The sequence below is a fragment of the Pagrus pagrus genome, assembly GCF_965226575.1.
Source record: "Pagrus pagrus genome assembly, chromosome: 13".
NCBI classification, from domain to species: Eukaryota; Metazoa; Chordata; class Actinopteri; order Spariformes; family Sparidae; genus Pagrus; species Pagrus pagrus.
The window spans coordinates 16,632,328-16,776,506 of NC_140197.1; the positions used below are offsets into that span (position 1 = coordinate 16,632,328).

The 144,179-nt window shown below is 40.6% G+C and overlaps 4 protein-coding genes across 4 annotated transcripts in view; 1 reads left to right on the forward strand and 3 right to left on the reverse strand.

Annotated features, from left to right (window-relative positions):
* Nucleotides 1-28,889: 28,889 nt before the first annotated feature.
* Nucleotides 28,890-95,611, reverse strand: elfn2b (extracellular leucine-rich repeat and fibronectin type III domain containing 2b). Its single transcript, XM_084370940.1, has 4 exons — nucleotides 95,502-95,611; nucleotides 73,477-73,702; nucleotides 37,615-38,293; nucleotides 28,890-37,345 (listed from the first exon to the last, which is right to left on the reverse strand). The coding sequence occupies exons 3-4, from the start codon at nucleotides 37,954-37,956 to the stop codon at nucleotides 34,829-34,831; spliced, it is 2,859 nt and encodes a 952-aa protein (XP_084227066.1). The 5' UTR covers nucleotides 37,957-38,293; nucleotides 73,477-73,702; nucleotides 95,502-95,611; the 3' UTR covers nucleotides 28,890-34,828.
* Nucleotides 95,612-106,450: 10,839 nt separating this feature from the next.
* On the reverse strand, nucleotides 106,451-114,806 carry LOC311268490 (adhesion G protein-coupled receptor E3-like; the record flags this gene model as incomplete). Its single annotated transcript, XM_084372158.1, has 21 exons — nucleotides 106,451-106,522; nucleotides 106,705-106,761; nucleotides 106,932-107,091; nucleotides 107,361-107,452; nucleotides 108,320-108,386; nucleotides 108,486-108,727; nucleotides 108,825-109,028; nucleotides 109,143-109,337; nucleotides 109,429-109,604; nucleotides 110,114-110,227; nucleotides 110,319-110,481; nucleotides 110,578-110,607; nucleotides 110,897-110,974; nucleotides 111,311-111,348; nucleotides 111,445-111,591; nucleotides 111,674-111,820; nucleotides 112,751-112,876; nucleotides 112,994-113,140; nucleotides 113,361-113,492; nucleotides 114,041-114,193; nucleotides 114,776-114,806. The coding sequence occupies 21 exons, from the start codon at nucleotides 114,804-114,806 to the stop codon at nucleotides 106,451-106,453; spliced, it is 2,571 nt and encodes an 856-aa protein (XP_084228284.1).
* Nucleotides 114,807-126,995: 12,189 nt separating this feature from the next.
* On the reverse strand, nucleotides 126,996-135,865 carry LOC311268448 (lipopolysaccharide-induced tumor necrosis factor-alpha factor homolog). Its single transcript, XM_084372124.1, has 5 exons — nucleotides 135,631-135,865; nucleotides 131,099-131,273; nucleotides 130,716-130,745; nucleotides 128,854-128,998; nucleotides 126,996-128,687 (listed from the first exon to the last, which is right to left on the reverse strand). The coding sequence occupies exons 2-5, from the start codon at nucleotides 131,256-131,258 to the stop codon at nucleotides 128,582-128,584; spliced, it is 441 nt and encodes a 146-aa protein (XP_084228250.1). The 5' UTR covers nucleotides 131,259-131,273; nucleotides 135,631-135,865; the 3' UTR covers nucleotides 126,996-128,581.
* A 7,101-nt stretch (nucleotides 135,866-142,966) lies between these two features.
* The window catches only part of LOC311267407 (myeloid-associated differentiation marker homolog), a gene marked incomplete at both ends in the record, with an annotated part of 2,260 nt that continues 1,047 nt past the window's right edge, over nucleotides 142,967-144,179 (forward strand). Inside the window, one exon of the mRNA XM_084370469.1 lies at nucleotides 142,967-143,233. Within this exon, the coding sequence (XP_084226595.1) occupies nucleotides 142,967-143,233 (267 nt within the window). The remainder of the gene's footprint in view (nucleotides 143,234-144,179) is intronic.

The window sequence follows — 144,179 nt, forward strand, 5'->3', positions numbered from 1 at the left end:
CATGAAGGTTTGACTGGATATTATCTTCTTATAACAAGGTTAGAGAAAAGGGAGGACGGAGCCAGTTAGCAGAGACTGAAAGCTGATAAAAAGAGGTGGGAATGTAACAACGCATTGTTTAGTGACAGGTCAAGAGATGGAGAGTAAAAGCGAAGCAAGAAAATGTATGTAAGTGTGCAGAAGGAGCAGGCAGAGGAGGGAGAGAGCGAAGAAGAACACAGCAAAGAGAATGAGGGAGCAGAGATGGTAGAGAAGAGGGGGATGCTCCTCTGGGGTGTAATTATAAGTCTCTGAATCCAGTTCGCCATTGACCGCCAGAACATGAGAGAGAAGAAGGGAGCGCAGATGCAACGAGAAGAGAGAGCAGAACTCAAGGGAAGAGAGTCCCTCAGCGAGAGGAAACAAAGAAAAAAGGAGCGAGAGTGGAGGAGGAGCAAGTGAGGACAGTGGAATGAAGGAAATCGCTAACTACGGCAGAGTAAAGAAACATGGTACAGATGAGGAGAGGTGTGAAAACTGAATAACAAGCGAATGGGAGGTAGAGAGAGTAGAGGAGGAAATGTGAGTGTGAACAGAGGGATTGGGTGGTTGATTAAATTCTCACTGTTCAACATTTTCATTCCGTGTTATTGTGAGGTGTTTTTACTTTGTTGATAAAAGGTTTCCTCTCCCTAATCATTATCACCCCATTTGTGGTTTTTGAAATACAACTGAAATAGAAACACAAACTTAAGACAAATACAAAGTTCACCCCAAGTCGCTAGGAAGCGCTACGCTTTGAAGCCAACTTTCGTAGCGGCCAAACCGTGTAATAACAACGTCACTCGATGCACTGGGGCCCAAGAAGACTCTTCCCCATAAGCTTACGTTGGAAAAGAAGCGGCTGTAAATGGTGGATACATTTTGTGATCGTGACATTCAGATAGTAATTGGTAGATCGATGGTCTTCACACACAGGGGGCAGCAAATCAGAAAGAAACCCTCTTGTGCCTGAAGATAACTCTCCTCTTCAGAGGCTGAGCTCAGGGCTGGAGAAAGTCCATAACTGCTGCCTCAACCAGCTAAATTATGGGAGGGTCTCACCTTTAATTTGGATAAGAAAGAACTATAGCGCCTCATATTTTGTGCTTCGCTCTGTCTTGGGGAATTGTATATAAATGTAGGCCACATACTGAATGCTGCAAGTAATATTGTCCACCATGACAGTTCTACTATGAAGATGACCCTGTCTTTGTCTGACAAATGTACTTACTTTCAGTGAGCCAGTATTTTTCTTGGTCGATGACAGGCCTTGTAGAAAGACCGAGAGAGACAAACAGACATCGCTGTGTTCTCCTGGGCTGTCAGGAGACTCTGGTGTCAGTGCTCCAGAAGACAGAAGCACCTGTGACATCTGTCTTCATTGTCTTTATCATGTGGTGGTGATAAAGCGGAAGCTTTGTGCCTTTCTTTTCCAGGTGCTCTCAGCTTTACTGCTTTCTTTTTAAGGATGAGTTGCTCTCATCTATCCAGAGGGATAAAGAGAATGATTTTGATCAGGGCGTACTTATATTTTTATTTTATTTCTACTTCTGTCTTTTTCCCTTTTTTTTATTCTTATATTGTTTAACTGCTTTGTTTTGTTTACTTGCTTTGGCAATATACGCATCTGTTTCAAGTCCCTTTAAACTGTACATTGCGGGATGATGAAAAAGAGTGTTCTGTAACCTTTGTAAAAATTTGAAATACGGTTAAATCAACAAATATCAGTGATTTGAAGAGTCTTGGTTATGACTGACTGTTACAGGAAAAGAAAACCTGTTTAGTGCAAGTACACAAACGTGCACATAAAGTAAATATTTCATTAAAAAAGCTTTAGTTGAAGGGGCGCACATGTATTTGTTCTCTCTTCTCTGCTGAGCTTGAGGTGCAGAAACACCAGAGAAACCTACCAACTGGTTTCAAACTTGAGTCAATATGTAAAAATTTCAGTGTGTGAGGCCGGGGATGATCTGCATAGCGCAAACGTAACAGATTTATGAAATGACATGCCTTTGAAACTGGTGCATGCCTTTGAAAGAACTTCTCTTGGGATTTGCTGGCTCCCACAGGACAGAGAAGAAAAGCCTGCAGAACATCTCCACTCAAAAATGCAACACTGATCCTATTACCGTTGACATGAGTGACACACACGACTGATATACGAGGACCAACAGCCTGCTAATTGTTTTATCTGACATTTGGCCACAGAGGGCTGTGAATAGGACGTTGATATAATCCCCTCTTAACTCCATCATCAAACAAACTCTGAACCTGATATTATGTCTGATTGTAGAGCACTTTCACTCAAACCCCCAAGACCATAACTGATGATGACAATTCAGCTCCAGTTCAGCAAGATGAATTGAAGCATGAAGACGATTTGAACAGTCACCGTAATTGACGCTGACAGTCGTAGGATGACTGTGCGTTGGGTGCTGTTTCCTTTCCGAAAGGAGGTTTGGTGCTGCGAGCGCTTGGCTGGATAGGCTTGCTGCTGATGCCGATCTCCCTCGGGTGCTGTGGTGAGTCAGGTTCCCTGTCGCAATGCATTCGCTACAACACAGACATGCTCTGGGGAGTCCATGACTGATCCTCCTGCCCTGCAGTGCGCCGCTTGTGCGTATATGCGTGCACGACTGTGTGTCTTAGCGTGGGTAAGAGTGTACACATGGCGTGTGTCCTGTGAACTCCGAACTACAAGAAAGACTTTAGAGCTCCTTGCTGATGTCAAATACCTTGACCCAGTGGGCACATGGCAAACACTCAGCCTAAGTGCGGTGTGTGTCTCTGGACAAACAGTATGACTGTGACAGTTTGCCTTGGCTGCAATATGGTAAATGTCACTGTATTGTGTATACATATTGACTGCCACCACTATCAAGTGCTGTTTGCTCTGTGTGGCTTGATAATACAGTGCTAGTGTTTTCTGTGTTTTATGTGTGCACACTCATCGGCTCATATGCATAATGGGATTGCCACATCGATAACAGAGATTGACGAAGCACCCTGCCCCCTGATTGCCAAGGACATCCCCCAGTGAGTGATGGATGCAGCCTTGAATCAGAAAGAGATCGCTTGTCAAGTAATGAATGCATGAACTGAATCAAAAATATAAAAAAAATACACAGATTTTTGACAGAAATGGAAAAATAAAATGAGTAATATTTGTTAATTTAACTCATATGTGTAATATAATCCAGATCAAAATTGTATCTATAGTCCCCACCAATACATAAAACCAGGAACTTGTGGGGAACGTGTGTGTGTGTGGTTGCACACACACACACACATGCACACACACACAATCATTTTTGGTATGACATGATGTAATATCCATATGACATGATATATGATATCTGCAGACTCAATAGGTCTTTGCTCACCACACACTTCGCGCACCATCGGTCTTCATATATCTCCGAGCATTTTTCTGCCCTCTGCGCTGAGCCATAGAGGTTAAATTAAAACCAACACTAGACACAGAGCAGCCCTCCTCACACCTCCCCATCTCCTCTCTCGCTCATGGCTCCAGTAATTTACAGTCCTCAATCTACTCCCATTTCATTTCCCACATATTTTTTTTCCTTTTATATGGTGCTGGACACTGATGTCCAATATATATCTTGCAGGAGTTATCTGTATTTGCACTGATGCACACCCTAGAATGTGCTCATACTAATTCAAAGCCTAAGGACTGTTTAGATAATACATAACCACACTTTGAATTCCTTTAATCACATGTTCTTTGGGAAATTGCTGTATGGAATAAAGATTTTACAATCAAGAACATTGGCTGTTGTCATACTTAGAAAAGTCATAGAAGTTGTATTTCCATAAGTGGAAAAAGATAAAAGTCTTTCTTATCTGGAAACTTTTCACTCATTGGCATTCAAAGCAGGTCTGTGGACCAATATCCAAAATTGGCTTAAGTCTTTCAACCCTCATTTTGAATTTAAACTATTAAACATTACGTTCGGCATTCTGAGTGAAAGGATAAGATATTAAATACAATTATTCTATTAGGTGACATATTCATATTTGAAGCTCAATCAAGAACCAATGAATTTGAATTTATACATTTTTAAAAAATATATTGCAAAGAAAATTGTTAAAAAGAAGCAAGATAATTGCTACTTACCTTTACAAATCAGCACAACACAATATAAAATGGGAGAAAATGTGCTCTTCTAGTGAAGTGTGGGACTGTATAAAAATGAAATATGTTTTACAATTGCGTTACACATTTTAAATTTGTTTCATTTTAGTGATGAACTAGGGTTGTCAATTTAATTATATGAATAACTTAAGGGATCCGACTCAATTTTTCAATGTATTTTTTATTTTATTTTACCTTTTTCTTTCTTTTTTTGTGTCCAACTTTCTTTTATTCTTTTGTGGCGATATATTGTATGTGTTTATTTATTTTGCATGTATCAAATTCAATAAAAAAATATAGAAAAAATAGTGAAAAAAAATTTTCACATGTGAAAAAATCAATTAACCTGTGAAAATGTCTAGTTCACATGCAACATCATTTTAGTTCACATGTGCAAACAAGTTGAAGTTTGTGTGTGTTATTCAATGGGTGTTGCGTTACTATGATTTGAATAAGCACTTGGGTCAGTGATCTGCATTGATCCACTACATTAACTGCTTGCTACTCTGATAGACTGGTTTTGAAGATGGGCGTCAGTGCACCTGTAAGTTAATGCATCGCTCTGACAGGAGTCAGTTCATTTTACACGACAGAAACACACCATTGGACTGCAGACGCAGTTGCTGGATTTACTTTGTAGTTCGTCGAAATGATCCATGACTAAACCTCACGGGATAATTTTTTTAAGTAATCACCACTGTTAAAGCCTTGAAAGTCATTGCTTTGAACTTTTGAATTAACTCTTTTTCTCCTCTCCAGTCCTTTCATTCCTGACACTCGGATGCTTTAGATGAGTCCGTGTCATCCTTGCATCCTGTTGTGCTGTTGCCATTATTGACACCAGGATTGCATACAGCAATGTTTTACAACAAGCAGCTTCTTACTATCACTTCAGTTGGAATATTAGATCCTAATATTCATTTCCTTCCATTAGACCTTGTGTCTGTCATATTGTTGACAGTGTGGATCCCAGGAGCCTGTTGTCAGCTCCTCCTGTCATATGTAATACAACACTAGCTACAAGCATCCGGTCTGGTCCACCAGTCAGAAATACTACCCTGCATTATTAGTTTTAAGATGGTGGAAGTGGAAATGTCTGCTATTCCGAAGCTAAGGCCTAATTATTTGAAATATTTAAACTGTGACCAACTCTATCTAACCCTCAGGATTGTACATTTTCAAACCAGTAGATGATTTCCACGTGTGAAAATAAGAAGTTTGCATCAGTAAGTTAGAAATGCAGTGACTCAATTACTGTGTCGGGCAGCCCATTACATTTGGCCTGAATTATTTAAGCATTCTGCGCAATCGCTGTCCAAATAAGGTATGTTTATAGCAACCATAATGGATTTTTACATTGGATGTAAAAACAATGTGACAGTGTGAAAGGGGTCATTGGTAACCTGAAAAACTGACTCGACACTTTCTGCTCAAAACAAAACAGCAGACAGACGAAGTTGCAAATCACACAAGCACCTGTTTGCTTGAACTTGCCTTCGCTTGCTTCACATTCACCCATTCATACACCGATGGCAGAGGCTGACATGCAAGGTGCCGAATTGCTCATAAGGAGCGATTGCCAGTGGGAGCAATTTGGTGTTTACACTACATATAAGGACTCTATGATGTGCAACCAGGGAAATCAAACCACCAACCTTCCAATTGGTGGACAAAACCCTCTACCTCCTGAGCCACAGCTGCCCCAAGTTCATCATATCAACTTAAAGTTCCCATGAAGTCAAAATCTAGTGTTCTCACATATATCTTGCCTTGTATTTCACCAATACAACAGTATCATGCCAAACAACGAGAAAAACATTTTTTGTTGGTATTTTTAGTGTTATCGGTTGCTGTAAACACCAATCAATATCTGCGACAACTCCCTCCCTAGCAGCCTATTTTTACAGCAAACACTTAATTATGCTGAAGCAAACAGCACTCATGGGAACTTTTAAAGCTAATTAATTGTAAATGTTTCATTCAAGCATCCAAAAGAGTCCGTCATTGCATGATTAACCTCAGAAAAATTTCACAATGTTGTAAAATAAAAGGGAGCGTGCAGCAATTAAACCTTTCCCCCATAAAAATTCTGCTCAGGGATTCCCATCCAGTCTGCAACTGCATATTCATGACCATAGCCAGAGAATAAGTCACCAACATTCCCACATAATCCTTCCATGCTCTCCCACCCCTGCCCTCTCTGTTCGCCTGTACAGGATCCACTCAAGTGGTAAATTGTCTCTCGAGAAATGCTTATCGCGAGATAAGTGAAGGAGTGTCGGGTGAAGGAGATAAGCAGAAGGAAGGAATCGTTAGGTAACCTCCATGTCCCATCCATGTCTCCCCAATCCCAGTTTACATTGCTATTCTTTATCTTGACACTGTATCCCTGCTCCTTCAATCAGCTTATTGATCCAAGCAGATATACCCATAGTGCGACAAAAGCCGAGACTGAGGACCCAAGTGCATAAGGAGACGAGAGACTGACGTAGCTTCTCTCCTCAGGTTTTTACAAAAGGTACGTGGGAGGAATGAAAGTACAGACAAACTCTGAAAAGAAGGCCAGCCCAAGACACCAACTCTGTCTGGAGGCTAAGGTATTGAAAGGTGACATAGTGTACTCATTTTCAGTTTCATGATTTTATTTGGGGTCACTGCTAGGATAGGTTTACTTGCTTTAGTGTTCAAAAAACATCATTTTTCTCATACTGTCCCCCTCTGTCTGAAACGCTCTTTTAGATCCTGGCTCTTTAAGGTCCCTCCTCCTGAATACCCAGTCTCCTCTGATTGGTCGGCTCACACACGCCTGACCCATCACCGCTAACAACATCATAGCAGCTGTGCTAAATTAGTTCTTATGCACCAAACTAGCAGAAATGACGCAAAGGTGTGACTAGGACTACTGATGAGGCGTTTCAGGAGCAGTGTTTTCTGTGGGAGAGAGGAGCTTCTGTTGGCGTGGACTTTGTCCCTATTAAACTTCAAGATCTTTTACACACACCAGAACCTTTATAACACACTGAAGGAAAGGAAATAACCAAAAAAGCATAATAGGTCACAAACTGAGGAGCTGGTTGAGCAGGGCGATGATCCAGCTCACATCCAGGGAGGCGGGTATTGACCCCAGGTCGCTCTACAAGATAAAACACTGCGCAAATGTTATCAGTCTGTTGCTTTACTCCTATCGACCAGGGTATTGGTGTGAAAGTACATTTAGGTAGACCGTACCTACAGTAGGTGTTGCATTCCAGTATAAAAGCGATGTAGACAGAGAAATATCAATAATCGCAAAAGAATATAAATAAAAAACTATTTCCCACGGACTTTGATTTGATTTTTCTGCATCATCACTCTCAGTGTTGTTAGGTGATGTCTGTGTGCATGTGTGCGTGGGTGACTTTGTTTTCTGCTCTTGTGTGTTATTGATCCGAAATGAAGTACAAACTCTGTTAAACACTTCCAATTCCTGTTTCATTGTGTCCCGGAGCCAACTCAAACATTTACTCAGCCAAAAGCACTGGATGTGTAAAGTCATTCAGAGTATGATGATATATGATATATAAAATGACTTTAACCAGTTATGTGTGCTTTGACTGCTATCTGTTAAACACAGAGGAGGCAGCGATCGAGAGAATGTTACATTTGTGTGCTGTTCTGTGTCAGTGTGTGTGTTATGTATGTACACACACATGTGCACACGTGCCTCGGTCTAATTACAGTGCATGGGAGCTGAAACCTTTACAATGCCCCTTCAACAGTGTAAATTATCATAATCATGTTTTTCTGAGTAGTCTGACTTCTTTCTCTCCCCCACTCTGCCCTCTCTTTCATCCTCTCGCTCACTCCCCTTCCCTCTCTTCCTCTATTGGTGTTTTTGCAGCAGCAAGGTAATTACAGTCTGCACACACACACACACAGTAGAGAGACGTGCACACACACACACACACTGAGGCCTCGCATGGAGAAATAGACCACATTAAATATTTATACAAGCACTCTGAGAGGTTATTCCTCCCTGAAATTTTAATGTCTCCTCCCTGGTAGAACCTCAAGAACATATACATCAAGCCTCGGGCCAGAAGGTGCCTTACGTACGTGTGAAGTTTTGTCATCTGATTTGCCACCATATGCATCTATACCACCGTAACCACAGTTGGCGGTGATGAGTAATGTCTATAACAGTGATGTGAAATGCTGCCACCGAAGGAGAGCCCAGACTGCCCGTGTTTGTCTTCAAACACAACATTTAAACAGGTGTAATTTGTTTGTTTTAAAGAATAAGAGGAGTTATTACTTTTTTATGAACCCTCGGCAGCCATTTATGTAACACACATTCCCCATTGTGTTTGATGAGTCTTGTTGAGCATCTCATTAAATATTAAGAAAAACATATAAGAAAATCTAAGGAAAAATACAGTATATATAAACGAGAAATAAAAGCCGTCCATTGCAATGAAGTCATTTAATTAAAGAAAGTATGTATGAATGTAGATCTACCTTGTTGGATCTTGTTGGATTAAACTGTTCTCTATAATGTTCTCTAACGGATCCTGATTAACTGCCACTGAGTTTACTTGTTGCCAGGTTGCTAGTCTTCCTGGGGTAAATAAATAAATAAATATCCACAGAAGCCCTGAGGAAACCAGTGAGCATTATGCACCAATTGCACCATGTTATGACCTGGTGGAAAAGAAAAGGTTTTGTCCGGATAATGTTTCTAAGTAAGTTTTTTTTTTTTTCATTTGTGACAACACGTGAAAAAAAAATTCTCTGAGGAATTCACCATGCCAATTTTCCATGTGTGAAACCAGATTTAGTTTTTAATTTTCTTTAGTGTGTGAAACCAAATGAAAAAAAATTTCTCCTGAAAAATAAAAAAAAGTCACTGGGAATTTTCTTTTTGATTCTTGATGAGCATCTTTATATAATTTTATAAAGAAAAATATATGAGAAAATCTTATACCGTAATAATGAAATAAAAACAATGTCTAAATGAGAAACAAAAAAAAACCCTTTGGAAATGTTTTTTCACCTGTTTTCCCCTAAAGAGGTCTCAGAAAATCACCAGAAAAAAAAAAAAATCTCACTTTTGCCTCAGGGCTTCCATTAATAAAACAAATAGTACTCTGTCAGAAAGAGCTGACACAAAAAACGTGACACAAAAAAAAGTTATCTTACTCCTATTTCTTTCTTTCTTTTTTTTTTAAATATGTCATGTCCCACTAAGAGGACAACAAGGTCTGCGGCCATGACAGCCTGTCAGCTGGGGTTCATAGCGTGATGAGCTCCAAGTGGAGCATGACAGGCCTGGCGGTGGGCTGATGGTGCACAGCCTTCTGGGAAGGTCAGTTCTCCAGGCAGGGGGAAAGAGGTAAAGGTTAGTCACGATGCAACAGGAAACAGTAGGATTTAGGACAGAGAGGTTTAATGTAGAGGGAAGGATAACACAAAATCCTGGGTAGTTACTGATGGAGAAGCAAGGAACTAATAAGGAACTGATGACTAATTAATGAATGAAGTGAGCTCTTAATTTATAAACACATGGTAGGTAATGACAACAAGCTGCTGATTAGTTGGATTAGTTCTTAGCTAAAATTCTGTAAAATGACTCTCCTCATGAAAAGAAATATTTGTTACTATTTGAGAAAAGCATTGCAAAAAGCGAGTTTTTACAAGGAAAACGTCATCATTTAATAATGAAACTACGAGACTATAAATAATGTAGTGAATTTTACCAAAATGACTTCTTTTTACCGTAAATTTCCCATTAATTCACAAAATATTACACAGGTAGATCGTAGTCAGCTACTGGGTGAGGCCATTTATTTTGGCGAGCTGTCGGTTCAGTACCCACAGATGGTCACGTTGACTTCCCACCAACTTCATTTGTGAAATGGCTGCAAAATGAGTTTGTTCCAGGTTTTCAACAATGTGTCAACGGCTGCATGGCTTTTCTGAACTTAATCCGCTGTTTCGCAAAATGTGCTACAACCTATTATCTATGTAGAGTGGATTGGGAAAAATTCCAGCGGAGTGTGTATGGAGCCAAAGGCAGATGGAGAGGAAAATTACTGTTCTCAAATTTATCTGCGTTAATGTAGACGTGCCCTGTTACAGCAGCACGACTCGGCCAAGCAGGTACAATATGTGATTGGGATTGTGACACATACACACACACACAGGGGAAACACAATCAATTGGCTGTACCAAATATAATTTTCCATCCATACACCCATAGAACAAGGACATTAAACCTTCGATTCTTAAAATGCCATAAAATTAATCTTTCAGCGCAGCCACCATGTACAGATCCCTGCTCTGTTACACACATTTGTTTTTTCCCAGCAGCATAAAATTACAAAAGTAGCTTAGAGAACTGAAATCAACAGTCTGAAGCCAATTTCTTCCTGCACATCACACATCCAATATTCGGATTCAGGTCCCAACTGGTGTCCTCTGGCCTGTCACACATGCTGTACACGAAATAATGCTGAAATACAGAGAAGTGGAAATAAACTTTCATAAAATGTGCTTGTAGCCTACACATGCGCTGCACAGACCTATAAAAGCTTAAACACACAGCAGCCCACAGTCACACCTAAACACACAACTGCAGCCCATAACCGGAGGATGTGTTACAGAAATAATAGCCAACATGGGATTAGTAGTATCAGATAGAGAAGAGTTCAGAGGATGTGGCAGTGGTCTGAGTGTTTCAGTGTACTTAATTGCACGTATAAAAAATGCATGAAAGAAAATAATGAAAAAAAAAGTCAAAAGAAAATCCAATAAAGGCTAAATGAGAAAGGCTAAGTACAGTGGGTGAAAGGAAAGGAAAAACTCGTGAAAATATGTGGGAATATGTGTTATACAAATAGACTGGCTCTGTCCTTACTGTACATGAAATGTTAGCTTGCATTTGCATTTAGGTGCTTGTTATATTTACACTTTACAATGAAAGTGTTAGGTTATTAATATCAAATAAATCTCAGATGTTACTGGTGTCAAGAGGATTGTTGTTATTGCTTTGCAGTGAATCAGCGTGGGGTCAGAGGTCAGGTGTGTTTCAGTGAATGTGAGTGAAAGACTTTGCTGTCAGAAGAGAGCGTTTGTGACGGCTGACGATGGCCAGACACGACCACAGGATGTGAGGAAGACCTTTTCAAATGACGAAACTTTTGGAGGAGAGATTCCCCGGGCACAGAGACAAACAGTTACTGCAGAAGAGCTGGGAGGAGATTGGACGGGAATGAAATGCGAGTTGGATGCTGGCGAAGGAAAGGGGAGGTCCATGTGAGACTGATTTGACTCTGACTGGCACCCTCTCGTGGTTGTACCGTTAACATCCATGCAAGCGTGAACCCCACATTAGGACAGTGACGTTTATATCATTTGAAACAGATGTATTCATTTTTGTACATTAATTAAGCCTTTATGAGGTCTCTACTGTACCTTCACCTCAGTCCTGAACCTCGTCACCGAGGACAATCCACAGAGCTTACAGTCAACCAATGTTTTTCTCATCCTTTCTTGCATTGAAAGTTTCAATTAAATGTGTTCAAAACGTGGACAGATCATCTCTCCTCTGTCTAACAATGTATCTGTAGATTTCTATATATAGCCCATAGAGGCGACTCATGTAGCATACAATAATAATCTTCTGTGGCTATAATAAAGCCACTGTGTTGGCATTGACAGTGTGTGACTGCATTCAGCCTCAGAATCTGATGGATCATTGACGAACAATAATGCCACTGATGCCGGGAGTAAACAGGGCTCCAACCACACACACAAACACCCACACATGGCACGCTGCATCAAACTGAAGTCCCCTCTTTTCCATTAATCGTTTATGTGATCTTCGTCCTCGCTCGCACACATAAACAGACATGAATTCCACCAGGGATTTCACCGGATGACATTTCATAAAAGAAGATGTCCGAGGAGTTCAGAGGAGTTGGTGCTTTTATTTCCTCGAAACATAACTGCAAGTGTACTGTAAATACAGATAGTTGTCGTATAAAAGGTGTTTTTTTCTTGGCACCAGAGCTGCCAGCTACAACTTCTAATTAAGGTTGACATTTAACAACACAGGGTTGCGTCACAAAATGACAGTTTGTAAAGACCTGTTACACAAATTAAACACATGTACAGTCATTTATATTCATAAATACATAAACACGCAGTAGAGGTTTTTTTTAAATGTGCATCGACATACTAAAACTCACAGGAAATGATGCCTGGACATAAAGTATACACCGTGCATGTGAAATTCCTGCATGAACGTCACACATCAGTCATATGAAAATGGATACAAGTATTAATTGGTTGAACATATAGATACAGATAATGACGTACTCGCTCATGCCTTGGTACTGTATACCCACTGGTGATCCACAGCTGACTTGCCCATTTGGGGAATTCAGCTTGGCTGGTCTGCTCACGACTGAGAGCATCAATGCAGATATTAGTCAGAATTCCAATTAAAGCAGTATTGCTAAAAAGCTATTAGTAGAAATTAATTGGTTTTCACCTGTCAGATCACTTGGAAAATGGCACGCTAACAATAAAAAGCAGAAAAATAATTATGTAGCACTGACATTAATTAACAAGACTGAATACTGTAAGACAGAGAGAAACATTAAAGACAGTCTGACCCCAAAATAAATACTGACTGCCAGTGCCATAACTAGTGCTACCAGCACAGTAGCTCACAATCTGAAAGGCAGCCAACCCTAGTGGGAATCTGACAGGGCTTGCTGTCAACAAATGTTTTTCTAACCCTTTCTTGCGCAGAAAGTTTCAAATAAATGTGCTCCAAACGTGGACAGATCATCTCTCCTCTGTCTAATAATGTATGTGTAGATTTCTATATCAAAAATAAAAAAGAAGCCCATAGAGGGGACTCATGTAGCATACAAAAATGTTTGCCTTCATTTTTGAGGTAAGCGTCATGAATCATCACATTGTTGAGGTTTAACAATGACTGCTTCAGCGATGTTGCGCTGGAGCAGCCATTCATGTTTGTGTCTGTTCATCTGTGTGTATTGGTTCAAATACAGTAAAGCAAGTACGAGAGTTTAGACCAATAACTGTTACAACATGGCAACAAAAAAAAAAAATGTAAACAATGTTGGAATGATGCAAAAACGAAATGAAACTGAGGTATCACTGATTCTAAGCTGACGTTGCTTTTCACACACTGTATCACGGCCTGCAGCTTCTCGGTGGCAGAGAGACTAATGCCCAAATCATTACTCCCTGCTCATGGCTGAAATTAGTTTTAATGTGTATTATATTATTGTGGCATGACAATTTGCCAGAGGGTTTGACATGAAAGGCACTCGAGCGAACAGATACTGTATCTGCATAACGCTGGCTGTGATGCGTTGTTCCTCTGTCTGAGTGGTGCCGGAGAATACGTGCATTAAGCTACGCAGTATTGATCGGGTATTTTCTCAGTCTTTACAGACAGCGTTGACATTTTATTGTTTGTTAAGGGTCTCGCAGGTACAATTATGTGCTTGCCTTTGCTAATCGCCTCTGTGTGCATAGCTGTGACAAGAACAGCTGTTCTGGCCAAGCACACAGCGTTTCAAGGAAAGCTCTTGGGTGTGTGAGTGCCTCTTGGTGATTACTTAGAGGCCGGTGTTCATAAACCTGGTTGTTTAGTAGCTGAGCTGAGATCATCTGACATCGCTACGCTTGCGTTAGCAGCTCTGATTTCCCAATGTCGTGTGCATGTGTGTTTTACGCTTGCTGATCTTCTGTGGCTATAATAAAGCCACTGTGTTGGCATTGACAGTGTGTGACTGCATTCAGCCTCAGAATCTGATGGATCATTGACGGACAATAATGCCACTGATGCCGGGGCTAAACAGGGCTCCAACCACACACACAAACACCCACACATGGCACGCTGCATCAAACTGAAGTCCCCTCTTTTCCATTAATCGTTTATGTGATCTTCGTCCTCGCTCGCACACATAAACAGACATGAATTCCACCAGGGATTTCACCGGATGACATTTCATAAAAGAAGATATCCGAGGAGTTCAGAGGAGTTGGTGCTTTTATTTCCTCGAAACATAACTGCAAGTGTACTGTAAATACAGATAGTTGTCGTAGAAAAGGTGTTTTTTTTCTTGGCACCAGAGCTGCCTGCTACAACTTCTAATTAAGGTTGACATTTAACAACACAGGGTTGCGTCACAAAATGACAGTTTGTAAAGACCTGTTACACAAATTAAACATGTGCACAGTCATTTATATTCATATATACATAAACACGTAGTAGATTTTGCAGGAAACGATGCCTGGACATACAGTATACACTGTGCATGTGAAATTCTATATACTGTATGAGTCACAAACTCCAACCTCCTGCATGAACGTCACACATCAGCCATGTGCCTTACCTTCTGACCCTTACTTACTTAGCCATACTTTCTGAATTTTTACATACAGGGCACATTGACTACTTCATGCACTGACACTCAACACAGATAATTTAATTGGTTGAACAGATATAGATACAGATAATGATGTACTCTCTCATACCTTGGTATACTCACTGGTGGTTCACGGCTGACTTGCCCAATTGGGGAATTCAGCTTGGCTGGTCTGCTCATGACTGAGAGCATCAATGCAGATATTAGTTAGAATTGCAATTAAAGCAGTATTGCTAAAAAGCAATTAGTAGACTTGCGAGCATTCATCGGTTTTCACCTGTCAGATCATTTGGAAAATGGCACGCTAACAATAAAAAGCAGAAAAATAATTATGTAGCACTGACATTGATTAACAAGACTGAATACTGTAAGACAGAGAGAAACATTAAAGACAGTCTGACCCCAAAATAAATTCTGACTGCCAGTGCCATAACTAGTGCTACCAGCACAGTAGCCCATAATTTGAAAGGCAGCCAACTCTACTGGAAATCTGACACAGAAACACGTGCAGGCACACGAATACATAGTGCATGAACTTCCTCATGCATTACTACGCTGCTCATCTATGAGGCCATTTCATCTCTGATCCTGTCCTGCACAAACACAGACTGGAAAACACATGTGTACACACCGTGCAGGATCAAATGTAGCAGAGAACACACACGCATGACTCTTGCATAATCAACGGGGCTATGAGCAAATATGTCTAAAAACACATCCAACATTCATCACATGCCATTTATATTTAAGCACAATGAATAAAACATCTGGCAGAATCCTGAATGCTCACTCGGCATTAAAAATGCAGATGGCCCCTCCAACAGGTTTTTAATGAGCCTGATTGGTTGCAGGAGCCTTGTGAGTAAGTCTCGTTCGTTTGTGTCATGTTGTTAGGACACCTCAGCTCTATTTCATGACATATTTGTATTCAAGCATGACTGCTGCTGCACATTTAACTTCTTTGTCAGCAGCGGCAGCGGGACTCTGCTGTGATTATCAGAGGTAATTACAATAAAAATATATGACAATTATCTTTAAGACGGGGAGGAGAGCCAGATAATTAGAGCTGCTATTCTTACTTATCGTAATTAGGCTGAATGAAGTGACACAGCTGTATGGAGCAATGATTGTTGCATGGGAAATTCAGTTTCACTGTGCCAGGTTACACTAGAATCTGTGGTTGTACATTCATTTTTAAATATATTTTAAAGCTGCATGCCTGATGTTGTACATCCTGAGCAGTTAATAGAACTGCATTTGTTACATAGAAGCAACACCTAGATTAATTACCTGGAGCGCTGTGCTCTCTGTAATATACTAGACATTCGCACATTTACACATTAGAGGGGAAAAACCACTTTGATGGTAATCTGCATCGAGGTGCGTGCATGTGTAATTGCTCACACTGGAAAAACAGCGGAAAATGTTCAGCTCTCAGATCGAATAGGCCACATTAGATAATGAGGAGCTTTCCAATTCCCATTGGGAGTGTCCACGTCCATCTAAAAGCAGAGAAATTGTAATGTTAGGTCACACGTGGGAGAGGGCCTCAGCAGGGTCGAGTACAACAACAATAAAAACAAATCCCAGTCAGTGAGTGTCGACGCTGGTGAGATTGAAACATAGTGTCAACAGCCAAACAGGACTAGCGGCTCTGTGAGGCCGTGCTAGGAGCAGCAGTGCTTTGAGCTAAACGCTAGCATTAGCATAATGACAATACTAATGTTTTTGCAATGTTAAGAAGGTACTGACCTTATGAGGCCTGTCTTTCTTTAAGTAGTTTCGGTTAACGGTTTTGTCTGTTGAATGCTAAGAAGAAGAATGTTTATTTGATCTTTGATCACATATCATACATGTACAACATAGTGCAACTGGTTCTCTGCATTTAACCCATCCCGAGGGAGCAGTTGGCAACGTACGCACCCGTGGACCAGATATTAGCCTCCGTCAAGGGCACTGACCGGAGAATCAACCTAATCTACATGTTATGATGGTGGGCGGAAGTGGAGTACCCATGCAAGGTCCTTTGAACCTCTACTAATAGCTTAACAAATTATATGTAGGCCTATTATTTAAACCTTTTCTTTTTTTTATTCCATCGCTGGCTTAAGTCAATGCATCTCCTGACAGAACATCATGGTTGAATTTTTTTTGTTTTTTCAGCCTGTTTCAACATCAAACATTGTTGGAACAGAGCAGCTTATATTGCCATAGCCAGAGTAACAAGTTAGTGGTCTCCTGAATGAGATGCTCTGTTTGACTGTTGACCTGTCTGCCCTTCAAAGCCCAAAAAATATATTTTCACACCTGAGAGAAGAGTAAATATCACCATCTTGTTCTTGGATGCTTGCCATTACCTGCTGACAGCCACTTGCACTTGGACAGACAAGGTGACACAGATGTGCCAGTAAAGGAGCATCTTAAATGATCATATGGATGTTTTTTACTTTGAAATGATGCATTGGATTATTTATCACTGAATTGATATATCGGTCCAGATCGAAGGATCGTTACACCCCTAGTTCATATAACCTACTCAACTTTCTTAAAGTTTGGGGTCATGTGGCTTGACAACATCCCTTCCACAACAGATATCAGATATAAAAGTCTTTGGGGTAAAGTTACATGGTGTTAACAAACTAAACCAGCGCCAGTGTCAGATAATTATCAGGGAGTGGGGGACTACTTTTAATGTGGTCATAAATCAGACTCCACGTCTTGTTTCCTTGTACCTGCATTGATTTATAGGTGCTTCTACACTGTAGTACACATATTTACACTGTATAGTGCAGGCTGTATTAGAAGTGTTACATCATCCTGGAGCCATTAACGTCTGTACAAAAGGTAGATGTAATGTGAATTCAAGTGATGCAACCGTTAAGAGCTCAGACGTACCACTACACTCAAAAGTTGACTGCGGAAAGAAGTAAACCACATTTCCAGTGGATGGAGTTCACGAGTGGTGGGGCAGCTGAAAATGTTCTCGTGCTGTTTAAAACGGGATGAAAACAGACAAACTGACTGATGGCATGGATTCCCACTTAGCGGCACTTTGCTCAACAGCTGAGCGTTCGAGAGCAAACCATGCAAGGACTGATGAACTGAGGAGAGATAAGAAAGGATTATGGGATGGGAGAGGTTTAAAAAAAGTGAAAGAGGGTGGAAAGGAGGGATGAAGAGACAGTTAAATGAGCGTTAATAGTTTTATAACTGCACAGGGTGATTCCTGACATGCTTTTAAAGCGGGGAGCTGGGATGACGCATAATATTCAGAGTAATTACATGGTGCCATGGAAGGCTTTTAAATCCTAACCAGCAGTAGCTGACAGTGCTGCACTTGTTTGTCAGACAGAGGGAACATTGGAGCCTGATATTGCATATCTACACAGCAAAGTCGTAGGAGGAAAGCTTTAACTGACGCTTAGCAGAATTTTTTCCTCCATAAAAATATTATCATTGACGAGAAAGTCAAAGTTGTCATATACAGTATATTTCTACTACAGGAGAAGTCAGTCGCAATGCTCTTACAGCTGATTACTGTAACATGTCGAGGGCTGTGCGACTACGTAGAAAAAGGGGGCTGAGTATATAGGTCACAACAATACCAGAATGATAGCTGTGGTTACGGGGAGTACAGGGTCCAGAAATCTTGTGCTACACCACTGATATCAACAATAAATGGACAACGAGTATGTCTCAAAAGTCATGTCTGTATCGTCTCCCTCCCTGACCCTTCTCCCCCGGTGTCGACCTTGCAAGAGCCTTTTCACAACTGAAAGTCTGAACCACTGACATAAAAAGACATTTCTTCCCACTGTACAAAAATGAAGCTAAAATGTCCTGCATACGAGTGCTTCCATCTTGTGCTGGTGACGTCATTTGGAGCCCTGCAGTAGTGATACACCTAACCTGTGTCTTCAGTACCTACATGATCTGCGTCTCCCTGTATTTGCAGTTGATTGGGTTGTAGATCTGATGTGTCTGATGCCAGCGTGTTGTCCATTCAATTCCTCTCTTATCCTCTCTGACAATGCAACTTTTTTTTACAACTGGCTCTTCACAAAATCGTCACACCAAATGTCACTTAAACATTTGGCCGCCTCCTCTCCTCATGTGCTCCCGTGATTCCTTTCCTTTTTACGCTTCTGGCGACAGCCTGCCGGAACTTCCTGTCCAAAAAATGTTTTCACACTATGAAACCAACCAAACCATTGTTCAATCTGATCTGGACTGAGAGCTCCTCTTTTTGTCTGTAGGACCCGACTGCCGTTGGCGATTTTGAGCACAGCGCCAGACTTTGTATGTTTGTTCCACTTAAACCAAGCCGAGTGAAGCCTTTTTTGTTTTTATTAGATGCATTAAGATACTTAATGCCATGTGTTTCCTTTTACAGTCAGTGTACTGTATGTGAAACAAGCAAGCAACCCAACTGTCATTCTACTGTGGTGTTAACTGTCGATGGCGGCTCGCTGTGACTGAGGAACAGGACACAGTGTAGACTGCCAGGACAAAGATGACTTGATCAATGAATACAGCAGCTGCTCATAATGGATCATTAAAGGGTCGGGGATATTTTTAGCACCGCTTTCCCACACAATCTTCTGTATTCTTTGAAACCTTTACTGTCAGCCTCACAGTAATAAGTAAGAACATTCACATCTCATCAAATAGAGTTTGATTTTTATCAGGGAAATATTTTGTGTTCATAATCCTCCAGGCTGTAATCTCGCTCTGAAGATGTATCATTTGATCTTGTGGTGATGTTGATGCTAACAGTGTCGAGACATTCTGAAGTTGCTAACATCCACACTCATCCACACACATCTAGGTTACCAGGTTACCCTTGCCCTACTTTCTTACTATCAGCGGCTTTTGAAGTAGCTTGATTGACACCTTAGCCTCTCCTATTTGCATCGACCTCTGATGTGTCATAATGATGGATGCATGTGCAAAGAAAAGGTGATAGTATGACTTTGAATCTTCAGCGAGGGTTTAAGTTGTTCTGTTAGAGAGAACCTTTTATCAGTCCAAGGTTGCTGACACAGTCGGTAAGCCTGGCAGAAAGGACCCTACACATGTTCTTACTCCAGCTGTCACTTCAGAGCCTTTGTTGCTTCCTCTAAGTGGTCGTTCAAGGCAGTGAAAATGTTCCACACTACAAAGATTTCTCATCGCCAGCGAACCAGTTTTCTAAAACGGTATGGGCTTTTCTTGTAAACACAAAAAACACAACCTCATTGGAAGGCAGCGCACGCTCCACGCCAGTAGTCAATTCACAGGTTGGTTGTATCATTTTTAAAGAGATATTTCGACCTTGGAAAGATGTTTTTTCCACAAAACTGGGCTGTCTGTGTGCTAGAAAGAGGATTGATCTGATTGATTGAAATGTATGGTATGTGGTATTCGCTTTTGCTCAAGAGGAAGAAAACCTATAACAGCCAGAATGCACAACACAGCACCAGATCATGGTAATGCGAGTTCAGAGGTTCATCGACATTACTCTCAGGGTGGGAGGCTCAAATGTCAAACAGCCTCCAAGTTATATAAACATTGGGAATCTGACAATAGTTCATCATTTTACCACTTCCTGACTGGTCAGGAACTGAAAAGATAATGAATAGTGAAAATCCGGAAGGACTTCAGGCTATTTTTCAAGGAAAGACAACATATTCAATAACCCATTAGCCAGACAGCAGCTAATGTTAGCATTTCACCACTTCCTGGCTAACATTACCATTTGATAGTGTTGCACGGTAAAACAGGAAATGCGTAAAATTATTCTTAAATATCAGTGTACATCAGCCTAGAGGTGATACGCACTGGATGTAATCAAACGATTGCTAGGAAGTGGTTGAATGCTCACATTAGTTAACGGCCATCAGATATGTTGGTTTAGCTTGAAATCTGTCCCGATGTAACTTAAAGTTTTCACTATCCATCGTCTTTTCCGTTGCTGATCAATCGGAAATCATAACGATTTGTCAGATTCTGTACCTTACGCACAACATTTGAGTTTCCCACCCTGAGCGTGACGTCAGAGGAAAATGGCTGCCTTGTGAATATGGTTGATGGCGACCTGGTGCAAACTTTCTCATGTTACAGCTTACTGTAACTAAAATATGTTTCTGAAAACATCTGAGAAGAGAAATTGTCAATGCAGTTACAGAATACAGTCCTAGTTTTGACAGTTTGTTCTGAAATATGTGTCATGAGCCGCACCTCTCTCGATCTGAGAGAGATGTCAGTGGAGGTGGGAAGACAAATGTGGAAGTATAACGTGTAGTTCAAAGAAGAGAGAAGCTCTGGGTGCCGGCGACATGGAGGTAAGTTTAACATTGTTCTTTTGCTTAAACTACCCACACTGTAATGATACAAAGCTGGTTGCAAATCGGCAAAGTTTCCCTTAATTGCACTCAAGAGTGCACTTATCTTTGTGTTTGTGGCCAGCACTGACAACATCACCATTTTGCAAACATTAAAGCGCTAGAAAAAACACAGCAAGGTGCCAGTTTCTTGTGAGAGAAGTCTTTGTTGCAAATTACACAACCAATTGAACCTTAGCATTCTGTGAGAAAAGAAAATAGCTGTTACTCTTCTGAATTTTAAGGGTCACATTCTCAGTTTTGAAGCGAGTTCTGAGAGCAAAATTTCAAATGTTGCAAAGTTACAGTTTTTCTTTCCAAACCTCCCAAACCTCGGAAAGCACCATTTAAGAGTCAAAGTACAGAAAAGGTTCCCAAGAGAAATGGATACAATGAATTATTAAACATTTTTTAAGATGTATTTTCTTTATTTTTTCCCTTTTGGCTTTTTTGGGGGGGGCTTACACCTCATACCTTGTTTACATGTGTGGCGCATAAAACTTTCAGAGGCAGAAGAAAGGTATTTGCAGAGAGGAGAGCAGGTTTTAGCTCTTAGTGTAGCCGTGGCTGTTTGCAGTCATCGTTCTATGTTGTCTGTTATAACGTGTTGTGAATCTGAACATCATTCGCGCAACGCTTCATACATATGACCCAAATAACCACTTTAGGTAGCCAAGTCTGTACTCAAGCTTTGCAGTCTGGCTCGCCACAACAAGGGAGATCCTTTATTGTTTATGAGCACAAACAAGTCACGAACTATGTAGTATGTATGTATTTGCTGTTGTTATTTGTGATGATAAAAGCCATTGATTCATTAAATTATTGTTGTCGAAAAAATCTAAATGTAGCTGTTTCATGAGATGGTGAGAAGGCCGTCTTTGATTCAAGCCATGTCTTATTTTCTTCTATAAGAAACGAGACTTGTGGACTTGTTTCGGAGCAGACTGTTTTCTGCACCGGTGGTTTGAAGTAATTTTCTGATCAATCTTTTGGCTTTATGAAAATCCATAAGACATGCGGCTCCCAGTTCCCTCTGTTCTTCCGAGGAAGGCTGACATAAAACAGCTTCGGCTCTCTCACTACTGTGACTGACTATTGACCTCGGATCTCTATATCAAACTGTCCAACTTTGCAGCACATACATCTTATCAACACAAGGGAAAATGAGTAGATTCCTTCCATAGTTTGTATAGTCCACCTCTTTTATGTCAGAAGGCTTTCGTTCTCTCTCTCTCTCTCTCTCTCTCTCTCTTTCTCTCTCTCTTCTCTAATGTTTTTAAGTCACTTAAAGCAGAAATAGACAACCTTTCAACTTTCCCCCTTCTGAGTGTTGTCCCTCCGGTGCTCTATTGGTGCCACTGTAGCAAAGACAGCGTTAGCAACATGGCTACAGCTGCAAGCCCGGCTACTGTCCAGAGTGAAAAACAAACCCTGTAGAAACCCTGAGCTTTCGGTACAAACAGTATTTACCTAAAAATGATAAGAAGAAGCAAAAATGCTGTCTATTGCCAGTTAAAGTGATTAGATATATTCTGTGCTAGCAGTGAAGCCCTACTGCAAATATTATTGCATTTGAGCAAGAAAACTAAAATCCCTTATAATATTCATCTGGACTTGCCAGAACATTTTTTTCTCATGATTCTCCAGACAGACGATATTTGTACTTTTGCTGAAAATAAAAACATCCTGACAGCTTTGACGGTGCCAGCTTTGAATCCAGCACCACTTCTAAACAGCCAAATTAAAACAGACTAATAACTAACAGTCTCAAATTAAGATGAATATCACAGGACTTAATACTTGAAAAGTTTCCAATTTCTTTTTTCTTTTTAATCACAGTGTGAAGCACAGCCTCACACACTCACTCATGTACCAACACGCACATTCCTGTTTATCCTCTTTCGTCGCTTTTGATTCCGTTCTGAGTCTTGTGTGGAGAGTTCCTGCACCGAGGGCGCTACTGTCATGTTCTCTCAGCAGTGTGTGAGTGTGTGTGTGTCTGTGTGTATGTGTGAAAGACATGTGAGGTCAAAGGGGGATTACAGTAAGTCTAACATTCTCTGGTCAATAAAAGCTGTGGAGTTCCCACAGAAATTCGCAGGTCAGCTCTGCTCCTGTTTTTTTCTCCGCACGGCGCTTTGATCATCTGCTCTTTTATGTCTTTTATTTTATACGTGTCTGTCCTTTTTTTTTTATACACGTACACACACAATGTAGTATCACAATGACAGATATGGGCATGAAAGGGCACACACAGATAGCAGGCAGGATTAACTGTCAGTTTAAAATGAAGAATGGATAGTCAAGGGTTAATCCAACAATCTAATCCTCAGGCGATAAAGAGCTTAACATGGATGGTTCGGAGTTATGGATATTTAGAAATATGGGATAATTCTATAGCTGCTGAGTTTGGCTTACACAACTCTCAGTAGGGAGGTTGACAATGAAAAGGCGACAATAAAAGAGCAAGGACAGAGAGGGAGGGGGAGTGAGTGGATGATGAAAAAAAAAATGATGATGAGAAAACAGAGAGAGAAACAGTTTTATTTTGATCAAAGATGGACAGAGCAAAAACAAAACGGAGAGAGAGTGCAAGAGAAATAAGATGATGAATGACGTCGTGCACTCAAAAATATGCAGCCATGCATATTTACAGTCGCCAGGTGCAAGAGGTCAGCGTGTCTAAAGATAGTTTTGCATTTTGAGCATCGAGATTTATTTTATTGGGCCAATCGTGCCAAACTGACATCATAAAAAGGATCTCCACTTGTATTTACTGAGAGCAGAGTGAAGAGCAGAGTCGAGCAAAATGCGGCAGTCACACAGCGGGAGGGCTTATCTCAACTGTCCATATCCATTAAATCAGAGTGGGGTTGCCCCTATCAGAGTCTTCACGGACTGAGGCGGATTATAAGTGTGATTAAAAGTTTCCACCTCTGATCATAGAACTGCATATGCAGCAGCATACTGCGGTTATTTTCCACACGTGGTTTTACTTTGAATGGGGGCAAGGTCAAACAACTGCACCCGCTAACGTCATGACTCACAAAACTAACAGTTTAATGGTTTCATGTAACAGGTGCCTTCAGAGCGAGCCACCATTTCCCTTCCTTTCCATCCTGCTCTCCACCCTGTGTTGTGGAGTTTGGTCGAACTGATGCAGCCGAAAGGTATTTCTAAAGGAGCAATATGTAAGAATTTTTGTTTAAAATGTTTCTTTGAGATATTTTCTCAAAGGCGTGATGTAGAAATGTTGATATGACACATGATACATTCAACTATCCTTGGTTTGCAGACTGTAAAATGCCAAAATGTAATTCAGCTGCAGTGTGTACTAGAAAAAAATCACTTGGAGCAAAGAGTTTAGCAGTGATTTTATTTGCCCTCATTACCTTGTAATTTAATGCTGATCCGGATTTGCTAAATATGGGCTTCTGTAGACGACTAGGAACATTAGTTCCACCAACCTTTTTGCTGCCACACTGTGTAATAATGGGGCTAAATACCAACCTCTTTTGTGAAAACGTGTCCAACCAGCACTTTGAATGCTACGAGCAGGTCCCAGATAGCCGGCCCTCACTGCCTTCAGGTTTAGAGAAACTCCCTGGTTGTTCTCTGTCATCACTCTCATTAAATTTGTATGTTCAGCAAAGCGTTTGCCCACACTAGACTCAAACATCTGACTCTCCACGGAGCTGAGACCGAGGTGGACGTGTTTGTCGTTTTACGTGAGTCATCAAGTTTAGATTTTTTTTTTTCCACCTCTTTGAGTGCCCATCTGTGCCTGCGTACCAGGGCCCTCAAATCACTGAGAGGCTTTAATGGAGACTACAAGTGGCCGGTGGTGTGTGTGTGTGTGTGTGTGTGTGTCTTGGGGGGAATCTGACAATCTCTCACAATAGGCGGCCCAGGTGCTTTGCAGCCCTCGGTGCATGAATAATTGAATTACAGGACCCAGCCAAAGGAAAGAGTAGCACATATAGTATATAGTATGTATAGTACACACTGCATACCAACACACAGTTTCAACAGCAGTGTGATGCTATATTTTAGCGCATGTTTGGACAAATCATGAGTTACAACTTATCATTATTATATTTTTAAGCTGCTGTAAGTGTTTTCGTCTTTTATGTGCAGTTAGGAATCCCCTCGCTCCTTCTCTACGTCACGACACCTGCGCAGCTCTTTTCTTTTTTTCGGGGCAGCTATCTTTGCCTCTTTCTTTCCTTCAAGCGTTTTTCATCGCTTGGCCTGTTTTCTTGAATAAGCCGTCACAGGGAGCGCTGGAATTTGTAGCTTTCCAAGAGGATCCTGCTCTCTGCAGGTTCCCTGAGCAGACAGGACCGCCTCTTTATGGTTTTCTCTGTCCTGATTGGATAAAGTGGACTGGGATACAAGAAAATGTCTTCTCCCTTACTGCATGAGCAAGGAGAGGAGAGACATGGGATACTGACTAGACACTCAATAACAGTGATCACTATTAGAATTAAGAGGTATTGAACAATAATTTTAATAAGAATATAACGCTTACAGCAGCTTTAATCATACAAAAAAAATAAATCCCAGTAAATCAAGGAGATCTCGGACACATTTTTCATTTTTAATTATAAATTTATTGCAAATATAGAAATAGATCTTTTTTACAGAAATCGCAAAGGGAAAAAATGTTAATATCAGCAACAAATAATCAAAGAAAAAAAGAAAGCCAAGAATTGTTCCCATCATCCAAACCTTTGTTTTGTCTTTCCCTTTTGGTCTCTGAAGGTTAACAAGTGTAGAGCTGAAACCAGAGGGGAGAGTCACGTCAGATTTGAATAGAATATGACCATGGGAATTTAAAATTTTGATTTAGTGATGGCCCCTTGTTTGCTTTTAGCTCTCAAAGACCTCCTGATACTGTCAAGCTGGCAGGAGCCAAATTTTGACACAAATGTTTCATACACGGCCGAATAGGAACTAAAATCTGATGATGTTGATGTGGGAAATTGCTGCGGCCCTTACGGGTCACACACATGGTGGTTATACTTTAGCACTCCAGTAATTATACTGTACATTACATGGTTGTGTTGTGCCGGGCAGGATCATGGAAACTACATCTGTTTGATTTTTTTAAGGGACTATTCATACCTATTTCAGGTGACACTCTCAGTTCCTGGTGAATGTTGGAAAAAAATTAAAATATCACTAAAATGAAAATGAAAATATGTCAGTAAAGAACGTGTTGTATACTCTGAGATAGAGCTGCACTGTATTTTTCTCAAATGTGTTTTTTGACATCAAATCCGAAAGTGGTGGAAAGTTGTGTCACTAACCTCAACTCACATCATTGGTGAGTTTACTGAATAATAGTTTGATTGAGGGTCACAGTTTCTGCTTCTTGAATACTTTTGTTGCTGCAAGGCCAAGACACTATTAGCTTTAGAACAGATCAGTTCTCCCACATTTAATTTCCTCACTGAGCCGAGGATGGCCCCCTCTTCCTCGCCTTCGCTCTCCGAGCTGGCAGCCATTTTTGGAAGCCACTGTGTTTTCAATCTCTGGCGCTGACAAGGCCAATCATTCTGGCTTTGGGAGTACCACAGCACTGGGTTGTGTGTTCGGAATAGCAATGGACGCCCGGGCCTCTGCTATGTGTGAGCGCGGAAAACATTAGCATTGATCAGAATGATGGGCCTCTGACACTGAACAACGTCTGCTCTCGCTCCAATGGGACCTTTTAGCAAGTTTCACCGCTCTGCATCTGGTGTTAGAGAAATGGGACCTCTGAGTTACAGATTAGCCCCCCAGTAGCCATAAACAACTGCATCATCAGATTACAGTGCAATTTAAACCAAAGAAAACATAAATATACAAACTGGCTAATAATATACATGACCACGTTTACAGTCTGAGGAGCCTGGAGGTTAACGCATTTCATTTCCTCTTTGTACATGACATGAGGAAGCCTCTTAAGGTTTTGGCAAAGGCTGCGCCACAGAATAGACTGTACAGTATATCTCAGTTGGAGAGTCTTGTATTATCACTGCAGACTGTAAACGCAGCTATGACTTATGGCTTGCTGTCATTGCACGGACCCTAATGCAGTAACTAACGTATCAGCAAGGCTGCAGTAGGTGTTACTAACACATTATTGGACGTGTGCCAAACGAAATGGACTCAAGGCCCTGCCGCCTTAAAAGGCTCTGCTCTGTCCACTGGAGCCAATTATATTGAGCTTGTTTCTCTCTGCGGTCACTCCGTCATTTGATATTTCATTTCTCAAAAAAACTGTGATTGAGTGCTGTGGAATATTAATTTTCATCTTTTGACATATTTTCATTATTATGACGTCTTCAGTTTTAGAGGTGACATGTTTTAGCTTCTACAGTGGCACAGCTATCTATACTTCTTTTAAAAACACAGATTCCAAACAAGTTGGGACGCCGCCAAAAACGGAAATAAGAACAAAATGCAATAATTTGCAAATAAACTACGTTTACAGACAGCAGTTTTAAAGAGCTTGTCCTCATCAGAAAAATGACCATATAAGTCGCAAATGAAAGCAGCTTATATGACCCATATTTACATTTGTTGTTAGGCGGAGACCTCTAGTGGCCGTAGCAACTATTACAGCCGCAAAGGAGGATGCATTTCACAATGTGGTGAGCCTCTCCCCGTCCTTCCTTGGGTATCACCTGATACAAATGAAGCTGTTTACCTGTGTAATGTTCCAAACAGATGTTTTTGGGGAACTCCACAACTTTCCCAGTCTTTTGTTTCCCCTGTCCCAACTTGCTTGAAACGTGTTGTTAGTATATATCCAAAATAACTGGCAAATTATCAAATTTTTACGTTGTACTTGCTGTCTGAAAATATTTGGAATCAAGGTTATAAATCAAGTCAAGAAACAGTCTTTTGCAAAGGGAATATCAAAAGATTGATTTTTAAATGACTGACTTACAACGGGGCTGGATCTGTGATGAATTCAATTAACTAGTTGGATTGAAAAGCGGCAGGCGATGAGAGCAGAGGATGAGGAATGACAATCACCGATTTTTCTAACAGCACGTGGGCGAGGCTGAGGCTGAGGGAGAAGCTGCTGATGCTGCATTGATATGCCATCGACGTCTCACTGATGGATCGGGATTGGGTTAAAACCATTAGACAATCTTTATGGTGTGTGTGTGTGTGCTATGGTGCCGCTTCAGCAAACTCTACCCCTGAACATGAAATCTCTTTACGTCTTGTTTTATGTCTTTAACTGTGAAAATGTGTATGTAATTTTTGTCCATAAGGAAGAAAGAAGGAGGGCTGAGAGAAGAGAAACTACAACCACAGAGTGTGACAGGGCCCCGCCTCGAGCCAAACGAGATGGCTCGGCATGTCTGCCATGGAGAATAATCTTTGTAATGGAGAACGATAGAGTGCAGTTTCTCATACCTGATGGATGTAAACACCCACCAGCCTCAAACATCTTTACCCCCTCTCTGCACCGCACACTCCGCCAGCCTGTGGCTAAGAGAGTCGCAGTTCTCCTGCAGCGTCAGTATACAACACAACCCCCCGAATGAAAACCAATAGGTAAGAATGTAAATATAAAACGTCACAGAGAAGAAAAGAACGGCTCAAACCTAAATGTTCAAATCAAAGGTACTTGACAATACTTGTTTTTCAGCCCCTACAGTTTTTGTTTTCAATGTACGTCCACTCATTGTACACAACAATATATTTTTGTCTCTCAAAAAAATACAGGGAATCATGCAAATATAACAACTTTTCTTTTATGTAGTACACTATGTTAAGCTTTCTCTGTTCTTAAACCTTTATAACATATATCATTGCAAGTACTAAAAGTCAGCCCCCTCGGTTCCCAATAACCGACCCCCCCCACCCCCAAAAAAGAAACCCCCCCGCCCAAAACAAAATAAACAAAGACAAACAGCCAACTGAAAATAGAGAAACACACAGACATATCAAGAGATCAGGCTGAGTATAAAACATCCATAGAAGCATTTTTTAACCTTAGCTTTTTTTTTTCTTCTATCTAGTGTACAAAATTCACAGATATTTCACAGATTCTTGAAGTCCTTTGCCCATCTTTGGAAACTAAACCTTGCAGAGTTAATGCATATTGTGTCAGTGTAAATAAACATTTGTTTATGTATGTATGTGTGTGTCTGTGTGTGTGTGTGTTTGTGTGTAAAAAGTGTTGTCATGAAGTCCAATCAGGTGGCAAACCTTTGCCCAATGTGGCTCCCTGTCAGGATTTTCAAATGCTCTTCTGCTCAGAAAGTCTTTTATTTTGAAGTAGGGTTGAGGCTTCTCAAATTTGAATGCATTTCCAGCTCAAAGTAGCTGACAGTAAAAATTCAAAATCAATCCCTGCGCAGACTGCATGCATGTTTTTGATCTGAGAATCTCTCACAGGCATAGCTTCATTTAGTAATTCATGAATTCATCTGACCGGCGTGGTCGTTCGATTACAGATGTAAAAAGATATTAAAGAAGCATTTACAGTCTGCTACATCCTGATTAGGACTTTTCGTCGTCAGCGAATGCTTTCAACGTAAACATACAAGGCTATTAATTTAGAGATTTTTTCCTACTCTTTTGTCGAGTGCCTGGCAGTTGGAAAGGCAGCGTTGGCAGTGCTCGGCCCGTCAGAGCTGCCTCATAAAGTGTGAAGAGTGACTAAGAAATCAGTCACGCCGAGGCATATTTCATTTGTCTGGACTGACTTCCTTTTCCGCTCTTTAGATAGATACAGCTTCACATTAGAGCAGCATTGAAATTATTTTTTGTCTCACCGGCCCGTCTGTGGCTATCATGAGGAGACGCACAGGACAGTTTCCCATTTATCAAATTTGGCACAGTATCCACACAGGCTAATCTCCCACACAGTAATGGACTAATAGACTTAATAGACTATTAGACAAAAGGTATATAGCTACCAAATGAAGGGATTTGCAACCCACTGTCGGTGCTAATAACCTGCTTGTCACCTGCCTTAATATAAAGTGGAAATGAAGCCATCCTCCTTCAGGCTTTAAAAGAGGGCTGGTTTCAGTCGTGAGGAATGCTCAATTTTCTGGGTTTTTTTTACAACTTCTTCCACAATATGTTTTGTGTGTCGTGGTTTGTTTGAAGCCACGCACTGTTTCACGCGTGCCAAATTTAAGTGTAGCCATAATTCCACATCTTTTATCCCAGATCCTAGTCTGCATTCAGCCAAAACCCCTCTCTTCGCTCTCTCCTCTTTGAAGACCTTGCCCATTACCTGCCTCTCAGAAAAAAGTCATTTTAGTTGAGTCAGACTGTGACGCATTCTGACTCACTTTTTTATTTTCCATATTTCGCCATATACTCTTGTTGGAGAGCAGGGGGAAGGCAGCATGTGTTTGTTTTTGTGGTTGTGACTCATTTGTTTTAATTACTCAGCATTAATCAGTTATTTACAAATCTCTCTCTGCCAGTATCATTCTGTTGCCTTCATCTACCTGTCCTTTATTGTTATGTTATCATCGAATTATTATGAAGAATAAGAATAAAGTGCATTGTAATGTACTAAATGATAGTATGAGCTTTGTACATGCACAGAATTTCATTTTTCAATCTACAGATTAGGGTGAACTTCTCTTTGATGATCTCTATGTAAATGTATTGCAAATTTTCACATTTTAGTTTTAGAAAATCTGCAAAAGAAAATTATTTTTTTTCCAGGAACGTTAAGTAAATGGAAACATGCCTATTGTCAGAAGACAATCCAGTGAATGATGAAGCAGAAGAATGACCAGAGAAGCTTATATTTCTCTATAAGTGATTCATATATGATGATCAGTATTAAAGCAATGTCTCACTTTGACTGAACGTGCTTCAAGGACGGATCACATGGGTAAAAACTGCACTGTGTCATACTGTGGTCTTTACTAATGAGAGCATTTAACTCCTTTATTAATTCAGAAACTGATTAGACAGAAACCTGCACCCATTTTTGGGCTCTGATCCATTATTAAAGAAACTGGTGTTTTGTTCAATGGGACCAGGTTTTAAATATAGGCGAGCATCAAAGGATTTACATGTTAAAAACTGAAAGCGTCTGTGATTTTCTTGGGTGCACAGAGATAGGGGAGGCAACGGGAGCCAGACTCCCACAAAAGGATTAAACATTAATAGCACATTAGATGGCTTTCTCACGTCTGGCTTTCCTGTGGCTCTGAGACAAACAACAAGGATGGTGCTACAAAAAGGACCATTGATCTCCAAGTGAGCCACCCTCCAGGGGTTCGACGAGGATATGAGCTGAGAGGGAAGAGAAGGGTTGTTTTGTTTGATGCTGGATTTGTGGAACAAAAAACAGGTATGATAATGTAACGTTTACAGGATTTCTTGTGGCCCTGCTCGAGTTTTGAGGTAATACCCATGAGTGTTCTTTGTTTTATCAAGAGCTTCAGTCGTGAAGAGTGACAATTGTAGAAAGAAAACAACATAAAAAAAACAAAACCTTATTAGTCTGTTCAGGTCTAAACCGACAGTATCTGCTTTGCTTAAACAGCAGAGGTTGATCTGGGAGGGCAGTACTGACCTCACTGTTTCACATTTTTGTTACCATTTGTACCTGTGTTTTACTGCTATTCGACAATTGCTTACACACTGACTAACAGACAGACTGGCTTGTAAAATCTGAATCCTGTGCGAACTAGTCTTCATTTGCATTTTCATGACTCTCTCGTGGCTATTTTGGCAGCAGGCTTTCAAGTAATTATTAATGATGAGAAACACAATATCCCCTCCAACTACGGCAAGCGCTCTTTTGAGCAATGGTGAAAAAACACTAGAAAGATTGGCACTTCTTACACCAGCATTGGAAATGTTCTGCATCAGACCAGTATTTCTTTATCATCCTAGAGTTTCATTCACAGCAAACAAGCAAATGTTTGAATGAAATCTGAGCAGAAGAGCACTTGAACACACATCTGTCCCTGAAAATCTGTTTCCTGAAAAATACATTAGTGTGTTAACTTTAATTAAAATACAAAAATGTATGAAATGGACCAGTAATAATCAGAATTTTTCCGTCACATTATAGTTTGTCAGGTAGGTGAACATAAATGGCAGCTGAAACGATGAGCAATCCTGATATTACTGAACATTTCTGATTTTGCTGTTATCCTCAGTGTCCATTTATGTAAACTCGTCATGGCAGTTGAGGATCTGGGGAGTTAAACAGTTCCCTCTGTGGGATGAAGAAAAATCCTTTCCTCTGATTTGTTGAAAGTCATTCACAGTAACATGTTCCTTTGGAAACTCTCTTATCTCAGATGATTGGAGATCAGCGGGGAACTGAAAACTTCCAAGACTGTATGTTCGTCACATGGTGCTTCATCATATGAAGAAGGCGGATGAGGTGGTGCATCCCAGACATGCTGTTTCTCAAATATGAAAGTTAGGCTCTTGATTTTATGTGGTCCATTCAACTGTAAACACACAAAGCACACCGACCTCTGACCCTGACTGTATGCATACAACATATTAAAACAAGGAAAAATAGGCAGATTGATGCTTCATGAAATCAAAGACGGAGAAAGAAATACAAAGATCAGAATGAAGATACCACCACAAACCACCCTCTTACATTTGCATACTCAATCCTGCTCAACCTTATATTCACAATAGTCAAGCGCATGCCAAACATCAACTGCCATAAAAAAAAGAAGAAAGCAGTGTTGATATGTGCTGAGCAGACCCAAATCCTGCCTGCAAGAAAGGCAATTCTCACTTTTCTCACTTAATAAAACAGAGCACGTCAGTGCTCTGCTCAAACCCGTATCACAATGGACCCGTGGGAGCGGGGAAGTTGGCGGAAGGTGGGCCAAATAACGTCATCCACATGAAACAAGTAAGGATCAAAACAGAGATAGATATGTTCCTGAAATTAATCTTCCTGTCTCTTGAATGAAGCCCTGAACAAAAATGTGGAGCAAGGACCACTGATTCAGTTTTCACATTTTTAGGGTAGGGTGTCTCAGATTGTGTATGTTAGCTGATAATAAACACCTACACAGCACTTTGCGTAAGAAGGATGGCGTTTGTCAGAATGCCGGGCAATGACACTATCATTTAGGAAAGTCACAATTAGATCATTTCAATAAAAACAACCAGGTGGATGGACACGATACATAAATAGATATCAGATTATGGCTGTGTTAAGCAAGAGGCACTGCGCTACTGTAGTTTAGCTGAGCATCACGGTCATGTGATTTATGTCTGGGAAAATACAGTGAACATTGTTGATATTTGTACATTTGTCCATGCCATTAATAATCTAGTATTGTTTAGACTCCAGCCACTGGGGAAGATATCTGACAGCTATTAATTGAAGTCAATTTGGGCATATACAAAATAATCTGACAAGGCATGCCAACACCCACTTACACTGACCACTGTATACCACACAGCCACACACACACAATCATGAGGCGTAAAGTGCAAGCGAACATGCCTGTCACAAGTTGGCTAATTAAGTCATCCATAGACAACAATAGTACTAATTTCCAGAACTGAACAGACACGTTGGCAGTAATTAGAAGTGTCCCTTCTCTCTGTGCCTCATTCAGTTTTCATGTCAGAGAAAGGATTTGGAATGTACTGTGGTGCTCACATTGAATGATGCAAATAGATTTCCCCATAACCTGCTTGTAATCTACTTACATTCACAGTGGCTGAAGAAAATTAATCATAACCTTGCTTGTCTTTCCTTTTTTTTCTGTTAAATCCCTTCTTGTAGTCAATTTCTCTTGGTCTTGGTCACACATGTGTCACATCTATCAAGCCTTTTTGTAAGGGAATTGTGTGCGCTCATCTTCCTGTTGTACAGGTAAGTAGCATCTAATTAAGGGAACATTATTTTGCCCTCTGTAGTCCTTCCAATTAGGCTCACAGTTCTGATCATTACTTGAGAAAATGCTGTTTAGGACAGTTTGGGGCTTTGGAGCAACATTCTTTATATCTCTTATTGAACTATGCAAGGTTGGAGTTTTAGTTGGAAAGATGTGTTGAACACCTAAGGGTGCAATCAGAGGGACTATTTCAGGCCAAGGTGCCACTTTGATCTCTCTCTCATGATTTCCTCATGCTGCAGGACCTTCGAGCCAACTTGAATGTTTTCTCCTTATTCATTTGTTAATTTCTTTCCATTTTCTCCTCTGGTCGGTGTGACAGCTGCTATTCAAATGCAAATACCTCAGCTGCATGTAGGATCTCGTGGAAGAGAGATTGGGCTCATTTGACAACGCTGCTCACAAATCGGCACGTTGTCACTTGTAACAGAGCACAGATCCCACACTGTCATGATCTCCCTTCACTTCTACATATGCAAATGCACACTGCAAATTGATACAGCACCCAATACAAAATATGAAACAACATATTGGATCACAAAAGCTTAAAATGAAGGGTATCATCATTTATCTTATGTGATAACCCATAGGTGAAAATATGGCACTGATAAAGACTGTCCATATTATCACAAAACGTGATCACTCAAGGAGTATTAAATTACACAGTTGGCATTTGCTCCCTGTGCTATAAATAAAACCCACAAAACACAAAATGAGAATGATCCAGAAATGGTGCTACAATGAAGTGTAAAATAAAACACCATAATGACTCTCATATCCCAGGCACAGTTTCACAGTCCTTGCTCTTAACACAATATTCTATACACCTAGCATGCCAAAAATAACCCAAAGGCAAAATTCCATCCTACATATTTCTCCCCGTTTTTTCTCGGGCCTGCAGGCCTTTCAGGAAAAGAAGTATCCAAACTCTTTTTCCTCCAATGCTCATCTCTGGTCCCCCAGTCACAGCTTCTGCTGTGCTGACACACCCTTCCAGTAATCAAGGATGTCATGCAGGTCCTCGCCTTTGGCGAACTGCACCTTTTTTCGAAGGGCATTTCCGGCCGTCACATAACAGGCCTCATCCCGCTGGCCTTTCCGGTAGGGACGAAAGCGCTCCCAGATCCGCAGTGAACTCTCTGAGGAGTACTCTGGGCTGGAGGAGTAGCCAGAGTAACTGGAATGGTGGCGGGCAGGCGAAAGCTGGGAGTACGACGCTGCATCCCTACGAGAGCGTGTCAGGGGCTTTAGGAAGGAAACCCTCTGGGCTGGGGAGCCCTGGTGGGAGCCTTCATAGTAGAGAGCTGGGACGGAGTGGCGATGCTCCGAGCAGTGGTAGTCCTGCTGCACCTCCAGCTGCTGCTGCTGCTGCTGCTGCTGCTGTTGTTGTATTTGTTGTTGTTGATGGTAATGGTGCTGCTTCTGGCTGTCCTGATGCTGGGCACCAACACCACCACTGTCGCAACCACCACCCCCTCCACCGCAGCTCCCACTCCCCACTAAAGGTAGCCTCTCAAGGGGCTCCCCACAGCCCACGGGACTGGCCCGGTCTTGGTAATGCTGCTGTTGTTGATTACAGGCATCTGGGCTCCTTGGCTCAGGAACATCCAGGCTATACACCCTAGCTCCTCCACGTTCCCTGTCCCGACCCATGGAGCCACAGGAGCTGGTGCTGCACTGTTTTTTGACAGCATTTACAATAACCACCGCAGCGTCTGCACTCATTTGTCGCTGAATGGGACGTACAGCGGTGGCTGGTGGAGGGGGCCTATAGGGGGGAGAGACGACAAAGCCACCACCACTGATCCCTGGGCGCTCAGAGAGAGGGGCATTCAAAGCTGGGAGAGGAGGTGGAGGGGGTATTTTGTTGGGAGCAATGAGCTGTCCTGTCTCTGTCAACCCTTGGGAGAGTGGGATTAGGCCACGAGTAAGGGAGGATGTGCTGGTGGGGGGTGGGGAGGTTGGATTGGAGGAGGCTGTAGTGTTAGTTGAAGCCCCTGAAGCAGCAACTGCTGCTGCATCCAATTTCAGTGCATCAATGCAGTTGTTGATGATCTGGTTAACCTTGTCCACCTCCATGGCAATGGTGGAAATCTCTGATGCAGAGCCATGTCCGTCATCATCTGAGTCATCCCCAACATCAGTTCCATCATCGTCCCTCAAGTCTGCCCCCCTCATCACTCCATGCCCACCATCTCCCATCCTCTCCATGCCAGCCCCTCCAGATCTGATATCCATATAATTTCCTTTACTTGTGGCCAGGGCCTCTGAAAAGGCAGTGGCCATCTTTTCCACTTGTGGGATAGAGGAAAGTCTAGAGGAACTTGTGTTAGCTGAGTGAAGCATTCCCGAGCTGGATGATGTGGACATGGGAAGTTTGCCTCCATGGTGGTGCTGGTACTGGTGATGTTCTCTGGACTGTTCCTGAAGCTTGTGGACTGCTGATGGATCATTTGCCACTGCTGCTGCAACCTCTGGTCCATAGCGCATTTCCAGAATAGTTTTCTTGACACAGATGGACTTCTTCTTCTCATCATGCATCCGTTTCTTGCGGAGACAATAGTAGACGAAGCCTAAAACAATGAGCATGCCAAAAAGACAGCCCACAATGGTCATTATGTAGTGAGTAGTGGTGGAAGGTGTGGGGAGCATGTCATCAACATTTTGACCACGAGTAGCAAACGTGAGGCAGGTGTGGTTGTAACGCTGAGAGTTACGGATGGATGCTACACAGAAGGTGTAATTGGTGTGTGGTTTGAGCTTGTTGAGGGTAATCATCTCCTTCTTGTTCTTCAAATTCATGACATCAGACACGAATGTGTGGTTGTATTGTGTTAGAATATACATTTTGCTGTAGGGCCTTGGGATCTGCACAAGGAGAGACGCTGATGACAAGGAGACATGATGGAGCTTGATGCTAGGAATGAAGCTATGTTCAGTCGAAGAAGAAGGAGTCGGATCGTCATACGGTCTCATACCACCAAACATCTCGGGGCCGATCCCAGATGGACCATCCAGATCTGGTGGGAGAGAGGTCATTCCTGGAATCATCACCCCATCTCGGCAGTGATGGTACAAAATGTTTTTTGCATTTCGACCAGCATGACCAGCAGCAATAAGCAAGGGGTATCCAAACATCTCCCGGGGCGTCTCACACTGGAGGCGATCATATGTGTGTGTGACATTGTTGAAGGACTCCAACCAGGTTAGGAAGCTATAGAGATCACAGCCACAGTGAAATGGATTTGCTGCCAGTTCACACACCATCAGTCGACTGAGAACTGTAAATGTGGATGGGTCAATCCGGGCAAGTTTGTTGGATGATAGGTCAATGCTGCTGAGGCTGGGGCACTCCCAGAATGCATTGTTGGCAATAACCTCAATCAGGTTGTGTTGCAGGAAGAGGCATTGCATGCGGCCGAGCCCCCTCATCATGCCCTCAGTCAAGTTTGTCAACTTGTTGTAGCCCAGCTGAAGAACCTAAGTAAAACACAAAAGTTGCATTAGAGCATTTTTACATTGTGGGTCCAGTTTTTTAAGATAATATGTACCCTTTATAATAAAATCTGGTTTGGATTTAGTGACTCAGAGGGCAATTATGCCTGCAACAACACAATTATCCTTCACTCAATACAATTTAATTAATTATGGTCTTCTTCCAATGCATGTTTCATGCTCTCTGCTAAATTTACACTACAATAAAGTGTCTTGCCCCATTTCAAAGCTTTTATTATCCATTCCCCCATCACCTGTAGGTTGGCTTGTCCTGCGAAGGCTCCATCCTCAATGTAGCTGATATCATTCTTGGTGAGGTTGAGGTCAGTCAGGTTGGTGAAGCGGTACATGGAGCTGAAGAGCACCGCTTTCAGCTTGTTCTCATTCAATCTCAAGTCATGGACCGTGTTGTTGATGTGCTGGGGGATAGTCTCGTACGGCGGTTGGTTCTGACTGCAGATAGCCAGCCACACATAGCCTTTGTCCCCTTCTATGAGCCAGCAGTCCCCATTGACCGTGTTGGGATAGTGAGAGAGAAATAGGAGGGAGGGAAGAATAAGAAGAAGGAGAGTGGAGGTGGTAGAAGCACCCTGCATGATGCCGATGAAAGAAATGTGGAAGAGGGGAAGCTATAATTATTAAGGAGAGAAACGTAGGGGCAGGCAGGAAAGGAGGTTGTGTTGGCAGGAGAAAGGGAAGCAACAAAGGTTGCTAGGAAGGATTTTCAAAGAGGAGAAGGGTGCTGAAATAGGGGCGAAGGCTTCACAATGCCAGTCACAGCTTTATGGTCATCATGGTGATTAGCAGGGGACCCATGTTATGTCATATCTTGTTGGACTGCAATGCGGAGTGACACAGCTTGTCTTCATAGTCCCTCTGTAGACTTCAGCTGTAACTGACCCAAACGGATGGACCCTTGGAATAATGGAGAATCTGTAAAGGAGAACACAACAAAAGTAACATAAGAACAATGTGGAATATACTGCGACGATGCATGATGTTATACATACAATATATTCTCTACATGGTTTGGTTAGGATTAGGATAAAAACTACTTGATTTGGGTTAGGAAAAAAATAACTACTTGCTTAGGGTGAGGCAAAACAACTACTTGGTAAGAATTAGAACACTTGGTATAGGGTGAGAAAAGTTCATACTTTGGGTCAAAATAACATAACTTACGTAAGTGATGTAACTCGCGTCCCATATTGTGAATGACATCGCTTACCTAATGTACATCATATCCATTACCTCATTTGCATATGTTCACTTATGTAACATATATTAAAAACAAATTATTCTTGACTCTTGGAGACAAACGGAGCACAAACTCCCCCACCAACCACCCCTGACTTGGACTTGTACTTGCTTTTTATACTACTTCAAGAGGTGATGCTAGAGGGGTTTCTACAGCATCAAACTATGTCTGCTGGCCAGGCCGCTAGATTTGACATGTTGGGAGTGAGAACGCCCAGTCATAATATGTATGTACAGCAATGCCCCAGCAGGTCCCCTTTCAGCCCACTGCATCTGTGCTTAGTCAACCCTCTTGGTCCCCCACCTCATAAGGCTATGAGGTCATCAGGCTTTGGCTGAAACCTACGTGTACCTGCCAATCTCACCGCCCTCCTCAGAGGAGCAGAAATCTTTTTTTAAACACAGAGTGCAGCATTAATCACCCAAACGCTGACAGCACATTGTCTCCACAGACATTCCTTGTTATGACACTATCCTGCCAAAACCTAAGCTCTCCATCCCATCTGCATGTCATTTGAATAGCAGTCAAGCGTTTACATAAGGAGAGGATTAGCTGCCTGTTGCATCATGACAGACATTGTCCTCGCGCCTGCTCAGCAGCTGGGGAAAACATACTTACGATTACACACATATTACACAAACACGGACACTAAGATGGACACGTGCCCTCAGACAAGCATTCGCAGGTATAGACATATACATTCAAAGGCACGCATGTCCTCATTTAGGAGTAGCATGTATCCTCACAGGTAGTGGTATAAGTCAAGTCAAAGAGATCAAGATGGATTCTGATCAAAGCGCTAATGGTATGCTGTCGATGAAAAATACAGGTTGTCTGTTGACATGCTGTAGCTACTCTCCCTTATGTCTTTCATCCCACGACTCTGCTGTTTTACATTCTAGTGACATGAAAACAGCAATGCATCTCTCTCCCGCTCCCTGATAAAAAAAAGGCCAAATTTATTTCTTGTGCTCCAAATTGAGACTTCTCTCTAATTCCGACAGAGAATTGAACTCATTCCAGTCTATTCCAGTCCATGCTCCCTGGAGGAACCAGCAGAGAATCAGGTCCACCCTCTTTTTTAATCCACTTATTACTGCAGAAAAGTGTGATACCTGAAGCATGTGTGAAATGGTACGTTATCATGTTCATCTAATGACCTTTGGCACTTGGTTACAGTCGGTAGCTGTTTCCTGAAGACAGGGGTGATCTCAATGCTTATGTATGAGAGATGGATATAAAAACATATCTGCATTTAAATGTGTACAATCTGGTCACAAGTGAACAACTACAAAAACGTGTGTGAATGCATCCACAAATCAAGTTTTGAAGCCACCCTCAACAGTGGCCAGTGATCTATTTAATTACAACACCAATTAGCCCCTGATTGCACTGAAATTAACACTTAGGAGACTTTGTGGTAAACTATCCCAAATCATGGATTATTTTTCTAGTTTCCAAGTTTGTACTTCAAGTATTGAGGTGTGTTTGCCTAAACATTCCAGCAAAGTCTTTCCAGCATTGCTCATTGAAGACCTGTGTAAACTGCAATCAATCAAAACTGGATCCTGGCTCAACTCGACTGGATCTGACGATCTTGATACCAGATCAGTGTGAAGGCCATCAGGAATCACAGCACCAATATTAGCTCAATTTGGCACAATAACGTCAAGATAGTAACAAATGGGACACAAAGCTGGGTAGATTAGAGTTGTAGAAAATGTTCCCTTCTGACTTTTGCTAACGATACAACAACAAAACAATAATGCTGCAAAAGAAATTAGAAAAATAAATAACAATGAAAGTAATACATTTCAAAAACCCCTCTACAAGCCTAGCTCAAATGTTATTATGTCTTTCTAATAAAACTATCATTTGAAAATATTGAATTTGAAATCTTTATTCCAACACCTGTAAATAATATATCTGCACACAGTTATTCCACTGTTCCTCTGTATAGCCCTGCACTCATGCACGTACTGGGACACTCCCCTGCCATTGATTTTCACGCTCTCCTGTCTGAGCTTCATCCTCTCCACATGAGACGTGATCTCATTTGGTGCTCCACATAGTGAAACCCAGAGGGTTCACATGAGGGAAACAGGAAGCACAATGGGTCTGTATGTGTGCGTGTTTAGGGATGTGATTACATAATTAGGAATGTGGGACATGTAGAAGACCTGTCTCAGAGGGAAAGAGCATGACTCATTACACAGATCCATTTGTAACTATGAAAATGTAGGACGCAAGAACGAACTTATTACTTCTCCACTGCGGACTGCTGTTGTGTGTTGATTACATAAAAAGTGAGATATATTTTTGTCTTATTGTGTACCTGAAAGTTCACAATTTCACAATAAAGTGTGCATGCAAGTACATTTTTTTGTTTAAATTTGAAATTTTTAAAAGATGTCTTTCTTTAAATCATGTTCATTAGCATTTTCAATCAGCATTTTTATATAATGCATGTTTTAAATAAATGATGATCAGCAGAGGTGAGGACATGCCTGTCGCTTTATGCACTTGTGCACTCATCTACCCTGAGTAGGTCACTGCAGCAGAAATGGTTCAGATCTAGGAAAGTAACAGGTGAACAGGTGGTTCAAGGGTAGCTGCAGGTGTCTGACTGCCCTACTTCCTCTCCACGAATACAGCACAAATCCTCTTTTTTCAAAAGCCTCGTCTTGTAGTTGAATCACTGCCATACACCACAAAGAGAATACAGCCGGAGTTACTAATTGAACATCATTGGCACATTTTAACCACCGACTATAAGTAGGGCTCGTACAGTAGCACACCCAGATCCAAACCAGGCAAATTCAAGTTCTATCTGCGCTAATTTGAAGGCTTCATTACAAAACATCTTTTGCACATCATTTGGAGTATTAAAAAGTGAGTAAGGATCAGTTATGGAATGTAACTAAGTACATTTACTCAAGCACTGTACACAAATACAAGTTTGAGGTACTACTGTATATACTTGAGTATTTCTATTTTCTGCTACTTTATACTTCCACTTGACTAATGTTTTGGAGGCAGTGTTGCCCAGTGTTCTTCAGTCCTGCTCTTGTTTTAGATGTTTCCTTGCTCCAACACACCTGATTCAAATGGCCAGCTTATTGTCAAGATCGGCTGAAGCCTGCTAACGAGCCATTCATTTGAATCAGGTGTGTTGGGGCAGAGAAACATCTTAAGCAGAACCAGGACTGAAGAACACTGCTACTGCCATTACACTGTGGAATCGACAGTAACGTCATAATTAGTTAAAGCGAAAAGAAAAGAAAAATGGCCAAAAAATGAATTGTGAGTGTAATACATCGAGCTAATGCAGACAACTGCAAACCCTTTCACCATGTGCTTTCCACTTGTCAATTTCTCAATTTTCCCAAACATGTCCGTCTTCCTCCATCTTTTGAACAAAGATTTTGAAGCAGAACGCTTCGAAATTATAAAGAAAATGTTGAATTGTGAAAATGTTCTGTAAAAAGCCTTGTAAAAAGGTTTGTCACACACACATATAAAAACACACTCACTACACCCATCCCCTCATGTGATACAGATCTGGGTTACTCAAAGCACATGCTCATATTGATCCTCACTGTTGCGATGGAAACACGCTTATGATTGACAGTGCCACTTAACCCTAATGCCAACAAAATAGGGCGTTATTGTCATTGGCATCAAATTAGCACGTCTCCTCCGCTTCATTAACCGCCATGATGAACCTCCTCCCTGAATTCTAACAGCAGCCGTTGAACGCTGACTGTGACAGGTGTTGGAACTGGAGAGGGTCCATATCTCTTCCATTAAAAGCATGACTCTTGGATCTGGGCCACTGACGGTTCATGTGTAAATGTGTTTAGCAGGACCCTTTTTCGCGCCGCTGGCTGCATATGATGCTGTCATTTTGAATTGTGTCACCTGCGAGTACCCTATTGAGCTGATATGCCAAATCAAAGAGAGGCAGATTTATGCATGGAAAGTGTAGGGCAAATTTGCACTGCGCGTTTCATTCAATTTGTGCTAGCAATCGGTGTGTGATTAGTGTGTGATCTACTCTGGCTGCAGCTCATCACACGGTCAGACACGGACCTCCTGCCTTCAGATGTATTCAGAGGTCAACCGTGAAGCAGTGAGGGGGACCTATTAGCAAAAATGGAATATAAAATGTTGTAAAACATATTTCTATATGCTCTTTGGAGGATGTGAATTCATGTTTTATCTTTAAGTGTTCACACTCTGGACACAGCACAGTGACATTTCCCCAGGCGGTGGCAGCCACAACATGCCAGTGTTTTTCCTGTTGCTGCTGTTTGATTTAGAAACAACAAAATAATAAAATATAAAAAATACATATAAAAACAGTAGAATACTTTAACTGACAAAATAACAAAGAAGGGAGGGACACAATAGCTCCACAGATGTTGCTACATTGGGGAAACCAAGTAAGAGGAATCACTTAGAAGCTCTCAACTCAAATGCTGACCGAGAGGATTCCTGCCAGGCGATCTTAAGGGAATAAAGAAAGGTTTAACGACAAACTGGGAGGATAAGTGCAATACGCTCCAGAGCACAGCACTGTATTTACTGAGGAAGCTGAACTCGGTTGTCAAAACAGTCATAACTCTGTTTTATGGATTGTATTTAATCAAGTTCCACTTTTGTCCTGATCTGTTGGTTTGGGACTCCGTGGCTGTCTCAGCTCAGTCTCTCCGCTCTGTACGACAGACAACCTGCTCAGAAAGGTCACCGCCATCTTAGCTGACCCATCCCACTCCGAGCACCAGGGCGGAGGTGCAGGGTCCCGAGGATAAGGAGCTCCAGAGCTCACAGCAACTCACCATGTTTAATTGTTTAACCAAGTTTAATTGTTGCACTTTGCACGTTCTACTACTTAACTTTTTCCTCATTGCATTTAGTAAACTTGATGTTTGCTAGTGTCTTTATCACCGTTGTATGTACAGTACAGTTCAGTTCTAGTCCAGCTTTAAGTTTGTATTGGACAAAATAAAAATGATAAGCTGTTGAAGTGTATTATAGTGTAATAATCAATACAAATATCCAAATGATTGTTTTGGCAGGTACTGAGGATTCTGGCTGTCAGGCCCAGGTCTATCTGATATCACTGTGTTGGTGTCGTTCCAAGAATATCATAATTAATGTTGCTCCTGGACCATTATTACAACCGACTAATCACACTGTTATAATGTCACAGCTTTGTAACTCCGGTTGTTGTTTCTGGAACATCATGTTTAATGTTGCTCCACGATCATCATTTCTGCTTATGAAGAAGCAACGACGTCCACATTGTGAATAAGCTGTTGTGGCTGAGTGGTTTGAATAAAGAGCTCTCACCCAGAAAACCAGGGCTCATATCACATTTATTTTGCGGGGAACACATTCTCATTCCCATCTCGTCAAATTCGGTAGCTTCGTCAGCAACCATAAGCTTCATACTTTGGCACACTACCTACCCCTCCAGCATCAGTTTTTGGATGTGAAGGGCTTTTGGATGACAGTTTTGGCTAGGTTAGGGCCAAAGAAAAGTACTTTTAGAGATTAGGAAAAGATCTTACTTTGGGTTAAAATAACTACATTCAGTCTCGTAACATGAGTTATGTACAAGCACATATGTAGGTTAACGTATTTACATCACATAAATTAAAAACGGGATGCAAATCCCAGTCCGCAGAGGGGAAGTCCTGTGAATGAACCACCAGACCTCCCCTGAATAAGACCTTCTTTGCTCTTTACACTGCTGCACTAGAGGAAAGCTTCAAGAAGTGGCGCTATAGGGATACCTAACTTTGAAGCATAGTGCTACTGACTAGGCAGCTGTATGACGCGTTGGGAGTGTGAACAGTCTGTTGTAGGAAGGGGAACAAAGGGACAGCTTTGACGGAGCAAAGCTCTTGGATTTGGATTGACCCCCACAAAAAATATTGGGCGACATAGAAGAAAACTTTTCAGCGCATGTGTTCGCTGAGACTACAGTGATCAGTTTGCCTTGCTGGCATTTGACTGACAAACAGCACAAATCAACACCGACAAAACATTCAGAAAACCCCATTCCATCTACACCTGCCTTTTTCCTCTATGTCTCTCTCCTCCAAGGTCTCTAGATCTTTTTGTTTCTCCTCTCGTGCCTCCACAAGCTTCGATATTTGTTCCCGTCACTTAATTTCCCTCACTTTGTCTCGTTCTCACCTCTCCCTGAATCGCTCCTTTTTCCATCAGTCTGCCCTTTTGTTTTGCTTTCTCCTCGTCCGGGCCAGTTCCCCGGAGTGCAGTCAGTGTGGTGCGGAGAGGTCGGGGCTGCGAGCAAAACACTCTTTCCTCTCCACTTCACACAGGGCTTAGAGATGAGACAAACACAACTACAGACAGATGAAGCTCCTCCGAGAGCTTTCACCATGTGTGTGTGTGAGCGGAACAGATCATTTCTCAGTGGCCAGAAGAGGAACCTGATAAAAGCAACGGTACTACTTTGCGAAGCACTGCTGAACAAAATGTTGCTTGTTCGCTCTCGGCAGGTTGTGAAAATATGAATTTGCACCTTCGTATACATTTTTACAATCTGTCCATACAAACAGCTACATAAATTAATGTTTGAACATCCCACCATTATTCTGGAGCAGCTATTCGTTAGGAAGTCGGATAGAAAAAAGTAGGAAGATATAAATAAATGAGGAAGATGAGAAGGGGAAAAGCAGAAAGAGAGGCAAGAGAGGGCAGAGGGAGAGAAAGAACAGATGAGATGTTGCGTTTGATCTTTGATTCCTCCACAATCTTCTTTTTCACAGCCGCGAAGAACACAGACAAAGTCACAGACGCCGCAACACAAATCACCTTGGATGCACCGTGTTATTATGAGGCTGCAAAAAGCCCAACTTTAGAGAGCAAACGAGCAGCATAAACAGAGAGAAAAAGGCAGAAAGGAATGAAAGGAATGAAAGAGATAGTGGGGGAAAGAGTGTTCTAACCACCTCTCTCAGGTTTGATCTATAATTCATATTTCATCGCCATGTACGCCTTGAGAAGATCTTTTCAACTTCTCCCTTTTTTATTTTTTTTGCCTCTACCCATCTCACTTTTTCTCCGTCCTTCCTGAACTTCTCCGTGTGTTTGCATCTGTTTCTGTTCGCCGATGTTTGACTTTTAGACCACTGTCATCTGAGGCCGCTCATGCATGACATCATATCCATTTCCTGGATGCCTCACAGGAAGAAGAAGCGGTGCAATGGAGCGTGACAGAAAAAGGGCCCGGAGGTCCGAGGCTAAATGGAGCAGAGCACCTACCTAAACCCCCCGACTGACCACTGTACCACCACAAGTAGCATTGTTATTTTTCCATCCCAATTGACTGGGCGAGAGGCCAGGGGATGTGGGTCCAAGTTGATGCTCGGGCCTGATGGGACAGTTGAAGAATTTCTAGTAGGGAACCAGAGTAGATTCCACCCAGAGCTGTGGTTAAAACGTGAGAGAGCTGGGGGTTGAAACTCAAAAGCAGTTGTGGCAGCCATGTGGAAAGAAGCAGATTATTTTTGCTAGAAGCTAGGGCAGGAAAAGCAGGACATGTGGCTTGGACTTGGGCAACACAGGGGCCAAGGGAAAACAGAAATTGGATGATATGAACTACAAAGGATAGTGGGGATAACTCAGTGATTGAGGTCAGTGAAATGTCAGAGATAGAGATTGCAGCCAGGGCAATAATGCCACTGTGGGCAGAGTGGAATCATGAATCTGTGGTAGAAAATGCTCTCTACAATCCAAACATGGATTTACAGTACGTGCCTTTGGAGAGGTCTTTCAAGAGAAGAAGTGAATGCAGTCTAAATGTTAGATGGGCAAGATTTAAATTTACTGCTAAGGCTTTAAATCTTCAAATCAACAAGTTTAAATCCACATAAAAATGATGGTTAAAAAAGGTCAATACTAAAGCTTACATAAATATCGTAGCTACTCCAACAGTTGTCAAAGGCCAACACAAGACCCAAGACTGAAAACACAAGTATTGACAAAGACCCACATTCAGGTGTTTGTGTTTTGTGAAAAAGAAGGAGCCTGAAATGTATTAATCAATAGTACAATTTTGGATCAATTTCAGGATCAACAAATCAGATAAAAGCTGACTGGGAATGGACGAGTTTTAAATGACAGCTCAATAGACACAGCCGCAGCTAATGAAAATAAATGGATGAAGTAAAGCCCCAGTCAGACAGGATCTATTTCTCCAGGAGAGGTTGAGTGACTGTAATACTGCATGTGGTTGCAGTAATTCTAATCCCACAGATGTGGATGTTGTGTGTAATTCCAATTGACAAGGGTGACAGCATTTTTCTGCAGTCATCCTTAAGTATCACTAACTACCTTTGATATTTTGACAATGGCTGAAATGCCGTCCTGAATGAGTCAAGTTGGTACCTGGCAAATATTTTATTACTTAATTTTCTTAACATGGTTTGTTTTGTCCAACTCTAGCAACGGAAATAGAGCGAAGGATTTCTGAATTTAAGAAGCTGCAATGACTGAAGTTGTAAATTTGTGTTTATTGTTTTAAGACAAACCAATCACTGGAATTAATGCTGGCAATATACGTTTCTGCAAACAATGTGTAGAAACAGAACATTTCTTTGTTTCAACTTCACATTTCTTTAGGTTCAGTTATGTTGTGACAATGCTGCACTTATGGTCTGCTTAGACTTGTCATGTTTTGGTTCAAAATACCTGCTTTGGTCAACACAAACACGGGTGGAGTTGTCTCAAGGTCTCGTCAGAAACACCCGGTTTTGTCTGCACAAACATGGCTGAAGACGTCCCGACTTCGTATCAAAAATCTCAGTTTTTCTCGACACAAGCATGGCTGGAAAATGTCCCAAGGTCTCCTTTAAGACATCCAGTGGTGTCACTCTTACAAATGTTGAAACTCAGTCTTGAACTGCGGTCACTGGCTTGGCAGCCTTCTCGCCTGTAACTCCACCACCATCCCTTTCACCTCCCCGATATAACATAAGCATGTGATGTGAACGCGTTGGTTTGCTGAAATGCTAACTGCCAACATTTTATCCTGGCGACTGGACTGTTATGCAAGTGAACATTTTGTAAAACCAAAGAAAAAGAAAATAGTACGAGGCATCATGTGCCAGTTACTGATTGTAACTGAGTCAAATCTGCACAATCACAAAATCCAAGCTTCTGAGAGGCAAAAGGAAGAAGAAGCGCATCAGCTCATCTTTATTTTGTTAGTTTAAAATGAAGCAGAAACAACACACGGTCACCAAACACAAAATGTCTTGTTTCTAACATGTGTTTTATGTGATATCGTGCCTTGGCCTTCCTTCACAGAATGCAGGCATTATAGCCCTACTGTTCATAGCTTATACAGCCTATTGATTTTGCCTCCAGTATCCTGGAGGTGTTTCATTTTCAGAAACCTAATAGATTCATGTTTCCTAACATGAACTCCGACAAACACACTCACAATCTATTAGAGGGATACCACTCTTCCTCCACACACGCATGCACATATTGTGGGGGCAGCTGTGGGTTTGCCATATACTGTTTCGCACATACGAGAGCACAGGTTAAGCTGTGCTCTCGATCAAAGCACAATACATTTGCCACTATCAATGCATGCGTTATCCTCCAGCCTACCCACTTCTACCGCTGCTGTCATGGCAACAATGTATCAATGCTGAAGGCGCGAAAGCGCAATCACTGTTTGATCACAAGAGGAGCATGGAAAAATGGAGGAGGAGGAAAAAGGGGGGGTTGAGATTGTGAGTGAGAGTGGTATGATGAGCAAAAGGAGGGATGGATGCGTGTGAAAGAGTAAGTGGGGAATGGATGATAAACGGGGGGGCACGGCGTGTCAGGAGGAAGAATGAAGAGTGACAGTGTCTGAACTGATGAATCAGCAGTAAGTTGCTGTGCTTCACTGTCATATTCATCTCTCTTTTTGATTCCCGGAGATGGAGGCAGTAATCATTTGGCCAACACTCCTCCATGGCAGACTTGATATGGGTAGAGTGGTGCCACACTTTCCTTGAGATGTGTGATACACTGCCAGGCATAATGTTGCTCAATAACATTTGATATTAGATTTTGATTAGTTTTGCCTTCCCTGTGATGAACTAGGAGCTCTATCTCCCGGATATTGTGTTTGTACATTACTGAATTGTTTCCAGAATTTTGTCGTGCTCAACATTGTAATCGCCGCCTAGATTATGTTCACAGACAATGTAAGTTTGAGTGAATGAAATGTGTTAAAAGGTCGCCAACAGTGTGAGGAATCATACCATATCTTGATTTTGCAGCTGAAATGACATGGCAGCTCATTGGGATGGAGATGATCTGTTTATTTCTGGGTGTAAACCCCTTCATCAGGATGCACTTTTGAAATATTGAACTACAAAAGGCTTGTGTTTGCACTTCTATGTGTAACTGTGTGCATTTCCATGAAGGCGGACCTACGAGCCCACTTGGGAGAGCGATGTGCCGTGCTGACTATTTATGTGTATGTCATGAATATTCTAGATGCCTAATTGCATCTCGCAACGTTGAGGAATCCATCGGCAAGCCTGAAGGTAAACCACAGAGAACAGGAAGGAGCAAATAAACAAATACAAAGACTTTCTTTGTTTCTAGAACCTTATGAAACTTCCCTGTCACTGCAGATGTAAATTATTGGGTTCTCAGCTCTGTTAGCTGAAAATGTGCCACTAAGATTGCCAAGGTTGCCGTTTTGGAAAATGCTCTCGCTGAGCTCTAACATTACACAAGCACATTCACCAAATGGCACACTGTGGCATCAGTTCATATTTTATCTAAATTAAGAGACACAAGCAAATCAAAGAGCTTGATGTCTCTTTGCTAGTCCCACAACCCTCCACACTGCTCTGATCGCTCATTTATATTTCAGTCAGAGACACTTCAGTTGAGGAATTGAGCCCTTATTGCAAATGGTTATACAGCTATATCTGCTGCAAAAGGCTTCACTCAGAAAGAAACCAAGCAGCAACAAGGATTCTGCCGGGAGCACTAATCCCTCAGAATCATAAGCACATTAACTTTAGTATGCACAATTCAGAGAGAGAGCGCTGTAAACAGATATAAGATTTTAGCCAAGTCAACAATATTTAAAAGCACTAAAAAGAAAGAGGAGGAGGTTAGGGTGATGCAAGGTGCCGCAGAAACAAGATGAGACATGAAGAAAGAGGGAACAGAAACCAAAATCTGGACCAGAATGACGCCGGTTAAACTGGCACTACGGAGGAGTATTCCTCAAAAGCTAAACAGCTTAGTGTGCTTGGATAAAGGCTGCTGCCTGCATATGGCTGCCTCTGAATGTGTTTATGTGCATGTATCTTGGCGTAATATTTGATGCAAACCTTAGCTTTGACAAGCAAGTCAAAATTGTCGTTAGAGCGTGTTTCTTCCAGCTCAAGATAACTGCGAAAATTCTGTCAATTTTATCACTGGCTGATTTGCACAAAGTTGTGTCTGGTTTTATCTTTTCTCAGCTGAATTACTGTGGTGCATTATACTCGTATACTCCCTCCAGTGTCTCAAAAGGTTGCAAAATGCTGCTGCTCAGTTATGGAGCAGCATGTTTGAGGGGCAGGGGCAGTTGTACTGTATGCTGTGGGGCACCAGGGCGCAGAAAGTCGTGATCGGATGGCGATCCACCACCTTTTGTCCACTGGATGGACACCCTAGACGGCACTTTATTACGTTTTATCAACCATAGGGGCATCGTTAAAGCAGTGTGTCTTCACAGCAAGGTTGAGGCTTGATTGCTTCATGTAATTGAAATAAAGAACTGGATAGAAAATACTGTACTGTAATAACGGTGGCTTAGTGAAGTAAAATCACGATTCCCTCAAGAATTCCCACTGAGATTAGAGATTGGTCTGATCAAACCTTTTCTAATACTTTTTTTCAATTTAAATCAAATTGGTAAATAATGATGTTAATGATTCTCTGTTCTTATTCTACTATGTTACTTTTGGGAGCAATGACAGTCTAGTGTAATGTCATGATGTCCCCCCAGTGCAACATTCCCAGCCAGTCTTTTTAAATCATTCATTTTTTTTAATACTACATTGGCTGCGTTTGTGTTGAGTGCAAAGCGTGAGGTGAAACTGCCGTAATGTAAGTATCTGAACGGGACACAGTCTAGTACCCCGAGGTTGCCCGAGGTGCAGTGACAACACAAGAGAGTTTCTTGTATCAAAAATTAAATTTGACATTGTCAGGAACAGGACTTTGCCGGGTTTGCTCCGCTTATCGGCATCCTGACAGGCTCAGGGACCACATTCAAACATTGAAAACGTTTGATTTTAGGATTAAAAGAAAAGCTGAACCCACACCGTCTCATTCTTCTTCTTAGCCACTGAGCTGCATGCCTCAAGGTCTATAAAAAAGACGTGATTAAATGTCTCTGTATTTTATTAATTTCCTTTTTTATGCGTCTTGAATTGTTTGCTCATGGAAAAATATGTTTTCTGGCTAAGGTACCCCTTTCTCACAGTAACTCTCAAATTTGTCCGAATCCTCAGCTGGCTGTTTAATGTTGGGAAATTGGTAGCCTTGAGCTCAGAGGAGGGCGCTTATTGGAGGATCAGACGAATGTGTTATATTTAAACTTAACTTTTGAATTTGCTTCACCAGAGACAGTGTGTCTTTGTGAGTCTGTGCCCAGCAGGTCCACACAATGACTGGGTCATTGTGACAAAACAGGCCATTTTTGGAAGAATAAAAAAAAAACCTTGGCAGGGAAATAACAAATGAAATATATTCCATTTTCATTAAATCTGTTTGAGAAGGATAAAAACAGTGTAAGTCGTCACTGTTTTTCAATCTTGAAATCTGACTGATTGCTTGAAAAAGCTGTTTTTTCTCAGGGGAACAGTGGAGCATTCTGGGTAGTGTACATACTACAGTCTTATGATAAATATAAGTATCCCTACAATGTAGAAACTCTATAGAATAATTTTGAGATTATTTTCAGATTACTCTGGCTATAACCTTTAAAGTCGGTCCCCTTGCACCAAGTGTGCTGACAATGCACGGCATGGTGAGTGGAGCGCAGTTAAAAGGCTGAACCAAGATCACCACAGTAGTTGTGCTAAGCTAAGCTATCCTGCTGATGACTGTAGCTTCATATTGAACAGACAGACTCTAGGTGATAAGGAAATGGACAAGTGTTTTCCCCAAATGGTAGAATTTTCATTTAAGGACTGGCTCTTAGTTGGATAGGAAGGGAAAAATCTGGATATGGGTTACACTCAGAAGCCATCCATCTACGCTCAGCTCACTAATTGTGCTCCACTCACCATGTAGAGCCAAGTTTCTACCCAAAGTTTAGTGCCAGGGAACTATTTTTTACTCATGACCACACACCATTTTTGCGCCTGAATGTACCCTACCAGCAAGCTGGCCTGGACTTTGTCGTAAGTCCATTTGCCGTATGCTTTCTTATGTAACTCCATATTGATGTGTCGAGTCATCATTTACAAAAAAAAAGCTGGTTTGCGGATTTTTCAGAACAACGGCTGAAGTTTAATACTGCAAGTACTCAACCAATCAGAAATGTTCAGCACTGCTAGTCCCGCCCTCAAAGTTCCTGTACTTTTGAAAATTACTACACCCAGACTAACGACCTTTGTGGGGTTGGGGGGTAGTACTTGGTCCTTGCAGGGGAAACACACTGAGTTCCTCCAGAGGTTTCTAGTCCTGCAGCGGAAACACGGCTATAGTCGTTACGTTACAAGCAAATGGGATTGACACACAGTTTAATCTCATTGTCTTCAATATCAGTGGGCACAAAAATCAGGTCCAGAGAGAATAAAGTTCATGGCTATGCTGAATTTTCTGATGAATCAGAGTTGACTGCAAGTAAAGTGACTCAGCTTAACTGCAAAACAATGTTTTTTATATACTTTAAAATTAACTTACTAACCAATACTCTTCTGAATAGTCGGGGGGCATATACAGTATCTTATTCCCAGTGTATATTGATTCATTTTTATTAACTATGAGTCAACAGTGAGTCCAGGCAATGAGTCATGGTAAATAATGATAGAGATGGCAATGACTGTCTGGAGCCCCAGATGGACGCCTTCTCATACAGTTAGCCTGCAGGCCAGCGTCCTATACTGACTGCAACAGATTATAACATGGGTCAGCTGAAACCCTACACTGGTTCAGACAGTTGAGTGCTCGTGTCGACTCGTGCTGACACATGTGACACGAGTACTTCCTATTAGTACGTGTAAATGAACACATAGGAGCACATGCACAAATACGCTGTTTGCATCTGTTAGTCTGTTTTTCTTTTGTTCTGTCTCTTTTCTTGCCTCTCACTGTATGTATTTCTATCCATCTTATTAGAGTAAGTGACTAGTGTGCTTAGTGATGTTGTTTGAAGTTCTGTTGTAATTGGGCGAGGATCATATGACGTGGACAATGTGATGAGACAATGAGCTAAAGGTTTTTCTTGATTTGTCCAATCTCAATTTGTTTTCAAGTTGTTGCCAAGAAAGAAAGAAATGGACAACAATTAATGCCAATCAAGGTGTTGTGACTGTATGTAAATGGATAAATTCTCATAAATGTACAAGTATACAGTAAGCATGAGCAGCGTACTTTGTGGAGGGGAGCAGGTGTGCTTTGCTTAAAGCAAAATGTTATACTGTATGCTTCAAAGAGATCCAGTTGGCAGACATGCAACAATGCAAGCAAAGCAGTGTGTATGCATGTGTGGGTGGGGGTGTGTACTTGTTCTTGCACTTCAACAATGCACTTAGACAGTATGTAAGAATGATGAGCATCTGCTCCTGGACTACACTTAAACAGAGGCATGTACTGTACACAGTATAGATTCATTTATGCATGAGCAGTTGTACATGCATGGATTTTTAACCTCCCTTAGTTCTCCCTTGATTCCACATTATTATTGTTTCTTTTGGGGGTGATGCTGACAAACCTTCTGCACTGCTAAACTAGGCCACTCCGTGGCTGCCGGCAAGAAAAAAAAAACAAGATGGAGAGACAGAGAAGGGGAGAGAAGAGAGGGAGATGAGGAGGAGAAAAGGAGGTAATGAAGAAATTACATAAAAGCGTAAACTATCAAGCTAGTCACTCCCTGTCCTTATGTAACAGTGCTCCTTAATGTCACAGTGACCCACAGATTGCTGGTATTATCGCATCACACCAGACAAGAAAAGCAGGTAGACTGACACAATATGAGAACAGATAAATAGACTGATAGATACATAGATTTTATCTCATTTTAACAACAGGCGTTGCAAAAAGAAAAGAATGACATATGAGTGGTGCTTTAACATTTGTGCTTATAAGCTGCTCAGAGTTAAGAACATCAGCTCAGTGTCTAAGAATCTGCCTAAGAGGCTTTAATGCTCATCTACAATCTATTGTTTCCTGTAAGTAGTGCAGATTCAACTCAAAGCCTTCTTTATTTTGAACCCGGGCACTGACGAAATGAATGGTGTTCTTTGATACCGCAGATGACGCAGGTGCAACGTATACCAGGGAATTTGTAGCACTGTTATTACTGATTGAAAAAAACCACAACCTCTCATGACACATTCCCATGTTAAAGTTAAAAATTCGTCCCTGCTGTGATGTTTTACAGGGTGGATCTCAGGTGGTCGTCCATTAATGGGCTCGTTGGCGGTTCTGTCCCCGTCTCTTCCTGTCAGCTCTATTGGTGAAGACGATATGCATCCTTGTGCTTACTCTGGTTATACTCGCGGAGGGCCAAATCTGGAAATGTGAGTATCACTGTGTGATACCCAGCATGGTGTTAATGACTCAGACATCATTCTTGGATCTCACCAGGTTTGTTTATTTAGAAGCTTTGATTTTTTTTTTTACTAAGGAATGATGAACGGTAGTAAATAGATGTGCGTTCTATCAAGAAAATCTGACTCACTGAGGACTGACTGATTAGCGTTTATTCCACGAATGTTTTGCCAACAATTTCATCATTTTTCAAAACCTGGCTTTTATTACAGTATTGTTATTATTCACAACACCGATTCCCAAAAAGTTTGAACACCGTGCAAAACGTGAATAGAAACAGAATGGAGTCATTTGCAAATGAACTGTGATTATTCTCTCTCTTCGCGAGACAACAAGAAACAAACCACAACAACAATCATATTGGACAAAAAGCTGTCTGATTTCCAGGTGGTTCACGCTAATGTAAATTAGGTGCTTGGGCTCTCTTAACTTGCTGATGTTAGCAGCAGATGTTTCTGAATGCATTAACCATAGTAATGGAAATATCCCCAGACTCCCTTACAAATCGTATGATTTCAAGAGTAGCTGCATGAAAAAAAAATCTTAACAAACTTTGCGAAACAGCTACGGCAAATTCAAAATCATCGGTGCCTTCTTGTAAATTCGGCATTGAATACAAAACATCAAGATGTTTCTTTCCTTGTAAAAGCCTGTCTGCTTCTGTGTCTCAAGTGCGTCTTACCTCATCTGTTTGAACATTTATTAAAGAATGTAACATATTGATGGTGAACATGTCGAATTTTATAAATACTATATACAGTAACTAATATAGGCTACTTCTTGTCTTCCATGGAGAAAGTCACCAGACTCCCTTTAAAAAACACTCGAGACTTGTTGTGTTAGGAGAAACTGCATGAACATATTCTTAACCATTTGGACCTATTTGTTAACCTTTGCATAAAAACATATCCCTTTATCACACTGATACATGAATGTGTATTTGTATATAAGTTGGGAGGTGAGATCCAATCACACTTGTGATCAGATGACTCAGAATGGATGGTGAAAACAAATGTGAGCAGCCTCTTAGTGGTACATGTTAAATCTTGGGACTTGGTCTTCCTACTTGGTGTTAAGTGTTAAGGCAGCACATGCAAAAATGCTGATCCCTTCAGTACTGCGTGGTAGTGAGTGTCAAAATAGATTCAAAGTTATTCATATAAATAGGCATGTAGACGGGGATGTGGTGGGAAGGGAAAGAAAATGGAGGCAGAGAGAAGAGGTGAAACAGGGACATGGGAACAGAGGAACGGGGCTGATAAAGAGAACAAAGGGCTTGACACCAGATATGAGAAGAGCTGTGACAGATCACGTTATGAAACTCTCCCATGGCTCTGAGACAGGGAACGTGTGCGAGAGACAGGAAGTGTGAGAGAGAGAGAGAGAGAGAGCGACAGCGCGTGAGAATTAAAGACAGTGAGAAGGAACTTTCTGCTCTGGGGTCAAGGAAATCCGTCCCCAAGGAGTCAGATGATAGGTTGATAGGTTACTGCACATATTACACCACAGAGAAAGAGGCGCGAGGCAGGCGAGGAGAGAAAAAGCAGCAGAGAAGGAAAGGAATAAAGAGAGAGCAAATAAAGGATGGGTTGACCAAGAGAAGATAAAGACAGAGGGGGCAAGGAAGAGGGCGGAAGAGAGCAGAGATGAAGAGATGCAATTAGAGAAGGAAGCAGAGAAAACAAGGCTCTGATAAACTACACAGAAAACAAGGCAGAGAGAGAAAAGATAAGGGGGAGAATGTTCTCAAATTTAGATAAAAAGGCGCAAGAAATGGAAAATAAACAGGCCCGGGGTGCAATAGATCTGTGACGAGATGCAGACGTTTGAGTGCAACATTAATAGTCCAACTTGATAACTGCATCAAAGGAAGATTAATTGCAGGAGGCGTGTCGGCACTTTCAGATGTATTACCAGTGGACCGACTGAGGTGACAGCTGACGTCAAACACGCACAAACATTTACAAACATCTTCGAAGAAGGAAGGAAAAAAAGCAACATTTTTAACGGTTTGTGTTTATGCGAAGGTGGGAAGGTGATGTGAGAAATGAGAGACACACAACACCTTCTTCCATCCAACTCCGAAGAAAACAGTAGTGTGTTCACACATACAAAGACTCACACATGCACAGACTCTAACACCTCACTCACTGTGCAGGAGTCCACAGTATAGTCACTGCTGCGTGTCTTAATCGTAGTGGGAAAAAGATGAAAAGGTGGAGAATGCCGTCTTTCGTCAGTCCTTTACAATCCTGTTGAGGCTGTAATATGTCATCATCAGTTGAAAGGGGTTCAAGAATTTTTGGAGTCAAAGCACCTGCACCTGCATAACCAGATGTGCACGGCAAACCCTGGATGAGATGCTGAAAATATTCCATTGAAGGCATATATGTAACTAAATAATATCCTCAACAAGTAAAAAGCCCTTTGCGTCAGAGCTACCTCCTGAGAGGTTATCCATCTTTCCCTACTTTTCCCATATTCCCTGCTCGCTCTCCCTCCTGCTGTCTCCCCTGATGTCCCCGAAGCGTAGCCCCCCTGCAGAGAAGTGTATTATCTCATACTGGGAGTTTTAACTAAGTGCCACTTCCCCCAATTACCATCTTTAAAACGACAAGATTTGTCAACCACAATCGCAGCGCTTGGAAAATCGCCGGCACGGAGCTGAAACTGAGATCAAATGCATGTGAGAGTCCACATGCATCAGCACCTGTCTCGCCCGCCCCGAGGAACAACAACGGTGGTTCGCTTGGTCTCTCGGGGGAAAGAGCTGAGATTTTTCAACACTTTCTACGCAGCCGGTTCAAGCCTCAGTCCCTGGTTTTCATTTTTCCATTCAGAATAATTAGACCGTGTGGATTCTGTACCACAACAGCAACGTCAAACCTCTCAGATTCCTTCCTGCCTATCAGTCATCTCTGACATTTAATGTGTTTCGCGGAAAATGCCCAATTTTTTCCTGCGTCCCTTCTTTTTTTATCCCATTGCTACTCGCTGCCGCCACAGTCTACTTTCGCCAAGGGACTCATTAAAGTTTCATCCCACCATATCTTACACATTGTATGAGCTTTAACAATGTTTAATTCTGTTGGTAGTTTGGAAATACATGATGGTGCATGTGTAAGTTAATGATTCATTTTATCCCTCCCTTGGTGCTTGAATGCAGCACGCGGCAGCAGAACCGAGCACGGGTCAAATCAGCACATCCCAAAGTTTTAAATATTTATGAAATCAAAAGTATTTCAGGAGAGTTATTAGCACTCTTAGCGCAGCATGGATCTTAAACCTAACTATGCTTCATATGAGTTTGTGTTATGTTGTGCATTTACAACGCCAAGCTTAAGCTTCAGATACACAGCCCTTCTACTTGGGGTGGTCTCGTTTGTTCATGGTAATTATGTCTCAGATTCGACATAGTAAAATGCCACAAGTGAAGCTCCTAATCAAGTTAAGTGTGATGCCACAATGAGAACAATTGGAAGTGTGTGCAATTACAGGAGGATGTTAAAATGTAAAAACTGCAAATGGGTATTTCTATTCCTGCTACTGTTATATGCTACATGCACACACACACACACACACGACGCATTGGGAGTTAAACTAGAAGAGTACATTTTGTTTCTGGGATTAAACAGCAGCTCCAGATGTGAGTAGATGCTTTAATGTACTCACTGTTTCTCAAATGGACACACACACACACACAAACACACACATTCGGTACACAAGATTAGTCAACATTACAAGCTGGCCAGAAACACTGACCTGGATATAAACCTGTGTGTGTGTGTGTGTGTGTGCTCAAGTGTGTGTGAGAGAAGCTTATACATAACATTAGGAGACTTGTGTGTTGTGGAAGAGTTGTTTTTCTTTGAGGTATCTCTCGATGCTGAAAGGCCTTGCGGAAAACACACAAAGATGTGGATACACAGACAAAAAAACAAGCAGGCAGTTCTCTTGTTGTATTTTTTTTTTCTGTCTGCTTATCATTGTTCTCACACACACTTGTTTAAGTGCTTTAATAAGCCATATCAACAAAAATCTGACAAATAAGATAGTGAAGAGTTTAACATACAATGCCAGGTGAGTATGCGCCCCACTGTCCGGGCATGCAAGTGCTGCAAATACTTGAGCCTGGGACTACATTTCAAAGATTTATCACCACTTCAACCTCCCTCTTTCTCTTTCACCCCAACCATGTGGTCACTCACTATTAAATCATTTCTCCAGTATTTTATATTCTCACTTCAGCTCCCCGCGCCTCCATTCCCACCACGCTCCATCCTTCCTCGACTTCCTCTCTTAACCTTGCCTCCCCCCCTTTAATTGATCGTCTCACCTGTCATTCTCTCACTATATCTCCGTCTCTTCATTCTTTACTCCGGGTGCTCCACTCTGAACCGGGTCTCATTAGTCTCCCACTTGAAAGCAGATTCTTTGTCTGATGCAAGCAGCCCAATGCGAGGCTTCTGCTAAAGAAAGGCACTTTAATCAAACTGGATTCTACCAGAGTGCAGAGTTAAACTTGAAGAAAGAAAATTTCAGGTAAGTCAATCAAAATTACACCCTGGGGGAGGTTTAAAACCTTGATAGTCCACAACAGCTTTAGAAAAAGGTTTGAATTTCAGGGGCCAGCATTGGGAAGCTAAACTCATGGCAATATGTTTACCTTTTCTCTCTTTCGCTGACGTTTCATTAGTAATTACACAAAATAAATGTTCTCCCTAAAGATCCAGTGTGTAGGATTTAGGAGGATCTTTTGGCAGAAATGTTTAATTATGTTTTCATTAGTGTATAATCACCTTAAACCAAGAATTCTTGCGTTGTTACCTTGAAATCAACCCTTTATGTTGCTACAGTAGCCCAGAATGGACAAACCAAACACTTACTCTAGAGAGGGCCTTCTGCCTTTTTAGTGGCCACCATACCAATAATATGATTTCCTGCTTTTTGAGCTTTTAAGCATGTAAACCTATTCTACTAACCCAAAATAAAATGATGGACCTGAAATGAGCATAATATGTCTCTTTGAATAATTTGAAAATGAAAACATCATGCAAATTAGTGATTATCTAATAAATACACAGAGTATATAAACACATTTGTGCAAAAGGGAGTTCTTTGATTACTCTGTGGAGATACAGAACACTTATCTGCACATATTGCATCTTGCTTGCTTGACAGACAGCACACAAAAGGTGTGACCTGGTGCCTGTGCGAGGGAAATAGCTATAGACAGGGAGAAGAGATGTCGAGATGAATGATTCAAAGATAAAATGTGAATGGGAGGTAGTTGAAGGCCGGGTGGCTGAAAACCAGACGGATGATTAAATGAATTAATCAAAAGACATATTCCTGAGTGCGACCCTCTCTTCTTCATATACATAGGGAGCAAAAGATCTTCATCTGCCTTGCATCACTAAGGTGACGAGGTCAGATGGTGAAAATGGGTCGCGGGTCGGAGGAGGAGGAGGTAGAACAGAAGCAGTGAAAGCAGTGCTGGATAAAAAGACACAATGAGAAAAAATATTTCAAGCAGAGTGAAAAAGAAGCGTGGGAAAGAGGGAAAGCTTTTGTGATTAGAAGGAAAAGTGCGAGAAGACAGAGAGCGCGAGTGCCTGAGAAAGTGAGAAAGTGATAAAGAGAAGGAGAAACAGCGAGGGAGGAGGAGAGACAGCGAGAGAGCACGAGATGACAAAGAACAATGTTGGAGAAAGTAAACAGCTGTTTTTGAGTCGACACTTGGAGACAGATAACAAAAGCAAGCCTCATTATAACTCCCATTGTCCCCTGGGCTGCTTTGGAAATTTTAGAAGCCGTCATCTTCAGTTTACCTGCTATACTCTCGCTCTAGCTCTCTCTGTCTCTATCGCTCTCTCACCTCTCTGACAGCTTGGCAGGGGTTAGACTATGCTCCCATAATTATGTCTGGATTTTTTTTTTTCTGTCTCTCTCTTTTCTAGCTGACACCCTCCAGCGAGCCACAGCAGGAGATCCAATTTAAAATGAGGGAATCAGTGGCTGTACCTTTCCTCAGAGCAGTAACAATGTCCAGCAGCCACTCTAGGTGGGATGATGTACATGGAGTTCAAGTAAACACAAGCTGGCGAGCTAGCACTTGTCTGTCTATCTATCTATCTATCTATCTATCTATGTATCTATCTACTTTTTCCTGTCCTCTCTCGAATTTTCTCTGTGGGCGACGGTAGAGCATTTCTCCGCCGCCATGGTACGAGCATGTAGGCATATCAGCATATGGCTTGTGATCATACAGAAACAGAAGCTGGTTGCAAGAACAATGGCTTCGGTTGTGAGAACAATGGTTTCATACACGTCTGACTGCAACGGTAATGAGCGCTGCCACGTTCTCACCGTTTTGTAAGCCAAGTGTGTCTCAGTTGCGCACACATGAGTTCCAAGTTTAGCAAAAGCACACAGTATAATGTCTTTAATTAAAGTGGCTGAATTTAACTACTTTCCAATGAGAAGTGTGCGTGTGCCCATAGGTTTCCCAGGGATTGAATTTAAATCAGATATTGTGTTGCACACCAGTGTCTCTCATAATGACATATGTCATAAAAAAAGAATAAAAAATTATTGAGGTTTAAACCTGCAATGAAAAATGAGTTGTCAACTATCAAATTAATCAACTGTTTTAAGACAAAACAGTTAAACTTCTCTGATTACAGCTTCTTAAATGGGAATATTTTCTTGTTACTTCACTGCTCTCTGACCGTAAACTAAATATCTTTGGGTTGTGGACAAAACAACACAATTGAGGACATCATTCAGGGTGCCATGTTCCAAAAAACAGCGAACGTGACACCTCAGATGCCCCTATGGTAGATGCCCTTTAGGGTGCCCTTCCAGTGGACAAAACATAGTCAAGTGCCCTCTCTTCACTATATACGACTTTCTGCATACTGGTGCCCCACTGCATACAGCTGATGCCCTTTTCATTTTTTTTTTTTGCCCCTGCCCCTTAAACATCCACCACTGGTTTGGATGGTATATTGTGTAACTAAACAAGCTGGCTGGAGGATAGCGTCCTGTTACCGTGGAGACGGCTGAAACCTTTTGCCAAAGCATTAATGAAGAACCTTGCTTCTTCTGTTGGCTAATAAATCCGACAGGGCTGCACGATGTCTGTTTCGATCCTGCTACTAACAAGCACAGTACAACATTGATGGTCTTCTTTTATACTGGTTTGATATGATAGGCTGTCACAATGAATTTAAGATTTTTTAAGAAGAGACATTTAAGAATTTGAGATAGTTATCATGACTATATTTTATGAAGTGTGGGCCTCAGAACTAGAACAACAAACAACTGCTTTGTCCCTCCATCTTTTTTCTTTCCTTGACTTGGGGTAAGTTTTTGAGTTGGACTGTCTTTGAAGCAACCTTTAGGCCTTTCCACCTATTTACCAACCCATACAGTGTGTAGTATGTGCTAAGTAGCTAACAGGTCGCTCTCATTCTAGGCTACCTAGATAATATAACCCTGACATGCTTCCCAGGTTTAAAATAACACAGGGCTAGGTCTCAGACGACACACTGTTCCTCATTTAGTGCTCCAGATTCATCTTCTTGGCAATGGATGTGTGTGTGGCGGTGGTGAAAGTCCGTGTTCGCGCGCGCGTGTGTGAGCATCTTAATTGAGACCCGGCCGTACACACAGCCACACAAATTATGGCCCAGTAATAACTTCCTGTAACTATTCTAAAAATACTGTGCATCCAAACTTTTTTTTAAATGGCACAGTTGCTTATTTGAGCAGACGGCTGCAGCAGAGAGCGGCATGAAAAGCAGCACGGAGCAAAAGGTTGGATGAAATACGGCGTCGCTTGGGAGCTGAACTCAAAATCAGTAAGTGGCACCTCAGTTCAGTTCTTCACAGAGCTCACCGCGCTCTTGTCAGCATCTGAGAATCTGGTATTTGTACGCCGAGCTGAGTCGCTTGTTTGTTTACTGAGCACATCAGTACAGCGGTCCTGAGTCTTTTATTATTTAAGATTCTGCAAGTATCAAGCGTAATCCTTCACAGAAATAATGTGAATAGACATTCACTAGTTCAAAGGAGTTTTTACTGTGCTCAGATAGGCTGCAATTTGTCTCATAGTCATCCTTTTGCAAGTTGTAGACTAAGCATGCAGTTTATTTGCGCAGATCAAATGGAATGAGATGAACAAAACGAATTACAGAACATCTGAGAGTGACGTCTGACTGCCACTCGTGTCATAAACAGGATGAAAAATCCTGGAGAACTGTGAGACTATAAGCAGTGCCTTCTGTTCAAACAGATGTCAGACACAAAGAAAGTCACTAAATTGTTGCTATAGCATCACTTCAATGTAATTTCACACGTATACAGTATGCAGTATAACACAACAATTGTCACAACACTGACACTGAATAAACAAGTTTGATGACTGTTGAGGCCTTTTTGCAGTGGTGGAAAAATAATCAAAGCCATACTTAAAGTTGCAACATCACACTGTTTCTAGACTAGTGGAGTTAAAAGTACATTATTTGCCTCTGAAATGTAGTGGAGTAGAAGTAGAAAGTAGCATAAAACAGAACTACTCAAGTAAAGGACATCAAAATTGTACTACTGAGTAAATGAACCTAGTTACTTTCCACCAATTCTTTTTTCAGATGAAAATTTGAAGCAGGGGTTTATCATCCAAGATGTTTCTAAACTGTAAGATAAAACTAGGTGAGTTATATCTTTCATTATTACACCAATGGATGTCAAATGACAGCACATGGTCTAGGAAGTATTAAAGGATACTAAAAGTGGCAGGAAATCAGCACACTCTATTCAAACGTTTAGATTCCCTCAGAGTTATCAGCGTTGGACCTCTCTCTAAACTGCCTTTTTATTACAGTAATAGTTTCAAGTAGCCTTAAAGTAGCCTCTCAGTCGATATCTTATTAATAGCCCCATTCTGATTAATTTCTATCAGGTTTCATATCAATCCATAGGGCAGGGAATTGACTCCTGCTCTCTTCGCTCGAAAACATATCATCCCTTTATTAGAAGACAGAAAATTGAGACTGTAGGAATTATAATAATACTTAACCTGTGTGTGCACAGAACAAAGAACAACAAAGAACAAAATACGTCAGATAGCCCCACAGCGGTAAACTGGCAGAAAAGACCAGCAGTTTTACGTTAATGACACCTTCTGAATTCTTGGATATTAGTGATACTGTAGATCGGCACTACACCTTTGACTGCACAGGTGCCCAAAGTGTCAGTGAAACCTCACTGAAACAGAAAAAGCTTGAACAACGAACCACAGAACATTTCTGATCCTTACAGTGGACTTAACTGTCACGGAAGCTGAACAGTCCTACAACAAAATCTATGTGAACAAGGAGTTATTGGACTGGAAGGATTACAGAACGGGCCAAACAGGCACAGGCCCAGGGGCCCACGGGGTCAGCTTCTGTTTGACGTGACTACAAATTTCTTGTTGGAAAGTCCATCAAACTACCACAAAGAAATGCAAAACTGACGTCAGTGACACAAAAAAAAAAAAATACAAAAAGACAGCAAAGAGATGGAAAACAACAACAAAGAGATGCAAAACGCCTACATAACAACAAAGACTATGAAGAAATGCAAAATGACGACAAAGAGATGCAAAACAACTACAAAGACATGAAAAACAACTACAAAAAGATGCAACACAACAGTAAAGAAATGCAAAACAACTACAAAGAGATGCAAAAACTACTACAAAGATATGCAAAACAACAACAAAGACTATGAAGAAATGCAAAATGACAACAAAGAGATGCAAAACAACTACAAAGACTATGAAGAAATGCAAAATGACAACAAAGAGATGAAAAACAACTACAAAAAGATGCAACACAACAGCAAGGAGATGGAAAACAACAACAAAGACTACAAATAAAAGCAAAAACGACTACAAAGAAATGCAAAATGACTACAAAGAGATCCAAACTGACTACTGAGAGATACACAACTACCACTGGTTTTTGCTCCAATGCCATGTATGGTGGGGTGGGGGTGGCTCTTATATGCCTGTGCCATGACCCCCCTCTCTCATGAGCCATCCAAGTATATGGTCATAATCTCCAAGCATACACACCCATCCCCCACAGACCTCCCTCTTTTTCTGAGAATAGTAAACATTACAGATTACATGGAAAGGTCATAGCGCTCATGAAATATATATACTAGATACACAGTAAAAATACACTCACACAAATACACTTCTCCCTGCTGCGAGGAGTATCCCCCCATGAAACAAGCACACTCCAAGAAAACCCCAAGCTGGGTGTGGATGCACAAAGTCACCATGGGAGAATAGTCTGAATGATGTTTCAGTCTTTCTTTGATCACATTTCTCAAAGACACTTCTTCCTCTGCCTCCACCCTTTGACTGTCAATCATTATATTTTTTTATCTTTTTTAGCTGAGCTGCTGTTGTTGCTTCTGGATTAGTTTGTTTTGCACACATACTGATCTGATTACAGCACTAGATGGGTCAGCTTATGCAACATGTATGGCTCCTCGCTGCATATGGGCCACGTCTCGTTCTCTCTGCTGTTTCTTCTCCTGTGTTCTCCCACTCGCTTGGTTTGTTGGATATCCCTACGGTGCATCAACAAGACCGCACTGTATTTAGTTAAAGGACCAGAGCAACGAGAACCACGTCGGTATACATATCTTTCCGGATGTTACCAAACTGGCCATGTACTTTAAGAACAACTTTGAAGGGGTTGTATAACTGCGTGTTGTTGTTTTTTATTACTAAATATGCAACCAATATCCAACAAACCACCTATCTTTCTATTAATGACTGGTAAGGGGCCTCTTTTCCCATTTCCTCTGTTAGTTAGAAAATGTTATGTTTTCATCTGGTGGAGAACAGGGTCTTGTGAATGTCAGCGTAGATTAGCACGGATAAAATGAGGCTCGTGTAACTCTCATGCTTTGCAATGTTCTCCACTTGTACCAACGCTATCAAAGCCACGATGTCTTTTCATGTCTCCTCTGTTCTGTTTTCTGTTTCCTTTCAATTGTCCCAATTGTTTCCTCCTCCCAATCTCTTCTCTTCTCTTCTCTTCTCTTCTCTTCTCTTCGCTTCTCTCCTCCCTGCATATATTTCCTGCGCGAGTAATCCAGAAGTTTGATAGTTGCTCAGATAGTTCCTGTATGTTGTAGGATATACTGTAACTTGAGAACCATATTGGACTGTCTTTGTCTTCTGCTGAAATATGACTGCAATTACAGTTATAATTGCGATTTCTCTTTGGTTTCTTTTTCTGTCACTGCTGGCACTGTAACACACACAAGGCACTGATAATTACTTCAAGGATGGAGCTTCATTAGCCAACAGACCTGGCAAGCGGATTAACACTTCAAAAGAGTGGAAAGGGAGAATGAGGGAGGATGTTGGGAGCCAGAAAAGCATGAGGTGATGTTAAAAAGATGAATTTAAGCAAGTGAAAGAGAATTAGGACGGAGCAAAACATGAAACATGACACACCATGAAAGAAAAGTATCACTCTCTTTCCAATTTCACTGAAACATCTTCAGCGCATGTTCGCCTCTGTGTCACTGGGCCTATCTAAGCATGTGTGCACCATACCGTCTGTTCTGTGGTTCTGAATGCACCCATGCAAGTAAAAGCACATCGCGGGACCGGGTGAAGTAACACAGAAACATCTATAAACACAGAGACGGACTGACAAATGGATTGAGAGGAACTGAGAGGGAAGCGACAAACAACATCCTGACAGATTTTCTTTTTCTTTTTCACCATTTTTCTGCGTGGCAGCTAGACTCAAAGCATAAGCTCGCTAACGGCGCAAACACTGAACCAAGGGAGGAGAGGTCCGGGTGACGTAACCTAATATGAGCAGGATTAGCAAATGCTAGACACAGCATACTGGCACACTGACTGCCACCGCAAAAAAAGGAGTAGGAGTGGCAGGAACACAGTGAGAGAGGGAAAGCGAGAGAGATGAGAAATATCGAAACTAAGTGTTTATTAGTTTATTTTTGTATGACCAGCAACTGTCTTTCACAGACAGATGGAGAGGAGTGAAAATATAGGCAGCCTATTAGCAAGAAAGCTAGAGAGACAGTAAAACAGGTGGCAGACAGAAGTACAGAGGTGTGAGTGTGGATAGGTGGATTTCACTGTCTTCGCTTCCTGCTCTATATCTCGTTCTCCTCCATCACTGCTGAATTTTAATCAAAGCTGAGACGTGCGTGTGTAAACTGAACGGTAGTGAATGAAAGACAAGACAGCCGAAGAAGACATAAAGTGGGAAAGTATTATACGCCTTGCATGCCATAATACAATATACAAAGTTTAACACGCACGTCATGATGCGTCTAATAATAACCAGATTACTCCTTCTTTTTCTTTGCACTTCTTTGTAGGTTTTATCCTCATGCGTCACGTTTTTGTTTGCACTTTCATGTCTTTGTCTTTTCCCACCCCTTTTGCCTGCTCACCCGTGTTTCATTTGCCCGTAACTCTTTGTATTTTCTCATCTGTTCCCAGTCTTGTTTTCCTACTCGTGTTTTACCTGCGTCGCAGCCCTTGTTCCTTATGTCTCCCTGATTTGTGTTTGTTTAGCTTTGCTCTCTTGTATTTCTTGCTTTGTTGCCTTCATTGCCTGCCTTTTGTTTTTGTGGATGTCAGAGTGAAACGAGACGGGATAAAGACAGAGACAAGAGGTGTAAACCAAAACATGACACATGAGGATGAAACCTACAAAATAAAACAGGAAATAAATAAACTGAAACACCAAACCATGACAGGGTGTGCAAAGCAAAGAAAGTGTTCTTGTAACCTCTGAATCAGGACTTGATTGACTGAAAATGATTGAAAATGATTAAAATGATTCTGACGGTTGGTTCCAACTTCTAACAATGTTTGTTAGCCAATAGTATAACGTCATATGGTATCTGTGTTTTTGTCAGCGATCAATAGTCTGCTAGTTGCCAGTTTGTGTGGGGAAAACAGTCAAAATTTTGCAAGCTAGCTTCAGCAATGTTAGCTTGGCAAACTGGCAACCACTTAAGGGGGCAAATGATTCGAACAACAGCAGCTGCGATGGAAGAGGTGCGATGGATCACCACATTTAGTGGCTGGATGTTTTCAGTAACACTTTTGAAACAGTAGAATTCTGCATATGAAAAATGGAGAAATATGAGTCACTCACCAATGAAGCAAATTAACTGGATATTAAAAGGTAATTAATGGGTGCCATTTGTTTCCCAGCTATCTGTAATGCAAGTTTACTGATGGCAATCAAATCTAAAGCGAGCTGCAGTAACTCTTAGCCATCATTAAAGTCGAGAAGTGCCCTCACAGGACATATTACAGCCACTTTGACGTCTGCGATAATGGTAAAAGCCAAGTAATAAAAGTTTTGGTGGATATCAGTCAAAATAAGCTCAGAACTCATCAGTAAAACATGTCACACTCTTGATGAGACTCAAGCTGTGAGGTAATTTAATGCTTCTTCCCTTCAGCCCTTCACTGGCAGCACCCACACAGACAAGACTCCAGACAACGCTGACACACACTCTCTCACACACAATGACTTTCCATTTATCACTTCCGGACTGCTCTGCACTCACACATAGTTGTCACACACACACAGATAGCCAGACACAAACATACACAAAGTCTCAGTTCTAGGCTGCCACCCAATCGATAATCCCATTATAGCTGAAAAGGCTCTTTTATTTGTTCTGATTGAGTTTGGGGGGAGGAGGAGGCACGGCTCATAATTAAAGCGGGATTTGTTAGATTGATGGTTAAATGGGATGGATCGGAATGTGAGCAGACACTTGGGCTGTGGCACACGAGACGACATTGCGATAAACTATCAGTCCCACAAAGACACCGGCTTACATTTTGACTCTCTGCTTGGTCGGTTCCTCTTTTACTCAACAGCACATGTACTGTCTTGAACTCACCTTGAATGTAGTGAAGACGTCTGTGCAGATTTGATTATTTGTTTGTGAGGGTACTGCGAAGAACTGCTTTCACTTTGCGGAAATTGGTTTCAGAGTGCATTTATAGGCTCCACGTGTAAGAAAGGACCACTTGTCAAAGGTTAGGCTGCTCCAAACAAATATACGGCAGCAGATCACTGGGGTAACCGCTAACTACTGCTCTCTGTACTTTTTGCTGTTGCTATCTCTGGCTGCAACTAGCTGCCATTAGCTAGTTATCTCCGTTAAGCAAGGCTCTGAATTTAAAAATCAACTTTCCTTTTTGTTTTTTTTAGTTTACTTTGATGACAATAAATACAGTGAGTAATGTGTGTTGCACTGTGTCGGCGTGCAACAGCTCCCTCATGCCTACGCTGCCTTTCACAATTCTGTGTCACGCTGTCATTGCCATTGTTTTAAGTATGGCGCCATGGGTTTGACGATGCAGTACACTAAACATACAACTACACTAAAAGCAAGCAGCTCATTTCAAAACATCAGCTAAGGCTCAACTAGTTCAGTCAGTCTGGTCAGTTTTCAGTGCAGGCAGATCAGTAAAGGTTGCAGTCATCATATGGATGAACTTCCTCAAAAAAGTTTATAGAATACAAGAGTTTCAGTTTTCTTCCTGTTTAAATAGGCAAACAGAAGCGACCACTAATGCCACATATCTCAAATATGGCCAAACACTGTAGCTTGATTGCTCTACAGTATTTAATGGTTTGGGATGGACCTTTCAGAATGTCACACCGTATTATGTGCCGAACTGTATATAACCTTTCCCCGTTGCTGGACGTTAAAGCTAAAGCTGGAAGGCACCATCTCATGACATAATACAGGTTTAATATGCATGTCAACATGTCCTTTCCATTTGTACAGACACCGCTGTTTCTGAAAAACATTTCCACCAATTCCCCTTAACAACTGGGAGGCCTGAAAAATCCAAAGCTCTTTTCCTGTCTCCTCAATTTCCTGCCTTGTTTGTGGAAAACGAGCACCTCTCTCCACAAAACAAAAGGACATAAAACATCTGACACATAAAGGCTGCAGCAGTCCAGGAGCACAGCCAACATGTGACTGGAAGCAGCCATATGCAAACACCTGAAGTGTTAACATCATTTAGCAATGCTGGTAATGTCTGTGAGAAGGGCAAAATTAATGTATCCCTAAATCTCATCAAGTAAGTCAATAATTGCCTCCCATAACAGCGCGTAACGGTTAATAGTTTCTGTTTTTTTAAACTGAGACAACATTACTGTCTGAATATTATCTCCTGAGCATGATTGGAATGATGTCAGCGCCTTTGGCTAACTGCAATCATCACTAAAAAAAAACAAAAAGAGTCTTGTTCTACATTCATCATGTCTCTTTATCACCCCCTGTATGTGGTAGCCTACTCATCCTGTAAAGATGTGGTTTGTATAATCACCAGATGTTGTTGGTTTGTGAATTTGGTTTCGACAAAAGGATCAGAACGTCCTGTTTGTGCTCCTGTCGGTCTCGGAAACAAAATAAAAGGCCCCTAGAGGACATTCTGCTTCTGTACCGGATTAGACCAAAGTGACTGATAAGTGACGGTGCCATCCCCAGAGCCTGAGTTTCACAAGTGGGCTAAAAAGCCTTTAAATATCACTGTGTAACTGTGTGACGAACCGTATACATTTCCACAGGGTCACAGTAACTGATTAAGCAGGTCACAGCTGATTTTATATGACGTAAATTCACATGGCATAACACATCATATTTACTCAGAGACGAACGAGAGAGACGGGGGGGAAGGTCTCATTTTCCACTTTACATCCATAATATATTCATATCTCAATTAGTAAAGCTGTTATTACTGCTGTGGCAGCTGTATCCCCCCTCCTCCAGTCTCTCCCACAGCTTCTCCCTCCCCAACTCAACATACAACTCCAGCTCTCAGATCATTAGCTGTTACTCAGAGATTTAACTCTGAAATTGTATCGCGTGTCCATACATGGCAGGTTAGGTCCTAGATACTTGTCCTAGATACTTGTCAGACCCCCTGACACTGTGCAAACCTCACAGACCTCTCAGGTTGGCTGAATCTGGATTAGTGGCTATTCCCAGACTGAGAACTAAATATGGTAAAGTTGCCTTCAAGGTTTGACAAATGTGGGACAAATTGCCTGAGGAGGTAACACTTGAGACAATGCCAACTACTTTTAAATCCACCCTTAAGACCTGTTGACCATTGCTTTTAATTATTCTTATTCTATATAAAACTTTTTGTTAGTTTCTCTTATATTGTTGTTTTGTGTGCTCTTTATTGTATTTACTTAGTCTGCTTTTGCAGTTTGCTTTTATTGTTTCATTCTAATTGTATTTCTGTGCCTTTTATTGTTTTCCTTCTTGTGATTTCGCCTGTGTAATCTGTAAAACACTCTGGGTTGCCTCAGGGTATGACATGTGCTATATAAATACATTTCCCTTCCCTTGTCTTCACTTGCCTTCTGTGTGGCTTTTGTGAAGTCACTGTCCTGTTACTTTCATTTTTGAGGGTTAACCTTGGTTCTTTCTTGTCCCCTTTCAATGACTGGGTGGTTTTGTCATGCCACAGCATAGACTAAGCGCACCAGCCCTTCAGCTAGTGACCCCTGCCTACAGCAGAGCTGGGGAAGGAGACTGCCAATGTCTTACATGTGATAAACACCGCCTTCAACCTTATTTGATTGATGTCCACGTTTGAGCCTTTCAGCAGAGAGCCTCAAATTCAAAGTGACTGGTGCTGCACGGAAGGAGTCATATGAGTTTATGTCCAGCACACACTTGAAGCCATGTCTGACATTGAGCAAAACGAATCGTTGTGTGCACATTATTATATTTCAGAAAAGTCCACTGCACAGCTGAACAGAAAAAAACAGGTGAGGGAGGCATTAGTTGAGTAAATATGATAAGCTTCAAATCACTCTGTTTGCCTCATTTATTGGTTGTAAATTAGCTCCACGGTGACATATTAAAGGTCAAATCTGTATTTCGGTATATTTTTTTGACTGTGAGTGGCACCGCTGAGTCTGTGAAAGTGATCTGAACAAAAAAACATATTTTGATTCAGAGATGGAAAGAGATAATTCAAATTCAACCCTGCAGGCATAATTGCTTCTTGCAATCCAAATTGCAAGACTAATTTAGATATAGTTACAATATTTATTGCACAGAGGAGACTATAGTAAATGAGCAGTTATATAAAACACCAAAGCGCATGCATATATTGCAAAAAGTCTACTGTTTGGCTGATATATTTATCCTTTACTGTATTTGCTGTGTTGGTTAATTATAGTCACAGTGTAGTGGATACAGTTTACCTGATTATAATTGTGTCAGCAGTGATGTAGCATCTTCCAGTTGGTTGTCACAGTTTCATAAACAATACACAACAAAGCTGTGTTCACCTCAGTGTTATACTTATTATACAGTGTGATGTATGGTATACAGTATTGTGATGCTCCTGAGCTGTGTGTTTCAGGAGTCAGATGTTACAAATACCATAGATTTACTCTTTTATTCTCTTTTGTCCAGGCTTTTTTTCGCTTTTATCACAAATGTTCAGCTACTGTATCAAATCAAACAATAGCTGACTGTGAATGAATTCTCCATTCTACAAAAACTGTAATAGGATCTACTTTCAACGTACAAGGGCGAGGATTTGAAGCATCAGTGATTGTATATACGTTACTCAGCCTTCAAAGACAGCCGCCGCCGGCTAAAAAGGTTTTGTTCTAAGTGTTTGATAACTTTTGAACCAATAATACTACACGTATGCTTTAAAAATTCATGTAAAGTGAAGTTTCTCAGCTTTACAGCGGAATCACAAACGTTGCATGCTCTGCAGCAGTGATTCATCAAGCAAACCCTCGTAGTTTCTGCCAATAACTGTTTTTGCTTTTTAAATTCTGGTAAATGTATCCATTCTCAGACAAAGCAAATGTAAGACTGGGACTAAAAATGAACCAGACTGAAACTTAAGGTTCTCCTGAATCAAATGATGTATGGCACTTGATACTGACAGATAGAATAGGGCAGCAAAAACAAAATAAATACAGGACAGTCATGTTCCCAAAAAGTGTTAAGCATCATCCTAAAATATTCATTTTTGTTTATCATATTGTTGGTTTTCTTCTTCTTTTTTTTTTTAATGGCACTGCTCATGCTCAAACGTGTAGTTTTTTGATACATTTGACAATGATTACATGTGTAACCTCCCTTCTTTTGTGATTCCTTATCGTCAGGAACACAGAGTCTGTTCCTGACAATAGCAATTAACATAATGACATATGATCACCACATATTCATGAATATGAAGGTGGATAAATCGAGCTTTCTTCTGCTTTAAATTCGTCACAGAGTAGTGAGATTTTGCTCCACACTAGCACAGTAGGCGGAGAGAGGACGGAGATGAAATAATTACAACAATTACTTCTTTTATCCCTTTACTTTCTTTATCCCTGCCCGACACACACAGCACACACTCACATATGCACACCCAGAAGGAATATAACAGCTGAGGTAAGTGAAGTACTGTCAGCACTAATGACAGTGTTGCCAGTAAAATACGTGCAATAAAAGCTTGGAAGATGGCATTATACACGCCAGTGAAGACACTGATTAATGCTTTCACCCCTTTGCTAAACGGTGTGCCACAAGCCTCGCGCATATTCACGCACATGCACTGAAGAAGCACTTGTGACACACACATGGAAACACACATTCGGCAAGAAAGATGAGGCTGCTGTTAAGCAAAGCACTTCAGTGAGGTTGTGTTGTTGCATACACGTATGATTATATAATTACCGGTATGTGCTTTGTGTATGTGTATTTGACACTGCAGGTACATAAAGGTCAGACATGCTGGTTGTATCCTCGGGAAAACACACAGTCACACACACACATGTGTGAATGAGTTACTGAAACACAGCCATTAGTCATACAGAGGAGTCCATGTTGGAAACACTGAACCTCAGCCCAGTACACAATAAGAAAGAAATTATCTTTGCAAAAAAGAACCTCCTACCTGATTCCTCTCGTCGTTGCCTCCTCACACTCCTCGGCTATCTTTAACAAGACACAAAAGTGCTCTCTGCTCAGCGCTGTGTATCCTTTATGAAGATTTTCTGGTGAACAGTTCTCCGAAGGTTGGCAGGCGGTTGAAGTTGTACAGAATAATAGTTTTCTTGCTCTTCTTGGACTCGCAACGGGTCTTCAGTGATTCTGCCAGGGAGACAAAACTGGGCCTGGAGCTGAAATAAAGGAGGAAAAAAAGAAAGATGCTTAAAGATGCAAAAATCCTGATGAATTTCACATTACTGGGTATCATGCAATAAAAAGAGATATAAACACATTGAAAACAATTAATTCAAACAAAACATTTCGAAATTATTGTACTTCAGCGCAAATTAGGTACTTGTCTTTATTTATTTAAATTTCATGCTACTTTAAACTTTTATTCTACAACATAGAGGCAGATCTCAAACCACTGCATTTGTCTGGCAGCCTTAATTACTAGTTGCAGCACTTTATTCTCCTGCTGTCTTAAATTATCTTAAATACTATCTTTTTTAGCTGCTGTCTCTTTAAGGGCCCCCCTCTCAAATACCCAGTCTCCTCTGATTGGTCAGCTCGCACACGCATGACCCATCACCACTAAAACCATAGAGCAGCTGTGCTTAATCAATACTTATACACCAAAATAACAGCTAGGCATGAATTGTGCAAATGTGTGACACAGAGATGTAGTGTGATGTCACAAAGTCACAGAATTGAAGGCGGGGCTACTGGTGAGGTGTTTCAGGAGCAGTGTTTTCTGTGGGAGAGAGGAGCTTCTTCAAGAGCCTTTAAAAACATGGATGGAGAGGAAAAAAACAAAGGTCTCCTGACAGACTTTTACTTGTTATGAAGTATTTACAGAGTGAGTGTGGTGACGGTAAATGATCTGATTGCTTCACCACTGTGTAAAACCATCAAATCTGACTGAGTAAATGGAATTCAAGTTTGATATATAAACAGCAATCACGCTAATAATAACATTCAAAAGTGTCCTTACATGTCTAAGGAAAAAACAAACAAAAAAATCCCATTACATTCGGTGTTAAAAAGAAATACCTTCTGCTAGAAAATATGTATAATTTAGATTGAGGCGAATAGAAAAATAACAGTAAATAATGCATCACTCAGCATGAAAGGATTTCAAAAGAAAATGGAAAGGCAGGGGAGTGGCAGCGTGGATGAATAGAGCTGAGACAACAGTCAGACGGAGAGAAAAAGGTGAGAAAGGAAGAGGGAAGTAGAGAGAGAGTTTTCAGGGGCATACAGATTTTTCTCTGCATCACGACTGTGAAGAAATGCGCAACGGGCGCATGACAAGCATGACAAATAATTCGGCTGAGACCAAAGAGATCTATCTATCTATCTACAGTATCTATCTATCTATCTATCTTGACTTTATTTCTGCTGTGCTTCACTTAAATTAACATTACCGAGGCAGATAAGCAGGGTGACAATAATGGCTAATGATGCATCAGAAAGGTACAAGGTGACAGATGGCTTGGTCTGTAAGTGGCACTATATGCAGTATAATGAGATGCCACCTATCCTTCTGTTTCAGTCACAGAGCAGGACACCTGTCACAGCACACCTGAGGCCGACAGTACACAACATACTGCCTATCTATAAATAATTTGCACAAATAACTGTCAGAGAAACTGACATATACAGCTCCCTTTTCTCTCTTTCTCTATTGGTCCTTTTCCTCTCTGCCTCTCTTTATTTATCTCTCTCTCTTTCTCTCCCTCCAGTACTCTTTCGCCCGCTCACTGGCACACACACACACACACACACACACACACACACGCACGCACACTAGCATCGACATACCCACACAGACAGTCTAAATCAGTTAGGGAGAGCCCGGCCTGCTGCCCTGAAGTGAGCTGAGCGTGACATCTCATTTTCAGCAGTAATACTTGGCTGATCCTGCTCCTCCCTGTACAAGTTCAATGGAGAAAGAGCGCTGCATTACACTTGATCATGAATAAGCACAGTAAGTAGGCATGTAAGGACACGAGAGCACACATGACAAACCCATACCCGCTGAGGAAAACACATCCTACGAGCTCTCACTCACTGTAAAATGTACTTGCAAGATACGTGAGTGCACAAATTGGACATGTTTTTGCTTGCACCCTGCAGGCCTAAAACAAACACATAAGCTTACAATGTGGAAACACAAACACACAAGGTTTCACGTTGACTAGAGAAACAGATTAGAAGTGCCCTCCCAAAACTAAAGAAAGCACCTAATTAAAGATGCGCATGTTCCAGTGTTGTTCCTTTGCTCATTAAAACAAGCAGCACAAGAATTAAAGCACCGACAAAAAGTTGGAAAAACACTTGAGGCCTAATTATTGGTGGTTCTCACTTTATTTGAAAATCCGTAGACTTCATTATATAATACAGTATGGTAATATGTCGTTATGACATCTATGTCTTGTGTTGCAGTCTATCTACTGAAGTTAGCAGGCTAACCAGCTAGCCCCAGCTCGTCCAGGTCCATAGCTCCTTTGTTAGCGGTGGACCACTGTCCACCAACATTCCTCTGGTGGTCCGAACTCCCGGTTCGTACTGCTAGCTGCGCTGCTAACTGAGCTAACTAGCTAACGGCAGCTACAGTTTCCAGCAGTTGCCGGTCACTCTATTGATATGTTCCCCCCTATTTGTTTTGTGTATGAATTTGATAGGTGGTTGGTTCTTACATACTGCACCCATGAGCATATGCTTTTGCACTACTATAGCGACCCAGTGTTTTCAGAACAAGGGTCAAAATGCATTTCCTCGGGAAACGTACTGAGTATGTCAGTTGAGCTCTGAAGAAATATTACCCAAATGTACTCTGCATTCATGCTTGAACCATTTCCATTTTGGAAACTCCAAGAGCTTTCCTCAGGGGATACCCTCGGGTCAAATCGTCAGCTTCCTACATAAGATGCCAAAAACTAATGGCCAGATTTCCATTGGATTTGCTGGGGATGCTTATGGTCCCCAGGGGATGAATTCTAATATGCTGGGTGAACTCTCTGACCTTTCATGTCGAGGCAGCGATTTCCAGCTGAAATCAGAAATCTGTTCTGAATCTGTCAAAAAATAAAAAAACGTATGGAGCGAATGTGTGCACTCCAGAGAGAAAAACCTTTTCACTTTGGACACCCCCGTGTGCTTTCATCTTTCACAACTCTGTTCCTATGCCTCAGATCGATGGTGCTAAGCTAGAGCAGAGATTCTGCCACTATTTTTCATATTGAAAGGCAAGATAACGTCTTGGTATAGTAATTTGCAATAACTCTATCTAGGGTATGGGTTAGAGTTGAGACAAGAGCCAAATATGAAAAGCCCAAACTAATCCAGCATGTTATTCATCATCCATGAAACCCAGAGGAAGGATATGGCGTTGTGCTCCCTCGCCGGGCAGTGAAGCAGCGTGTTTTCTATCTCGTCTCAATGGCATCCTCAATAATGGATGGACACCATGTCTGACTTCTGTCTCAGCTTCCAGTGTGTATTTACAATAGTGAAATGCTGTAGACACAAGATGCATCAATATTGAAAGCAACTCAAACACACTTCTGTCATTTAAACAACTTTATTTGGCCACGGGCTTGAGCAACATGCCCCCCGAGGGACCTGGGGCTACTTGGCTTTTACTGCTTACATTTTCAGAGGTGACACCTGTTCAGCAATCCACGCTCGAGTGTTAATATTCTCTCTGCTTATTTATCTCTCTCTTCCAGATGTACACTGTCTCTCTCCATCTCAGTCTTTCTCTTCCTCTCCCACTCATAATCACATCAAAGAGAAGCAGCTGCTGACACAATGAGAGGGTTGGAAGTGAATCAGTCATTATTCCTCTGTTCAGCTGCACACACATACACAAGAGAAGCCTTACTCATAGCTAGGTGCAGTCAGCTTTTTTATAGCCTCCACACCTTCTCATGGGTCCATGGGTGGATTACACAAATGAGTTGCGCATTTCATCAAGGTGAACGGTGTTAACTATCCATTAGCGGAGGAAAGGAAACGAGCAGGGAGATAAGAGAAAACCACTGCCAAAAGAAGAGGCAAGATGCAAGTAAATGTGAGGAGAACAAGAAACCAAAGGGAGTCATTACAAGTAGATGTAGTAAAAGAGTGGCAAGATGCAGCCTTCATTTGATGTTCATTAAGAATGCAGATCCGGTGTCTGTATTTCAGCCTGTTCTCATTTCCAATGCATCAAATACGGCAGCTTGGCCAGTGTTGGCCTAAGCTTCAAACTATGACGCATTAGGGTATCCCTCTAGCAGCATTTCTGGAGGCACCCCTCTAGCGTGATGTTTTGATGTGCTGTGGATGTTAGGTGATGTGGTATAAAAAACAAAAAGGTCCATGTTGGGAGGAGGCTGCAGGGGTTCGATGGGATGCAGTGGCAGACTCGGGATGTTGGAAGGGCAGGGACGGGGGTGCCCCCTAGTGTGGGTGACCCACCTGAGTCCAGCAGTGATGGGATGGGTCAAACACAGGAGTGGGGTTTTTGTCCTGTGTGAACCAACAGTTAGCACTGACCTCGTTTTCACATAGGTATCTAAACTCACATGGCTAAGGTACTTATTTTTGGTGCCTCAACCTTACCAAACTGCAACTGTTTCACAAAGCTGACTGTGTGTTTATTATTCACCTCACCAATCTTTATCATGTCGACAAAGGACACCTGACTTTTTCTGGTAGTCCAAATGTATTACATGAAATGTTACTCAGCTAGCTATATTTTAAAAGTATAACCAGACGTTGCACATGTATTATTTCTAATTTGACCACAGAGCTCTGCAAGTGAAAAACTAGAGGGGTCAGTAGAGCGTCATCAAGCACCTTCTACAACAATGTGGTTTTCAGTCAAAGAAAGGCGGACTTGTAGAGAGGACCAGTGACCGTACTCTGAACTCCAACTATAACTTCGGCCAAGAGCAGCAATTAGAGAGAAAATTAATCCCACAGCCAACCGGTCATAACATCATTTACAGTTAAGTGATCTTTCATCCTGTTCTTGGCACATAATTAACACACAGTATGTGATTTCTGCCGCGAGGGGCCTCTCAATCAAAACAAACAAAAAACATAAGTAGTGTGGGGTCATCAGAGTTGTTGCCTTTATTCTTGAACAACCACCGACGCGGATGAAAATGTATCAGTGTGACTCAGGCGGAAATGTTGATGGACGAGGTTTTAAAGTTTTATTGACGTTATGTTTACAACGGACTCCCCCGCTGCTCTGAGCTCCGTCTGGACCAATAGATGCGCTGCTAATCAAGCTAACTAGCTAACAGCAGCTACAGTTAGAAGCAGTTAGCGGTTACTCGGATAATATTCTGCCCCCCCCTCTGTTTGTTTTGAGTATGAATTTGACATGCTGACTACTGAACACTTCAGTAGTCTCACGCAGAGTAACACAAGTCTTCTGATGCAGATGCCGCTTTCCCTCAACGACGAATAAAAGGAGAGTATGGGGGGAAAGAATAAAGTAATCAGATGGGAGGAATCAGCACCACATATGAGCAGTTCAAATCTGGAATGGACACCAGTGTGCCGCAGGCTCTGCTACCTCCATAACCAATAGCCTGCTGCACCGATAGCATTATATCCTGTGCACAGTAATCATTGGGCTTCGTTCTTTACAGCAATACTTGTGTTGAGTATTACATGTATGAAGAACTCATTAAATGTAATCCTGAGAGTCTGCGTCGTCTTTTCTCTGTTTCGAGCCTCTTCTGTTCGGCTTTGTGTTTTATGAGTTTCTAATTTCAGAAAAAAGAAGAAATCTGGAGCATGAGAAAGTCGTGACCTCTCCATCTGTATCTTAGTGTGCAAACATCTCTTAATTAGCTTGATACAATGCCGACTTGATGGGAGATGCGCAAGCTTGTGATCTCACTGTACTGCATGTGATTTCTTGGTGTGTCGAGAGGGCAGTGAAAGATACCTAATTATGCTGAAATGTTTCCGAGCACTTTTGCTGCATACCAATGTGTAACATCATCTGTTTCTCAACAGGCAAATAATGCGAGGGGAAATCTCCTTTGCACATGACTAATTAATCAGTCAGATGCGTAGTGGTCATCTGGACAATTCCCATTTGTAATTTGATTATGCAAACATCTAATTATAAATCCTCATGCCGCATGATCTCTCTGAGATCATCGGGACAAGAGGTCAATTCAGAATGAATCATGTTAGAAACAGTACATGTACATCGTTTTTATTGCCCACATACAATCCACTGTGTGCTCTGTTCAAAATAGCCATGTGTAATGATGCTTTTACCAAATGCATGATATCATGTGTAATGTAGAAGTAACTCTTACAAACAAAGAAAAGGATCTGCAGCAGCTGACAGGATGGCTACCTTTGTCTCACAGCCCAGAGGTGAACTCCAGCTGTTCCAATGACACAAAAACACCAAACACTCCGTAACTGCTTTAACAAAAAACCCTGTAAGGCAAGAAATAAAGCTGCCAACAAAGACGAATGTTTAATAGGCTACAGAGAGCAGGTGTTAGGAACCGCGGTGATGTCACAAATTGGAGGGGGGGGGCAGGTGAGACGGAGCCTGTGTCACTGCTGGTTAGATAACGGTGTAATCGCCTCGATCAAGCATGAACCAGACATTGTGGAGAACTTTCTGTCTTGTTCCTGCACGTTTCACACATTTGCAGACTTAACGCCAATTAGAACTGAAATGAGAAAATTACATCCAAGGAAGCATGAAAAAAACTGTCGGCACGAATGTTGTAAATTGTCACCAGGAGAACAGCATAACAAGAAAACCCAGCATTACTGTACATTCCCAACGACACCGCCGAATTAGAAGTTTCTCTTTCATAGGCGGTTTGTAAATTGACAGCATGCCCACTACTTCCTGCCTGACAGAGTAAAAGGGCTGGAGAGGAAGGAGGACTGAAATTGAGCTCCCAACAAATACCGTCGTCTATCTCCGTTGCCCACCCATCTGTCTTTCTGTCCCTGTCTTTCCTTCAAGGCGCATGTGTCCTTAGCACTGCCAGGCAAAATCTGCCACTGAGGCTCCTAACTGCAGAGCTTCAGGCGGGTGAGGGACAGTGAGGGAGATAGAGTAGAAGGACAAGGAGAGCAAAAATAAAGGGTTAGATAAAAAAAGAACTTGACATTGACATATGTCTTTGTGCATGTGTGTGTGTGTGTGTGTTTACTGTGTGTGTGTGTTGTTGCATGAACCTGTCCCTCCTCTAGGTAGTCTGATGAATCATGAGTCTGATTCAAGAGGAAACCTTTCAGAGTGTGCGTCAGTGTGCGATCGTACATGTGAAACATAAATGTGTGTCTATGTGGATTTAAGTGAATCCACATGTGTTTAATGTGCTGTGGGAGGGAGTGATGCATGCTGGGAAATGTGCAATTCAGTTGCTCAACAGTGGCCAGCAGCTCTTTGGACATACAGTATACACATGCCCACACATGCCCACACATCCTGAGAGTAATCCTTCCGGCATAAATTAACCATTTTACCTCAACACATGTCCATGACAGCTCTTTGGCTTTTTCACACTTAAACATCTTTTTAGCGTTGATGGTGGCATGTGTGCATTTATGCAGCTAACTGCTCTGTTCTTCCACATTCATTCCACTTGCATAAAACAGTTGAAACCATTCATGTTGTCAGCTACGTCTGTGAACATAAACCAAAGGTTTTCTAGCCTGCCAACAGCCACAATGCAAGCCTATGTTTTAACCAGGCCTTTGGCCGGTGGGTTTAGGTGTTGGACTGAGGGCTGGTGTTGCCACAGTCTCTGGTAGAACATAGTTGATTAAAGGGAGAGGACTTTGATAATCCTCCCCCCCCCCATCTCCCTCTTTCTCTTTCTCTCTTGGGTGGTGAATAACAAATCTCTGTGGGCTGGGGATGCCGTCAGAATAATGTCAAGATAATGTCAGGGTACTGTCGGGAGAAGGTTTCTTTCTCTTTTTTCCTCAGATTTAATTTTCGGCTCCCAAACCCCACAGGATATTGCAAAACAAAATGTTAACAATGGCTAACAGTTAATAAGCTTGCTACAATGACACAAAATACATAAATTAGACAACTGTGGAGTTACAAGACGCGCTAGTGGTGCTTCATGTTTGAAAAAACAGCGAAAGTGCTCTCTTGGATGCCCCTATGGTAGATAAAATGTGATAAAGTGCTCTCTAGAGTTCCCATCTAGTTAACAAAACATGGTGCCATCCCTTCACTATAGATATGTCACGATGTCCTGCTCACTGGTGCCCCACTGCATACAGCTGGTGCCCCTTTTTATTTTTTTTCACCCCTGCCCCATCCACCACTGACCAGAAGTCACATTTCTGCTCTTTTGGTAGAGGCTAGCTGCCTCCCCACACCTTCAGACCCCGCATCATGCTAACACAACACAGATCAGCCCATCCACTAAACATAAACAAGCAAACCAACTCAATCGTCAGAATACATGTTAGCTCAAACTGTGTTCAAAAACAAGAACGTTCGTTTTTGTTCCAACTTTACATTTGTTTAGGTTGAGTTCTCTATTTCTAGGTTACCACTTTGCTAGGGTTGGAGAAACATGATTTGGCTTAAAATACCTGTTTTGGTCACCACGATCACGGACGGAGATAATTTGAGTTACTGTGAAAAAAGCCTTTTCATCAGAACAACATTGGCCAGTTTTCACGCCATATAAACGTCTGGAAATATCCACCGGTGCACTTGCTGGGGCACCAGCATGGAGAAAGGGTGCCCTTTCTGCGTGCTGGTGCCCCAGTGCATACAGCTGTTCCCCTTTTTTAATTTTTATTTTTGTCCCTGCCCCTCAAACATCCTGAGTCTGCCACTGCACTGACTCGAACTGCAGTCGGCCGCTTGGCATCCTTATTGCATGTAATAACGCCACCTCCACCTCCTGATGTGAAACATGGACTGCTAACATTATATCCTGGCCACTGGGCTGAACAAACTGACGTCAGACCTCCATCAATCTCCTGTTAAGACAGCAAACAAGCAGACCAACAAACTAATGCCTCTCACCAATGTATTCTCATCTGCACTAATAATAAAGTTTGGCCTGTAGCCAGTGTCCACACTACTACATTGCAGCTAGTGCTTATTGAAACAAATACACAAAGGTCACAAAACATTGTGATAATTTCCACCTCTCTCAACAATAGGTTAGCGTAGATCAGAGACATAATCTATGTTTGTCGCAACTGAATCAATTATGTAACAGAGGAAAGTGTGGCCCAGTTTCCGAGTGACATTCTTAAAATAACTCTGTATTTGTTTGTGTCAGTCATTTATGCAAGCTGGGCAATTTCTTTGTGCCTGAATAGGATCAAATTTATATTCAAAAATATTGTATTTTCTCCTGCAGCAACACCGATTTATTTTGTCACTTAGATGGTGCTTTCGATTAATACCATGCAACTACAGGCGTGGGCTGATACATCAGTGTTGTATTCAGTTTGTGATATGTAATACTCAACAAAAGATGCTGATACCTATCTGACAGAATAAGACTCTTTTCGGGCAGCAGATATGTTTTCGCTGCCCTCGTCAACTCATGCATGCAATGGATTGTTTATGAGGAGACAAGAGATTCAGAATTTAAAAGAATCATTTTTGCAGAAGGCTGCGAAATTAAAAAAAAAATATCATGTTCATGCCCCACAACACATTCACATCTCAATTACGAACCATTTTATGGGAGCTGTTTATGACAATTCCCTGTACAGTAAGCTAGTAAGTTAATAATCACCACATTTTATTGAGAAATAAACATGTTTGCATATAAAGTACAGCACAGGACAGTGCCACACACACATGCACACGCACGCTCACATTCTCACGCACACTCGTCTAAGCTTTTGTCGCCTGGCTGGTGGATTAAGTGTGAGCATTTGTGAAATCATTTGAACCCCCTGGGGAGAAAAGAGGAGTAAAGATGGTGTGTGTGTGTGTGTGTACGTATGTGTATACATATGTGTGTGTAACTGTGTCTATGCAATTTTAGTTTTGTGCACTTTTTACAGTACAGTGTATGTCTGCTTGTGTTTGGGCCCGGCAGTGTGTCTGTGTGGCTCAGCTCTGCTGGGAGTACACACCAGTAAAACTGCAGGAAAAGAAAAAAAATGTACTGGAAAATGAAAAAGAAGAACGAGTGAAGTTCCCTTGGCTTGTTTTAAAAGAGGATGCACAGCAATCGATATCATTATTGACCGAGGGGAGAGGTAGCATTTGTTTGACTATCGATTCCTTCAAGCCAACAGCTTATTTTTTACATTTCAGCCTGCATGACTCCAGACTGTGAGTCTGAGAAGCTGACTCAGCATCGCAGAGCATGAAAGAATCTGAATGGGCCGAACGTAAACGTCTTTTTCTTTTTCTTTTTTTTTCTCTTCATTTTTTAGATATGAATGAGAGCACACGCATTTATACACACTGTCAAGGTTTAGTCAGTTTGTACTGAGAAATCAGTGTGTCTACTGGAAGCAGCTCCTGAGTGCAGATGTGTGTGTGTGTGCAGGCTGCAGGTTAGGGCGAGAGATGTGTTTCTGATCTTTAATCCCCTGGAATAAACTGGAATTATTCTGCCTTAAGTACACCTGTCCGTCAGTCTGTCTGTCTGTCTAAACACATTTCAGTACGCAGTCTTCATCAGTCGATCATAAAACACAACAAAAACAGCATTTAAGTAGGGCATAAAAAAAACAGTTAAAGAAAAACTAACCACCAACACATATCAGCCATTAGCCACCTACAGTACAAAGGTAGGTTCAGTGTTATAAGGTATTAATTCAGTGTTTTTAATCTAAACTAAACTTTTTTTCTTTGCTACAGGGATATTTTAAAGTTATTTGTAATGAGTTTCGTGATGACCTTGATGAAGGCCACAAGCCAAAACATGTTTGTCTAACAATAAAAGATAAAGATTTTACACAGGTCCAATCCGTCTCTCTCTATCGGCCTTGCCAGTATTTTCACTCTTTTATACCCTTGTGTGGTACTGTTTCTTTATTCAGCACGAGTCTTTTCACCATCTTAGCAATGCTTCTTTACTTTCAGTGGCCTCCAAAAGTGTGCGTGTATACGCGGATTTTCCTCCTCTTTCACCCGCACCAAAACCCTCTTCTCTCCCTGTCTCCCTCTTTCTCTCAGTTTATTATATTTAAGAGAGTTATGTGACCTGCAAGCAAAGGGAAATTCGTATTGAATAGAGACGACTGCCTGAATGGGTGAATGACTGATGGATAAGAAAGAGAGACAGAAAAAGACTCTACTTTGGGATACAGTAGCTCAGGGGAAAATAAAGCTCTCAGAATTCTGAGGGGCTTCCAGGACTTCCTGCTCTGTTTGTTGTCTCTGTCTCTCATCCAAATGTGAGCGTTCCAAGGTATAAATATGCTTCTTACAGGATAAACAACATCAGAGTGAAAGGAAATGTGTAAAACTGTTGAAGACGGATTTGGAATAGTGCTGTGTTACAATGCGATGACTGATTTAACGTTATACACATATCTATCCCACGATGACAGCAAATAGAAACGTTTAAATAAAAAGGTTTATAAGATTTTAAAGGGGCAGTAGGTACGAATTGGCCACCTGTTGAGGGTAACTCAAAGACTGAGAGCTCGGAGTGGTGTGACGAGGCAGGTCGGGCTGGGGCTAGCTAGTTAGCATGCTAACTCAAGTAGAAATCTCTGCAATGCCGTACATAAACGATAACTGTTATGCCTTTAAGGTTTCAGGGAGAATACATTCTTCACAATCCTAAACCGATTCAATCCCTCATTTAAAATGATTTGAATACGGTCTGTGTAGCATTTCTAGTCCCCTTAGCAAGCTTACACATTGAGAGGGAACAGCCATGACTTTAAAGTGACTTTAGCCCTGTGTGAAAGAAAATGCTGCCCCCTCATTCATCTGTCGGCTCAACAGTTGTGCCAACGCACAGACTCCAGCGGACAAAAAACTGCAGGTTCGTCCAGAAAATTCAACCTAGCTCAACTGTTGCAATGCAGTGGTGTATTTCTACTGTTGTGACACAGAAGATAACAGCTTAGCCTCCGGTCACACACATGGATCTATCATTATTTTTTATTATTTTGGCCATTTTATTATCTCAGATATTGTTTTTTGCACTCAAAAAGAGCCCCTCTGCCTTTTATTGTACATGGAAGACATAAAAAACATAAACTCAGGCTGATCCTGGACAGATTTTGCAGGCCGAGACAATAAAACAGTTTTTTTTCTGTAGGCCATGGCACAAATTAGAAACAGATGCTTCAGAAGAAACATACCGCCACGTACTCATCCAACTAAACCATGCCTAGACGTACAGACACACACACTAGCACACATGAAGGGGGAGCAGAGATACTGTCTCTCTGCGAAGCTGCAGATGCAGAGTGGGTGACAAAGCTAAAATATTTATACCCAGATCTTTGCAGTCTGTACCGGGAGAGGGGGAGAGATAGAGAGTACGATGGATAAAGAGGGGGGAAGAGGGAGAGATTCAAGAAGAGAGGCAGGCCGCAAGAAAGAGGGCGAAGGAAAGTGTGTGTGTCCGTGTGTGCTTGCGTGCGCGTGTGTGTACGTGCGTGCGTGCGTGCGTGTGTGTGTGTGTGTGAGTAAGAGGAAAAGCAGAGTGATAACAACGGAGAGGGGGAGAGAGAGATGAGATGAGTGTGCAGCACAGATGCCAAATGAATCTAGGGCAGTTCAGAAAAAAAACAAGGCATTATTCCAAAATCCACTTTGGACGTGTGTGCAAGTATGTGTGCGTAATTGTATTTCTATATTTGTGTGTGTGTGTGTGTGTGTGTGTGTGTGTGTGTGTGTGTGTGTGTGTGTGTGTGAGTACGTGCGTGTGTGTGATGTACAATGTGTAAGCATCGGTCTAATGTGAGTGTAACGTGCCCAAGGCTGATTTTTTAAGAAGAGATACCACAACTTTCTTTTTTTAAAACTCAATCTTCAAGCTTTTTATTCATCACCCTTTAACAATTACAGTGCTCTCTGCATCACACCCACTCTTCTTCCAGCATGTTCTGCCTCTCTCTCTCTGTCTGCCTCTCTCACATATCCATCCATCCATCTATTATCTATGACTGTTCATCCTTCGGAAGGTCGCTTTGACATTTTTCTTCAGCGCATTCAGACACTGGAGGATTCTGTTTGTGTGAGCATGGGTGCGGGTTAATAGGGGCGGTGGGTTGGCACAAAGCAAGATGACGACAGATGGTGTCCTTACTTAACACACATACAGTAAACACACACACTCACTAAACACTGACTAAACAGATACGCCCTCACACAGAAAGAGTAGTGCATGCCTAGCATGTGCAGGTCATATTATACGCATGATCCTTTTAAAGAAAAAGTTGGTATTTTTTGTGTTAAACGATTCAATTTGAATTATTGCACTCACAATTCAATCCCAAATTGATTCCAAATGAAATAAGCTGCTGCCACTTTTATCAGCTATTATTTTTGTATGCACAAATGTTACCCTTCAGGAATGTTTTGTACTCATTACCACCAAATATATTTCAAATGACTGCAGCTACTTTAAAACGGCACACTCCCACACATTTATCTCAGATTTGTTGGTCTTTTCTTCAGTCAGATGTAGATACTGCTTAAGACTTATTAGTGCACACGAACACGAGCGAATCAATTTGTATTGGTGCACAGTGTTCTGCAGTAAGAGCCTGAAAATAGCACCCCCATAACAGTAACAGCTGCATATTGTATGAGTCATGTCAAGCACTTTTTTCCTCGGGAGATTATTAAAATCCAAAATGTGTCCAACACTGGGCTTCACCGAAGATCAAACTAGTTGGACACATTTTTCTTCCTTCATAGTGTCACACAGGCACTCAACTACCATACAGTACACGATCGCAACACAGAGTTGCATCTTTATTTAGAGGAAGACTGAAATATTATTCACTTACAGGAATGGATTTTATTTTTATGTAATTGGGTTCAGAATCTTGATTCTTACATGAATTTTTATTTTACCGCCTCTATATCTGAGCAGTATTTCCATTTCCATCCACTGCGATCAGATAAGAAAAACATGGCATCATGGGTTTAATAATTTATCCAGTATAAGCATCATCAGCAAGCTTCAATGAAATGTTGATCCAAAGTGATGCGGATATGTGATTCTTTCAAACACAAGAAACATTTGAAGAAACATTGGCAAATATTACAGGGAGAGTGGGATCCAAGCATTTCACGCCAGTATACACTCTAAAAAAGTTTTTTTAAAATGTTGATATTCTGGCAGCGGGGGTGCCGCGTATTTAATCAGACCATGGTACAATAGCTTACCAGCAACAAGTCAGCGTTGTCCAACAGAACACACTACCGCTAATAGTGGCAATTTACAGCTCTGTTGGACCTTCAGCAATATTTACCCCAAGGGACAAGCCAGTCAAGTCTTGAAGTCAAGAAATGTGACACTTCACTACAAACCAGCACAGAAAGGACAATTACCAATATAAGCCATGGTGTTCACAACATACACATTACAAACACTAGTTTTACTTACAGAAAGTAACATTTGCATTTTGGAACACACTTAACAAACTGCTCAGGACACTGCATGATGGGAAATGTAGGCCGTCTTTGACTCATTTACTCTCAGCATCACAGTGAAGTTGCTCACTAATTTGTGAAACCCATTGCAAGAGTCCAACTCTGTTTATTCCAACAGTATATATGTCAATTAAACAAAATACGCAACACCTGTAAAGGTAATCACAGAATAAATACTTCTTTCACTGTCAATTGTCACTTATTTTATCTAGATTATTAAATATATATATAATTACAGTATTAAACTTAATTGTAACATTTTCAATAAATAAACGTATGAAAATATATATTCTGAAAAAACATTCAGATTTAATATTTTTCATGTGACTTTACATTAGACATGTAAATTAACAGTCTTTTTTTTATTTTATGGATATTTTCTGAATTTAAAAAATACAGGGAAAAGCTATAATAAGCAGATTTTTTTTTTTTTACACTGTAGCACATGCAACAGTAGTGTGAGTTCATTCCAGTGTTTGTGTAAATATGTGGATATTTTTCTTCAGGCTGATATAAACATACACTCCCTGCAGATATTCAAAGACTTCTGTCAACAACCTCACACGCACGCCTTTCTACTGACGGGTGATGCGGACGTCCATACGCACGTCTACGCACTCATACACGCACCGCTTCAGTATGTCACCACATGAGCACCACCTTCCCCTCAAACAAACACGCTTCACTGCATCCTCCTCTTTCTGCTCAACAGCTTTTTCCCGTCAAAAACATTTTGTCAATGTCAGGTCACATTGCACCACTTTGTCACTTCAATTACAGTCATGAAGTGCTGAGTTGTGAATCTGTTAACATGAGAGAAGGAATGCGATCGCATCAGATGATTGGTCTCTACATAAAGACTGCTCTCGGTTCATTGGACATAGGTATATTGATTCCAGTAATTTCCTAGAGGTGACTACCAGCCCCCACATTGTTTACTGCCTACGGTATGTCTTATGGATCTATGAGCCTATAAAGGTAAAGGAAAAGAGTATGCCGATGCAGCCGGCTGATTCAATTAAGTTGAATGAAGCATTGTTTGTGAAGCTCGAGTCAGGCTTGATTGAGGTAGCACATGGGTTACACTGATTTCTACAGATTTTCCACCACCCTTCACCGATGTAACATTGTAGTTGAAAACACTGATTAATCTTCAATTAACAACACAATGCATAGGAAAACAAACAGTTAAGACATTGTGACGACTATGAATAGTGTTGCAGAGATATCTAATGAAGTTAGCATGCTCACCAGCTAGCCCCAGACTGTCCAGGACCAATGTTCCTGTGCTAGCTGTCAACACCAACACTTCGCTGGTGCCCCATGCTCCCAGTCTGGACCGCTGAGGTAGTTAGCTAACAGCAGCTATAACGAGCAGCAGTGCGCGGTTACTCTGGTGACAACACTCTGGTTCTGAGTATGAATTTGACAGGTAGACAATTCTTACATGTTGCAACTTTAAATAATTTCACACTAGACAGAAGAAAACAAAACACTGCTCACTGTGCTCAAACATTGTCAGTGTTTGAAAGATAGACTGAGGTAAAAGATATTAAAAAATGAACCAACGTCACATTGTTACTGGCCTCCATTCTACTTCTACTGTTCCCTGGTTTCCGACGCTTTTGTGACATCAAAAGTGAAACATCAGAAAACAACAAGGAACAGAAACAGAAAGGCAAACTCATCATCTAGCAATGGGAAAGGAGTTTTTAGGAGCGCTGACCAATGTTAAAAATCTGCATATAAGCTCTAATTTTGGTGTAAAAGTGCTGCAACTAAGATTCTTGTTTCCATTTGTTCATCTCTTTCATGTTTCCTCCTCTTTAATCCTTCCATGACTCCTCCCGTTCCCCTCCGCCCCTCCATTTGTACGCACACTCTGCAATCCTATGACATCTTATCCTTCCGTTGAACGTAAAACAGCCATCCCCTCCCCCACACCAACACTTTCATGGCCCAGGAACGCACATAGCTCATAAACTGCATCTGAATTTCTCAAACCAGCTGATGCATTTCTGAAACCTCGTCAGCGTATCACTTGTCTACCATATCTCTCAGTCTCTCGCCCAAGGGGACCTCCCACAGGTTCCTGGCAGTGAGGGAGTGACGGTTGTTGTGAAACATGACTGTCGTATTGATTGCTCAGAGCACTGCAACAGCTGGTAGGCTCAAAGAGAGCACACTGTGCTATGGCCAAGAATGTGATGTGGAGGAGTGAGCGAGTGTGAATTTTTCCCAAGGGTTATCCCTCTCAGGATCTTTGCATAATCCTTCCTGATGGATACAGAAATCGATTCGGAGGGTGTGGCTGGGAAAGGGAGGCCAAGAGGAGGTGGGCCAGAGAGATGACAGTTCTGAGGCCTCAGAATATAGGATCAGAGCACAAAGTGTGGAGGTTTGATAGAGTATATAGGTTTCTAGTCCATAATAGACTTTGATAATCTATAGTATGCTTATACTTACAGTGTGCATGGATGAAAAAGAAAAGAAGATGAATAAAACATGATCTTAACTAAAGGCCCAATAATGAGCTTCGTTAAAGGCCTAATCAGCATTTTATGACCATAGTAAATAGTATATATGTTTGCATAATTAATCAAAGAAGTTAAAATGAAAAGAAAAAGTTATCACATAACTTTCACGGCATTGGTGAAAGTTTTTGTCGTTAGTTTACCACTAGGTAACAGACTGTGTCTTTAAAGGATACGTTCACCCAAAAATGACAAGTCAGTCATTGTCCACTCACCCGACGACGTTTGAAAGTCAGCTGAAGTTTGTTAAAATACACATGAAATGTTTGCGGACTACAAAACTTTCCCTGACTTGCCATCCGTGTGAGCGCGAGTAGAAAATGGCTGAATTTTCATGTTTGTGAGAACTTATCCTTTAAAGTTGCACTGTGTCTGCAGCACGGCGTTCAACAGAGTCCCACACTGATCCTAGAATTAGCTTGTGGTTAGTGACAGAGATAATGATAGCTCAATCAGTCAGTCAAACAGTCCCCCACCCAGCCATCTGCTTTGCATTGTTGTGGATTAGATCTGTGCCGTCTCATGGGAATTGCACATAAAAATAAGTAAACATAAGTGGGTGTAACATCCTTGTATCGTGTTGTCATTTAAAGGTTAAATATGTGAGATTTTGAACACGAATATAGCAGGAAACAACTATTATGTATGCTACGTAATGATGAATGAAGTCACACCTTCTGTGATGCGTTGCAAACTGAACTTCTGTTTTTCGGATTAAAAGCCTGTCTAGCCGTGCGTGCGTGCTAGTTCATGTCTCATTCCCAGACGCTACAACCCAAAGTGTCAGTATTTGACAACCTGGGAATGACTCACCAATCAAATTTCTCCAGAATCAACTTCCTCCAGCTTCAATCAGCGACAGAACATCATCAAAATCTCCCTGTCTGCTCTGCATGCACTGTAGTGGCATACCATTACAGCTTGCAATATCCACCACAGCATCCATTTAACCAGCATCTGAGTGAAAAGTGAATGAATTAGGTCAGAGGAGCTTTAAGTGTCTTGGCCTTTTAGTGAACTGAGGTCAGGATAATGTAAGGGGCACTAATGCCTCGTCTGATTAACTATTCAATAAGTGCACATGCTCCTGCCCATATGGAGCCAAGATGGCCCAGGCAGTGGATAGCAATTCCAGTTAAGATTTTATCACAGTTTCCCTAACCCTAACCAATAGTTTCACATTTCTTTTCTTGTTATACATAGATATTTGTGATGTTATGTTTGATGCCATGATGTTTCCCTGTTGCTCTATGCTCCAGCCATCCAGTCACCAGCATTGTTGCCACTTTTTTCTCATTTTAGCCAACCCCACAGTATCAGTTTGCATGTCTTGGCTTTCACACAGGAGAAGCAAACAGGAAGAAAATTACACTTCAGGTTTCTTCCAGCGTAGCATCCATCACCTCCTGAGAGCGACCCCAGCAGACAGCGCTATGGATTCCCTGAATTATGGCTAACGTAGTTCAATAGTATTCTGATGAACTGGAGATTACATAGCAACAAGGCAGTGGGTTTGGTAGGTAGGTGGTCATTATTCAGGTCTCTCAGGCCTGCCTCCCCTACTGATTTCCTCTCTGCTTTTTCCCGGTACACCGCTGATCTGTGATTGCAATTGATTGGAGACTGCTCATCATTCCCCCAAGGGCAACATCAGGAATCATCGACATCAGGAGGAGGAAATGGATTTAGGGAGATAAGCAGATGGGACAAATGAATGCAGTGGATGGAGAGTAAAGCAGTGTGTGGAAACCAATGGACTGTAATAAATGAAGGAAATAATGTGGGGCGTACAGCTTGACGTGTTTTCCTCACGCATTTCTCCTTAATTCAAGTGGGTGTGGCCTGTGATCGATGGGGCCAGGCTTAGGCTCAGACGGTGAGGGCACCAGGAGAGGTTTTCCTTTGCTATTGATTGTAGCGAAAGAAAATGTACTACAGTGTATGAGAAGGAATCCACCTACTTAGCAAACCGATGCACCCTTCTGTCATTTTGAGCAGAACCTAATAGAGCTCTTATTAACTATTGATCTGTAAAGAGACAGTGCCGTCTTATCGACATCCACGTCTTTAGTTTAAGACCAACATCAATTGACTGCAGCAGGTTTTCTTGACATCCGTATTGAATTCAAATGAATTTATTCCCGCGCTGTAGAAAAAAAGCAATGCAATGTGACTCATTGTCATTTTCTAATTGATATTAATTTGGACTAAACTAAAGACATATTTACTCTCAAATATGTTGAGTCACATGTTGAGTGATGTTTTTTTATTTGTCTGTGTGCTGGTTGGCAAACACTCAACAGTTACATTTAAATGCTATGAAACCCACGTCTTTAACGGATTATAAACCATAATGAACATACCTATAATGCCTCTGTAGCGCTGTTTTATTATAGTTATAAGCACTCGTGAATATTCATAATGTTTTTATAACAATAATCATAACTGATGATTATCACACCAATGTCTATAATGCATCATAACACATTATGAACATACCTATTATACGGTATAGTGAACCTATAGTGCCATATAATCATAGTTAAAAGCATATAATGCATTATAAACATTAGTATAATGTATGTTAATGCATTTTGCAGGCTGTGGGTTGTTTTTTTTTTCTTTACCTATAGCAAACAATGACCACTAACAGTGACTTATAACCAGATTATAAGGTATTACATCTACCTATGACACAGGGACTCCATTACTTTACTTAAAGGCCACTTCCAGTAACTGTAAGTGATAATAATGTGTTATAAAATGATTATAATGTTTTACAAGTATGAGAATTTGAATACACTACGATCCTCGCAAAAATAGTGAGTGTGCCGTATTGATACTTGACCTTATAAGTCATCACATGCTGTATAATATTTAATTATGATTTCTGTTATAAATATATTTATGATTGTTCATAACTAAATGAACAATATAAAACATTATAAGCATGTTTATAATGTTTTATAGACATCAGTGTCATAATGAGTTATGATCATTGCTGTAATGCGTTATGAATATTCATGAGTGCTTATAACTATGGTTATACAGCCCTATAGGTGCATTATAACACATTGTAAACATGGGCTTCGTAGAAGGTGTTAACTTTTAAATGAGTGGTTAAAGGGGCATTATGTAAATTATGTAAGAAATTCCAACTCTTTCCTTTTAATATTTACAATATTATTAAGGGAATAATACAAACTCCTTTTTCCATAACTGAATAAACAAGCTGTTCTCAGAGGAAAATAAGGTCCCCAGAACACTGTTTGACGCTAGAAAAGGTGGCAGGGTCCGCCACATATAAACAAAGTAAAACAGTATGAAATCATGTTGACTTTTTGTTTGTTTCTTCAGTTTGACAACGAGGCAATGAGGAGAAATCAGTCTATGAAGATCTTTCTCTTCCGATTAAAATCTCTTCCCCCCAAAACGACACAGTGCACAGAAATGATCCAAACTGAATTTTAGTGAAAAGTCGCATCAGCAGCCTCCTCTGCGTTCATTTTCTCTACACAAATCACATTCATTCAACTTAGTTTCACTCCATATTTCCTTTCCTCCTGCAGTGGCTCTACGCCCCCGAGTTTGAGAGCCAATGACCTTAAAAAATTAAAATTAGAAAAAAAAACAAAACGAGAAAATGGTGCCTGGATTTCGACGGTGCTTGCAGATGATCTTTAAAACACACATCCATCACATCTTCGCCCCACTCAGCCGCCCCAGCATGTGGCGTTCACAAGCCACCAAAGCCCGTTTTGCGCTTGGTCAGCACAACGCGCTGTCCATGGTGCTGCTGGGGCTCTGCGCCCCGTCCACCCTAACAGACACACAGAGCCTTTAATTTCATTTGCGATTAATTCAACCAGCGTAGTGATGGATGATTTTTAAATTTTGCTCGCAGCTGCTAAGTGTTTTCTCGTGCCTGGCAGTCCAAATGTGTGGGCGGAGGAATCTGTGTGGTCCGTCGGTCAGTTAGTCGGACACTGTTGCTGCTGCTGGCAGGGAGCCTCTCTCTCTCTCTCTCTCTCTCTCTCTCTCACTGACTCACACGCACGCACGCACGCACGAGCACAGGAGGACTACAGGCAGCTGACACTGAAGCCCTCATTGCAGGTAAAGTGTGGCCGCCTGTCGTGCGACTGAGTGGTTAACACTGCTGAAAAGCTGGGCCATTTACCCTCAGAAACACAAGCTAGAACACACACACACACACACACACACACTCTCTCTCTCTCTCTTTCTCTCTCTCACACACACACACACACACACACGCATCGCCAGGTTTATCCCCTGCGTGATTCCTCCCTCGATACTAAATCCCTCCTCGCACATCTGTCCATGGCGCGCACTCTGCCCGTCCATCCTCTCTCTGCAGAGCGCCGCGTAAATACCAGCCTGGCTTTCATGTGACACTTTAAATCTATGGCCGCAGATTTTAATCACTTCTGTTTTGGCATGTAAACCCGAAACGTGCACAAGACAGCGCGCCGCGCTTCATGCAAAAACTGTGGCAATGTAGACTAAAACCAAGCGGATCAAATCTCATTCCGCACACGCACAACAATATTCAAACCTCGCAAGAAAACGCTCGGAAACGCAAAGCCCCAAACAGCAGAGCACGGATACATGCTCTCGTAAAAACAACCATATGGGCTTCTGTTGCACCAAGAGGACTCAGCCCAGCAGAGCGGCGGAGTCTGTGGTGCAGGTGCACGCTCGCTCTGCCGTCGCTCGCGTCCATCGCATATTATAAAGCACACCGAGGCAACAATTTGAAACAGATGAGATTCAAACCGTGAGATAGAAACATGCATTTTCATACGGTACCTTCACTTATTTCCCTTCCAAATTATGGCGCAAAAAGAGAGAGATGTCTTGCTTTTTTTCTTTTTCTTTTTTATTTTCATCCACTGCTATCGTCGCAGGCTCAGCAGCACGGCGCGAGAGGATGACTGAGAGAGAGAGGGAGAGGGAGAGAGAGAGGGAGAGAGAGGGGGGGGAGGAGAGAGAGAGCTCAACTAAAGAAATATAGTTGAACTGCAGTGGGCATCTGCCTCTACAGCTGGCTTCTTTTTCAGTGTGGACACACTTTATGGCAGCACTTAACGTCCATGGAGTTAAAACAAAAATAAATAAATATTAGATAGCATTAGTCTGCAAATGCAGTATTATTAGTGGGCTTACTCAGGCATAGTGTACATGGGAGGGTGACAGAGACACACATTTATCAAGTGTCAGTCAGACTCATGAATACCACATTACCCATCATCATAAAAAGAACATTTTAAGGAGACTTTTTTTTTTGGTTCATGAGTTTATTTTGGGTTACTACTAGAAAAGGTTTGCATGCTTCAATGCTTAAGAAACTGCTCTCATTGGACAGCTGACACACGCCTGAGCACCTCCCACCGTGTCTCCGGACAGCTCTGTCGTGTTTTCAGCTTCCAGTTAGCGTGACTTTTACCATGAATGCAGGGATAAATTCTGCAGTTGTGTGACATGGTGACCAAGTGTGATGTCACAAAGTCGGGACTACTGACGAGGCGTTTCAGGAGCAGTGTTTTCTGTGCGAGAAAGGAGCTTCTGTTGTCATGGACTTCAGGCTTATTAACTTCCAAGGCCATTTACATGCACAGGACCCTTTATAACACACTGAAAGAAAGGAAAACATAATGAGCAAGCCTAACAGGTCTCCTTTAACAGATATTTCAGACACAAAAACGATGAACACGTGCAACCTCAAACAACCTGATTAGCCTTTGTAATTCTTTGTCGGTAATTGTTAGAAATGCTGCCGTAGACAGGGTGAGGAGGAACAGAGGAAGGAAGAAGGATTTTATTATGACAGATTCAGTCACATCAACAACCAGAGAGGTGAATTATTAAAACATCCATGCAAAAAGCATTACATGTAGTAAGCACATTTCAATGACTCGGGGCAATGAAAAATGTATGATGAAATATTCATTTATTGAGGTATTGCTCCAAGCTCACGATCAATTCAAATGAGACCCAATATGCTTTTTTAGTTTTTTTCCTTTCCTCCAGGTTCTTGAGCATGTAAAAGGTCTTGATAGTTAAAAAGTGCAGAGTCCAAGCCAACGGGAGCTCCTCTCTCCCACAGAAAACACTGCTCCTGAAGTGCCTCATCAATAGTCTCGCCCTTTAGTCCCTGACTTCTTGGCATCTCACTACATCACCATGTCACACAATCGTCTACATTCATTGTAGAAGTGAAGCCAAGGGGAAGCTGGAAAACACGACAGAGTTGACTAAAGACACGGTGAACGTAGCTGGCTCAGGCGTGAGTGAGCTGACCAATCAGAGCAGTTTAGGTATTCAGGAGAGCCGGCCTTAAAGAGAGAGGAGCACCCTCAGACAGATGGGGGAACACAGTGCTACTGAGAAAACTGATGAGCGTTAAAGCATGTAAACCTGTTCTAGCAGTAACCCAAAATAAAATGATGAACCTGAAAATGAGCTGAATACGTCTCCTTTAAACTAGCCAGGTGCAGATGCATTACACTGATCAGAGCCCACTCTATTGTCAGCTTCTTCTGTATTTTATTTCTCCCATTTACTCGTAAGATATTCATTCTCTGCATTACACGTGTGAAGCTTTAAGAAGAAATGAAAGATTGAATTGGGTTGGGTGGGAGGAAGGGGGGTGGCTAAGTCTCCAGCAGTTTGTGAATCAAGCTGTGGGAATGCAGTGCAAATCCTGTGCTAGGACTGACAAGGCCCCGATGATGTTGTGCACGAGTGTGTGGGCGGCAGGGAGTTTGATTCTGCCTGTTTCACATGAAGGAATATGTTGGAGGTGTGATCATACTCAATTAACACTCTTCCCCGCCCCATTTCTCACTTGCTGTTTTTTCTTTCTTTTTTTTTTGTCTCCTTGTCTTTCTCACTCACAAAAGCAAGTGTGCAGAGACACATGCAAACACACGTGCGTGCTTCATCTCATTAGCTCACTCTCTTCTCTCCGTCTCCGTCTTTTTTCTTTGTCAGTGGAGGACTATTAGCTCCAGAGACCGATGCGGTACTGAGACTCTCATTAATATTTTCTCATTATCAGTGCCTGTAGTGTTAAGCAATAGCACAATGGCTTGTCTTGGCATGACGCTTAACAAATCTGTTATCTATTGCTGCTGCTCTCAGGATATGTAGTCATGTGTGATGAGCTATTTAATGCTTCCACACACAATGGGCCACATTGTGTACCATAAGCGGAAATACAGCTGTGCCTCTGCACCAATGCCGGATAATGATTCTTGCATCAAATGTCATTTCTGTCGCAGAACCACTTCATTTTGTGTCTTCAAACCTGCTCTGATGATCACAATCAGAACTGCGTTTGGTCAGTTCTGATCTACTGTCTCTGTGAGACTGCATTTATTGCCAGTCTGGGAAAATTTGTAGATTTGAAGAGAAAAAAACAAGAAGGGAAGAAAGTGAGGGAGGGAGAGACGAGCGGGAGAGTGACTCACCCTCCATTAGCCCTGGCAAAGAAGTTCTTTGTTCCATCATACCTTTGCTCATCTGATACAAGGGATCGCCTCAAGCTTGCTGGTTTGCATGAGCTCAGCTGGGGGAAAACAGTCTTTGAGGGACAGATTGGAGAAGATATGACATGTTTGGAGACTATTTATTCATAGAAGTGTGTCAAAAGAACAGATGGGTCAACAATCAGTCTAATCTGTAGGCTAACAAGCATCTCTAGCCCTGAGTGTCTGTTGAGAGACTCTGTCCTGTGTTTGACGCACAGACGACCACACTGATTGGCCAATGTCAAGCCTGTCATTAGTGGGCTAAAATGATGCGAAAGAGATGGGTCATGATCCAAAAGCATCATTTAGTCTGGTCACAAAATGTCAGGTGTTAGGCTGGCGCTGATCGTCATCAGGGGCGCTAAGACGCTGGCCTGTCTGCTTTCATTTCTTAAAAGCCTCATCCGGCTGTCTAGTCATGAATAATTCTTTCCTAACTTCTCTCTCACATACGAAAACCACTTTGATGCATGGGACTTCTTTCCTGACAGCCAAACAATTAACAGCTGCTCTCGTATTCTCCAGTTGCTGTCAGGGACTTAAATTTTGGATCCTTCTTGTGAGACTAACTACCAGTGCGAAGACAAGTAGGGGTGTCATTGTGCCACCGCTTAAGGTTTTGGGGCTACAGTATGACATTGGCTGCTCCATTAATGAATCTCATCTCAGATGCATTCCCATTCCAGACATCTTTCCAGCTGGATGCATCTCTTGCTTCACTTTCCTACTTGATTTGCTCTTTATACTTCTTCTGGGAAATTTGCTTTGATGCACCTTGTCAGCTCCATCTGCTCATGTGTTTCATCCACTTCAAGTTGAAGTGAAATCATATAAAGTCATTTTCTGTCATCAAAAATAGTGTCAACATGTTGTTTTAATTGCCGTGTATTGATAATAACGTCTTTGGGTAAAGATTAAAGGTCTTTGGGGAATCATTAGAAATTTTCCCTGTCATCTCAGCCAGCTGTAGAGGTGTGTCTCGGTGTTATTGACAGCCACTGACAGACTGCCGGTGTTACGTTGTAAGTGACCAGGAAAGTAAAAAAACTTGCATGGTAGCTTGCATTTCATGGGGAGACTGCGGGTTGTAGTGAAAGAGGACAACAGCGTCTAACTGGACCAAAGTGACATTTGCAGGTATGTTTACATGTTGATTAACGTGCTGCAGATGAGCCGCTAATGGAGCCTGCAAACTGACATTAGCTGTGCTCTTTTCTCAGGTGAATGTTTGGTCGCTCCTTCAACAAATTGTGATGCACGATAATGTAATTTAGACCAGAAGAGTTTAGCACCAAAGCTAATGCAGTTCTTGTGTTGTCTAGCAGACTGCCTGTTCTGCCTATGAATGCTGACATTACTGCTTTATCCAGGATTTAATTGGTTGTATCGTAATAAGGTCTCCATCAACGTAGACAGACACCTAACTGTATTAAGTCAAATGAATGCAAAGCATACTGTAGTCAATTGCATTGTCTTGATGGACGCAGGCCTGCCATGGTCCGAGCCCTGTACATGGGCATTATCTATGGGCCCCCGCGTGTCCACGGTGTATCTTATATCAATGTGTTGGTACATTGGACATCATAGTTAATGTTGTTCCAGGACCATCATTTCAATTTAAACTGTGTGAAATAGCAACGAAAAAGGCATCTCAAGCAACCTGTTGTGGTTTAGTGGGTTGTGTACGGGGCTCTCACTCAGGAAGCTGTGGAACAAATCCCACTTAGAACATATTATTATACTTATTATTTTCCATATATTTACAAATTTCTGTCATTGTTTGGTTAGGTTTAGGGACCTAAAATGCATTTTAGGGAACTAAAATACTTGGTTAGGTTTATGGACCTAAAATACATTTTAGGGAACTAAAATACTTGGTTAGGTTTAGGGAACTAAAGTACTTGGTTGGGTTTTGGGGCCTGAAATCGATTTTAGGGAACTAAAATGCTTGGTTAGGTTTAGGGGACTAAAGTACTTGGTTAGGTTTAGGAAACTAAAATACTTTTAGGGAACTAAAATGCTTGGTTAAATTTAGGGAACTAAAATACTTGTTAGGTGGTTTGGGTTTAAATAAACCCTTTCACAAGGCTAAACACGTTTTTGAAAGGACAACTTCTTCCATGTGCATTTTCTGGTCTTTTTCCCCAAGTTGCTAAGCTACAGTATGACATTACAAAAAACGTAATTGGTAAATTTCAGTGACTGTCTTTGGAGCAACAATAAGTATGAAGCTCCAGGAGCAACACAAACACGGTGAAATCAGATTATGTGCATGTCCACTTCAAGTCATTCAAGTGTCTTTGTGGGTCCTCTTTAAATGAGGGACCTGTTTACTGCCCTTTTTCCTCTCAGCCCTCCCCCCTGAGGTTTGCTTCCAGGTGGGTCAAGGTTTACATGACTTTGTTCTACTTTCCAAACAGTTATCCCTGTGTTTAAATGCTACAATTGCTGAACTGTTTTTTTAGAGGCCAGTTATAGAACAGACTGCCTTGTGAGTTATGGAGGATCAGAATCTCTTTGCTTATCCCCAGTCTGACTTTTAAGCGTCTTTATTTTGTTTGGCTAAACCGGAGCAACAGAGGAAACATCCTGTTCTACAGTGGATCACTGGGAAAACATTTTAGACATGGCCTCATTTTTCTGCCTTCAATATGATAATCCCAAACAGTACAATGTATGCATGTGTTTTGCCTGTGATGACAAATGGCTCATGCACTCACCTAGAATAATTTAGAAGATTCTACTGGAATTGAGGACTAACCTTGTCTGCATGTAATTGTAAACTGGACACAATGAAATTCTACCAGCTTAATAAATATGTAAAGTGATGTTTAACGCTGCCTAATGGATTGTCTGTGTATCTTTCTTTCCCTTTATGATGACTGTGTAGTGACTGAAATTAAACATGCAGTTAGTTACGTGTCAGCTCACTTACGTTCCTTGTCGAGTCGATTAAGGAGGCTTACAGTATCTTTGTCTTAAATGTCAGTGATGTAAAACATCAAAACTTGCAGAAGGAAAAGTTTAAAGTTGTCACAGCTGCTCCCGTGCTGATCCCTACATTATTTGACAAACACATACCCAGCATATCCAGTTCAGATTGCAGGATTGTTTACCAGACGAGGTATCTCAGCTGACTGGCCTCACGACTCAAGCGCTGCAAGTGTGTTTCCATGGTAACCAAGTATAGTATTGAGAAGAGGAGCAAAGAGTGAGAGACACTGGAGCTAACCCTGAGCACTATAGTCTCTCGTTTTCCCTCCTCTCCCTGTCCATTATTTCTTTCTCAGGCAGCTGTAGCATGAATATCATGTCAGAGCCGTGGTAGCATGATTGCTTGAAGCATTTGGACGGTACATACTACAGTGTGTATTGATAGTATTTGGGCTTATGCACCTCTGTTTTCAATCCATTCACAGTATTGCCCTTTATGGCTCCAGCTCAGCAAAGATGAACACATTGATTTATATTACAAATATGCAGGTCTGTAGGGCGTGAGAAATGCTTTGACACCATTTGGCAGCCAGTAAAGAAACATGGACAGAGATTACGCAGAGTTCAGACCAGACCCAGTAGGAATCAGCAGTACAAGGAACCCTCTGCACCAGTGCTTGTAGCTTCACAACTAAACTATGTAAACCCATAAAGACTTCACTTTTTCATAAATCTTAGTCACTGAGGAAACAGTCTCTTACAACCCAATCGCCAGAATAAATGTTGGTTAGTTTGTTGGTATTTTTTACATTTCGTAAGGCTACATTTTCAACTTTATCTTGTGACAATGCTGCGCTTATGGTTCAGTCACGTTAGGCACAAAAAACACTTGGAAAGGTTTGGAAAACATCATGTTTGTGCCAGTTTTTGTTTCCATACGTGGAAATTCTAATTCTCAGGTTGTGTTTAAACAGTGACATTCTCCATCAGCATCATACCAGCTGTTATGACACATAACTCGTCCATCACATGTACCTGAAACCATCAACTTGGTGATATCTCGGTCATTGTTATTAGACGTCTGAAGGATGATCAATGGTTAATCTACAGAGCTCATACTAAAACCTTAAAAGTGCTTCGCAATTCAGGATCAAATTAAAAGCTCATTAGCAGGGAAACAATGGTTACAGTGTAAATAAAAGAATGATAGAATTCATCACTCGTAAATGATTTAAAATGAAGCTTATAAAGGCGACTGACATTTTAATGAACGCTGTGTAGACTGCAAACATAACACAGTCAGTGAAACTGACAAACAACCTTAACAAACAATGTTTAACTCAAAAGTTATGTGTAACATCTTAGTTTTATATGAAAGAAGTGGCAGAAATACAAATCTGAAGGCCCTCTGAATGTATACATTTGAAGCAGTGAAGTGAATTTGTAAAATATAGACTCTAATGACCTGATGTTAGTGTTGTCAGGAATCCTCCGCAGTGATGGATTAGGTTGTTCACCAACTGACTCAGACTTCTCTGAAACTGTTTTCGAGGAAAGCTGTTTTGTACATTTCTCAGTTGTTTGTAGAAAACTGTTTGGAATTTATATTGAAGAGATTCAGTGTTTAGGACACTCTGGACACGTGGTTGTGAAGAGGGTTTTTAGAGTGTGAGTACTGGCTGTGTCATCAGTGGCCTCATGCCTGGACAGAGTTAAGGGCATCGTCACAAGACTCAACTGGGATCCAATCAGCACTCAAGCAGACAGAACGCAGAGTTCCAGCTGATCCTTACACATCATTAAACATGAATTTGAATGCACCAAGTTTCAATTCACACACATGCATGAAAGCATACCACACACACACACATCCAGAAATGATTGGAGAGCAACAGAAAAAAATGGGGAAAGTCTAATATTATAATTCAGGATCTCACGCACATCCACGTGCACACGCAGTCTGTTGTACACAGTTACAAGGTCTGTACACACTCAACATGACAAACTGAGTCTGACAGCAAACAATACCTGAATGTCCAGTTAGCATTATGACAGAATGTATGTCATAGTATGACATTATCATCATCATTAGTATTCGTGCATAGAGCAGACTGGCTAGCTGCTGAGAAGAGTGCTGCTGGCATACGACTCCAGAGGTGAGAAGTAACAAAGTACAAAAACTATCTTAGTATATATTATATACATACATGTAAAGAAATATATAATTTGACATGTATTGCCAGAAAATTACTCTTGATACTGAATTACAGTTAATAGTAAGTAACATTTTAACATGATGTCATTAATTTTACACTTGTATGACTGTTGCGTACTTTACATAACACTCCCTTTAAGTTTAATAGTCTTTATATCATATTAATGTGATGTGAGGTTTAGTTGCACATGTCCTTCAGAGGGATTTTTACTTTTATTCTTTGTGTCTGTACTTTTACTTTTACCAGAGTCTCTGTACTTCTACTAAATAATATTGTGTACTTTTGCCACCTCTGTACAACTCAACTATACATTTTGTGTATACTGTAGGGAATAACTAAAGGTGGTGAAATGCACAGTATAATCCCAACTTCCATAGCGCTGTAAGCTTTAAAGTGCAAAGTCAGGCTGTGCTGGCTGTTTAAAGCTTCTGTTAAAAAAATTTTTTTTTTAAAATCTGTAAATCTGTGATGCTGTTTGATATAGGACTGTTAACATTAATGTTAATGCAGGTTAATGGTAGTCAGGTACACAGTAAATAGGGGCTGTTCATATTTAACAACAGGTTGAAGAAAAGTACAACCCAAAGCTCTTTTAAAACTTAGTTACAGGCACAGTCAGTCAAACATGGCCCTTTGGTGACATCTAGTGGTAGTCATTGAAAACTACAACAACTGCAAGCGTGTCTAATGATCTATTCTACAGTGTATTGGATTCGACTCACAAATTTCAAGCTCGGCCCTGTTAGGTAACTGCTTCAGTTCTTAGAGAAAGGCCATCAGGCTGCTGAAACACTACAATTAGCACTGGTGTTAGCAATATTAATGTGCTAATATGCTACTCCAACATTATAACATTTTACACTGAGTATCTCTACCAACTTTGGTAAAAGCCATCACAGACCTCGAGTCAACGTGCCAAATTTTACCTACAACCGGTCACCCGTAGGTAGTAGGGGTTCTGCAGCACGCCATATAATGAGGCATTATAAAAACCATCAGCTGATAAACTTCATGTGTAACACTGGCAGAATATACAAGAATAATTACGAATTTGTCATAGACAGACTCACAAAGTAATGGATTCTTGAGAATTTCTTTCCCTTTTCATCTCTTTGCTGCTGTTGACTGTAGCTGTGGCTGCTTTTAAATATTGTATATTGATGTGCAAGTTTGTCGTGTGCAACTTCTATTAGATATGTTATCCTGGCTATTTCAATTAATACCAAAAACATGAATGTCAGGCATTATTATATAGACAGACCCCTACGAACCCCCATCTGTGACTCATGTCTGGCTTTGCATCAATATTGTGGATTTCCATGTTGTTCATCGTGGAGTATTTACACCAAGTGTTTTTTCCTATACAGATAGCAAGGCAGTCATTGAGCCAACAGAGGAGTGATTAAACTGTTCAGAAACATGTAAGAACCCCCTTCATACTTCACGGTTATGTTTGGAAAAGAGTCTGTAAAATATTGAGGGCACCTTTCATGTGTTCAGCTGTAATCAAGATCACTTTCACAACCACATCTTCCACTGATTGATAAGTGTGTAGTTAAGTTAAGTGCCACTTGCTCAAGAACATCAGGGTTGTGAGCGATGGGAAAAGAGGACATTATTTATTTCCACCAGCGATTTTGGCAGCTTCAGTAATCTGCAGCCCAGTCCCTCCACTGAAGTTTTATTGGGTAATTGGTCAGTCCTCATTATCCTCTCAAATGGATAAGACTATGCGTCATACAGGCTTTAGTTTAGAGCCACTAGCTATTTCCCATGATCTGCTTTGTCAGCATGTCTGTCCTTGATTGATGGCAAAAACAATTAAACCAGATACAAAGCATGCAGGGAAATTCCCCTTGATCTTTTCTTGTAATGGCATTATTGTCTTGATAAAACGATATGCTCCCTCTTCAAAGCTTCTTCCTCCTTATCATCATTGTTCATCAACCTCATTTTTTGCTACTTAATGGAAAAAGGAAATAAAGGCTATACACCAAAGGAAACTTCAAACTATAAGCTACTACTTCAAAGTATAACCAGTGGTACCATCGAAGACTCATCAGTACCATTTCACTGGGATTTAAAATGTACAGTTTAAAGGAAACACTGGGATCTAGACTTTACCTTATATTATCTAGGTATTATCTAAATTGGGTGAAATCCTAAAAATCCCCACACTGTCATCATATTGCTTTCTAGAGGTTATCTGTGTCCAAAAGTACTTTAAATGCACTGTCATATGTGATTAAATGCTGCACCCTTGAGGTAGACGTATGTATTATACACTAACATGTTCGAAAAACATATTGCACCTTTAATATGGTCCTGTGACCACTGTGTTGCTGAATGTGTGAGGTATATATACAATTTAAATGCACACAATGCAAATGCAAGTTTGGTTCTGCCCGTCCCTTTAATTTGTCTTGTAAAGTTTGACACACCTCGAAGTGTCCCAGCTTGCATGTAAATACAATACAAATGGAAAAAGAAAGAAACAACTGAGACATGAATGTTTTCACTTTGAAGGAAGTTTGTTTTTTTAGACAGTGGGTGACTGAGGGTGTGGGCAGTAACATGTTTGTGAAAGCTCCCACACCCAGGCAAATGAATTAGGTGGAGAGATGGTGACAATTTCAACAACACTGTGAGAACTTCTGATGTTATGGGCCTCATTTTATTGAATATCCAGGAGAGTTTTGTGTGCTACGTTAATCTGTAATTCAATTGTTAATATACAGAAGTAAGTTACAATAACAGTGTAGAAATGATATAAAAACTTCATATTTCTAAAATGTACTTAATTTCTAAAATGTAATTAATTTCTAAAATGCACTGACTGTCAGCAACATGAGCTAAATCTAAAATGTGTTTAGCGTAATAATATTAATTGAATGCTTTAATACAACAAGAATTATTGTTTTGTACAATTGTTCACACCTAAATAAAGAGACTTTAGTAACTGGAGAAGCAGTAGCATGTCAAATGTAATCTAAAAATTTTTCTTTACAGTCCACGGACAATGACAAAGCCAGCTCGGACCTTAAGATAATGAATCATGTTCACCATTTGCATTCATTCATTCTTTTTTCCCCTCATCTGTCTGCTCCTCAGGCTTGTCCCAATCTTCAGACACTGAAGGTGCATCTTTCTGTTAAAATAGATTATTGTAATCAGTTTTGGTAAAATCATCTGGGGGTAGGTCTCATTTAAAAAAGATGTGTGAGGGATCTTTAGTAAGCAGTATGTACAGTGGCACATGAAACTTTTATATTCATACAACTATTTGCCAAAAGAATGCTTGAAATAATGTGCTGCATTTTAGGGACTCACCACAGATTTGTCTTTGCCAACAGAGCATGTCAGCCACTTAATGTACTCCTCTCGCACCTGAAGCATACAAATCAACAGTTCAATGCAGAAAATATACAAAAACAAGAAAAAATACATTACACAAAACTTAATGCTACATCAGCTGCACAACACATCTTAAAATATCCAAATTATAACAGTAAAAGGAGGATGATGACAAAGAAGGGAATGATTTAGCTGAAGTCTACCTCTTTGTTGAGCAGACAGTGGACGATGAAGAGGAAGGTGCCCTGCTGGGAATTGAGAATTATAAACATGACCTGAAAGAAGAGATTCGACTGGTACAGGCCCAGAATCCAGGTACAGCCCAGGATGACAAACTGGGCCACAATCTTGAACAGAATCAACCTGTAAAATATCAGAATTTTATTAATTCTGAACTTAACAATATAGCTCTTTGAAATAGACTACAGTATTTTCAACAGTTTGATTATGTTGACACGAGTCATCATAACCCCCACAATGAAGTCTGTGATATATTGTAATACTGTGTGCACATTATGTATGAATTTACACAAGTTTCCTGGAAAACAGACAGTTCTGAAGTCAAGCAATGCAATCCAGATCCAAATTACAGATCTTCCATTGCAAAGCTCTTGAACACTCCTGGTTCATACCTGGTGTCTTTGGACTGAGAAATGTCACTCTTCATGTTGGCCAGGGTGGGTCTCAGACTCCACAGAGTAGCAAGGAACAAAGTCCAATTCAGCTTAAACAAAAACAAAAGAAAAACACAGAAGCTGAGCTAAGATAGAACAGCATATTGCAAAAAAAATCTAATATGTCTTTCTGAAGAATGAGTGAAAGGAGGCCTGACACAGGTGTTGTCAAAAGTAGGAAAGTGTAGTCCTTTCTAGAGAGTAATTTGTCTCAATGAGAATATCTTTGATATTGCAAGTTGAGGCTAACAGAGTAGAAACACTGCAAGGGACCAAAACATCTCACATCCAGCAGAAAATGACTAGGGTCAAAGTTTTGTCTTTGCCTTGTACTAAATACAATTGGTCTTAGGGTTGGGCGATGTCTATTGAGTTGGCATTTGGATGATGTCCACAGTGAAACATCGGACAATGAGATCGTTGCTGTGGGGAGGCCCAACTGAGCAGGTTTAATTAGAATAATTGGGACATGCAGACACAACTTCAGTGCATTGAGCAGCAACAAACTTCTTTTTATTTCTTTGCCAACATGTCACAAACCTCAACAACTCCTGCCTTATGGCGACTTTGAGAGGACACACTACTTTTTTTTTACTCTCTCTGGAGGGAGGACTTTTAAGTCACGATGTTAGATGGTACAGGGCTCAGTAATTAATGCTTCCAGCCATCAGGGATGGACGATGGCCTCGTCCATTGGCCCGACCCTAATTGGTCTTCATTAAAAACCCAGCACAGCATTGAAAGAGCTTCAAGATGTGCATCTTGTATCTCCTTTAACATGGTCAACAACAATATTTTGTCAAAGTAAGTCTTGAAGGGCATGTTGGCTTGTTTTTGGTAAGCTAAAAATTGGTTGATGTTGATCGTGTTTCCATTTAAAAACATTAGATGCATTTGCTGAGATCCAATGTACTCACTCCAAGGATAACAATCACAGGGCCTGTTAAAGCCCAGTTGAAATGACGCTTTGTAGAGAGCCAGCACCTGCAACAGAATCAAACAAACAATCCTTTCAACCAAGATGCCCATCAGACAAACAGGAGAGTATGAATTAGTACATGTATAACTGTTTGTCCTACTCACGCCTCTGCCTCAGTCGCACCATATCCATCAGAATATACCAGTGCAGAAATACCCACAATCACAAATGGGACACCGTAGCCAATCACGTAGAGGAGTGGCCTGGGGAGGCCATCTCTTTGGATCACCTGCACCTTGGAAAGCCTTCTGACCAACAGGTGGAGCTGTAGCGCCTCCAGCAGCATCCACACAAAACTTGCAACAACTAAGAAGTGGAGAAGGCCCGCCATGACAGTGCAGGCCAGCTGTGGAGACACATGATAAGTATCTTGAAACCAAGCTTTATGCACAAGTGGATTTAACCACAGCAGAGAGTTGTTTTGCATGTTAGTCCTGCTCTACCTCATCTTCAAGATATCTGTCATTCCACAGCAGCAGTAGATGAGATAAAGCAAGGCTGAGGCACATGTGGAGACGGGCCGTGTTGTTGATCTTGGGGTTCCAGCTACACAGAAGGAAGGTGAAGATGGCCAAACCGAAGAAGAACAGTCCAACAATCACACACATTCGGTTTAGCCACTCTAGGAATGGAACCTCTGGTGGTGGCTGAGAAGAAGGAAAGCAACATGTATACTGTTAGCTCCTGATCAACCCTACCTTACCAACGACCCGTATCATTTTAAAAAGACTTGTGTCCCAGACCATAAGAATGTGATATACCTCCCCAATCTGCATGATGAGGGCAAAGGTAGAAAGGTGAGAGCAGCTGCACACTGTGTAGTTTTCATCAGAATATGCAACCCAGCAGCCCTCTTCTGACCAACGCATCGTCTCTCCCTCATTTCCTTCCTCATCTTTGTTCTTGCTTTTGTCTTCCCAGTAGACACACGTCACTATTCCAGATTCAGGTACTTTCTGAGACAGCGAGAAAAACGGAGATCAGACACATAGAAAGTCTTTCTGGATATATGTAGCTACAATCTAGAGATTTTGGTTGATGTTGTACCTTTTTATGTTGGATGGTAAAGTTGACAGGCTCAGTCAGGTTGGTGTTGTTTATTGATGGTAAGATCGCAGTAAAGACATCCGAGTACATCTCTGTCTTGTTTTCTGTTTGAAAGTATTGATGACTAAGGAGACTCTCCATCCCATTTAGTGTCAGAAAGGCAGCTGTTGCAGAACCTGGGAGTGTCCATATGATACATGAACAATCATCTCCACCAATCAGCCTGATTATTAAAACCACTGACAAGTGAAGTGAATAAAAAGGATCATCTCGTAACAATGCAATGTTCTGCTGGGACACCTTCGGGTCCTAGCATTCATGTGGATGCCACGAGGCACCCAGGTTCAATCCATGGAGGCCCCACCTTGCAGCCTGCAAAATGCAAAAGATTTGCTGCCAACACCTACATGTCAGACACCACAGGACGACCCCAGAGGTCCTGTGTCCATGCAGAGTCTGATCCACGATGGGTCTCCATGAATCAAACTTGTTCAGAGACATCCCATAGATTCTTGACCAAAGCGGCATCCACATGAATGCCAGGACCCAAGGTTCCTCTGGAGGAACATTTGATGGTGACCAGATGATCTTTGTTATTCACTTCGCCTTTCAGTGATTTTAATGTAATGGCTGATTAGTGTATACATTTGACCACAGTCATTTTTTCCAATAAAGTCTCTCTCACCATTGTTGGCGCTGGCTAGAGCCTGCAAGTTGATTTCCATGGTCTGTCCTTGAGCAGAAAGATGGGCACTGTTGCTATCATGAGTCCCTGGGCCAATGACCTGTAGGCTCAAATCTTGCACATGGATGAACAATACAGCATGTTCATATTCCCGGGGAATTAAAACGTAGCCCATCTGATCTTGACAAAGGGCAACTTCTCTTACCAACTGTTGGAGATTGCACTGCTCTTTTGGTTTGGTTCTGAGTTGCTGGCACCATCGACGCAACCAGACGGTCTGAGAGGCCCAGAATCACACTGCCGGTCTCTGCATCCCCTTCACTACTCACCTTAACTGACCTGGCGCGGGGTCCAACACCTGACACTTCCTTCAAGAGTTTAAGTCATTGTCAAGATTAAATAAACAGGTAGTCAAAAATACAAACATATTATATGAAGCTCTAAATTTGTTGGATGTTAAGTACCATAGATGCAGAAAAGCTGTTTGCCACTGTCTGCAAGACACCAAGAAAGAGAGAGGGAAGAGTTACATTAGGAAGAACATAATTGCAGTGTCCTCAGTAAATCACACAATTAAATGATTGGGGGGGCTCAGAGGCACCCGCAGGCACCTTTTTTTTTGTTCTTTTTTTTTTGAGAATTTGGTTTGTTGATTGTTGTCAAGTTTTTATATATATTTTTACAAGCTTTCAATTAATACATTAGCAATAAATAGCAATCAGTTATGCACTCACTGATATAGAACACAGAATCATTTGTCACAAGCTGTGGTTTTCTACATACCGCTTCTGGTAAGATGATTGTGTTGTTCTGAAGTTGTTGATCCATGTTGACAAGGAAAGTTCTCTCTTTTGTCTGACCCTGCAATAAGAGTGTTTGTTTAGTATGTGTTTATTATACTAAACTGTAAGCTGATGATTTAACATCTATGTTTTCAGAGAAAGGTACAATGTAAAAAATGATCATGTTTCCATTTCACAATAGTGAGACATTATTTTGTTATCATGGAGCAGGCTTGGTAAGTGCTAACCTCGACACCAAGCCCATTTCAGTACTGGCATCTAGATTTCCTTCTATTAACATCCTAAAACGTTGTTGCTTTATTTGAGGGGTGTAGGGATATGTGTTTGGACATTGTTGTGCTAAACATTTTTTAAAGTTCTCAACTGTTCAATTAAAAAATCTGTCTGGGCGTACCTCTGGGGGTTTGATTTCATCTAGTATCTCTTGGAGACCTGTCAGCAATTTAGAAAAAAATGTACATGAATCTATCACTTTATCTTTGTACAGTTTTTATATTTTTTGATTAACTGTAAATTGACTGTGCTCACTCTGACAAAATGAGACCCCTAACGTCCACACGATTCCAGTTGAAGGGTAGAATCCATCAGGACAAGAACAATAGAAGGTCCCAGGTACATTTGTACACACAGTTTGTCTACCACATATACCAGGCGTCTCACTGCACTCATCTATATCTGTAAAGAGAGAAAACACACAACAGTAAGATATATGATGATAAAATCAAAAGACACACTAGTATTGAACATGTTCACACACCTGAACATGGGTTAGAAACGCTGGCGATCACATCTGGTTTGTTCAGCCGGAAACCAGGAAAGCAGGTGCAAATGTAAGATCCAATTGAGTTTGTGCAGTTGGCATTAGGACCACAGACAGTAGCATCTTCAAAACACTCATCAACATCTGCCAAAAACAAGATACACAAATGAAACAATAAACCAGAAAGCTTTGTGTCTGACTGTTGACATCTGTTGTCGACCATTGAATGTGCAGCTTTCCATCTGCTTCAAGATGCCAGAAAACATCTTTCATCTGAAGAAACATCCACTCAAATACCAATACAGATGTTGGTCTCGCTGGGTTCTTCGGCTGGTTCAGTTGGTTGGTAACCCGTTTCACATGCACAGGTGTGAGCTCCAGGTGTGTTGGTGCAAACAGAATCAGGACCGCAGATAGTCGAGTTGAAGCACTCATCGATATCTGAAAATGTCACTGTAAGTGAGTCTCATTGAACTGAAAATTGGCCCAAATCACATTTGGCTGGTAGATTATATACTGTTAAATTCAAACTTTGACTTAAACAAATAGCCAAATTCCAACTCGCTTTTCCAAGCAAACCAATAACTCTTTCTTTTTTTCTAAACAACTGAAAGATGTTCCTGAGGTTGTTTGTCCACAAACAAGTTTAAATTGGATATCCTTTTTTTAAAAGATCAAAAACCTTGTTATATTGGCTTAGCATCCAATAACCGACATATCAAATGTCCTCAGATTTAATAATAATAATAGTAATAATAGTAATAATAATAATAATAATAACGTTGGTGCTTCACACAGAAGGGCAATTAAAAGAAAACATTCAATATGAAGTACAGTCTGCAGTCAACAAATAAAAACAAGTTAATCACAAGCCGTACAGTAGCAGTAAGTTTTGAGAGATAATTTAAAAGTTTTGAACACTGGAATACTTTCAAAGCCTAAATGTATCTGTAACCAACATGGCTGAGTAAATTAAGTGACCCTTATAATGTGTATCTGTTAACGGTGTGGTGCATGTTGATGCTCCACATATAGTCTAGTCTAGTCTAGTTTAGTACTGAATAGTTTACAGACCCTGGCAAACAGGGGTTGCGTCCGGTACATTCTGGTAGCCTGTATGGCAATCACACACGTAACTTCCTGGGTTGTTGGTGCAGGTCCCATGATCACCACACACATTGTCAAGACACTCATCATTATCTGTAGTGAGAAATTGACAACAGACTCATATCAACCGTTCACAACATGTATACATTTAATGTAACTGCATCAGAGGGAGAGAGAGAGAAGGAGAGCTCATTTTCTTTCAAATGGTACCTTTGCATACGTTTGACTTTCCCGGTGGTAACGCTGGATCTGTTGCGTTGAATCCATCCAAACAGGTACAGAAGTAAGCTCCATTAGTGTTATCACATTCGGAGTAAGAACCACAAATCCCTGAAGTCCTCTGACACTCATCTATGTCTGCCAAGATATATAACGGACAGGACTTTAAATAAGACACATAATGACTGCATCCTTTAAAGGTGCACTATGCAGTTTTCAGCAAGAAATTTTAATGAGAAGAAAAAAAACTTCATTGACTGATTTACTACTAAATAAACAAACTCTCTTCGTTTTTGTGACTGAATATACTGACTAATATAATAATAATAATAATAATAATGAATTAAGGTGTATTTACCAACACAACCGTATGAATCTCCAGTGGGAAGGTGTGTGGGGGGGATTTCATATCCAGAAACACAGGTACAGCCTCCAGCAGATGAACACTCAGCGAGTGGTCCACAGGAGTTTGGATTACACGAAGTATGATCTGAAGACATAACATGATCACAACACCATCATATAATAAATTATTATTAATCATAGTTTTAAAAATAAAGTGTTTAGCCATCCTCCACCTTATGCCTGTTTATCATGCGCAACTAACACAACAAGTAGCAAGTAGACTCATGTAATTTGCCAATTAGAGGGTGACATACCAAACACTGACATATTCTAAAATTCAAGTATTTTTTTCAAAAATTTAATTTTTGACTCAACTTGTTAGCCTGATATTATATTTTTACATATGATTTGTATATGTTCATTAAACCAAGCTTTACGTGTTGACAAGGAATTTGAATAACAACAGTCACTACTCACAAGTCATGTATGCCATGTCACTTCTTCCATGACTCAAGGGTATGAATACGTAGAATCCTCCAGGACACAAAGCAATACTCACTGATATAGCTATCCCTGAACAGCTAGAATAATAAGCATATGCAGCCCCTGTTGTGGGGGTCACAGACTCTGTAGTTGGATATGAAAATGGAATATGAATCGGATAATAGCTGCCACCACGGTGTTGTGCTATACAGCTTGCAACGACTCTGTCTCCACCAATGCCTGTGAAGCGCCACCACTTGCCAACAAGAAGTGTGTCAGTTTTTGGATATCCGGGGAAAGAAGTAGATGCAAAGTCTCGGTTGCGCCATGGTTCAGTTATGTTGGTGTATCCATCACAAGAGCCTGCAAGGAAAAAGGAAACACTGGCAATAATGTTGATTTAAGCTGTTTGCGTTGCCTGTTAGTGTGTAAATGAATATGATACGTACCAGAAGGAAAGACACAAGAGACAGGGATGACAAGGAAGCCTTAGAAAAGGAGAAACAATGGAGAGTTAAGAAGTTGTCAGTGGCTTGAAAAGATACTAAACTTTGTATATATATGCACATTTTAAAGATCAGACGACTATAAAATGACGATCATCACAAAGTAACAATGACATTTTAAAAAAAAAAAAATGTATATAGATAGGTAGATTCAGAAGGAGGCCGGCACATCCAAGATGACACACTGGGATGTGTACACATTTAACCACAAATGACAGACTTAATTTCCAGCGGTCTTTGAAATAAATTAAAAAGGTAATCATCGACTTTGATCTAAAATCCTGTTCTGTTTAAACAACTTTATGTTAAAAATGAACAGCAGCAACATAGGAACACTTACATTTTGAATTATTTCATAGAGACGAGTCAAATATGCTCCCCTCACTTAATAAGTGTGGAGATTCTCACACACCTATACAAAAAATAAGAACTGACTTACCCAGGAGAAGTGAGGAGGCACAGTAGTTCATCGTGACATCTCAAATCCACAGATCAAGTGAGACTGTCTGAAGTCATTGTTAAATTTGCAACCCCCAAAAAATTGTTTTTAAAAGCTTTGAGGCAAATGTAAAAAACTATGCAAATTCCCTGACGCGCAGTGTTGAAGGCCACCTCCATCATGTAAGCAAAAGGAAAAGTTAATAGGAGAAAAGGAAATGATGCAATCACTCAGCACTTCTAATACAGATTTGTACCAGGACTGCAATTCTGGTACCAAAGTTTAATAAAGATGTGTTTTAATGCTCGTATGCTGTTTTGTGTTGTGCTGATGGTGTATCATATTGTGCACACAGATGGCTACAGGGTAGGTGTTCATTTCCCCTGAAAATTGTGCTCATTCAGTCTGTGTGTTTGTCAAAGGGATTATAAACACAAGTAAGACAAGCAGAGACAACGGAAAGATATTGAAAATAAGAATCAGTATCACAAAAATTATTTGATGCATTTCTTGTATGACCCTAAGCCATGAGGCAGGTTACCACCTTCATCCTAACAAAATATAACTTACATAGCTTCTTCTTTTCAACATTTTTCTGATGTGTCTTTAAGACAAAAGGACACATCTTAAGTTATAAAAGCTTTTCAAGCATTTTCAAGTTGCTATTAAACCATGAATCATAACCTATGTATTCTAATAATTTGCCTGTAAAACTCTAAAGAGGAAAAACACCTGTGTTTGAAGTGTGTGCGATTGGTTTGGCATACTCTAGTTCCTTGGAGTCACTCGCACATCATTCAGTCAAATCAATGAAAACATGAATTGACTCACCCATGTGCATTGACTATCCCACACACAAAAACACCCAAAAACTGTTTTTCTTTGAAGTGCACATGCAAAGAAACAGAATGCAAATCCACTTCAAGGGAGGAGAGTGATGCAGTCACCAAGCACCTCTATTGAAGATGTGTACCGTCACTTCAGTTGTGGTAGGTTTGATATGCCACTACTGTCAATTCCATTTGACAGGCGTATTTCTTCTCCACAAAGTTTAAGTTTACAAATACAAATTAAAATCTGTGTTGCACAATTAAACACGATCAGAACATCAACTTTCAGTTTGTTTGTCTCAGGTTGTCAGATTGGTGTTGCGTTCAGAGGTTTTAGCAACTAAGGCTTGTAACAGGGCAATCAAAATGTAAGAACATACAATAAATTATGTTTTTGAAGGGACAATGAATGTACAAAGGTAACTAACAAAACATTTTTTTAAAAATTTAAATTAAACTTGGATGGGGGATGGGTCTCAGTCCACAACACAATTCAGATTATGATTCCATCTGTATTGTTTTGTTGTCCTCGTGATCTCAGGTTATGGTTAAGCAATTAGGATTAAAATTGTGCTCTACTGGGTGTCATTCTTGCAATGAACATATACGTATGTAGAATATAGTGAGGATATGTACTCTTATGTGCTATATGTATGTGAATGATTTACATGTGTTGGTGTGCATGCATATGTTCTAAGCAATGGTTTAATAATGCATACACATTTCTTTTGTTTCTGTATCACCTCACCTGTTCTAGCAGACGCAACCGAATTAAAGACCTTGCAGATGAATCACAGAGTTTACTAAAGCATTCAGAGCAGACTGAATAAAATCATACAGTACAAGTATGGTAGAGGCCATCTGAATTGTTATTCATTATCTGTTATTGTAATACATTATGTTAATTAAAGAGGCACTATGTAGTTTTGGAGAAGAAATTCAAACTCAGAATTTGAATATTTACAATATTAATGAGTGAATAATATAAACTCAGAAATATTCTTCTTTTCCATAAGTGAATAAACAAGCTGTTCTCAGAGGAAAATAAGGTCCCCAGAACACTGTTTGAAGCTAGAAAAGGTGGCAGGGTCCGCCAAATATAAACAAAATGAAACAGTATGAAACTGTGTTGTCCTTTAAGGTCAGTTTGTTTATTCAGTTTATTCAGTTACAAAAATGTAGATAGTTTGTTTATTTAGTTAGTTTAGACATAAAAACAGGAAAACAGTTAATAAAGATCTTTCCCTTATAATCTAAAAAAGTTCCCTCACCAAAACTACACACGTTAAAGGTGCACTATGCACCTTTAACGTGTGTTTATGTGTATTTAAGGTCCAGTATGTGCATTTACTATTTTGGCAGTTCCATCTTCTTCATACATTTTTCAAGAAACTTCATTCAAGCTTCACAAAAAAGTATTGAGTTCACCTGCACAATCAGGATAGTTACATTTTCACTTGTATGTAGGTGAATTTGTGGCAGGACAGACAGCAGTGCTTTGCATCTATAGAAATGAAAGCATCATAATAAAACCATCCAAGACCTGACGCATTGTAGAAGGCTGGCAGTGATGGTGCCATGATGTTGCACCATAACATCAGCAATTTGGAATATGAATGAGCAATGTTAACCAATGAGAGAGTCATTGTTGAACAATTTGATTCCTGCATAAGAATAAATGCTGACCTCTAAAAGTGACCAGCTAATCACCAGACTGATGATTACTGCGAAGCTCCAACGCTAAAAAAACATCCGAATCAACAAAGCATAAGTAACAATATAATAATGCAAAGACTAAAATGTACAATGAGAGTGATACATGCCTGCTTTATGAGCATCTATAGGTTGGTTTAGCAAGGTAAAATACACGAGAGGCTATAAGATAACTTACAGTGGTTACTAAATGCAACACATGCAAACCCATAACCAATATTTTCCACTTAATTTCTTTACCATGCACATTCCTGTCTGCAAACGGTCTTGTTTCGTGCCATGACAAAGATGAATTTGCCTCTGCAGTATGTGCTGTAGGTCTACCGCTGGTTGACAAAGTCTTCTCCTAAGTTAATTATGTGTTTCAGTGCACTCAGAATCAGTGTATCAGTGTCGTCATCTGGGTCGATCTCTGAGTGGTAGTTCTTCACAGGAAAGATGTATTTCACTGGTATGCCCAGTGAGACGCTGAATTCCTCCATCTAAATGTGAACAATGTGACATATAAGAAAAGACAACAAAGCACTGATTAAAGGCACATTTTTGTGTTAGAATATTTATAATATAATCCAACTTGAATAACAACTCTCTGCAAGATTATAAAATCACCAATAGAAATGTACCTGCTTCTTCAGGTACTTGCTCTTATATACGTTTCTTATATCTGCTTTGACCTCTGGACAGGCTTCGTCAATTTTGGTGAGAATAGCCAGTTGGGGAATCCCTGCAGAAACAGAGCAGAGTCTGAGTCAACTTGATTCAGATTATATTATAATATAATTTATGAAACCCAATAACTAGCCCTAACATTTACCCATATCTCTGGCTGCAAGTCTGACCTCCCTCATCTTTGCCACAGATTCATCTCTCAGTTGATTCATAGTAGCAGCGGAGATGACACAAACCAGAACATGAACTCGGTCCTTCAGAGTGGGGGTTTTGTTGTAGCAATTATCATCCTCAGATATCGTGGAGACAGGATTGAACTAGGAAATAACATTAGATTAAATTAAAGAATAACTTTTGCATTTGAATTTTGTATGTGTGCTTTTATGTAAATAAATGAGCTTATTCAAAACAGATCACATAACTATATAGTATTATTGAAATATATTGAACAAGGTCTGATAAATTCAGTAGTTGTACCTTGTAACCATCTTTTATGTGTCCTCTCATGGCCAGTTTGAGGTCCTCCACACAGACTCCTCCGTTGGTGTCCTCAAGGCCCATTATGTCAGTGAAGACAAAGGGGTACACTGACCCTGGTCCTCCTTTTTGGATTTTGAAAGTTCTGTACTGTAAAACAGAAGGATGCAGTTATATTATGACAACGGTGCCACCTACTGGATGATGACTGTAAAGCAGTTTGTCTGTTGCTCACTGGTTTCATCACAACTAATCTCCCTACAATGATAATTGCAGGTGCACAAAATATAATTAATGAATTAAAAATACACAGTGAAAGAGTTGTGAAATGTTTTACAGTGCATGACATACAGTATATGACCTTAATTAAACCATAGTGATCCATACTTCCTTGGTGAAGCTTCCCTGAGAGACTGTGTCTTCCAAAGCCTGACTAGTCATTCTGCCTTGTAAAACGGTGTCGACGGAGTTGATGAAACCGGATTTGCCGGAACCGGTCGGTCCATGAAGCATGATTCTGAGCTGTTGGAGCTCCTCGTTATGAGGCTCATAATCTCTCACAACCTGCAGGTCTGTCTGTTTGTTGCTGTTTGATAAAGAAGTTGGATTTGCTTTTAGCAAAATGTTCTGCACATAAAGTGTGGCTGCTACTGCTTAGTCACAGACAACCGTGACAATGAAGCGCAATGTTACTGAGACTGACAGCAAACAAATGACATAACAAACTAACAGCACATGACTCACCCCCATGGTATGTTCCTCCATTGTTCTGTAAAAGCTGTCAAGTTAAATACAAATGTTGGTGTCATATATGAGTCTTCATCACAATTGAAGCATGTCATTATCTGTTATTTTAAGTTTAATGTAATGAATTATTTAGAGTTTCTTACAGTCAGACTCACTCGGAGGAGATTCTGGGCAGGACTGAAAGAATCCAAAGAATCCAAAGAATCGTCTTAGCATAGCTAAAATGAGATATCACAACATTTAGAAGGAAACACTTTTCAATGAACATTAGTAAATGACTTTAACTAAACCGAATACCTGAGACTTACAGTTTCTCAATGTCCCTTTATAAGTTCAATCTTGTTGCAATTTATCACAGCCCGCATACATGTAACAGTAAATCAAGTGTGCTTCAACAGGAATGCTTTTGTTCTTTAAGTTGATATTTTATTGTAATAGATTGAAATCCCTGAAAATACACAAAGCATTTATTGTGTTCAAGAGTAGAAAATGAAAGTACAAAGCTGAGCGTACAAAAGAAGAAAACATTTACATGCAAGTTTAACTTTTACATGATGCTCCCACTGCATGAATTTATTGATACAGTTCAAACAGTAGATCGTGCCATAAAAGGAGTGTTGGGTAAACATTTATCACACAGATCTAGCTCAAAATGACTGTATTCTTAAAGTATTTTATTTTAATGTCTTTGTTTAATTGTTCCATCTTAGAAACTTTTATCCTACACGTCCCAAAATATGTTATTATTTTGCGATAAGGTGATACGCTATTATGTTGTGCACACAAATGTTTAAAAAAGTGAGAAAATGTAAAAGACAGAACTCAAATAATGGTTTCAAAAAAGCTGAAGAAAAGGTGTTGCAGGTAGAAAGCTTTTATTCATAAGTTTGACTCAATTCTGAAAACACAATATTTGATTTCTTATTAAAAACTGTACAATTGATTCATTAGTATAAATATAAAGAGGACTGCTCACCTGAAGAGTTGTGCCGGTAGAAAAAAGTGGTGATGGGTTACCTCAAGTAGCCTAAGGATTCTGTAAAACTGAGTAATTAGGCTTTAATATTGTACTCCACTTTCGTTTTTACAAGTTACATGACTAAAAGTAAAAAATGTTACATGACTTAACCACAGTTTCTTGTGCACAAATTAAAGCAGTTAATAACCATGAGTTCATGTTCCTCATCTAGTGAATTTTAAAGACATGTTTACCTGAGAGTGTCCAGTAGTAACTGTTGATGTCTGGTGTTATATACGTGTATTTTGTGAGGCACGTATCTTTAAATGTTTAATAATACTTTCAGTTTCTTTCTCATCATGTGAGTTGTATTGTCAACAATACAACTCACCCATAGCCCAGGTATGCAGAATGTAGGGTGTGGTCAGGTGTGTCACACATTAAAATGCAGCGTGCCGTGACCCAAGTAACTCTAGTGTCAAATTTTGGAACTCACCTTTGTTAATACACTGAAACAGGTACACACATTTTTTTCAGTATTTCCACTTTAACCACCGTTATAAGTTTCATTCCACTGCTGCTTCAGTTTGACCTGTCTTATATTCAAGCTATTTCAAACGTTTAAACTGTGAATGTTCAGCCAACCCACTTTTAGGCCGCGTTCAGACTGCCAGCCAAAATCTGATATTCAGCCCATCCAGATTGGAACCGGATGGCTCTTTTGAAGTCTGAACAGTCACAAATCACATGAAATCTGATTTTTGCAAACCAGATCGTAACCACCTCCGGGAGGTAGTTTCAAATCTCATTTGGACAGATGCGTCTCAGTCTGAACAGCTCCAAACACTCAGATCAGTTTTGACTGTCCGTGACGCCACTTTGACGCCTCTGCTCCGACGTTGTTGTTACAGCAACCTGTCAGATCGGTCAATAAATGTGGCCCAGTCTGAACAGAGCCAAATCCAATTTGGACACTTGCTAAAAACAGTGTGAACAGTCAGCCCTAAAAATCTGATTTGAGAAGAAATCTGATTTGAATCAGATTCGCCTGCAGTCTGAACGCGGCCTTAAAGCACTATTATGTAGAAATTGGCATTTTCTGGCGATTTTGGCGCCCCCACAGTTTCTGCGTAGAACACAACTGTTGTAAATACAAATCCATGCTATGTAAGAATTTGTCAGACATAATGTAGGTACCCACTACAAACAAAACTCATCACGTCATAGCAATGTTATGTGTTGAAAACTTGTATGTTGAAGTAAACATGTATGTAACGCTGTGATCCTACCCTCTCACTGAAGTAACATAACATCAGTTTAGCAACAGCTATTTTGATGATGAACAAATAATGTTAAACACTTGAATGTACAGTCATTATTAAACAACTTGATTCCAGCACAAGATGAAATACTGACCTCTGGTGGATGTTTGTGGGCACATTTTTTGAAAAACAAGAAAACATGTTCCAGGTGAATAATTTATTATACTGCATAATATGATCTTGACATTGTTAAAGCACTCATGTCTCGAACATTTAAAGAAAAACAAGTCCATGAGAAGACATCTCATTCTATCTTATTCTACTATTACTGTATTACTGCAAGAGTACTTATTTTCTGGGGGGGGGGCAGCAGAGGCTGCAAATTGAATTGATGTGTTGGATAGAAGAAGTGTTTACCACCCATTCTTTGAGGGGACAATCTGGCATCCAAATATATAAAGTAATAAGTAAGTGAATAATGTAGCTAATTACAAACATCATGTGGGGATTTGTATTGTATTTGCATATATAACCATGTTGAAGCATCTACCTGCAAACATGTCATATTTCAATATTTTATCATATTCTGAAAAGGCAGAATGAGATTTAATAATAATATAAATGAATACAGTCTAGAAGTCTGTTGAAACATTTCACTGCTGCATGGCTGCACAACTGCCCATTTTCTGTATTAATTCATTTAATTATATATTTCACAAAGTTATTTATTGAATCTTGCACATATTGATCTTCCATACAAACAAGCCTCCTTTTTGTGCATCCAGAATTACGCATACGGTACCTTAATAAATAAAGTAAAATAACAAATGTCTAACTCAACTACAAACAATGGAATGAAGAATCAAATCACATGTTGTACTGTGTACTAATAATACTATTTCTTGCATGCCTAGTAAAGCAAGATTTGCTTTTGGAGTGTAGGTCTACAGGTCGTTGAGGAAGTCTTCTCCATAGTTGATCATCTGTCTCAGTGCACACAATATCAGCGCATCAATGCCGTCATGTGTGTTTGTTTCTGATTCGTAGTTCTTCACAAGAAAGATGCAGTTCGGTGGAAGTCCCAGCAACTCACTGAACATGTCGACCTGAGTTTTAAAGTAACAGCATTTCAGTTGATCAGCGGTACAAATCTAACAATTCTTTAAAATATCACCAACAGAAACTTACCTGCTTCTTCAGGTACTTGCTCTTATAGACATTGTTGATGTCTTGGTTCCCCTCAGCACAGGCAACATCAACTTTGGTGAGAATGGCCACTTGGGGAATCCCTGCCAATACAGAAACCTGATCAGTATCTTAAACATTTGTGTTGCTGGTATTTTGATTCATAAAACCGAAGATGTCATCATTACTCCACACAGAGTATAACAGTTGTGATGTCTGCTCTTACCCATATCACTGGCTGCTTCTCTGACTTCTCTCATCTTCTTCCAAACTTCGTCGCTTAGCAAAGATATTGAGTCAGCAGGAATGACAGAAACCAGGACATGAACTCTGTCATTCAGAGTGGGAGATGGCTTGTAAAATCGATCACCCTTCTGCATTTGGCGTCCAGGATTGAACTATAGAAAACAATAAAATGCAGTCAAATCATGTTTTTTTTATGAACAATGCATTTTTCAGTGAAAATGTGTTTAATGCCAACTAGTACAAAAATGGATAACTTAAAGGTACCCTGTGGAGATTTTGTAATGGTACGAAGGAAACACAAGAAAGACATAGACTGCTTTCCGCAAGACTAACCATGGATGTAAAAAAAATGCAGCATTCAAACTTTTAGGAAAAATGAATGTTACATCTCAAAAATACACACAATGCATTTTGATGAGTAAGACTGAATGTAAGTGTAACTTTTGTTTGTTAACAGGGAAACTCCACAGGGCGGCTTTAAACAATGTCAGAGTTCAGAGGATTGTACCTGGTAACCGTCTTTCACATGTCCCCTCAGAGCCAGTTTGATGTCTTCCACATGAACTCCATGGTTATCTTTTTGCTCCAAGCCCATGATGTCATTAAAAATGAAAGAGTAAAACCCGTCTGCACCGTTGGGGATTTTGTAAGTTTTGTACTGTAGAGGATCAGTTATTTGAATCAATTTATCCAATCAAAAATAAATATGCAGTTATTAAAGCAACACAAATGAAGGCATTTATTATAATACAAATCTTTCAGCAAGGAAACCTGCTTTGAGAATTGTTTGGTTCTCACTTTTTTTATCCTCGCACTAAAAAACACAAAACTCTAAATTAATTAAAGGAATAGTTTTGAGGAATGCACTTATTTGCAAGAATGAAATAAGTGAAGTAAATTAGACGTGCTTCGCCCTGCTGACTAAACTACATGTCTTCATCCTTAGAGGATATCTCACAGGATGTGAGTGTGTGAGAGATAAGACACACAGGACTACCATCTTTCAAAGGTTTCAAACTGCATGAAATTCTTAATGAATTGCTCAGAATAATCACAATCAACAGTTATTCATACTTCTTTGGTGAAGCTGCTCCCAGAGGTTGCATCTGTTGGAGCTCGAACAGCAACTCTGCCTCTTAAAACACTTCGAACAGAGTTGATGAAGCTGGACTTGCCAGCACCAACGGGTCCATGAAGCAGAATTCTGAGACGACTGGCTTCATTGTTTTGAGGTTTGTACCATTTCATAAAATCAAGATTTTCCTTGTTGTTCCTGTGTATTGAAGAAAACATATTAGAATAAAATACTGTATTATTTTGATTATTTAATACATAATAGGCACATTGTGATCACACACTAACCGGCCAATACGAGAACAAATGTGTTTAGGAGTCAAACCACACCCACACAGCATCATGGCACCACAAATACTGCATGTTTACTCACTCTGGCAAAGCCCTCCATGGCTGACTCAGTAGTGCTGAAGGGCCTAGTGAGACATAATTACATTACCAACATCATGCATTATTTTCTATGTAGAAACTGGAATAATTGTTGTGACGATAATAATAATAACAAGAAGATGAAGAAGAATGTAAGAATGATTATGTCATGGAAATGAAAGTGTTGCAGGTTTGGACTCACCTCCTCCCATAGCTGTAAAGTGAGACAATCACATGTAAATGTGCATGAATTTACCCCAGTGGTGAAAGCAGAATTCAGACACTTTATTTAAGTAAACTTACCAACACAAGGATGTCAAAATAATTCATTCAAATATGTGTATATATGTAATAATGGCCCCTGTGACTGTTATTTTAACTAGACTAGACGGAGCTACTTAATCTATTTTAGATACAGATTCAATCCAGTGGTTCTCAACCAGGGCTTGGGCCAGTCCAGAGGACCACAAGAGAAATGAGAAATTATTAATAGGAGAGAAAAGAAGAAAAAAAAATCAGCTGAACAAATCTGGATTCATTTTTCTGATTATTTTAATCTTTGCTTTCATGAAATTTTAGATTTTATTTTCTTGCCATATAGACCTCAAAGAGTCATTTCTATAATCAGAAACAAAATATTTTATTTTCATAAACTCACCCTGATGTTTTTATATAAAATCTTACTCTGAAACTACTAGTTACAGTAATTTTAGCAGTCAGGTAAATAGAGTGGACTAAAAATATATTTTCCATTTTATATTAATCATAAAGCAGCATAAAATTATTATATGATAATTCTACATAGCTTCAGTACTTGAGTAAATGCATGCAGCACATAAAACATGTCTTTTTTCAAATCAATCTGAAAACATAAAATCAGTGAAACATCGGCTTCACAATCACAGGAACATATTTTACTATTATATCTGAGAAGAGACATAACAGAAAGTTCTTACCTTTTCTTATGTGGTCCCTGGTTCCTGCGGAGTGACACTGCAGGTTGAGAGGGTGGAAATGTATTTATAGACTACTTTTCTGCTCTCAGTTTCTATTGTCTCCTTTTAAGTTTGATGCCAATCATATGACTTACATGAAGTCCACGCCACTGTTGACCGGAGGTTAACTTTAGCTTTTCAGGGAAATACAGTAAAGTCGAAACTACAATATTTCACTTTGAAGTGGAGTAAAGTATAAACAGCATAAAAGTAAAAGTATAGCACAAATCTATGTAAATTAAGTACTTGAGTAAATGTTCTCAGTTATTTCCACCACTTTACATGGATATCAAATGTTAGCATAACTTGGAAACTATTTTGGTATTGTCACACTCGTTGACCTGTCCTTAATATTTTAAACTAAAGTAAATAAAAATATAATTGAATTATTTCCAAGTGTAAACACAATAAAGGGACAGACGTTAAATCAAACCTAATAAATAAAATGTGTGGAACATTACTCAAAATAAACTAATGGCATTTTGACTTCACAATTTTACAATTGTTTGTGAAAACAACATATCAGAAAGCTAACTTCCTATCCTCTGTAAACAGTGGACATACACTGAGTGAGGCTTAACCTTTGGCTTATTTTTAAAGAGTCTCTTTTGCTTAATTTTCTTTTTGCAGATTCAGTTATAGCCATCTGTGGGAAGTCCACACTTTTCTTGACCATGCAGCCCATTTTAACACCTTTAAGACTTACTGGCATGTGCAGGGACATTAAAGAAAAACAGTAGCTCCACTAGTATTAACTACCTGTCAGTCTCAGGACTTTTATCGTAGCTTTAATAATTTTTTTGTGACTGTTGGACCAAACTTGGCAGAAAAAAATCCCTGATCCACCGGTGACAACTGAAGAAATTAATGAATATTACATAGAGAGGAATCCAGTAAATTTACCATCAAAATGAAAGTAGCTAAAGTCATGCTGCTGTACAGAAGTGAGAAAAGACATAACTTCACAAATTACAGACCTAAATTACAGAAGTACAGATACAAATAGATAGATGGTGTCAACATTGAAAGAGTTGATGAGTATAAGTTCCTTGGGGTGACAACAGATGACAGAATCAGCTGGAAAGGTCACATAAATCATGTACAATCCAAAGTGTCAAGAAGCATTTCAGTACTGAGTAAAGCCAAGCATGTTCTAGATCACAAAGCTCTCCATATTCTCTACTGTTCACTGGTTTTATCGTATTTAAGTTATTGTGTGGAGGCTTGGGGCAACACATGCAAAGTTCATTGCAATCACTCTCTATACTGCAGAAAAGAGTTATAAGGTTAGTTCGTAATGTTTGATATATATATGTGTGTGTGTGTGTGTGTGTGTGTGTGTGTGTGTGTGTGTGTGTGTGTGTGTGTATGGTGAGGGGTAAGTGGATGCTGGAGAATACATACTTAAATTATTATATATAATCTAAAAACATATTTAATTAATTATGGGAATAGAACATGTTTATAGAAGACTAAATAAATCAATATATAAGCTATAATACACAAGATAATGGCTGATAAATTATATTATATTATATTTTGCAGGATATATTTGGTTATAAATAACACACTGTTGGACCAAACTTGGTGGGAAAAAATCCCTGATCCAGAAATTAATGAATATTATATAGAGAGGAATCCCAGATCTATGTTTCTGACAGCAGTGGATGAGAAAGAAATTATAGATATTGTTAATAAATGTAAAAACAAGACGTCTACTGACTTTAATGAAATATACATGAAAAGGGTCATTGAGGGGATTTCAAAACCACTAACATACATCTGCATCTTGTGATGACAAACCAGTAGCTAAAGTCATGCTGCTGTACGGAAGTGGGAATAGACATCACTTCACAAATTACAGAAGTAAATTACAGAAGTACAGATACAGATAGTTGACAACAGATGACAGACTCAGCTGGAAAGCTCACACAAATCATGCACAATCCAAAATGTCAAGAAGCATTTCAGTACTGAGTAAAGCTCTCCATATTCTCTACTGTTCACTGGTTTTATCGTTATTGTGTGGAGGTTTGGGGCAACACATATAAAAGTTCATCGCAATCACTCTCTATACTACAAAAAAGAGTTATAAGGTTAGTTCGTAATGTTGGATATCGGGATCACACTAATTCATTATTCTTAAAATCAAAGACATTCAAATTGAAGTTTTTCTGTATCAATTTGTGGTGCAAAACTATGAAACAGATTGAATGTGGAGTTGAAGCAGTGTCCAAACACAAACTGGTTTAAAAATGTTTACGAAAACATGATTTTCACAATGTATATATATAATATGTTTGTATATATAATGTAGATATGTATGGTGAGGGGTAAGTGGATGCTGGAGAATACATACTTAAATTATTATATAAAATATAAAAATATATAATTAATTATCGGAATAGTACATGTTGATAGAAGACTAAAGAAATCGATACATAAGCTATATAAGATAATGGCTGAGCCTATGCTGAATTATTAGCTAGAGACTAATGGAGAGGGGGTGGGATTAGATAAATTCACACTTCTTCCCACTCCTTTTTGAACATGTCGTTAGAATTGCCTGTTTTCATATGCACTACTCTTTTGTTGGTTCATTTGTTTATGAAAGAAATGTACATGTTTGAAATAAAGATTTCAATCAATCAATCAATCAATCAGTCAACTAGCTACCCCTGGGTTACTAGATTTAGAGTTTCTAAATATTGGCGGATCAACAACAAAATTTGGGGGTCTGAGTGCCAAATGATACTGAAACCTAGTTTGTGCTTGGGATCTTATTATTGTCCTCATTATTGCACCAAACCATCAAAACTACGAATGTGAAATTTGAAAGGTAAACACAGACATGCAAAACATGACCTACGTCCAACATAAGAGGGTGCTGTAGTAAAGCCATGTGAATTTTGGGTAATTCATCAAAGCAAAATCTTGAGTGTAGAGTGTGAAAAAAAAACCCATGGCAGAGTCAGAGAGAGTATAAAAAACAGCACTGCATTTTTGTCAAGAAAAAAACACATGAACTGAACTAAAACATTAAAAATGACAATCAAATAGTTTATTGGTGTGTTTGTTGGTTTACATTCCTTTAATGAATTACAAATGTTTCAATGATTACTGAATATAACGCCTCACAGTAATATAATGCCTCATGTGAAGTGCAGTTTATATTATTTTGATTAGTATCAAAAGATTGCAGTGTTGTAGAGCAAGTAAGGATATTAAAAGACTACAGATAAGCATGGAGTTATTCCCCCTCAGTCACAGTCAGGATCGTTTCACAGTCGCTTGTATATGTAGACGACACTGTGGCAGTTCGGACAGCGATGCTCAACGTCTTGACAGGAATCAATGCAGAACGGGATGCAACAGCAAAGAAAACACCTGTAAAAGGAAACAAAGTGAATTTATGGTAGTTAGTAAAACAGGATTTTTTTGTACTTTTACTCTGTGGTGTCAAATTTATATTTTAAAATTTACCTCCTAAATTTCACTTTCTCTACCAGGAACTAGACATGCAGAAATTGTCTAACCGAAAAGTTGTTTTTACCCAAAGATGGCGAGTCCAGCACAGATGGCCCAGGTCATCAGGCCCGCTGTGTGCTCTGTCTTGGTGACCACTGTCTGCTGGCACTGGGGACACACAGTTCGTCCTGGGATGTCATGTAGTGCAGGTGTTACGACCACGTGAGTCACTGAGGACGAGAAACGCACAACACATAAAGTAAAGGATGTGTCTAGTGTCTCCTGGAATGCAAGTAAGTACAAGTGCAACTTATATATAATTCTATACTGCTACACTTCTTATCTGCTAATCAGATAAATATTGTATAGATATTTATACTTTTCACTTCACTATATTTATCTGACAGTAACTTAATCAACCCAGCAGTATATAAAGTAGTTGCATTAGCTCAAACATCCACAGCAGTAAAATGCAACACACACATGAATGCAGCAGTAATGTTAACTTCTACTTATGAGTTGAGTTTTTCCACAGTGTGGTATTAGCACTGGTGATAGTGTGGCGTTGGATCTGAATACTTCCTCCACTGCTGTTGATTTGCCATTGTCAGATTTAAGGGTAAAATGTGTTGACTGCACTGACTTAACAAGACCAGCAGAGGCTGCTAGTAGTACAACAACTGTGATATGATGAGGAGAAAGTCCAACGTTTCTGTGTTTATATGGTCCCCATCCGGTAATTCAAGCTACTGAGAAATCCAAACAAAAAGCACTTTGAAGCTCAGCTCAGCTCGTGCTGTTCTCATTGGCAGGCAGACAGTTTAAACTAAAACAAAACCAAAATTGAAATCAACGTAAATGTGAGAATTACAACACATCCTATATGTGTGAAGCCAGTAGTTCATACAAGCTATATAAGTGTGATGTACCTTTTTTTACATGTTGAATTCACATGTGAAGAATTATTATACCTGTGATAAGAATCCTGTCCCAAATAATGTGTCCGCCCACCACAGGAACAAACAGTGAACAGTAGCTTATTGTTATGCACAGAGGCTACAAATGGGCTATTCTTCAGATCACTTTGGTAGGAGACAGAGGAGTTCACCCACTGACTTTGTACCACTGTGCAGCAGCAGTGCTTCTCATTCCACACACTGGAACAGAAATACGTTTACCATCCGTACAGATATATGTATTGTATGTAAGTTGAGATAAAGATGAGATACACCTTTACTAATTCCCACACAGAATAAGGAGTACAGGTAAGAGAGAGGGCAAAAAGCCAAAGCAAGACACTAAGGAATAAAATATTCATATAAAATAAATTAAAATAAAAGTTAAAGGAGACATTATGCTAATTTTCAGGCTCATAATCTTATTTTAGGTTACTACAAGAATAGCTTCACTGCATAAAAACACACCAGTGCTCTCACACAGCAGCACTGTCTGAAACGCTCTGTTTTAGTCTGTCTCTTTAAGGCCCCTCCTCCCGAATACCCAGCCTGCTCTGATTGGTCAGCTCACACACGCCTGAGCCACCACTGCACAACATGTCTTAGGTCAGCTCTGTTGTGTTTTCAGCTTCCAGTAAGCTTCACTTTTACCATGAATGTAGATAAACATTTATACATTATACAATGTTTGACATGGTGACGTAGTGTGATGTCAAAAGTCAAAAATGAAAGTGGAGGCTATGAAAAGGCGTTTCAGGCACTTCAGGAGCAGTGTTTTCTGTGAGAGAGAGGAGATCCCATTGGTGCATACTTTGGGCTTTTTTAATTTTTAAGAACCTATATAACATACTAACGAAAAGGGGAAAAAATGTATAATAGGTCCCCTTTAAGATAAGTGAAAACGCTGAGGAGCTGGCCCTGGATATCTCCACTGGGTCTCCGAATGAGTGAAACAATGTCCAGGGTGTAAATGTGTGTGTAGTAGCCTCACCTGTTGTGGTGGGAACAGCTAAAGGAGGACCTGGCAGATGAAACAGACACTTTACCAAACAGGAAATGGCAGTTCAGAGCAGATATTTTTATCATCACCTACCATAACATAAATACCTTTGTAGAAAATACATACAAATGCAGTATTGATTATCTTATTTATTTTAAACTTGTTGATTTTGATTGGACCATGTGCATGGTTATGTTTCTTACACATCTGCAGTATACAAAGGATGACTTAAAAAGAAAGATCCATTTGCAAATTTTAACTGAGAGATGTGTGACGTAGTGCTGCTAGGCATCAGAAGCACTATCCCCTGTCATGGTTACAATGACTACAATGACAACTGAAAAGTATCATCTTTAACCCAGGCAGACACAGACCTCCCTGATATCCAGCAGGTGGAGGTCCTCCAGGGGAGACGCCAGGCGGAGGGTACATCCCTGGCTGAGGGTACATGGCTGGCTGAGGAGCACCACCATAGTTCATGGGTGGCCCAGGGTATGGTGGAGCTGCCTCCTGTGGTGGGTATCCTTTTTCCATCTTCAGAAATCGTTACTGAATATGAGAAAAGTACACAATTCATTTTTTAAGATGATCAACTGGTTTAATTCAGTACATACATTGGTTAGAATTTTACTGTAAATATAAGAAACAGCATTGTTACAAGCTTGTTTACAATGTATGTTTGACATAATCTTATAGGTTGTAAAGGGTTTTAGCCTAAAGCATCTGCAAAACATCCCGTTTGAAAGCATAAAGGCCCCTTCATTCATTATGGTTAGCTTTACAGTGCCGTTTCGTTTCTTGCATATCAATTTCATTTCAGTGTAATGTCATCCTGCCACAACTGATAACAGTAAGTGAACACTTCTGCTATTGCATCACATAAGGATAGCTATGTGACAGAGCTAGTGAAAGTGTATGCTTTTGTTAAATACCAACCCCAGACAAAGACATTTTTGGATTCATGGATTCATCGACCATTTGATGCATAGTCTCATAGGTTTGATCGCTAAGAACAGTACACCGTCACTTCATATACATTTTCAATGACTAACATCTACAAAATGATATTTGGTATCAGATTAGACTGTTTTAGACTGCTCAGATTTAGTGATAAAACTCATGCACAATTGGAAGTGAACAATTCAACCACCAAGACCTTGAAACGTTGAAATAGCTTCGCTTTTTCCGTCTACACCCTCTAACCACAGGGTTGCACATCCTCTTTTATAACCAAACATCTGTGACATTCGTTAGCTGTTGCCAAAGACATAGAAACAATGCTGACAGCAGGTGAGTGTAATGTGGCCACATCATCCCTCCTGTATCTGAACTGTACAACTTGTTAGTGATCGGGAAAGCCATCCTGATCACAGAGGACCCTTCTCACCCCCTCCACCACGGTACAAATGGTACAAAGTCCCACTGGCTCGAAAGAGCATCTTCAAGAAATCTTTCATTCCCTCTGCAAGAACCAGCCAGAGCGATATCAAATAGATACTGTACGTTAAAATCAGTTGCTGTATTGACAGTCCCCTTTTGTGTGTTTTAAATTTGTCTTAAATGTGTTTTAAATGTAAATCGTGTGTATTGTCGAGCCTTGTAAAAAGCGCTGAAGCGTACGGAAAGCTCACACTAGTCAAACAAACTGGACTTTGGGGGTCAAACGTGTATGAGCACGGTGCGGATGAGTGCACCCTAAGACTCTGTAAGGCTGAGGGGAGCTGCAGATTCAGGTGATAACTCTCAGTACGTTCATGAGTATGAGCGACTCCTTCCTACATTTGTTAGACAATAGCTGTGTTCGAAATCATCCACTCATTCACTCACTCCCTATCCCCTACATCGTGTATATAATATAGTGCGCTAAATCATGTACACGATGTAGGGTACGACGGGAGGAGAATTCGGACACTACATGGGTAATGTTCTGAACGTGGTTACATCAGCAGATGCGCCAGATACTCATGTGATGTAAGTGGGCGCGACGAGCATCATGTAAGCAAACCTGATGGTATAAAGGTGTGATTCTTCATGTCGGTTGTGTTTCTTGGTCAATAAACTGTTGAAATATCAATAGTGTGTGAGTTTGGTATTGTCAGCTACTGTTTTGTGTCCTCGTCATGAGCTGTAAATGCTCAGGGTTGTGCACAAGCTGTAACATACCTAGCGCGTGCGAATTAACGTTAGTTGTCAGTAGCTATTTAGCTCGTAAGCTATCGGCTACTTTCTTACGAAAAAAGTTGTGTTCTTCTTCTCCCCTCACAAACCACGACAGCATTGCATTGTGGGATACGGGAGCACAATGTAGTGTACATCGCTTGGTCACTCAATTTTGCGGTGCATTGTGGGTATTTTGTCGTCCACTATATAGTGGATGAAATCAGCCACGGAGAATTCGAACAACACTACAAAATGGCGAACACACTATATAGTGCACTACATCCGTGATAGGGGGCGATTTCGAACACAGCTATTGTCATCTTACGCATTTTTATGGTGAAAAAATATAGATTTTAAAGAATTAAGTTGAAGTAATAAGACCAAAATTCGAAAAGTAAATGTCCTAGTCATATCAGTAATACTCTGTAGTTAAGTTAAGGTGTGGCTATGGAAACGTGAATTCTTCAATGTCATGCAAATAAATTAATAAATTTATCTTGGCAGATCCAGAGCTGTTTATCGATGGGAGCCCAGCAATGATTTTTTTAAACTATGGGATTAAAAAGTGGATTTTATCTTCACTCCTGTTTATCGACCTGACTGAAGCAGCAATCTGCAGAGATGACCTCCACTGTTGGGTGTTTCTGTAGTGTGATATTGACTGCTGACTGGACCTGGAGGGGAAATACACTTTACTTCATGAAAACATTACAGAGACAAGCGGTGGAAAGAAGAGTGAGAACTGGAGTCTCTGGTGAGTGCTGAGATTTGTGAGGGTTGACCTGAATTTAAACATACAAACAGCATGTCCTCATTAACATTAGCTTACTGCTAATGTACAGTAAAGTAATCTGGCTGTTCGGAGCAGATAATTACTGTGTGTGTGTGAATAATAAACACTGTGTGATCCTACGGTCAAACTCACTTAGCTGGTGGTGAACACCATTAAACACTCACCATTGCTTATGAAAATCTACAGTGTTTCCCACACATTAAGTTATTTGTGGCGGTCCGCCACAATATCAACATTGGCCGCCACATAATGATTTTCTGTTTTTGAAGCCGCGCATCCCATTCTAACTCACTCAAGACAGCGCACCCGTCAGTGAATAACATGATGTTATATACTCCAATACAGTGGATGGCGGTGAGGTTTTTAATCCACCGGTAAAACCAACGAAGAAGAGGAGGAGGACTATTTAACGCAGTTGGCTTGACCGTAACTTCCTCTGCAAAGAAGACGGCTGGCCTCATTGTAGAAATCAAGCTTGCACAAAGAGCTTTTGTCGTGGCCAAGCCGTGTAATTACATCGTCATGTGATGCAACGTTGTGAAAGACGCGTCTGTAAAACAGTAATAAAAGCTGCACAACCTCCGCGAAATGACTCGTAATTTGAGCAATTCAGTCCAATAAAATTTGGAGAGTCTAGAAGAGTTGCCCGATTACATTTTATCCCCATTCAAGTTAGCTGGGCGCTAAACCGGAAGTTAGCCGTCTCACGCCCTATGGCACCCCAGCTGGACAGCCACCGCCACAAAGTCTGATTCTGTCTGAAACACTGATCTATCTGACATGACTCAGGCACTATGTTCACCGATGAGTTAATGTTATAAAGTTTTATTAGTGTGAAGTTAACTCTCCTTGGCCGACTTCCCTATCACAGAAGTAGTGACCGGCAACTACACGAAACACACCCTTACCTTGAGTAAACTTGTGGATTTATGTGTAACTCTTTTGCAATTACAGCTGTTTGCAAGATGCAGGCAATGTGGGAATTTATCTCTGTCTGACTACATCAGATTAATTGTGTAAAACTATAACACAATGATGATGAAACAAAGTAACTTTATTTTAGTGCCTTAAAACAAGACTACAGAGCAGCTTCTTTACTAAGGCTGTGACACTCCTATGTTCATCCTTAACACTCCACCATAAAAGATAGATTACATTTTATGATTTTTCCGAACCAGTTGGTCAGAATCCGAGCATTCATGTATAACCATAATAACCATAAAGAAAGCTTCTCTTCCTGATGATGCTCTCATTTTCTTATGTAGGTCATACAGAGGCATCAGTATTAAGTTAAGACTGTTTCATGACCAGTTAAAAACTCCTTGTAGTATGTTCAAGCAAAGTACTTGAGAAAATAGTAACCTTCCAGCACTAGGGAAAACGATGTAACTAAAAATGTCAAACTGTTGTATTACTTCAGTAGCTCTTGGTCCAAGGCGTCAGGAAGCAGTGAGTGGCAGCAGTTTACCGTAACAGTCATTTGGTTAGTGGGAGAGGCCAAAAGAGTTTTAAAGAGATTTGTGTTAATAATCTAGAGCCGGAACTGTACAGCTGCAGTGGTGTATTATGATACTATAGATAATGTCTGTTGTCTGTTACCCAGAGTAAATAGGCCCTGACAGTCTCTGCAAGCCTTCCTGTGTCTCATCATGAATCCATTCTACAGTAAATCAATTAGAGAAACATTACCCACAAACAGATGAGGCACTTTAATCCACCACAGTATTGACGTTGTGCCTCGCCCTGTTTTGTATGGACAATGGATAAGGCTTGAAAACACCATGGGTACACTTGAATACACATTTCTGACAGAAGTGTTTTTACAGCGGTGGAAAAAAAAAAAAAAAAAACAGCTTGATAATCAACATTCACACCCTTCACCATGACTGAACTTCCAACACACTGGCAACAGCTGTTCATTATATAACTACAGATGTGAAAAATCAGACTTACTTGTGAATTTCCATCCAAAATGAGGGGGAGTAAACGCCCTCTTTCCTCGAGCTTCCTAGTCTGGAGCGAGACTGGAAGAACTACAGTGAAACCAACTGAGCGCAGACAGACGTAGGATGATGAGTAAAGGGATGATAAAGGTCACAACTGCTACAGAAGATCACAGAGCTATAGAGGAAATATTATTATGTACTTCCTCTGGAGCAACGCAGCAGAGAGACTGTAGTTGTACTTTCTTACTCTCTAATGCCCCTCCCCCCTAGTCCTCCTCCCATTCTTTTTTTCATACGACTGGGTGGGTCTTGTGAAATAAACAGGATTCTGTTACATTCTGTTACTTCAAAAGTTCAGATAATGACCAGTATGGAAATAAAACTCATTAATACAGAGCTCAACAAAAAGAGAGGGAGAGCAGTGCGTGCTGGCTCAGAACAAAGTGTTCTTTGTCTGACTGATATAATGTGACTTCTCAAGTCAAATTTTCACTCAGCTATCCTGGGAAAATTCCATTTAATAACACACACATATGCATAAAGTACACTGGTATTAGGAAACAAGGTGACCCAGAATCAAGAGAGCAAGAGAAGATGCTTTAGATGAATAGAGAGTTCAGGTTTTGCTTTCTTTCATTGTTTTTATGTTTTCAAGATCTATTTAATCACCTAGGTCTATTCCTGTGGGATAACCCCACCCCCTGGTTTCCTGCATCAGCCAACCCCCTGGTTTTCTCAAACTTACTTAATGAGAACCATGTTTTCACGGTGTGTGTGCCATCGCAGCTTGTTTTGTTCTTGTTTTTCCACTTGTTTTCTCCCTAAAAGTTTCACTTCTCCTTTTCCCTCACTTGCTCCATCCCTGTGTGTGTGTCTGTGTTCGTGAGAGTGGCTTACTGGCTCCTGCTGCAGCAGAAGGTGAGGTTCACCCAGGATGTCATCGCAAGCTGGGACCACCACTGCCCACGTGAGAGTGTGTTTGGATAAAAAGAAGGAAAAAAAACTCCACGCGTTACAGCATAAGCAAGCAAGTGACACGCTTCATTAGCAGTGTCCAAGGCTGTCACATGCACGTCATCTCTGTCCCTTCAGTTAGAGAAACACCAGCACAGGCTTCTTATATCAGGCTGCTGTAATGATTTGATGACTGGTGTATCTTATTGATTAATTATATCAATCAATTATTGAATAATCTATAGTAATTCTCTTAATGCTTCCGTAGGATGACTCCACTTCATAGCCCACTCTGTTTCCAGTTCATTACATCAGTACATAGCTGTCACTGATTTGTACTTTAACACAGAACAGTCGTAGAGGGTGAACCTCACCTTCAGCGCCCCCCTCGACCTTCTTCCCCAACCTCTGTATGTGAGACTTTCTCAGCAGCAAGCAGACGCGCCTTTACAAAACAGAGGGCGCCCAAGGTTAACTCTTTTGCTGACAAAGATGGATTATGCCCCACCTTAAGCTATCAAAATTGTGAATCACCATGGCATTGCACTAACATCAACGGTTACCTGCAGGTAGACAACTGGCAGGTGATTGGGCATTGATGACAGTTGTGAAACTGGAACACTAGTTTAATTCTGTTGTTAATGTCTGTTGCCTCAACCTGTCTGACCTTTCTGCTGTTAATTTCAAGTATTTCAAGATAAACCAGATCTATCGAACTCATAACTATCATTTTCCTGAGTCCATAGGAACCAACAGGTCCCACAGGTAAATTAAGTCTCCGTGTTTACGTTGGTGAAAGTCTTGTTATCATTGGTGCCAGCTTAAAGACTGGAGGGTCAAAAAGTCTAAATAATGTTAAATGACGTCACATTGTTAGGAGACTCTCTGCATGCTCCAACTGAGTTTGCCCTGTGAAGGGACAAAGCAAAATAAAGAGAGACCTCTGGTTTAAGGATTTGTTAATGTACTTTAGCCTGGCCCATGTAGCTGGCAAAAAGCATGTCAGATTCTGGACTAACTGTGCTTTTAATAACACAGGAAGACACCATTGTTGCATGAACAGGGAGTTTTTATTTCTGTTCTGTGACAATGACACAACCCTTCAATAGTATATACGTAGCTTTTTGACCCACGTCACTTAGGACATCCATGGTATTGCATAACAGTATGAATCATGTCAATAAAAATGTTATCATGCTGATGCAGTGGAATAAAAAGGAGTGTTGAAATGGGTCAAAGTTAATTGCACATTTAAGCATAATGCAGAATGAATGATAAGGAGGGTAACAGCGATTGGTTCTGTTCTCCCCAGGCAGAACTTGCTCATTATTTCTTTCAGTTTTGAAATACAACTGTGGGAGAAATGTTAACGCTAAAGGAAGGTTTGATTCTATGTCTCATGTTTAATTTGTGCGTTTACAGTCAGTCTGAGAGGGCCTCACCGTCCTTCTCACTCAGCATACTTTTGTGAGCAGACTCCTGTCCCTCCTTTTGCTCTCTGCTGTGTTTAAAGGAAACATCCCACATTCTTTCACAATATTAAATATTTGTCAGCGTCGGCCCTATCAAGCTTCTCCGGACATTCTCTCCCACGCACTGACTGAGTGTGAATGATCCAGCTTTAAGCACATGACTTTAACACTTGTAGCCCTGCTGGCTGTCAAGACTGGGCTGACAGATACTGATACACAGAAGTCACAGGACTATCACAAGAACATTATCCATTACATCAGGAATGCACAGCGCTGCAGCCACACTGATAATACAGACGGACATGGGAAGGTGCTGCTCTGCCTTCCAATCCAGAGACTGCCCATTTTTGGCCAGTAGAGGTCGGCATAATGGCAACATTATAATCTCAGACATCGGTTTTCCTTCCTAACAGGATGTGGGGTCAGTTTCAGGACATTGCATAACAGACACACCCACAAAGCTCCCCCTATGCTATCTACTGTCAAGAACTGAGAAGTGCAGACATCTTATTTTCATCATTCACTGGCACATTTTTTATATATTTCTGAGGTGCACAGATGTTTTTCCACTTTTTTCATGTCTTTGTGACTGCTGAAGTTGTGTTTTAGCGTTACTACATCTTTGTGTTTCTACTAAGTACAGTAGTGATTTGATTAGTGGTTACACAGCAGGCCAGTGCCCTCATTTCTCAACAGTGCGTATGCTCAGATATCTTTTATACACAGGAATGTGTATAAAAATAAGCACAGCTCTGCTTTCACACAGAATCCAGTGGTAGAGCAGAGAACCGGCAAATAGAGACAGAAAGCGATGCAATTGTCGTGATTTCTTTGTACACAATGTGGATAAATGAGGGGAATCATGCTTTTATGACCCCTATTCCACAACAGTCAGGACGCTGTGTGAAACGTAAATAAAAACAGAGTGCAGTCATTTGCAAACAACGAACCTCAACCCCATCCTTGCTTGTAGAAAACTGAGCCCCATTCATCCCCAAAAATGATACTATCATGTTCCAAACATGTTTTTTGAGCGTTCAAAGTTCAATGTGATTTATTCATTAGGCAAAACAGGGTTCATAATGAAAAGAAAGTACTACTTTCGGCCACACAAACACATAAACACGTCTACACACAGGATATAATTCTATAGTGGATATTTTAAATGTGTGTCTGGGTGAATGTTATCAGCAGCAACAAGCTGGTGAATATAATATGGTCAGAATATTCAAATTAAAGGTTTGACATAATGTTAACAGTGTCCCTCAATTTTCCATTTGAGCATCAATGAACACAGAGTCCACCTCCCCTCATCCTCTGCTCTGTGCTGGTGATCCTGGTCAACCTGTTCTTAAGTCATAAACACAGAAGAGAAAACAATTTAAATCAGACCTGGATCATCCGCTTTCATAAATTAAATCCATTCAAAACATCAACCAAAATAATGAAAACAATACAATCAATTTCAGATTTTCATTCCTCCCCTCTCTCTCCCATTGGGAAACCAGACAAATGATCTTTTCACGGCGTCATCACCTCCTGTCCTCTTCTGTCCTCCACACACCTGATGGCCGCCCTGCCTCCCTCCAACCTTGTTATTTGTACCTTTGTGTCTTCAATCTTGCATTCCAGTTTCTTTTCAGAGCGTTCCTTCCACTCGAGTGTTGGATAAATAACTGCTGTTCTGGCTGTGAAAGATATGTTGGGAGTGACCACAAAGAATTGACAAAGGAGGTATAGAGGTGAGAATGGAGGCTGAAAAGCAGTACCATCAATCAAACACAGGTGGGAAAAAAGGGAATATCAGTTTGAAAGTCGTTTCTCAAATCACGTCACGAAGGCCTCAGTTCTACAAAAAAACTTGATTGTATCGTGTAAAAATATATTTTTCTATTGAGCAAACAATCAATAAATGATTTCAGCAGCAGGCTGTTTTAAAGACGTTGACTATGATTTCACAGTTGTATCCTCTGGGGTCAGACATTCGCTTTAACCCTCAAGATTTACATCTATCGACATAGCAACAACCTCAGGATGTAACTGCAACTTCCACACTGCTGAGGTTTTATACTGTAATCCTCAGGGGGAGCAAGAAAAGAGGAAACAGTGCTATAAAAAAATAAAAACAAATTGCTCCTGAGCCTATTTAAATCACCAACCTTTACCCTTAAGCTGTGACTGGATATTTAAGGACTCTGTCGTTGACCAGCCCCAGTCCTGCTCCAAAGAAACATCAAGGTGTCCGGCCAAACGTTCACTGAATAATTGGCGTGTGGCTGAACTGCACCACTCTCATTTTAAACTTAAAGGTTCAGTGGGTGTATGGGTAGCCTAATCTTTAACAAGAAAACTTGATATGAGTGTTTCAGTGTGTATGTGTGGTGAAAGAGAAAGAGAGAGAGAGAGCATCAACAACAAAAGTCAGTTGCTGCACAGCGACCTCAAAAACAGCAGACCACAGCAGTGGCACTTAAAATGCAACAAGTATGGAGGGGAGTTGCATCATGTGTATTGTTTTATGGTCAAATGATCTTGCAGAATCAACTGTGATGTCGCTTCCTGTCTGGGAGTGTTAACAGATGTGTGAAAGCAACAGAAATGTAGAATAGCTGTGAGAGTCAGTGTCAGGTTTCAGTTAAACATTACGAGCTCTTAGACTGCATGGCTGCACACCAATTGGTTGAAGCAAATAAACACGGCCTGGGGAAAAAAAGAAAAGAACTCTAATGGATCCTAACATCACAAACACACTTTAAGTATTACTCATTGCTGCTCTGCTGCCACCTGGTGACTGAGTCAGTGTAGATTTTCAGTTTTGGGTTGTGTGCAGTAGGGGGTGCTTCTTAAACTCACAAATGATGCAGGGAGACTTTTTCGTTATGGGAACATTTGTATCTTGTTGTTTCGACCATATGATTGTGCACCTACAGTAGACTGTAGCTCTGTTTTCAATTGTGAGTGAACTGTCAAGTCATCTGTTCATGACAAAATGCTTTCAAAACTAATGACAGTCCCATCAGCCTCAGCTGTGCTGTTAGTATTATGCTTGATTAACGTCATTGTTAGAATTAATCAAAAGCATGTTAGCATGCTGACATTAGCATTTAGCTCAAAGCACTACTGTACCCAGGTGTAGCCTTACAGGCTTGCTTGCATGTATTTCTGAAAATCCTCCAAAGCAAGCACTTCTATTTCTCTTAAAAAAATGTTTAAAAAAAGAACTAAAACATCAAGTCACGTCGTTTGGTTTCCACATCAAGTCCTCAGAGTCGGGGTCAGTGAGGTTTCTTGAGAGCAAAACCGGCGTGAGCCACGTTCAGGTCTCAGTTTCATCCGTGTGCATGCTACACTACAGTGCTACTGTGTCTGTAAAGCTCGTGCAATGTAGCAATCACTTATTAATGACAGTGGAATGTTATCTTTCCCGCTGAGGTTTCAGTGCCAAGCAGAGAAAACCCTTATTGTCCGTAGGCAGTTATCTTAAAAAAAAGTGTTTGCTATCATTTATGAATCATTACAACTAAACTGACACAAAAGCGAGCATTTTTACACAGTGATAGCGAGGATTGTACTGACTAAGGAGGAACAAAAAAATAAATGGAGAGGACTTTCCCATTGGTTAACCACTAAATCCTGACCTCAGGAAATTCATTCCAAACTGAGATTATCTTCATATTAAAATATTATACATCACATCCACTCTCCCATTTTGAGTGTTGGAATTTTTTTCTTTGGTGTTTTCAAGTACGAAATCGTTCATGAACCGGTCGTACCCTTCTCACGACTGGCACATTCATATCACATTTAGAGGTTTAATAGCTGTCAAAGTCCATTTCAGATTAAGTTATTAATTAGGTGTGTGTGTGCGTGTGTGTGTGTGTGTGTGTGTGTGTGTGTGTGTGTGTGTGTGTGTGTGTGTGTGTGTGTGTTAGCTCTGGGCAGTCTGTAGCAATTTGATTTATAGCCCTTTGTAGATTAGACCAATTCTTAAAGCTACAACAAGGGACTTGATGATGAAACAAAGTACAGTTTGTTTTAGTGCCACCGGACTACAGAGCAGCTTCCTTCTCCAGACTTTGAGACTCTTAATTTCATCCCCAACACTTGTGCCATTTACAGTATGACTTATCTGACCCAGATAAATCAGAATGTGACCTGGTGACAAGCTATAATTACTATGCAGAAATAGTCAATCGTCCCAGACCATCAGTCTGGTTTACTTATGTATGTCATGCAGATACATCAGTATTTAATTGAGACTGTCCATTGTAGAACATTTAAAAGAACTAAAATGTACATCCTAAATCTTGGCTCTCATTTCCCCTGCAGTGAAAGAAAGAAAATGATATATTTTTTACTGTGTTACTAGGGCCCACTTCCTTCAAAGCCTCCTGTAAAACATTTACAGATTCGAACTACTGCTGTCACTAAGTTAGCAAACATAATGAATGAGCTAGAGGGTGTGTGAGTGATAACAGTGACAGTATCATAAGGTGCAGTTCCTGTTATACATAGTTGCTCTAATGATCCGAATTCTTTATTGACCAAGTCGCGTGTACACAACTGATAAGCAAATGACCAACAGCTGCCCTCCTACATAACCACTCCATATAACCATGTCAGGTACATGCGCATTAATCGCTTTGCTGTTGGCCGTTTGAGGAAGAAGTTGTGATAGGGAAGAAACAATAAGGGATCAGCCAGAGGTTCCACATTCACCTGATTTTATGTGTCCGTCATAGAGATTCATGTGACACTAACAGCATTAGGGACTAGGACTGATGGAAACCAAAGAGCTTTTTTAATAAATCCAAGAAAATCTATTACATCAACAAGGAAGCTGGTGAAAGATTATTTAATTAAGTATCTATCAATAAGCAATAACCACAGTGAAGTGACGGCAGGATTACAATCATCATGGTTACTCTGGACTTCAGGACACTGACAGTGCCTGTGGGCATCGTGAGGATACTGGAGGTGATCTTGACCTGCATCTCCTTCAGCTTGGTGGCATCAGTGGGCCACAAAACCGAGCCCTTCTTGACCTGGTGTATGTTCACGTGGTGCTTCTGCTTCTGCATCACCATCCTCATACTCATCCTGGAATTCATCAGCCTCAACAACAAGTTGCCCATATCCTGGGATGACTTCACCACTGCTTTCGCCATGTTGGCTACCCTAATGGTGGGTGCCGTTTTAACTCTTTGTTATTTGTCTTAGATATTTTTAGGATAAACTTGTTGCAGGTCTTTGTTAAATTAGTGACTAGTTATTGTTACCGAACATTCCTGTGTCTGGAAATATTAATGTCTATTTTTTGCGGAGGGGTACCAAAATAAAGTAGCACATATTTCAAACTAATAGATTATGTGAACTACAAAAAGTGTTTTTGAGAGACCACATTACACAATATTATTTTAGTCCCCAACCTTAATGCAAACCTAAAGGGGACCCAGATCCACATCACCACGAAATGTAATGATGCAGCTGATAAAAAGGCATGTTATACATCTATGTGCAGGGAAATATATTACCATATTGTTTTCATAAATTATCATGTATGATAATGATATATGGCATAATTGTTGTCTTTTCCTGGTTTTAAAACTTGAACTTGCCAGACTGTTTCTATTTACCCACTTAGTCATTAAATCCATTTTACTGATAATTTTTGTCAAAAAACGTGTGTTAATCTTTTGCAAAAAATTGTTGCAATGTCAGTATCAGGGTATTTGGTCAAAAATATCATGTTTGAATTTGTCACCAAGTCCTAGCACTTATGAAGTGCTTTTGAGGAGTTTTCAAAATATCAAGATATATATCATGCATCGGGGTATACTCTCAAAATATCGTAGTATTATTTCAAGGCCATATCGCCCAGTCCCGATGTCTCTATAATTGAAATTATAAGAGGTTTATTAGCTTTATGCTGGTTTAAGCACCCATACAATTTGATGCAAAATGCTGAATTTTCCATCATAAAGACTTCAACAGTATCTCAAATTTATAAGCCTTAACAGCAGCTTTAATTACGCATTCTTCATGTGCCGACTTTGACATTAAAGGGTAACTCTACCAATGTACACATTGAAGTGTGTTAACAGGTCTTGGGGAGTACCACTGCATATGT

Coding starts and splice junctions, on each gene's coding strand:
- elfn2b (XM_084370940.1), bottom strand. CDS start 37,956: ATGCAGGGTGCTTCTACCACCTCCACTCTCCTTCTTCTTATTCTTCCC. Junction 37,346..37,614: donor CAGGACAAGCCAACCTACAG/GTGATGGGGGAA, acceptor TGTTTTACTTAG/GTTCTTCAGCTGGGCTACAA.
- LOC311268448 (XM_084372124.1), bottom strand. CDS start 131,258: ATGGAAAAAGGATACCCACCACAGGAGGCAGCTCCACCATACCCTGGG. Junction 128,999..130,715: donor AGCTGTTCCCACCACAACAG/GTGAGGCTACTA, acceptor TCTCGTCCTCAG/TGACTCACGTGGTCGTAACA. Junction 128,688..128,853: donor GCTGGACTCGCCATCTTTGG/GTAAAAACAACT, acceptor TTCCTTTTACAG/GTGTTTTCTTTGCTGTTGCA.